Source organism: Elaeis guineensis, chromosome 5 (assembly GCF_000442705.2).
Source record: "Elaeis guineensis isolate ETL-2024a chromosome 5, EG11, whole genome shotgun sequence".
Taxonomy (NCBI): Eukaryota; Viridiplantae; Streptophyta; class Magnoliopsida; order Arecales; family Arecaceae; genus Elaeis; species Elaeis guineensis.
Window position 1 is genome coordinate 132,559,962 of NC_025997.2, and position 134,589 is coordinate 132,694,550.

The window sequence follows — 134,589 nt, forward strand, 5'->3', positions numbered from 1 at the left end:
TCTATCGAGCATAGGTCGCTGTAGGCCATATGGGTTGGTTGTCCTCTTAACCAAAGAGTGTGGAGACACTGGTATGGCATACAGGTGAGATGTAAGTGTACATCGTCATTGAACGTGACCAACTCCAGAGCATTCTGCTGTCGAGAATGTCTCTGATGGGATATAGGTATAAGTGTCCCTTAGACTTGAGATCACCTCAGTGACTTGCAAGCAACTCACTGTGCTTTGGTACTGGACTAACTGAATTTCTAATTCAGGGACGGAAGGCTTCTGGGCACAGTCAAGTACTTGCGAAGTCAGAGTGTGATCGAGATGGGATTGACCACTCCAAGAGTTGGAGAAGAATGAGTCGCTGTATTTCAATTTAGCAAAACCTTGGCCAGGGTAATCCATCAGATGGATTTGATATTTTGAAATACAATGTGGACAACCTGATCAGAGTTGACAGTTGAGCTCTGGGGTGTCCTATGATCATTTTGGTCAAGGGCATGAATTATATGAAAACTATATCCGCATGGGTTCTAAGGATGTTGTTCTACACATTCGACCTATCCGGTCGTCGGGTATCATTGCTAGATGGTCACTTCGATTGGTATAGAAATTTGTTCCTATGCTACCGGCTTAGGTTCGGACCTATGAGGTCACACACATTAGAGTTCATGATCCGATCAGATGGTTGATCAACGATTAAGAATCGTTCTAGGGTTAAATGATCAATACGATTGACATTTAACCCAGTACAAGTGTTACAGGAGGATCGATTAGCAATTTGATTACTAATTGGCTTAATTTGATTAAGCCAATGGGCTGAGATTAAGTCTAATTAAATATGATTTAATTAGATTTGGTTTGGGCTTGATTGGATCAAGTCCAATTGGTTTATTGGATAAGCCAAGTGCAAGGAAAAAACTAGTCCTAGTTCAACTAAGACTTGGATCAATCTAATTTCTAATTTGATTAAAAAATTAAATCAGATTTAAATCTAATTTAATCTGATTAAATTAGGTTCTTAATTAGGTTAAGACCTATTTTAATTGGGTTGATCTAATTTTGATTTGATTTGGTTTGGGAAACCAAATTAAAACAAGTCATGAGACAGAATCCTAGTAGGACTAGGATTCCACCTTGCGCCACATAAGCCTTCTCCATGCCCTCTCTCTTATTCAACGCCAATCTCCACTTATTTTGTGCGACAAAAGTCCTCTCCCAGATCTCTCCCACGTTCACAAAAGGTCTCCTCTCTTCTTTCTTACATGGAAGGTGATTTGGATCAAATCTAAAAGGAATAAGTTTGGATTTTGAATTCTATGAGATAGAGTTTTAGAAATCCAAAACTCTTTCAATTTTGCACCGAATTTATCCAAATTTGTTTTGAAATTTTTGTGGCTTTTAGGGTTTACATTGTGCACCCTTTTCTGTTGATCCATCCACGAAAATATGAAGGAGGTGCTCAAGAGTTGGGCGTCCCTTTACTTGCCATGTTTGGATAAGCCTTGACTAGGTGTTTGACCTAGACAAGGACTCTATCATATCTCTCTATATAAGACGAGTTTCTTCATGAAATTTTAAGGGGAGATAGATATTTGAGAAGCCTTTCTGCCATCCAAAAATCAGAGAGAAATACCTTTGAGTCGTGGAGATATAAAAGACGCAAGTTTGGGCATTTAGAGAGAAAAACGTGAAGAAGAAGAGGGTCTTCTTCTAGGGTTTTTATTTTCATATCTTTCCTCCTTCCATCTTGAGTTTCCTGAGAGCGTCTCAGATCTGAAACTTCTCCTTCTACTTTCCATCTTTGGAAGAGTCCAAATCAAGAAGAAGGAGGCACCTGATCAACCATCAAAGAAGGATCAGCGCAGTACTAGCATACTGTGCTGATTTCCTGAAGCAGGACTTCTGATTGAGATTCGTGGGCTCGTATGGACGACTCCTAGAGGCCGGACGCGTGTGCGGCTTGCAACATCATCCTTAAGCCCGGATCAGCAAGGTTAGAGCATCTAACTTGCAAGGTAATAGATCTGATTTATTATTTAATACATACATTAGATGTAGCTAGTATAGAAACATGTTGATATGATCAACATGTAGTTCATACTATATTTATATATATTTTAATTTTTGATTTAATGCTATGTAATAATCATGTAATAGGATCTTAGATCTAGGGATTTTTTGATCTTAAAAAATAAATTTTGATTTATTTTAGTCTTCCGCTGTATGATCTTGAAAAAGTTTCAAGATCTAACCCTGAAACCCTAGATCTGGTTCCTACAATTGGTATCAGAGCGTAGGTTCTTTATTACATGATTATTTATACATGCTTAGATTATTTTTTAGATTAGATCTAATTTATAATCTGATTATTAAATCTGAAATTAAAATTTTAGATCAATCACAAACTGCAAGGTTGTCCTGCTGTAAGGTTTACCCCTTACAGTGCAAAAGTTGTCCTAGTTTGTGTAGATCTATCTTTAATCATAAATTTGTTAGATATGATCTAGATTAAATTTATGATTTATTAGATTTAAAAGATGTTTAAATCTGAAATAAAATCTCTTTGTTAATAATTTTTGTGCAAAAAAATTATTTAAAGTTGAAATTGTTTCAATTACATGAACCTGTTTAGATTAGATCTAAAGTAGTTTCATGTTTATTTCACTTGCATCTTGATTCGGAATCAAACATGCAATATGGTTAATAGAATCATATTGTAAAATTGTTTTACAAATATGAAAATGATTTTTTGAAAAGCCAAACCCAACCCTCAGCCCAAAACTTAATTAAGAATTAAGAAGTTGTTTGATTAGGTTCTAGGATTGTGAATTGAAGAACCTAAGACACAAATCATAACACATTGGGTTAATGGGTTAGTGGAAATTAGGTCCATTAATTGGGTTAGACCTATGGTTAGATTAAAGATGGACTTAATTAGAGAATTAACTAAATCTAATCAATTGTTGTCTTAGATTAGGTCAAGGATTCTCTAGATCAATTACAATAGTTGTAGTTGGTCAAATCCATGTCTTTAACGAGAACCAAATGGACTTGATTCTTGGCTAAGCGGTCTAGCACGAACTGTTAGGTTGATCTAATCGAAACTAATTAAACCAGTTGGTGTCTAAGGTAAACCAGACCGGTGGTTTTTAATTGGGAGCCCGCTTACCTGGCCATTCATGATGGTGTCTAAGGCAAGCTTTGGCAGACCCTCCCACTGATCGAACTTACCTGACCTCTTGGTGAAATTATGTTTTGATCGGATCACTTGACTATTCGAGCTGACCCATGTCAGCTAGGTAAATCAGTGTGACTGATTTAGGTGCTCCTAGACCAGCCCGGGTCTCCCTTAAGCTGACTTGGTGAAGCCAGTGGGAGGATCATGATAAGCTGGTTCATCTGACTTCATCCTCTATATTATTTAAATCCTCTAAAATTATTAGGTCCTTAAAATGATAAAGTTATGGAGATAACTGAGTCATAGCCTCCCATTAAGGTGTTTGATAATGAGTCCATGAACTCAATAATCATTGCAGACCCAAAGGCCTGGTGCTTGTTGACTAATGGAATTATCACTCATCATATGACGACTTGGAAGTATCTCTCTAATGGTGGTTAGGTGAGCCAACCAAAGTTGGGCTTAATCATTCGTTGGTTAGATACACCAAGTATGATCATGTTAATGGTTGGACCTAACTGGATCCTTACAGTGGAGGCCAAAGCCTACTGATTAGGTTTCTGGGGCAAAATTAAAATTACTAGAAATTGTTTAGAGAAACAATTGGTTATGAACCTACCCTTAGATGTACATGGGTTGGCCAACCAAAGTTGGGCTTGTGTGCAGTCTAAGTGGATTCTAGTACCCGCTAAGGAATTAGGGTAATTCCTCGAATTGAAGGTAGAGGCTACCAATTTGAACAAAATAGTGGGAGAAACCTTTTGATTAAAGTCCAAATCTTTAGGTTTAATGAATCAATTACTAATTAGGTTATGGTTCTCCTTTGTGCAAATATGGCCACTTCCCTATCGCTCCGATCATTGTTGGACAATGATAAGTTGGTGGGACCTAATTTCGGTAGCTGGTACCGAAAGTTGAAGATAGTCCTGGAGTATGAACGGATCCTATATGTGATAATGGATCCTGCACCTGAGGAGCCAGCTGTCAATGCACGTGGAACAGTCAGAGACACCAGAAGTGGCTCAGTGACCGGACCACGGTGCGCTGTATCATGCTAGCTGCTATGAGCGACGAGTTCAGTCGCAGATTCGAGACGGCTCAGCCAAAGGACATGCTTCAAGTGTTGGAGGATGCCTTTGGCACACCCGATGACGTAGAGAGGCACAAGACTAGTTGTGCCATCTTCAACGCCAAAATACGGGATGGAGTCTCTATCACTGATCATGTATTGTACATGATCGAGCTGATGGAACGATTGAGCAAGCTCGGCTTTCCCTTGCATGAGCAGCTTGGGAAAGATGCAATACTGAACTCGCTGCCCAAGTCTTGTCTCCCATTCCTCACTCATTATAGAATGACAAAGTCTGAAGTAAACTACCATGGGTTAATGGGGTTGCTTCAGAACTTTGAGAAGGATCACCAACTCCTCAAGGAGTCGGTGAACTCAGTGGGAGGTTCATCTTCTGGTTCTCGACCCTTTGAGAAAGGAAAGAAGAACAAGAAGAAGAAAGTCAAGAAGGTGCAAGTTCAGGCTGGGACATCTGTGCAGAGTCAGACCAAAAAGATCAAGCCTGATAAGAGTCTATTCTACTGGCAAGCACCCTAGATTAGATAGTGTGTCTAATATCTACTTATGGCATTGGAGGCTAGGTCATATAAATAAGAACAGAATAAACAGGTTGACTCAAGAGGGAATCCTCAAAGTCAGTGATTGTGAATCACTTCCAACCTGTGAGTTCTGTCTTCTTGGTAAAATGACCAAGTCACCTTTTACTGGAAAAGGTGAGAGAGCTACTGAGAAAGCTAGAGGGATATACAGATTCTAGTTTTTAATCTGATCCGGATGATAGTAAGTTAATATTAAGATACGTATTTATCCTAAATGGTGAGACAGTGAGTTGAAAGAGTTCCAAGTAGCAGACAGTAGCTGACTCAACCACTGAGGTAGAATACATCGCTGCTAGTGAAGTCGTTAAGAAAGCTGTCTGGATGAAAAAGTTCATCATGAATTTAAGAGTCGTTCTTGAGATTGAAGGACCAGTACCATTCTATTGTGATAATACTGGGGTCATTATTCAAGCTAAGGAACTTAGGTCTCATTATAGATCCAAGCACATCCTCAGACGTTTCCACCTAATTCGAAAAAAAGAGACAAGATGTTCTCTTTGAATGAGTAGACACAAAGAAAAATATAGCAAACCCATTCACTAAGGTCATACCACAGTAGCTATTTGATTGCCATCTTAATTGTATAAGATACAAAGGTGATTGGCTTTAGTACAAGTGAAAGATTGAAAGAAGAGTGCCTTATAAGCCAATCACAAGTGTATTGCGATAAAACTTTTCTTTGTAATTTTTCAACTCATATAATGATATTTATTATTTGATAATAAAATGAAGTATTGATTCATCATATTAGCTACATCTTATTATGTCTAAGACTATGATGAATCTCAAAGATTAGAGCAATGATTTTAGGAGATATGAATGGGTCATACTAGTGAGACCTAAAATCTTAAAATCTTAATCTTAAATATTTTTGATCATAGAAATATTGAGTTGGAGATCAATATTTTGGATAGACTGGCATATCCTATGTATGCTCGATGGAGAAGGTGGCAGATCTTACGAGCCACTTGTATATAGGATACTAATACAAAGATGTGGGTGCTCATTTAGAAAATAAATTCACTGAATTGACTTGATGAAAGAGAACATCTTATGAAAGCCTTACTTACATATCAAAGATGGTTCTCTAAGTGGGAGTTGTGCAAGTGATCCTTAAACCTGAGATCACCATGGAACCTTATGTACATAAAGTCATATTTTGGTTTATACCCAGGCATGGCACTAAGATATGTATGAGATATTCTGGATATGGTGGAGTGTGTATGAAAGTTATGAGTAGGTCAATATAGAATTGATCACTCTTAGTAAGAGGAAATTGCATCCTATGTATTCTCATTCCTAGATGACTCGAAAAAAAAAATTTAACCAAAAGTAGGAAGGAGATTAGAAAGAGTTTCTAATGCTTCTTCATCAGAGTCATTATTGGTTAATTGAGAATCGATATGAATATGTGTTTGAATTTGATATGACTTCATACTTATGAACATATTCAGGGTGTAGGGATGATCGAAGGATTGTATTGCACGGTTACTTATCACTGAAAGATATATTTGATATTTCTATCAAATTTTATATCTTCTAGATAATCATGATATATTACTAGATATCAATCTTGACTTGTAGGTCTGATCGAATTAAAGAGTTTAATTCGATCATCAATTAGAAAGGATTCTGATTGTTGAGCTCGGATTAGCTCGATGGGATCTAAATCGATTAGATTGAAGTCTAATCAAATTAGGTCAACTTGCATCTAGATCTACTGCTGGCTAGATGTGGAATTTAATAGATCATACACATATAAAAATTGGCTAAGGATCCTTTTGAAAAAAAGTTAATTAAAATTTTGGATTCAATCAGGGTTCCGGTAAGTATGCTAGCACGTATGCAAACCCTAGATCCTTTGGAGATCAATTTGGTCTCATGCCTTGCTGATTTTTTATCCTAATTTGGTGCACATTTAGGTCAGGTCAAGTCATCTGGAAGCAGTTAAAAAGAGGCACCATATCTATTGATTAATGCCAAAACCAAAGAGTCCAAGATGAGAAGGACTCTTGGCGCAAATATGAAGAGTGCACGCGCTCTTTGGTTTTGGTGTGCAGAAAGACTAAGAGTCCTTCTATTTTGGATCTCTATTTTTTATGACAATGAGATCAGATCATGAACCACCTAGAACATTATTTAAAGTATAAAAAATCCATCAGATTATGCATGAAAAAATTCTTGGAACATTGCCATGCGCATGATAGGTTTTCTGAATGTGTGAAGGGATGCGAAAACTTCTTTTGTTTAAGGAGTCTTTAGCTACTTTTTATCTAATAATTTTCTTGATATAGATCAAATTTAAGTGCTGATCATGTATAAAAAATTTGAAAAATTATTGGATATTGGAAGGTTGCTTTTGATGCCCTTTTCTGGGTGTGCGCGCGTGCGACAGTGAGAAGATGCTCACACGTCTTTTCGATGGAGAGTCCTTCTCAGGTTTAAACACTTATTCTATTGAGGCATCACTTGCTGATACCTTTTTATTTGAATTATGTGTTACATGGTAATTTTTTATGCACATCTAAAGTTAGAAAAGATGCCAAATGTATCTCATTCTGGGCGTGTGCACATGAGAGGACTGAAATCGACGTATCACATCCTGAAGAGTCCTTCTGTTTAAAGACTCTTAGATAAGTGATATGAGGACTTGATATGGCTTTCTAGATGAGGTGTGCCTTCTCTATTGGTGCCCTATCTGGTGCTATAAATAAGAGATGACAGATGGGTTGATCATTTAATTCTTACATCCCCTATCCACTCCCTCTCTTACAACTCTAAGGTCTAGGACAAAGGCTTGTTCTTTTAAGACAAGCCTAATCCTAATAGCTCTAAGAGTTTAAGAGGTCCAAAAAAAAGTGGTCAGATCCAGTTCTAGAGATTAGACTTAGATTTTGAGAGGTTCAAACTCAGATTTGAAGGAAGACCTGATCGATTGGTGGCTAGTTAAGTTCTAGAGATTAGAACTCTTAAAGCAAGGTGAAAGAGGAGCACTGTCTTTGGTTCAATTTTCGTATGGATCACTATTGAAGGATGGATACTTGGATGCCTCATAGAAATTGGATTAGCACTATAGATATTTTTTTGATCCAAATTTATATTTATTTGTACTTTAATTGATATAGTCAAAGATTTTTGGACATTAGGATTTTCGGTGCATCGGATATTTTGAATGAAAATTTTAAATATCTAACTCTTCCATTGTACCATCAGAATCTAATAATTTTTAATGGATCGAAGAGTGTCTGTGCACCTTTGAAAAACTAAAGCAATATCTAAGTTCAGTACTGCTCCTTAGTAAGCCAAACATCGGCGAGAAACTTTATCTGTAATTGGTGGTGTCTCTAGTAGCTATAAGCATTGTGCTGGTCCACGAGGAGAATAATGTCCAGAAGCTAATCTATTACATCAGTCGAGTCTTGCATGATGCGAAGATCAGATACACAAAGTTGGAGAAGCTGATCTTCGCACTCATCGTCGTAGCCAGAAAACTTCGATCGTATTTTCATGCACATCCAATCACAGTATTGATGGACCAGCCACTCAAAGCTGTTTTGCATCATCCTGACATTTTTGGGTGGCTGGTGAAGTGGGCTATTGAGCTTGCTGAATTTAAAATTCAATTCTGACCTCGATCTTTCATCAAAGTTCAGATCTTGACAGACTTCATTATAGAATGCACCGTCCTAGATGACCCGGAGATGCCCGAAATCATTTAGGAAGATGTAGTAGAAGAACCGAAGTCATCGAAATTAAGAAATAACTGGATGATATATGTAGATGGTTCATCAAATGTTGCTGAATTAGAAGTCAGGTTACTATTGCTTGGACCTAAAGGATTCACTACAGAGTATGCTTTGAGGCTTAGCTTTTCCACTACAAACAATGAAGTGGAGTATGAGTCACTTCTGGCGGGACTAAGGATTTCCAAAGAACTTAAAGTGTCAAAATTAAAAATTTGCATGGATTCACAGCTAGTAGCATGACAAGTAAGAGGAGATTTCGAAGTCCGAAAAGAAAATATAAAGAAGTACCTATAAAAGGTGAAGGATCTGACATCAGAGCTCCCTGAATTCGACATTCAACAAGTACCTCTGGTCGAAAATTTAAAGGTTGATCTACTTTCAAAGTTGGCAACCCTTGCACTAGGTGATGTTCCACAACAATCATTCTTCGAGGTTCTAGAAAGATCAAGCATAGAAGATCCAACCCAAGTTCTACAAGTCGATGACGAACCCTGCTGGATGGACCCTTTTATTCGCTTTCTAAGGGATGGAGTGCTGCTTGTAGATTCAAAAGAAGCCAAAAAGATTAAATTTCAAGCCTCATGTTATATCTTCTATAATGGAAGACTTTACAAGTGATCCTTCTCTCTGTCGCTTTTAAGGTGTCTTCATCCATCCAAAGCTGAATATGCTTTTTGAAAAGTGCACGAAGGAATGTGCGGCAATCACCTAGTTGGTAAGTTCCTAGCATACAAACTACTTTGACAAGGATATTACTGGCCCAAGATGCAAGATGAAGCAACTGATTTCATCAAATGGTGTGATCGATGCCAGTGAATGCCAATTTCAGCACCTGCCTTCTGTGCCGCTCACTCCAATTGCCGCCCCTTGGCCATTTGCTCAATGGAGAATAGACATTTTAGGTCCTTTTCCACCATCATCAGGCCAAAGAAAGTTCTTGCTAGTGGCCATTGACTATTTTACTAAGTGGATGAAAGCTGAGCCCATTGTCAAGATTATCAAAGCCAAAGTAACAGACTTTATTTGGAAGGCTATTATTTGCATGTTCAGTCTCCCTTGGTGATTGTTATGGACAACGGTTGCTAATTCATAGGTTCGAGGTTCGCTAAATTTTGTCAAGACCGCAGCATCTCCTAGTACTTTACTGTGGCCCTAAGCCAATAGAGAAGTCGAAGTTACCAACAGAACTATTTTGCAGGGGCTGAAAGATGAGACTCCTTTCAACCTCTTCTTTGGAACCGAAGCTATCATCTTCGTAGAGATCGGACTCTCCTCACATTGGGTTGAAAATTACAATAACTAAAGCAATGCAGAACAGCTTCATGCAAGTTTGGATCTACTCGAGGAAACCCATGAGAAGGCAAGAGTGAGAATGGTAGCCTATTGACAGAAGGTGGTGTGGTACTATAATTTTCATATCTGAGGTAAAGAGTTTAAAGTTGGAGATCTGATCCTACAGTGAGTCAAAGTCTCTCAGCCCATAGAGCATGGGAAACTAAGTCTCAACTGGAAAGGTCCCTATCAGGTGGATGAAGTAATCCGATCAGAAACTTATCACCTCAAGCAACTAGATGGGACACTTCTATCTCGACCATGAAATTCTAATAACTTACAGATGTATTATCGATGATGTTATTATTTACCTATTAAATATTATATCCTTCTTTAAAAATATTGCTATCTTCCTTATCTTCTGTTATTATTTTGATGAAATGAGTTCCTTTTGAGGACTAACCGATTAACATACTACGAAGGCAATAAACAAGAATGCCAAGAAGAAATGACCAGTACAAGGTACGCATAAAGGTCCACTTTTTCATTACTGCAAATATTTACAAACAGAAGGAAATAAGTAGAAACACTAAAAAAAAATGGGGACTCTTTCGAAACCACGATTCCTTGGCTGCATCAAGATCAAGATCCAAGACAAGGTCAAATCCTCATCCAAAGAAAATGCCCTAGCTACCTTATCGCTATTTTTGAGACGAAGGCAGTGCAGGTCCAGTTACAGCATTAGGTTCTTGATGCGAATCTTGTAGTCCTCAAAGCCCTGCATAAATCCAGCCGTGAAGGCATTGAGAACCTCCCCCTTGAAGGCCTCTGAGGCCTTCAACTCAGCTATGCATCGGAGGTGGGCTTCTGTGAAGGCCTCCTCAGTAGTCCTCGGGTGAAGTATCACACCAGTGGAGGAGCCCTCACCAGGAGTTCTTGAAGGAGGCACCGTTTTTGCCTTCTTGGTGGAGCTCTTCCCTCAAAGGAACTCTGCCTTCTTCTTTGCAGCCTCCTTGACTTGATGGGGAGTGGGCTCCATGGTTGCAAAGAAACGAGAAGGAGAAATAAGAAAAAGAAAAGAGTTTATGGGTGCACCAGTGATAGGAAGGAGTAATTTATAGAAAATCCAAATGGAAGTGCGCCAACTCGAGAACCAATCTGGATTCCTCACGTGTTGCATTTTGAAATTTCAATCGACACCCCCATTTACTGCGCCTTCCTTTTATCAAAGCGATGTCGATGGAGCACTTCAAAAGCCATCCTGATTCACCATGTGGTGATCAAAAATTGGCCTGGGAAAGACCATCAGTCGATTTCCTCAAAAAATTCCACCAGCTATTATGGCCGCACAGTCCCGACGTATGTCATGAATAGATATTTCAATTTCAAGAAGATATCTGATTAGTCATGGCGATTCTTCTTTCAACGAATAGTAGAAACCTCCGTTACTAAGAAGCAGGGGCTAACCCTTGAGGATCCCTAAAGGCCGAACCCACTCTTCAGCGGGTTAATGCCCATTAAGACCTTAGTAATCAGGAGAAACTAAGGTTAACCTATAAGGATCCTCAAAAGCCAAACCTGCTCTTCAGTGGGTCAATGCTCGCAAAAATCTTGTCAGTTCGGAAAGTGAGGGCTAACCTACAAGAACCTCCAAAAGCCTTGCTTGTTTTTCAGCAAAGCTAACACCCATAAAAACCTCAATTGTCAGGAAGCGAAGGTCAATTTAAAAAGGCTTTCAGAGGGCTAATCCAAAAGGACCCTTAAGCTATCAACTTCAGCAAAATACTAAGCCAAACCTAAAGATGTGGCCGCTGTACGGATGTTATGGTGAGTCGCCCCAATGTGGAAACAATTTATCCAAAATCCCATTCGTAAGACAGCGAACTTGCACAACACCAAAGCAATGTCGAAGCTCTAAATTTTGTTCTTTGTCAGTAAATTTCTTACAACAGTTACAGGACAGATGACTACAAAAAGACAAAAAGTGAAAACACATGGGTTGAAAGATCAATCTTTGGCCGGTGGAGCTTTAGCATCCGATATTCCACCTAAGTTTGAAGCTAGAAGATGGGAGTCAACTTTAAGAAAAAGCCTCCTAACTAGGCTTCGACATTCTTCAAAGCCAAGATTCATAGCCTGAGCTAATTCATCACCAATTGTGATGGTCGTATTGCGTAATGTCGAAGCAAGTCGATCCTTCAGTCGCAGCCATTCTCTTCGCAAGCTGAATTTGGAGTTAGATTAATGCGGATCTACCTTTATGAAGGGTCCTTGAGAGCTGTTCATTGAGAAGGACTTTCTTTGCATCTATCTTCCAACTAGCATTCCTGATGGACTTTGCAATCTCATCATGCTCGATGATCAATCAATATTTTTTGAAGAAGTATTTTTTGTTCGTCTCTTCTAGATACTTTTGCAGACTCTTTTTCTCCATCGCCACCTCTTCATTACTCATCTCTAGCTTCCAAAGCTTCGCCTTGACTTTGACGGCATCCTACTGAGCCCGATATAAGTCTTTTTCGAGAGTTTCAATTCAAATTCTCAGAGATAAGACTGTCGGAAGATGCTTAACCTGATATTAGGTGAACATGCGGTCGCAACAATCACATCAGATCAACTGAAAAGATCATTATACATAAATAAGTTTAAAAATATAGATAAAACTCCTCTTTTCATTGATACCAAAAGTCAATTTTTATAGGACTAACAAAAAGAAAACAAAAAAAAAAGAATACAAGTTTAGTTGTGCTTGACCTCAACATGAAGATCGATTGATGGTGGATTAGATATAACCACGGTCGGCTGCTCCAGCACTTGCAAAGGTGTCACAACGTTGGTGGAGACAGATGCAGGATCACTCTCTGGGAGTGCAATAACTTCAGAGAGTTCTCCGATCATCTCGACAACTGAAGTCTCTCCGACGACATCTTCCTCCTCTCTCAGGTGGTTTAAGAAGCTCCAATCCATGTCCGGAAGTACTCCCTCACCTTCTTATGGTAAATATCCAAGTCGGTGTTGAAGGCATCTTGACTGAAGGTGCACTTCTCATCCGAATATTCAGTGGATGTATGGAAGGCTTCTACAGCTGCACGTCCTACTTCAGCAGCTTGTTCCTGGGCCTTCCTTTCAACATCGATGGTCTTGGCTTGCACTTCCAATCTCTTCTTTTTCTCCGAAACCAATGCGGCTTCAATTTTTTTAAACTTATTCTTCAACTGGGCAACCTCAGCTTCTGTCTCTTCTGCCCTGGATTTGGCTTTGGCCTTTGCAGCTTTGGTTGACTTGCATTTCTTATCTGTTTCGGCCAATTTTCTCTCAGCATCATTTATTTTAGTTATAATGGTCACTGCATAATGCCCCACCTACATTCATAAGATAGAAAATGAGTAAAAAAAATAAAGAAAGAAAAGAAATAAAAGTAGGTTGATCTTCACAAAAGCGAAGACCATCTGCTTCTGTTGCTTTACACTATTTTTTTTCTCGATCTCCTTCAGACCAGCATTGAGGAGCATATCCTTAAAAGCATGATTAGAGTTTTTTCAACTATCAAAAAATCTCTTGATGGTGGATGAACTCGGACCATGTTCCTGATCCATCAGTTCTCCAACAGAATCCAACTCCGCCAATACTGAGCCAACTTGGAGGGCAGGGAGCATAGCAGTTTCGGAGGCTGGCTTCGGAGGGGAAGAGCTGAAGTAGCTCCCTCCTGAGTTGAAGTTGAAGGAACCCTCTCCTTTTCATCTTTATCCGAAGCTTTGGGTTTCTTCTGAACACCAACAGACGAAGAAGGTGCCACCCTTTTCGATGATTCTCTCAACAACTTCTTCACTTCCTTAGGCTTCATTGCTACCATGAAAAGGTTCAACGTCAGTGAAAAGGAGCAAAAAGAAGCATCGAGAGGAGGAATGGAGATCTCCTCACCTCTGGGATTGGCCAAACTGATTCCAGCATTAAAGAGTGACTGCTCTGATAGCAACTCCTGTAGTGGAGAAATCATATATCCCCTCAAGATTGCAGAGTGCTCCAAATCTTCATCTTCGAGCTTCGGGACTTGAAAGTCAGAATCCTTCGATCGATCCCAATGTGGATACCTCCAATCCTTTACAGAAGGATCAAAAAAAAAAAAGAACTAAACCTTTCAATTTTGTACCAAAGATGGAGCCTTCTTTATCAACGCGGGGACTCCTCTTGGTAGGGAGACATACCACCAATCTCTAGTATGCCTCTTTACGGTGTAAAAGGATCAGAAAAGAGATAAAGAGAGCTGGACCCCGACTTTGGAGTAGAGAACTAAAAAACTAATGATAAAATAGAAAGAGTTTGGAATGACAGAACACAAAGGAAGATCAAAAAAGTGAAAAATCTCGACAATAAAAGAGTGAATAGGAAGCCTACGTCTGGCTTTAAAGACTTCTTTATACAAACTTATTCTACCAGGAGGAGGATTGCTTACTCTACCAATGGGATCAGGAGACTCTAATTCAAAAATAGTTGGGATCCTATATCGAGCGCGAATGCGATTCAAATCCTTTGCTTCCAACTTAGACTCAATCTGGTCTGGGCAAAAGATGTGGCGCCTTGTTCCTTACCTCCATTAATAGGAATATCCCTGGAAGAACAAAGAAGCAACTTGTAAGAGTGATTTTCGCTATGGCTCCTAGAATCAACCATTGGAGATGTAAGAAACAATCGAACTAGAAAGATGAAAAAGAAGAGAAGAAAAACCAACCTGCTGTGGCACAATAAGGGGGAAGAAGATGGCGATTCTTCGAGAGATAAAGATGACTGTCTGAAAAAAAATCGTCAACAAACCAAAAAATTCTCAAGGCAGAAAGAAAAATCAGAAGAGAAGAAAGAAGGTCTGAGAATGTATGGAAAAGTCAGAGACTGTCTCCTTTTTAAACACAGAAAATCAAAACCGTCTGGATACCGAATCTTGTCCGACCGTCCAATAATCGATACGTAGCACAATCCATGGATGGTAGAAAGGCATCAATTGGCCAATTAATGATTGCATGAAAAATGAGGTATGCCATTTCTTTGATTCTGTCGATTGTCTTTTAGTCATGATTGTAGTTTGAAATGATTTTTTGATTCACCCAAGAAATATATGCGCCACTCTTGCGGAAAAGACAATGCATCTTCAGCCAATTAAAATTCTGGTACTCCCTTCGCTCAAATTGAACTCGAAAGTAGGGGACATGTGTTGGGGGGATATTTCTTCCTAGGATCGAAGACATGATCCAGTGGCTAGATATGGGTTGTTAAGCATGGTGATGTAATCCAATTTTAGCTTCGGTCTGTGATGATCCTAGGGCCCGAACCACCGTCCTGAGTGAAATTCTTAGGATCGGCCATGCATGACTTCGGCATCAAATTATTTACTCCTGTCTCCATGGCGACTGGCCTCTAACACATATGGTAGATGGTGGAATACCTGATCATGTCGAGTTTTGACTTCGACCGTAAGCATACATCAGTTTCCATCAGACTTCAGTTCATCAGATAAAATTCAACTTAGCTGTTTCTTCTCCTCAGCACCAGCTTCCATTAAATTAGATCGAACTCTCAATTAGAGAGATAGGACCGATCCCACCCGCATCTTATTTAAAAATTTAAAAGCACCCATGACCTTCAGTTGATCTCGAAACAGAAAAGATAGGTGCAATAATCATCCCATCAATCTCGATCGGAAGTTTCACCATGTCACGCCTGAATTGTCCCATGATCTCTCTAAATGGTTATACAGCTTTGACCTACAAAAGAACCTATAGGAGACATCCCAAGGTACGCGACCATAATCTTTTATACTCTTTTTCTTCTGTTTCTTTGTGATCTAACTTGAGCATCGGAGGATTCCTGCTGGAGCTAACTCCGATCAAGACTTGCTTGCAGATTTTTTTTCTAGGAGGATGCACCACTACTCTAGCAGTTTCTGACCATAGTCCGAATTTCAGCGGCAACACACACTAGTATCATTGTAGAGCTAGAGAGTTAAAAAAAATGGCACCTTTTTTTTATAAAGAGAAGCAGCGACATTTTATATTAAAGTATGCTGTACCAGTCAGTACTAACATATATCAATCATAGCTATGTTGGAACAAGATATGGTGGGCATACTAAATGCTCATATGCCGAATTGACTCCTATATTAGGTGCATCAATACTGCATTAGAACAAAACTGACAAAAGATTTGATATAAAATCGCAAATCTTATTTTATAGAGAACTAGAGATAAATCCCTAGCTCTGTTTTTAACTTAAAAGCAGCTCCTCAAATGAGTTTTATGTAAAAGTATCTACTCATTTCAAACATAAATTAAAAGCAACTACCTATTTTTATTGAAATTATCTTTATACCTTTATACTCTTGAAAATACTATAGTATTACATTATCATAGTGCAGTATTCCTTTATAATAAAGTAGTATTACATCATACTAATATAGTATTCGTTTATAATAATGTAGTGTTGTTTTATTATATTATATTACTATAGTATTTTTTTACAATAAATTAATATTACATTATATTAATACAGTATTCCTTTATAGTAATACAATGTTGCTTTATTGTATTATATTAGTATAATATTTTTTTACAATAAGATAGTATTATATTATTATAGCATAATATTTTTTTATTGTAGTATTATTTTATAATAATACAGTACTACTTTATAATAGTGTATTATAATTTTATAATAATATAATATTATTTTATAATAATATAATATTATTTTTATTATAGTGTAGTATTGTTTTATAATAATATAGTATTATTTTATAATAGTGAAGTGTTGCTTTCTAACTGCAAAGATAATTGTATCATTTCGCATCTATTTGTACGGTTATTTTTGAGTTATATTTCAAATAGATAAGATTTTTTATTTAAAATTAAAATAAATAGTTATTTTTTAGTTTAAATTTAATTAAATATTTTTTTATTAATTTTTTTAATATTATATTATTTGTTTATATAATTGAGAATGAAATTATAGTTAATAACTGGGCAGTTGATTCTCCGGTCTTTTATGGTAAAAAATGGTTTGTCTCGCAAGCGGCGCTACTCGATAGCACTGGAATCACAGTCTTGCAGACATCTTTGAGGGATGAGGTGAGTTTTTGAACGGATTTCATGGAATCTCCCGCTGGAACCCATGTTGGATGGTTCATGTAATCCGCGCCCCGTCACATATTTTATTATTGTCAAGATCTAACAAAAATGGAAGGGGAAAGGAATGAAGCGTCTCCTCCTCTATAAATTCCCCCCTCTCGTCGCCAACCCCAAACTGGAGGGTGGAGAGAGTGCGTGTGAAGAAGTGGTTTTCTCGCGGTGTCTTGGGCGGCCATGGCTCCGAGAGGAAGAACAAGGAAAGTAAGCAGCTGAACCCACTGGCTGGTTCTCATGGCTATGCTTTTTCTCTTTCTCCCCCCTCCCATCGTTTCTTTCTGTCTTCCCTACTCCTGCTTTCTTTCTTAATCGTGATATCAATGCAGGTAGGACTGAGGCGGATTGACGCCGCCATCGATGCCTTGACCCCGTTAGGCTTCTCCCGCGAAATCGTGTGCAAAACCGTCAATGATCTTCTGAAGGTGATTGATGTCCCCGGTTTCTCCTCTTTTTTCCTTTCTTATTTTCTTGAAATCTTTCCTTGGGGCTCTGACGATTGTTAGGGTTTTGGATTGTAGGTCTATGAGGGAGATGAAGGATGGGTATTTCTCGAGGAAGCTTCATACAAGATGGTCATCGAAACCATCCTCAGCAACCAAGAGGAAGAGGAAGCGCAGGCTAGGAGGGTGACCATCTCTCAACCCCTTTACATATTCCTCTTCTCTTCTTTGCTTTTCTTATTTTCGGTTTTGCTTTTTCTTCTTCTTCCTCCTCCTCAGATTCTATCTGAAGGTTCGTCTCTCTTCATTTACATATTATTTTTTTCCTCGTTGCTCCGATTTCGGTAAACTTTTGGATATATCATAGTTTGGTTGCTTAATTTTTAAGTCCTCAACAGAGTTCTTAGCGACAGAACTTGAGGACACGCCATGCAGCACCTTGATTTGTTAACATCTTTTCTCCTAGATCTTCAATCGATGCGCTCAGTCTGTAATCTTCTCATTTTATGGCCACCAGATCATTACTTTGATGTAAAAGCACAACTTGTGTTCGTGCAATTCTAGTTTGTTGTTTGTATTTCTGGAGAAGGGAAAATAATACTACCAGGCACAAGATGTGCAATGCTTACGTCTGAGGTTCTTAAGATATTAAAGTGAAGGTTTCTGGAACTTGTTTAAGGATATTAGAATTGTCGTATTTATTTGTCATGCCATCACTGGTGTAAGAATATAGTGTAAACTCTTGGACATGTTACGTGTTCTACCAGCGTTCCTTCGAATGTCCCGCAAGTTATTTTTTTCTTGATTTTTTTTTTTGTTTTTATTGTATTTTTTTAAACTAATGCATTCAAAAAAAAAAAAAAAAAAAAGCAAGGACTCCTTTAAACATGGTCCCTAACAAAATCATAGAAACTAGTAAATATTTAAAATGATCTTGGAGCTTGTGTGTATTTATTTGAGAAGTTCATCTAATAAGATTTCGAGGTAATAGTGTTCTCATATCAAAGTCCAGAAAAAAGGACTTATGATGATTTTGCCTGGCAGTTTGGTTACTTGAGGATCTGGTAGTATCCATGTTTTAACTTGTATGACTAGGTATTTTTCAACATTCTATTGCAGATCATTCCTGTGTCAAGTATTATGTTGCAGAACTTTCAGATCATGTCCTAATTAATTTAGAATTTTTAACTAGTTTTATGGTTCATAAGGAATCTGCATAATTGGCTGTCCAATTTATAGTGGAAACTCTATGGTGTTTGCAATTGAAATTTGTGTGGAGCATTCATTATATTAAAAACTTGTGTGGTTCCATACAATAAATTGTAGAGGACACATTAAAGAATCAATTAGACCTTGAGATTTATTTTTTAAAGAAATAAAGGAGGCCAGAGCCACCCTATTTTTTAACCCATCCAACCCCACCTAGGTCAAAATCTAGGTCCTTGGGCAGACTGAACCTAAACTAGTGGAACCAGCTTGGATATAAATGGGGGCTGAGATGAAGGCCGATGTCACTCAGAATCGAACTCCACGATCTATTGTCTAAGGGGCGAGATCTAATAACATCTGAGCTAATGCTTTGTGATGATTGGACCTTGAATATTTAGGAGTTGTCTTGTAGTTTTCTTGTAGCTAGTGCTTATTGGCTTCTTGCATTTTTTTTTCCACAAATATGTTCCTCTCCACCTGTGCTTATGCTAATATAGACATTAAGTAAACGTTACACTGTGGTTCTTAGAATATCTAGGTTATTGGAGCTAAAGGATCTTTAATTTTAATTTTCTTTTTTTTTGGGTACAATCTGATGTGTATTGTGTTAGTGCCAGGACTGCATGCTATATGGTGGTGTGCCGGTGCATGCCAAGCACTTGCACGCACAGCATATCAGTGCCAATACCAAGTTGTCATGACAGCACATGATGTTTTAATCCAACAAATTTTTGGTGCAATTGAGTCTGATTTTGTATTTCATGTGCAATGAACAGATAAAGCTAGAACTTCTGAACTTTTTCCTTTAGACTTGGATGTGAAGCTGTGGGAAAAAGGGGAAAAAAGAATGAGAGGCTAAAGGGTAACTTCGAACAAATCACCTTAATTATGACTATACATCATGGCCTTATTGATGGTCTACCCAAACAAGTGATTTTCCCATACATCTGTTAGCAAATCACTGATCTCTTCTTAACAATCTTGCATGTAGAAAGAAAATAGAGTGTGCTTTTCTGTAAATTCAGTATAATTTGTTTGATAAACAAGAATGACCCATTTATATTGCATAGGCTCCATCTTAAGATCTCATGTCGAGGCAAATTCTCTTCCCCAACTAGAAACAAATACACATACACATAGGCTTCCACACACATACACACAGAATACATAAAACTGATGTACATTCAAACAAATTGAAAAGCCGACACAACTATGCTGCACACTTGTTCAGGGAAGTGACGAGAGGAAAAACATGTTAAAGGATACCCATCATTTCAAGAACCCTCTTCCTTTTCGACATATCATATACATTCATCTAAAAAACATTGACCATGCTACCTTTCAGAAGATGTAGCTTGCTAGAAGCATGGTCCCTTTTGATATTGTTGTCCCAAATCCCTCTTCTTTACTTTTCATGTCTTTCAAGGAGAGTTATGCGCTACCTGTGGCCCTTCTACTTATCTACATCAAACAAAATTAGATGATTGTAAGGCACAAACAGTACCCTGCTGATTTTTTCACCTTTTTAAAGGTGACATGCTTTTTTGACACTATCCTCAACTGCTACAGATGTTAACTTCCTGTGCTTTAAATGGAACTTGATTGTTTCAATCTGATTAGTTGCTTGATAGACTTATCATCTTTATTTTATTGTCTATCTTCTTAAAGGAACTTTGACATATTAGTCCCTCTTTCTAAACCAAAATCCAAACAGTTCTCTTTTCTTTTGGAATGGACATATGATGCCAAAATTTTGGTAGTGAGACAAATTAGCAAGGAACGTCGAACTGACCCAAACTGGGCGGAATCAACATCGGCCTGGGATGGTTCAACCATTTGTGTCGGTTTGTCTATAAAATCCTTCCCACCCCATTTGGGTGAAGGACATCTCTCTTGCTTGCTCTCTCCTTCTCTCTCTCTCTTCCTCTTCTACATTGATTGGCGCCTTTTTCCCCACTTCAACACCAACCGGTGCCTCTCTCCTTTCTTTGATACTGATTGACACTATCAAGTAAACCATCATCTCTCTCTCTCTCTCTCTCTCTCAATGAGTTTCATTGCCGCTTTCTCTCCCCTCTTCGATGTTGATTCCCACTGCTCCTCTCTTCGATGCCGACTGGTGCCTCTCTCCTCTCTTCAACATTGCTTGACACCTAGGTTTGCCCCTCCCCCTCTCTCCCTTCTTTCTCCCCCTCCCGCTCCCCTTCCCTCTCCCTCCCTCTCCTTCTTCCTCTCCCCCACCCTCTCCTTGCTTCGGTACACCCCACCACTATATGGTATGAGCCTTGGTTCCAATCCTGCAGATGTTACAAAATAGTGTCCATTGTCCAATTATTAACTAGCTTCTTTTATTTTCTATTTAACAATGACAATGATCTTGATTTTCCTAATATTCCAGTACCAACTTCTTGGATGAATGATGCACTCTCCACTCTGCCTTCCTTTCAGAATTTTGTGTTATATTGATAGAAAATTAAGGTTATGATTTTCGTTAAACAGAGAGATTTAAGAGATTACTCATTAGTTGAATGGCAGGGGCTGCTTTGTTTCAATTTACCAAAAATTAGGAGGTAGATTTCTTTTTAGAGAAAAGGGTGTACTCAGAGATCAGTTTGGAAGAGGAGGGACAAGTATGTCAAAATTCCTTTCTCATATTGCATCATGTGTGGCTATTTGGACTTCATAGTTGCATTCTTGTCTAATATTGAAGCCTCTCTCATATATATAAAGAACTGCTCGCCAGCATTGTGCAAGGAAAATACGTTTTAGTCGGATCTATTCTGAAACTGTCTTAGGTTCAGTAGTTTCAACTGAAGCTATTATGCTTAAATCTAATTTTGGACTGTTTTAATGCTTTCAATTAAAGGTGGAATTGACTGAGTTCCGAGTTTAAAATTGTCGTCAAGCAATTGATGCCATTTTTGAGCTATTTCTTCATTTGATTGGGTCAACAGGGGTGACTGATTCTGAGGTGACTTATACAACTTTTGATGATTCTTTTTGTGTGTGTGTGTGTGTCTGTGAGAGAGAGAGAGAGAGAGAGAGAGAGAGAGAGAGAGACCCACATAGTTACCCAGATCCAGATTTTCAGTGATGCACCTTCCAATATTCATCCCCTAGAATCTTTGGTTGCTCAATATAATAAGTGCTCCATGACTGGAGCAAGCTCCAGTTCATAGTTCGAGGAAATTTTTTCTTAAGTTTAAACCTAGACTTTATAGGTTTTGAGAAAATATGTGCCTAGAGGAATACGCGAAACCTATTTCTTCCCCCAAGCTTTAGAGCTTGGAATATGCAATAGGCAATATTGGTTTTGTATTGTTCTAGGTGAGTTTCTTAGGTTGAGCCTATCGAAATTTTCGACTTGCTTTGCATCTGCTCGATCCAAGTCTTGTGCATTTTCGCTTTTGAGGTTTGTAGAAGTTTTTTAGATATTTTTTGAGGGTAGTGAAGAGAAATAGGATCTGTGGTGTATATTAGGCTCTATAAGATTCTAGGTTGCACTTCTGTTTTCAAATATTATACACATGTATATTCTCATTTGTTAGATTGGCATCAAGCTGTTGAATCATATAACACTTATGAGTGTTACAGGATGCATTTCTTTGAATATTAAAATATTTATAATTTTTTAGGTTTTTTTAAAATGAATATTTTCGAGTAGAAGGGTAGAACCATTACCATTTACACCCAATTTCCCAAGCAGAGCAATATAATATAATTTGATTCCTTTTCTGTTTGTTTTTTCTAAATATTTCCTCATTCTTCATTTTTCATTTTTTTTATATAATAATAATAATAATAATAATAATAATAATAATAATAATAATAATAATAATATTATTATTATTATTATTATTTCAGCTGAAGTTATCTAACCAAGAACTTGAGCTCTTGAAACTGAAAATTATTTGACCCAATTGAAACCAAGATGTTGGATCTCGTAAATCACCCGCCAGCCAACTAACCATGCTTGCTGAAGTAGAACATAGGATCTTTTATAGTCTGAATTTTGCACCATACAGATGCTTGATTGTAATTACTAGATTTATGAGTCACCCAAACAGAAACTGGCTTGGCAATATAGAAACTTCAGGCCACAAAACTGTCCATATAATTGTTATTATTGTCAATGCAGGATTTTTTGTAGACGTGGGTGCTAAAACCTGAAAGGTTGTTCTATGAATTTATTTGTAGGATTTTTGATGGCCATATGTGCTCATATCTGAAAAGGTTGTTTTATGAATTCGCTGGTCGGACAAAAAAGAGTAGATGAATATCAGACCAACAATTTATCTCCTTTATGAGTCTAATTTTACAGTATGAGATGATAGCCTAGCGTATTGGGTTCTGGAATGCACTTGACTGCTACAGTACAATCCTTTAAGAAAGTTACCTTGTTTAGGAACTGCTATTTGCAGATGGAGATGGTCACGTAGTAGTTGTGCATATGTGCGAATCCAGCTACCGCAATTGTCTTTTCCTATTTCTTCCGAGCTGTAATGTTCTGAAGGTTTAGGATAAGTTGTGTACATCTTTAAACGTAGAGATCTGTGAAAGAGGGAATACATTTTCTTGTTTTAAATTTTTTTTGATTGTTAATCTGAACAATAATATAATGGGCTGTGTTACATTTGGTGCATGCTGATATGTTTCTTCTACAAATATTTACTGCTATCAGGAGGAAGAGAAGGTGAAGAATGAGGAAAGAACTGCAGAAAATTATGAGGCTGATGAAACAGTTTGCCATCGTGATGTGCTGTCAAACACACCTCAATTTGGTGGGTGTTTTCTTTTTCAGTTCTTTAATGACCTCCTTGCTTGTATGAAATTATAAACCGACAATGCTTCTGTTCTTTAGGGGGGGATATTGACTGGAAAGACATTTCTTGTGTGGACGGTTTAAGGCATAGCTTGGATGGTCAAGGCCAACCCACTTTGACTTCACATGAAATGGACCAACCTGGTGGTTGTCCCAGGCAAAGGCCTCCATGTTTTGGCTGGTTAAGTGAAAGTGAGGATGAAAATGAAGTGGAGGAGCCTGAGGACGAAGATTGTTTAGAGGAGCCTCCGATTAATTGTTCTAGTGTTTATCGGGATCAGGAAATGTTTGAATTTGCCGGGAGCCTGCATCATGAGATGGAGAGGGAGCCTCCAAGTAACACATCTTTAATTTATCAGAAGCAGGAAGGGGTTGACTTTGCTGGAAGCCTACGTCTTGAAGTGAAGCAGGAGTCTCCAAGTAATGCTTCTATCATTCATCAAGAGAAAGAATCGGCTGGATTTGCTGGAAATCTGTATCATGGAATTAAGCAGGAGCAGGAAGAAGTTGAATTTGCTGGAAGCCTGCATCGTGGAAGGAAGGGAAGAAGTGGATGGGATGTCAAACATTCTGATATGTAAAAAAGGCTATCAGTTCCAAGTGTTGGGTGGTGCATCCCCAAGATTTGGGATCTGGCTAATTATGCCAGGTGGTTCTTTTGTTCTTTAAAAAAAGGAAAAAAAACAAGACATTAAAAGGTGAGATGATGCTAAAATTTTGTTGTTTGTTTGCTAGCGAACTGTTGTAAGATGCTAATCTGCTTCTTGGATCAAGGAAGTCGGTGTATGCAGTGCTGAAATCCTCTGTTCGTTTTCTTGCTGGCTAATATTATGTATGAAATATTTCTTGTTTGTCATTTGTAAAATTGTTTTATCAGATCATCATATCCTCCTATGAGAAGAGTAGCTCCTACCACTGGCAATACTGTTCTTCTATGTGGTATAGGCGAAGAATTGTTTGCTTGATTCATCAAGATCACACTTAGATGTACTTTATTGCGTCACGCTCTCTCATCTGTTGTCAAGGAACCTCATTCAATGAGTCAGCTACTTGAAATATCCAGTCTCTTGGAATGTCAATGCCATATTTTTTGAAACTCAGTAATCTACAAATTTGTGATGCAATGTTGTATATTCTGATCTTGGTGGATGCACAGAAGTAGTGCTTGCAACTGGAGCTCCCGAATGATCCTAGACAGAGGTTACCACAATACCACCCGTCGCCCTTGTCAGGATCCTATTTGCTGCCAGACTAGTGGTAGGATAGCAACTCGGGCAAAAAGCTGGAATACTTTGAGCTACGAATTAGGGGTGGCCAAATTGACAGACCCAACCTCATTCTGTTTGGATTAGGTTTAGGTCAGGATTTTTCAGTTTAGGTCAGATATGGTTAATTTTTTTTAATCTTGATTCAAATGGCTCAGGTAGGGACTAGAGCTTTGACTTGACTCAGGTCATGAGGGCAGGAACTTATTTGGGCTTAGATATTTTTAGGTCAGGCTGAGCCATGACCTAACGTGAGGGTCTTATGAGTGTTTTTTATTTTTTCTAATATAATAATGGTCGTTTAGTTTATCGTGGAAATGAATCATTGGGTGTTGTAAGGATTGGATTAAACATATTAGATTGATTGGTAAAAAAGACTGGCACTTCTGAAATGCATTTTATGTCCTTTGGCACCATGAAAATGGCTCTTGAATTGCTTTTCTAGATGTGGTAGTATCTTTGGCTTTGCTATGCTCAGCGCTCCATTGAAATTTTAACTGAATACCACAAGCTCCTATAGTCCAGTTACATAAAATGAAGTTTATGTCAAAATCTAAAAAGTTTTGAGTGAAAAACTAATATGCATGCAAGTTCTCGATGGTTCACATTTTTTCAGCATTTTGAAAATAAGACAACGTAGTGTGTGAATGTCTTGTGTTCTATTCCCATCCGGAGGATTTCAACCATAACTGCTGCTTGGATCCTGGAGAGAAACAACAAGAGTATTTTCAGATTGCGAAGAATGAATTGAGCATCTGTTCAGCTGCCCACATGTTTACCGTCCTTGTGTTCTGAATAATTGTAGGTAAAGCAGAGATGACAGAAAATCTATTCAACTTATAAATCTAGGCAGGGTGTTTTATAGGGGAGCAGGTCGTTTATGTCTTGGATTTATTTAATTGCCCTGCAGGTGTATCATTCTAATACGACTAGTTTTTCATGGCCACCTCTCTTGGAAAGGTGAAAAGTTAAAATAAGGTGCTAGGCTGGGCGTAGCTGGAAGAACGAATCGATCGTCTCCTGCTTTATGACGTGAGAGTTACAATCGGGGTTCTCTAGGGAAGTAACCATATGGCCCCTGTCGTCATTCGTCATCTCTCTAGCTCTCTTGATATGGAAATCCGCCGTCTGCGTTTTTGACCTGATTGTTTTTGACTAGGTGCGAAATATCTTTTACCACTCACTTAAATAAAAATCATTATGTCAGTCTCAAGCATCTCATCCATCTTAGCTTTCATATGGTTTAAATCAGAAACACCTAATAACCCGTTTTTGCATTTGATGATTGCCACATTTCCATCATCCCTCTGTTTCTAAGTGTGTCAATCCTCAATGTAATTTGATTTTTCACATGCGAACCTAAAGTCTTACTAAGCTTGTACAATTTTAGTGCATCATATCTGCTTTTTTCCTTTTTTTTCCTTCTTCTTTTTGTGTGTGCGTGCGTGCGTAATTTTAACCTAAAGGTGTTTCACATAACAGTAACTTTCTTTAGTTTAGTGTCTAAGCATTAGGCAGTTTTAGTCGTGCTTGTGCTCATTTTCTTTTGTGGCTTCACATATCAGACATCCTACATCAATTATGATTTGAAATCAATATTTTGAGGCTTATGACCGTTTTGGCTACTCCTTCCTCTTCTTTTTTGACGATAAATTCACAGCATAGATGTCAAGATGGACACGGGTATAAGACACCAACCTATCCGGAATCTTATATCTTGTTCACAAAAGCAGCTTCTGCAAGATCAATAGCTCTAGCAAGAGCAGCAGCCTTGTTCTCACATTCTCGCTGTTCATCATCCGGAATGCTGTCAGCCACGATGCCGGCTCCAGCCTGGAGGTGCGCCACCCATTCCTGGCGCATGTCCATTTCCCTGTACGAATACATTGTGTTGTAACGGCTGCCAGTTGGGAAGACGATAGTTCGTAGAGCAACCGCAACGTCCATGTCACCAGAAAATGACACACCACCAAAACCACCACTATAGGGACCTCGCCTCCTGACCTCCAACTGATCAATCAGCTCCATGGCCCTGACCTGATTCCAAATGGAAGCAACAACGGCATAAAAAAAGAGAGGGAGAGGATGTACTTAGCTGGTTGCCAATCAAGACAGAGATAGCAGGATCACAATTAAATGCTCGTGAGTGACAGACTTCTGATGCCGTGAGACAACAAATACAAATAAGCCTACGAAATATATGTAGATTGCATTTTTGTGAAGTTTTTGGCTAAATATGAATGCACGAGGTTTATAGTCTCAAGGAGCCCCGGACAGCCAAACAACTAAAAACATACTGCTGCACAGAGAGCAACAAGAGTAATTTGATTTTGAATCTGCCACAAGGCACCCTGGAAGAACTGGTAAGGTCATTTCTTCAAAATCTAGTCAACAATAAATTTAGAGAATGAATGGAGTTGAAACTGCTGGACAAATATTTGCATGTTAAATATTGATAATCAATTTTATAAAGATGACCTGGCCCAAAAGTGAAAAATTAAGGGCAGGCAGACAGAGTCGGTGGAAACATCTTTCTAGCATCAACTATTAACTGCAACTAACTACTTCCAATGGATGCTGAGATGACTCTTTAATTTGTTCTGCAGAGAATGAATGGTATAGCACAAACTGAAATTAAGATTTCAGAACAGTGGAAATTTAAAAGCTGGGGCATATGAAGTCAGGATACAACTTACCCAGCTGAAGTGCAGAGTGGGCAGCATCTGAGAATACAGATGGTTACCATACAGATACAGACATTAACAAGAAGTGGATATAAGGAGGCATAATCCGGTCGACATAATTAGGGCGACAAAAAAGTGTCCGTACATAACTAACTGTAAACTGGAATGAAGTATTAAACCAAACCTTTGGTGCACCACTAACTGTTCCTACTGGCAGCGCAGCACGCATAGCATCCCAGCAACTAAGATGATCACACAACTCTCCAGTCACCTGTAAAAGCTTACAATAATATCAAACAGCTTCTCAGAAGCATCTATCTTAAGAGACTATTTATCAGATCTTGAAAGCTTGGAAAATTGTAATCATAACATTAAGAATTGATATCAAGCCTGGTTTGTCAGTCACAGTCACATGTAGCAACAAGCATATTAATAAGAAACTTCATATTATAAAAGAAAATAATAAGCAATAGATTAATGCTTGCCTGGCCATAGAGGGAAAATAAGAGAGAAAATGAGACAGCCCTTGAAGCAAGGTTTAGCTATCTCGATACCAGACCCCATACTAGTACCATGTTAATACAGTGTTGGTTTGCCCAAAAGGGCGCCGTTCTGGGTACTGAGACTCGGTATGCCTCCCTATTGCATCTTGTTTCAATAACAGTATGAGACAATATGGCCGGCATGGTGAACTTTGCAGCTTGAAGTGTTTGCTAATTTATGCATGCTCCATGATAATAAAACTTGAAAAAGAAATCAAAGCCATAGTCCACATGCACGCACAGACAACATGGATTCACACACACAAAAATAAGAATAAGGGCACAAAGGTTGGGGGAGATATAAGAAATCAACAAAAATTGAAAGCTGCAATGGAACATGTTTTGTAGTTAGTTCTGAAGAAAAATAGGGGGAAAAATCTAATATGGTTATTATAATCAATGGTCTATCATAATGATTGGTGGCAATCTGAAAGAAAATCATACTCCAGCAACAACATATGCTGGTCACTCTAGGTGAGTGGGTGTTTTGACATTGTTCTGTACCTTTCCCAGGTCAATAACACAACTGCATCAGTATTCCATCCAGCATGACAAAAGATTATGTTGTTATATCCCTTTCTTAGTGAAGGCAGGAAATAAGAACATCTATAACTGAATCTAGCACCTCAAATAGATTCCAAATAGCAAAACAAAAAGGCACGTTATGGTACGCACAAGTAAAAGATGACATGGTGACTACTTTACTGGCTCATACTATAGCACACAAAAACAAGACTATTTATTTGCAAAGTCAGTTACAAATGATCACCCATATGAAGACATTTATTTGAGAATTTTGAACAAAGCTCAAGTATCCATAACTATATTGAACTATCAGTATTTCTCCACCCTGACAACAACAAATAAGATGATCCAAATGGGCACTAACACAGATTTGACAAAATAGAACAAAGTCTTGTAAACAAATCCTTTCAAATAAACATAGTAAGGGCTACAGCATGCACATGCACACACAGATAAAAATGAAAGAACATTACGTATTTGCTTTTGCATACATCTATGGTGACCAAAACCTATTCAAACATGCCTACATAGAAGAAGAAACCAAGCCAGGACATACGGGTTAGGGGTTACGAACATCAACTGACAGTTGCAGATTGGCATTTCCATTACCAATATTTTACTACTGCACTCATCACCAAACTAAGACATTCTCAATTTCAAATTGATTGGTACATAAAGCTATTCTCCATAGTAAATAGCAAGAGAAGAGTCTAACCGTAGAACTTATGTACATCACATGCGAGTACTTCTCAATGTTCATGAACTTTTCAACTTCTACTGTACCCGGTTTTGAAACCTGCAACAATAGGGTGTTTAGACATAAGCAAGAAGAAGCACGCAACTCCAAAATCTGGAAAAGGAGAAAAAACATCAAAGTTTTCCACAAATATGAAAATATATAAATCAGTGTATATCAATAGTTAAAGCTAAGGCATAGACGAATTATAATTACATTAAGTCTGGAAAATATGTACGAATGAAATGAATTTCCTAACTGAGGGAAATGAATTTCCTAACTAAGGCTGTGTATGCATTTTCTATGGGTTGAAATTTCTGACATGCTTATCGATGCATGGTTCTAGTATGTATTTGCATAATGAAGTACAATTATGGAATACAAGTCTCTCCAACAGATATATGTGTGAGAAGGGGAAGAATACGAAGGTGAATATGTCAGAAGAAGTGGAAATCAGTGCCTTCAGGCTTAATCCACTCATGGGTCAGGAAAGAAATAATAGCTTTCTATTAATTCTGATTCATATATCAAATAGGCTTGGGAGAATGTTACATCCTCATAGGCAACAAATATTCAAATATAGGCAACCACGATAGTTACATCAAACATTGAACCACACTTGTGTTGACAGAAGAGTGATTCATGCCCCCACCCAACCCCGCCCCCCAACAAATAAATAAATAAATAAATAAATAAAATATATATAATTCAAACCTCATGTCATATCATAGTATGATTTTAAATGGCAAATGAGTATACCCAAACTTAGAAATGAGTCAATAAAACAGAGGGCTGAATCAAGAAGAAAAAGACAAACCCTTCCAACATCATTCCGCCCCAAATCGACTAGCATGATGTGTTCAGCACATTGCTTTTCATCATTCAGTAAAATCTGTTCCAGCAACTCATCCTCCTTGTCTGTCTTGCCTCTTCTTGCAGTGCCAGCAAGTGGTCGGTTGACAATCTTCCTCTATAAATAGAAAAAGAGTGAAGTTTTGTTTACTATAAATACTTGAATATCACACTTTAAATTGTAACATGGCTCTGCAATGAAATCCATTGACTGAACAGGAAACAAGAAAGAATAAATCATGCCGCTGAATTCTGGACTATATGCCTAAAAATGAAAGAATGCCAGGAGATCAAGTAATTCTTTAACAAGAAAGGGTCAAATGAGAAGTTATTAAGTACTTTACAAATTGAACCTTGTTACCTATTAGTAACTCTTAAGTATAAGATTGCAGTAGAATATGGCAGTGAAATTTTGGATTTAAGATCTCATGTACTGCAAAGCAAATATAAAAAGTCGTCAGCAAAACTGAACATGTGAAATTGGGACTGTATTTTGTTTTTTCTTCCCATTTATTGGCTTCATTTACACGTTGAATATGTCTGATATATTCTCAAGATTTTGGACTTCTTTGACAAGATCTAAGGGGGTGTTTGGTTCGCAACTGGAATCGGAATAGGAATGAAAATCAGAATGGCTTGGAATCGGAATCGGAATGGCCAAATCCCTTGAAGCGTTTGGTTCATTACCGAAATCGGAATCGGAATTGGAATGAAAAATTGAATCCATAGAGAAGAGTAGGGGTTGAGTTCTATATAAATTGAGCTATTCCCATTCCACCCTGGAATCGGAATCGGAATGGGACTCCTTCCAACCAAACGGTTGGAATAGAAGTCACCCATTCCGATTCCGATTCCGGACCCCCACTCCTCCCAACCAAGCACCCCCTAAATATACAATAGAAAGGGACAGAGGAAGAGCACCAGTTTAGTGCTCTTGTTTAGTGATGAGAAGAAAATATCCTAAAACCAGAAATTTAAGAACGACCAAAAAAATGTCCTCTAATGGACATACTTCTTTCATTACAACTATACCAAAATCAATAGCAGGAAAAGCAAAACTTGGTTTTCCGCTTTCAAAGATTATGCATGCCTCATTATTGCATGTCTTTAACAAACACATTAAAGCCAACAAGAAGTTTATCTTAGAGATGTACAGATGCAACCATTGGCAATTCATAATTTAGCTTTCCCCTTAATATATATCTTTCCATGTAAAATGTGTATAGAATTTTGGGTTCATGATCTGTAGCAATTCCAATATTAAAGAATAAAGAAGGTACAAGGACATCTAATACTAACATTAGATTAATGAAACATGGAAGTCAAAATGAAACCATTTATGATTCAATTTGATCTATAAAAATACACAGCGCAAAGCAACAATATCTTCAGTCACAGAGAATAAGCGGGAAGAGAGAGAGAGAGAGATCCAAATCTTCAGATATGATTGATGGAATCAGAATACCTTTTTTACTCTAGCAAGAATTTGAGGGCTTGATGCTACAATAATACATCCTCTGGCCTGGTAAGAAATATTGAAGAGAACTCAGAAAAACACAGCATCATACCGGTTAACATTATATATGCATAAATGATTGATAATAAGTCAATAATCAAAACAAATTGTTGGCAAAGCAACCAAGATCTACAATGCTGCAGAAAGCTGACGCACTTGTAAATAAGCCATATGTGGACTTGGGTTCACAATTCTTAGCGCTCGATACACTTCAAATGGATTTGCAAATGTCCGTCGCTCAAAACGCTGGCTGAGGACTATCTGAAAAATATCTCCTGCAAGTATATGTTCTTTTGCCTGCATAACAGCCTCTTTGTATTCTTCACTTGTCATAGATGATTTCTTTAATTTAGTTCCAAATTGGCGAGTATATAAATTCACAGACCCAGGAGCGAGCTTTGGTCTGAAATATAAAAACTATACAAAAGTTAATTAAAAAAAAGAAAAAGAAAAGATAAAAGAAAAAACAAAGAAACAAAACAAGGAGTTGAGAGAAACAAGAAAAATGGACAAACAGATCCAAAGAAATCAATATTGTATTAATACTCACACATTAGCATTCTGTACTCTAGACAGCAAAATGCCCAAACAATTCTTCCCATCTTCATAAGCTTTCTCAATGGAGGAGTACTGATCCAATCGCACCCAATGGATGATATATGCTTTCTGAGGCCAAAAGAAACAACACAGCTATTTATATCTCCATATCTTAGCAAAAACAAACATCCTAATGAGTAAACTATAGATAATGTTACCATAATGGCGTTATCATTGTGGAAAAAAGGTGGTAAAAATAATACTTTACAAACAACGTATGAAGGATGTTATAAAAATGAGTATTCAGTTGAACAAGCTAGTACAAGATAACAAAAAAAGGGAACATCAGTATTAATATGTGCTGGCCAGAAAATGGGAAGAGCTTCACTGGTGACATGTCAGAAGCAATAATTGCTCATTCCAGATCAGTCTTCTTTATGACATATCAAATATACCCTAATATAATATGCATTGCGCACCTTCTTTGGAATTGTCCATGCAACAGAAGATGATTCCAATTAGGGTGTTATAGGATGACAAAATAGCAGTGGTCATATTATTTTCACAATCACGTGTCATTTGAGGTAGATGATATGTGTTTGACATGTAATAAAAAATAAAACAGAGTCTGAAAACAGGGTCAGGTCTGGGAACAAAAGATTGAAACTGACAATTGATATCTTATTATTCAAACATCTACGGACATGCTATTCCAATGTCAGTTGTCTACGGTAGGTCAGGGAAAAGCCATATACTTCCTAAATACCCCATTTTCCTCCGTCAATTTTTTAACTTCCTCCAGTTTTGCTGGTACACATATCATTATGCATGTTCATTTCATGTTGCATATCACATTGTTCTACTTTTATATATCCTATTATATAATTCATTCATGGGTTTTGATTAGTAAACTTGGTTTACCAGTTATATTCATATTCAACTGCCACCCGCCTATCACAGAGCATGATTGAGGATCTAACCCCAAATATAAATGAAGCTGACCCCTCACAACTTACAATTGACCTCCAGAAGTTATTGAGGGTATGCCTCTTATGTTCACCTCTTAAACCCAACCTACACATTAAAATATGGAAAAAAGTGCTTTTCCATTTCATTTGGAGTTATAATTTGTCTATTGAATTCATTATCATAAATAACATGACAAACTGCGGCCATGCCTATTACGGTATATTTATTACCAGCAAGCTTTGTCCCGATTATATGATGCTAGATTAATGAATCAAATTCAAGATAGAACCGATCAAGCTAATGAGAGCTTATTCTTTAAAGATGTAAAGCTAGGTTCCTGATGAAGGTAAATATGGTAGCTTTCAGTAGAAGTGGAGTTGGCGGGTGGGAAAAACTATATTTGTGGTCATGCAGCTTAAGCTCATCCAACTTAGAGCAATCCACAGGATCCTAGATACAGAAGGGTTCTAGAGAAACACAGATGAGCACAACAGTGTTTAGGAACACATTCATCTTTAAGGCACAACTAATAACCAAATTCCAATATAATTCTTAATATTTTATTCTTAATATAAAAGTAAATTGTATGAGCATAAATCCCATGTAGAAGGTTTTACAGGCTGCAGCAATATTCATTTATCAAGATGATGATTTTCAAAAGTTGTTCCGAGCCCTTTCTAAGGTTTCTTTTAACTTATTTTAAACTCAATGGCTTTTATACATGTTTCTTCAAATTTTTTTTTTTTGCATGTATCACTTTATTTACCAGTGAAGCGAGAATGTTGCATGTGATTTAACAATTAGTCTAATTTGCATGCAAATATATTGGTGTTGGTGCCTCTTCATTGCCGACTATGTAACCTGAGTTGGTCATGCCAAAGGTAGATCTTAACTTTTTGTTTCAAAATGCCACTTTGAATAGAAGATTATGGCACCACAGAAAATAGAGTTCGTGAGTGCTGCTAAAACCAAGAGCTCTATGTAGTGTAGTAAATTAGATTGTGTTACCAACTAGAGCTGACATGCTACTATTGAAAAGATACCTTCTCCACATGATCAAAAACTATGACATCATTGTAGAGACCCAGGTGAATATCTGGCAAGTTCCTGTCATCCTCAGGAGCATTGGAGAATGGAAGCTTTTTGGTTTCCACATATCGCACAGTGTCATATGAAAAATAACCTAGCCAACCACCTGCAGAGAAAGGTTCGCATACAGTTTTTGAATTTCTATAAACAGTACACAACATATCATGTCTTTGATTGCATCTCACTGCCATGGACACATTTAGTTTTTGATCAAATGTATAGAAAAGTCAGGCCAGCAAATAAAATGAATAACCAATGGAGTAAAATCAAATTTTCGTATCATTTAAAAGAAGCAATTTGTTCAGCAAGCACACATGGGTGCAGGTTTGCCACAATGATAGATACATGCAGCAAACATGCATGTCGGATTATGCGACAGACACACACTTGTCTACCAATACTATTAACATTACAAATCACTGAATTGGAAATTTCATAATAATTAGGGGAATCCCAATGGCAAACAACCCTGACATAGTGATAATGAGACAAACAACTTTTTTTTTGACAGTGATTGAGACTATAGATCTCACAAGACAGGAAAAAACTAAATATATAATGACAATTTTCAGGAAACCATATGAAAATGTATATATATCTTTGTTGGATTCTGCATTGATCCCGCCAAATCAAGGCATTTATCACCTCTGCGTTGTCATTTTTCTAACAAATAGGGATCAGTAATGCTAGATGATTCTGAAAATTGTGACAGATTGCTTTATTCTAGTATCTTCAGTGCAGAATATATATGCCAGGAAACAAGGGAAATCATCATTGGTCATGCATTATCAAATGATGCCGACAAATTCATGAGGCAAAAAATGATTCATTTAACCAGGTAGACTGTAGTGGACCCATTTTGCATGTTCTTAACTTGATGGAGGGACCCAAATCATAATAGAAAATCAAAATCACCATTTGTAAAAGCTACGACCAATGGAAATCACCATCAGTCCAAGATCACCGGAATAGGGCAAACTTGTTTAAGTTTTGCAGCAGGGCCAGGTTCATGGAGCACATATCCGATTTCTCATTAAAATTAAAGGACAACCAACTGCCAATCGAGCCAATAACCGATCTCCACTGTAACAAATGTACGAATGATTTTAACCATCTATAAAGAATGGCATCATGGATAAGCTCAGTATCTCTGGTTTCCAATGAATGGCCAGATTCCTAAGTTATCTTTGTCAATAATCTTAAAAAATATTAGTCGTTTTTAAACAGCACTGTCTGGTAATTAAAATACATCCTAAGATTTGAACCCTAACATGCACGCGTGATAACTCAAAAAAAAAGAAAAAAGGAAAAAAAAAAAAAAAAGAGACGGAGGAATAGAAGAGCTATCATACCACAGAAGATGTCAGGAAGCTCATCGATGAACTGGGGTTTCCAACCCTCGATGATCTTCCTGGGGATTTGCATAGGATCCGGCACAAATTCCTCCGTTCTGTTCCCTGCCTCATGGTCTATCACCGTCACCGTGCTTTGTTTTGCTAGGACTTCCATGGCCGGGTGAGCTCCCACCACACTATAACGGCCCTGGCCGCAACGATTGGTTCTCAGAAAAAAGAGCAGCAGCAAGTAAACGAGAAGAAGAACAAGAGCCGGAGCTTTTACCATGTTGGTCCCACGCGAGCCTTGCTCTACTGACTCGAAAAGGAAGCTCGGCGACTCCCGGTCGTCCTCTTTCACCAGACAGCGGTATGCGAGCACAGGCGTCAGGTGATCGGAAAATATGCACCGGTGAAGAGAAACCAGGTTCCCCTTGCTCGCCGCCTCAGCGAACTTCTCCGCCTCCTCCTTGTCGGCGGCTGGAACGAGAGAACCAAAATAATAATAAGGTTAAAAAGTTTTCATCGGATGTCTTCCTCATCTTCTTCTTTCTTGTGGTCGGAGGGTGGAAGGAAGATCGTTCGTTACCTTGGGCGGCGGCGGAGGGAGGGTAGATGGCACTGCATTTCAAGGAGGAGGAGCGGCGGTTCAAGGGGTAATGGAGGGAGGCCTCGCTCCTCCTGGTGCAGAGGGCGGCGGAGGGGAACGTCGGGGCCGGGCGGCGGAGGCTGAAGCAGGGAGACACGGCGAGGGCTTCCATTGTGGTGTGATCCGGTCTCCCTTCTGGATCTCACCGGTAAAGGGGATGACGATGTAGGGGAGAGTGAATTGAATCGGAGGTGGACAAGGGGGATGTAATGCTAACTGCCAAGCAATGAAGGAAATTTAATATAATTTCATTTAACGCAGGGTGGAGGCGCTTCTATAAATGAAGTGAGATAATCCTCTCTCTCCTCGTTGATAAGAAAGGCATTTACTCAATTTTGCGGTTGATTTGCTCCTTCTCTTTTTCCTCCTCTTCCTCCTCATCATCAAAACAAAACAAAACAAAACAAAAAAAAATCCACGTCGCAGGTGCGCTGGAGATCAACGGTTACGGGACTTTGTCGGTCTCGTCTCATTGTCGGGAGGCGCCGAGGCGGTGGTGGATCCATGGATGGATGACATCCGTTTCGATCTGAGGTAGAGTGGAGAACGGAAGAAACATCCGGAGCGAGAGAGAGAGAGAGAGAGAGGGGGAGGGAAACGAAGAACAAACAAACTCGGTCGCTGAGAAGCGGTAAAACTTCAAACAGAAGCCAGGCCCGGACGGGGAAGGAAAGGATTCCACCAGTTTCTCTTCTCAAGAGGTGCACCGCAGGAGGTGTAGAAAATTCTACGTCCGTCGTAGCGAACGTTTCTCAACGCATATTTAATGTGGGTAGAACGATTTTTTTTTATTTAAAAATTTTATATAATAAAAATATTTATTTTTAAAATTATATTTTTTTAAATAATAATATTTTTTTATAAAAATTATAATATTTTTATAAAAAATATTAAATTAAAATAAAATCTCATAATATTTGTAAAGAAATATCATAATTTTTAACAACGGATATCGTAATACTGTACGGAGAAAAAAAATGATAAATATATATGATAATAATATTATGATATTTTTTTTAAAATAATAATATTTTTTTATAAAAATTATAATATTTTATTTTAATTTAATATTTTTTTGTAGAAAATATTATAATTTTTGTGAAAAGATATTATAATTTTGAAGAAAAATATTTTTATCATATAAAATTTTTAAATAAAAAAATAATTTATTGGTATTAAATACACGTTGCGAAGCAATGATTACGTAGATCAATCGGGTAAGACGGTATGCTCCACGTCGAATTTTTTATACTATTTATGATACATAAAAAATTTTTATTCTCTTCTTTTATAATATATTATATTTTTGAATATTTTAACTGGACTAAACCATAATATGAGGTGGGCCATCAGTTATAGTCTCTTCGATCAAAATCAATGATATTTAAAGACGGCCAAAAGCTGCTCCACTCATCTACAAAAAAAGAATAATTCTTTATATACCACATGTAGTGTAGTAAAAATATACTATTTTATCTGATTGAATCATGTAATCATTACTTTTCAATATATATTTAATATCTATTATTTTATTTTTTTTAAATTTTAAATATTTTTTTTTAAAAAATAATAATATTATAGAACTACATCATGTTATCTTGCGATCACATTATGATTTTTTTGTTCGTAATTTGACTGCAGAATCTTGTAAGGAAGAAAAAAATATTTTTATTATTTAAAAATTTTATAAATTTTTAATAAAAATATTTTTTATTTTTTATAATTTATAAAAAAATTATTATTTTTTATGTATAATAAATCATAATTTGATCGTAAAATATTGTAGTAATATGGTTATAAAATATTATATTTTTTTAAATAATAAATTTTTTAATTATTTAAAATTTTAAATAAAAAATAAAATATTAAATATATATTAAAAATATTAACTATTTATTCGGTTGGTCAATTTTACTGTATCGTACGTGATGCGGTGACACTTTTTCGTACCAGAACAGAAAATTTCTCCGAGCTCTTTTCCCGAATAATACAAAAAAAATTTTTTTTTACCAAAATATATTCAAACCAAACTTATTTACCAAAATGATGTAAGAGGGAAAAACGCCATTTTGAATGGCGTTTTTTCCCTTGCCACGTCAACCCCCATTTCCACGGTGGCATCGTCCCAAAAAAAAAAAAAAAAAAAAAAAAGGAAGAAACGCCATTTGGAATGGCGCTTTTAAAAACGCCATTTTGAATGGCGTTTTTAACAACGCCATTCAATAAGGCGTTTACCAATTTTCCCACCCAAAAATAAAGGAAAAAATCGTGGGAAAATAGAAAATTTTATTTTTTAAAATTTGAAATTAGTAAATAAATTAAAAATTTTAATTTTGATTGAATTTTAAAATATAAAGATTTGAATTTGTAATTCATTAAAAAAATTAATTTAGAATATTTATTTCAAATTTTTTTTTAAAGATGTCCAAAAAAATTTTAAGAAATTAAAAAAAAAATTATCATAGAAAATAAAAAAAGAGAAAAAATATGAAAGAAATAAAAATTTGAAATTAAATTGAAAAACATCATTCGAAATACTTGTCTTCAAAATTTTTAAGAAAATTAAAAATTGTAAAATTTTGTTTTTAAAAAAAAAAGAATTATAATGTAGAAATAAAAAAGAATAAAATTTTAAAGATAAATTGAAATTAAAATATTATTTCAAATTACTTTCTCAAATAAAAAATAATAAATTAAAAAAAGATTCAAAAAAATTTTAAAAATAGGCTAAAATTTTTTTATAAAAATATAAAGAATTGAAAAAAAATAGAAATTATAATTGTAATTGAATAAAAAATTTTATAATTTTTAATTTTAAGAAATAAGAACAAAAATTTTTAAAAAAAATATAAAAATGACCTAAAAAAATTTTATAAAAAGATAAAGAATTGAAAAAAATAGAAATTGTAATTGTAATTGAAGAACAAAGTTTATAATTTTTAATTTTAAGAAATAAGAATTTTGTAATTGAAATTAAAAATAATATTTTAAATAACTAAATTAATTTAAATATTATTATTTAAAAAATATTTTAAATAAAGAAAAAAAAGGGAGGAAAATTTAATTTGAATTAAATTTTGATCAAAAAATAAATCCAGTGTAAAGTTAAAAAATAAGAAAAAATGTGGAAAAAAATTTTTGTAAATTGAACTTTAGAAAAAATAATAATTTTTTAATTAAAGAAAAAGAATACGTAATAGAATGCTAAAAAGAAAAAAATGGAAGAAAAATAAAATTATAATTTCAAATGATAACTATTTTAAAATAAATAAAAAAAAGTATCATAAGAAAATAAAAAAATAACAATAAAATAAGAATTATAATTATAAATTTTAAAGAAATTTAATTTTAATTTAAATTAAAAATTATCATTTAAATTATTATTTTCATTATTTAATTTAATTTATTTATTAAAAGATTACAAATACATAATATAAAAAATTGTAAGAAAAGTAGATTTATATTTTTTAGTCGACCCCATGAATCGACTCATGGCTAAAAGAGTTTAACGGCACGCAAAATTTTTGATTGCGACACTCTCTGAGTCGATCCCTTGACTTTCTTTCTGGTAATTTTTATTTTTTAAATTTTTTAAAAAGAGGAAGAGAGAGGAAGAGGGAGAGAGGAGGCAGCTCACCGTCGTGCTGTCGGAGAGACGCCGGAGAAGGGAGAAGAGGAGGCAGCTCTCCGTTTAATTATTTGTTTTAATTTATTAAATTTTTTAATGAGGATAGTAATTTGAATGATAATTTTTAATTTAAATTAAAGATAATTTTTTATTTTAAATTATAATTTCTATTTTATTACCATTTTTTATCTTTTATTTACTTTTTTTATGATATATTTTTTAATTTAATTTGTAATTTTTATAATTTAAAAATATAATATTAGTTTTCTTTCATTTTTATGATATATTATGTATTCTTTTTCTTTACTTAAATTTGTAAAGGAAGAAGGAGAAGTTCGAGAAGGGAGAAGGAGAAGGGAGAAGGAGGGGAAAAAGGGGTTTGGGGAGGGGAGAGAATGGCGTTTTCTCTTTTTTTTTATTTTTTATTTTTTTTAATATCTTTACTTATCTATTTGTAATTTTTTAATAAATAAATTTAATTAAATAATAAAAATAATAATTTAAATGATATTTTCTAATTTAAATTAAAATTAATTTTTTTTAAAATTTATAATTATAATTTTTATTTTATTATTATTTTAATATTTTTATTTTAAAAATTTTATCATTTGAAATTATAATTTCAGTTTTCTTTTATTTTTATCTTTTTAGCATTCTATTACGTATTCCTTTTCTTTACTTAAAAATAGACTTATTTTTTCTAAAATTCAATTCAAAGAGCAACATTTGATATATGGGGGATGGCATCTGGGGGATGTACGAAGAAGAAGACGCTGCCATCTGTAGATGAAAAGGCGGTGGCATCTGTGCAGCATCAAATGATGACATATGCGGTGATGGCATATGTGAAGCATATGGTGACGGCGTATAACTCATATCTGGCGCCCGAACTGCTCCATACCAAAGCGCACAGGTATGTGGATCAACACCAATCACCACCAATGTTCTGAAACCTGTTCTCTCCATCTCCCGCAGTATCTGAATCCGCTCGTCCTCATCAGTCGTAGATAAAGCACGACGAGCGTCCAACACGAGATCCGACATAGAATAAGTCTATAAAATAAAAATAGAACAGTTAGTATAAAACAATCAGTACAGTGTACAATATAAAACAAAAATATAACACAAATAACATGAAGTAATTTTCATAATCTTACCAAAAGACGTATAGTAGAACTCTCGCCCTCGTATCCAGAAACTGCATACTGAGACTGTCCAATGACTCGCACCGTAATGCTAAAAAATCAAGTCATGTAGTCATCAGTATATGAACGGCCTCTCAAAATAGAATCACCATGAACAATGTGATCTCGACGTGCATCCCAAATATCGATGTACTGTGCATGTCTGATACGCCAGTCGATACGAACTCTCCCTCGTCGATCAATACGATGAAGTCCCTGACTGGTATCAAACTGCTCTGGACCCACAACCAATCGAGACGGAGCCCACCGCCGGGAGAGACGGGGGCTGAGGACCGCCGTCGGGACGCGGGGGCCCGCCGTGGCCATCGGGATGCGGGGCTCGGCCCCGAGAAGTACGACCCGCCGACATAACATTTTCTCTCCTAATGTTCTGAGACACGTTCGAGTATGTGTATCCATATGCACAAATCATAATATCCAATAATTTAAAATTAAATAATATAAAATAAAATCAATATTTAATATTATTCAATAGAATCAAAATGTTAAATATATCAAAAAAAATAGTACAACAAAAATGTAAAAATACTAAATACAAATACAACAAAGACTAAGTCCCACAAGGACGTCGCGGCGCCCGTGGTCGCTTGGACCTTCTCAGGAAGGTCCTCGCCGGCTGCTCCTGCTGTGATGGCTCCTCTCCTATATCAGTAGAGGAGATCTGCTGATCATGCTGCTCAGGAATAACTGATGCTGTCGGATCATCTACGGACTGAGAGACCTGTTCAACTCTCTCATCTGGATACACGGATGGACCTGAAAAAAAAGTATCATACTCATGTGGCCAACTGGTACCCGGTGATGGCATCTGGGGGATGTAGGACGAAGAAGACGCTGCCATCTGTGGATGAAAAGGCGGTGGCATCTGTGCAGCATCGAATGATGACATATGCGGAATATGCGGTGATGGCATATGTGAAGCATATGGTGACGGCGTATAACTCATATCTGGCGCCCGAACTGCTCCATACCAAGGCGCACAGGTATGTGGATCAACACCAATCGCCTCCAATGCTCCGGAACCTGTTCTCTCCATCTCCCGCAGTATCTGAATCCGCTCGTCCTCATCAGTCGTAGATAAAGCACGACGAGTGTCCAACACAAGATCCGACACAGAATCAGTCTATAAAATAAAAATAAAACTGTTAGTATAAAACAATCAGTATAGTGTACAATATAAAACAAAAATATAACACAAATAACATGAAGTAATTTTCGTAATCTTACCAAAAGACGTACAGTAGAACTCTCGCCCTCGTATCCAGAAACTGCATACTGAGACTGTCCAATGACTCGCACCGTAATGCTAAAAAACCAAGCTATGTAGTCATCAGTATATGAACGGCCTCTCAAAATAGGATCACCATGAACAATGTGATCTCGACGTGCATCCCAAATATCGATGTACTGTGCATGTCTGATACGCCAGTCGATACGAGCTCTCCCTCGTCGATCAATACGATGAAGTCCCTGGCTGGTATCAAACTGCTCTGGAATGTCCTGAGTCTGACCAAACTGCCGCAGGACACGATCGGGAAGATGCCACTCTACCACATCAAAACAAATAAGTGGCACCCTAGCAGTCCATATGTCGTGTCCAACTGTACACATCTGCGGCAGTATAGCCAATATCCCATTTGTATATGGCTTCCACAAAAACTGATATAATATAGTTAAAATAAAAAAAATTAATATAAAATTATAATAGATTATGAATACTGTAAATTGATATTTGTAAAAAATTCAAATTTACCCGTCTAGATGTATCAACTAATGTATCCAACTGGCATCTATAAACCCGTGCCACTCTTGTCGATACGTGATGAACGTTGAATGCAACGTTCCATCTGTTTCACAGTGTACTAATATTAAATAAATTTAAAATAATAAAATTTAAATAAAAAAAAATATTTCGATACCTGTATCCTAATGGTCCGTCTAGTCTGAATGGAACATCAGGATCCTCTGCTCTGATGGCATCTCAAGCAACTGTCGTCGTAATGGACTGATAGTCGGCATACGCTCCCATACCCAAATCTGCAAAATTTAAAAATTAAATAAATGATATATCGAATGTAAAATATAATTAAATATTAAAAATTAAAAATTTTAATTCACGTACCTGTAATAATACAAGATAACCGCCAATCTCGCTCTGATCAGCATAGGAACCCCGACACATAGCTCGGTATAGACAAGCTAGTACTGCACTGCCCCAACTGAGTCGACGAGCGAAATCTAAATCCTCTAATAATGGCAAAAACATCAACTTCATCTTATTCGATGAAGTATCAGGTAACAAGACACCACCTAACAATCGCAGCACCTGACCCCTAACATACTGCTGCACCATCTCCTCTGGTGCATCATCTGCAATATGAAAATGACGATAACGATCATCCAAACACTCAATCCTGAGTCGTGAATGATCAAAAAAATGTGCGTCGGGCTCAAACCCTAACAACCGCAAGCACAAAGCCTGCCACTCCGGAATGGTAAGTGTGGGATCAACTTCGGTAACTGGATCTCCATCAACTGGTAGTCCAGTAAGGATGCTGACATCCTGTAAACTGATGGTCGCCTTACCAAATGGAAGATGAAATGTGTGTGTCTCTGGACGCCAAGGAGAAGGGAGAGAGAGAGAGGAAGAGAGAGAGAGAAAGGAGGGGGCCGGGGGCCACCGCCGGGACGCGGGACCCGCCGCCGGGACGCGGGGCCCGCCGCCGGGAGTCTGTGGCCGGCGGCCAAGAAGAAGGGAGAGAGAGAGAGGAAGAGAGAGAGAGGAAGAGAGAGGAGGGGGCCGGGGACCACCGCCGGGACGCGGGACCTGCCGCCGGGGCGCGCGGCCCGCCGCCGGCGGTCTGTGGCCGGCGGCCACGGAGAAGGGAGAGAGAGAGGAAGAGAGAGAGAGAGAGGAAGAGAGAGAGGAGGGAGCCGGGGGCCACCGCCGGGACGCGCGGCCCAGACGGCCGGCGGCCAAGGAGAAGAGAGGGAGAGAGGAAGAGAGAGAGAGGAGGGGGTCGGGGGCCACCGCTGAGACGCGCGGCCCGCCGCCGGGACGCGCGGCCCGCCGCCGGCCGACTGTGGGCGGCGGCCAAGGAGAAGGGAGAGAGAGAGGAAGAGAGAGAGAGAGAGAAGGGGGCCGGGGGCCACCGCCGGGACGCGGGACCCGCCGCCAGGACGCGGGACCCGCCGCCGGGACGCGCGGCCCGCCGCCGGCCGTCTGTGGCCGGCGGCCAAGGAGAAGGGAGAGAGAGAGAGGAAGCGAGAGAGAGAGGAAGAGAGAGAGGAGGGGGCCGGGGGCCACCGCCGGGACGCGGGACCCGCCCCCGGGACGCGGGACCCGCCGCCGGGACGCGCGGCCCGCCGCCGGCCGTCTGTGGCCGGCGGCCAACGAGAAGGGAGAGAGAGAGAGGAAGAGAGGAAGAGAGAGAGGAGGGGGCCGGGGCCACCGTCGGGACGCGGGACCCACAGCCGGGGCGCGCGGCCCGCCGCCGGGACGCGCGGCCCGCCGCCGCCAGTCTGTGGCCGGCGGCCACGGAGAAGGGAGAGAGAGAGGAAGAGAGAGAGAGAGAGAGGAAGAGAGAGAGAAGAGGGGGCCGGGAGCCACCGCCGGGACGCGCGGCCCGCCGCCGGGACGCGCGGCCCGCCGCCGGGACGCGGGCCCCGCCGCCAGGATGAGAGAAAGAGAGAGAGGGGAAGAGGGAGAGAGAAAGAGGAAGATGGAGGAGAGGCGGGAAGAACTCACCGCCGCCGAGACCTCGCCGCCGTGCCGCCGTGCCGCCGTGCCGTCGGAGAGACGCCGGAGAAGATCAAGAAGGGAGAAGGGAGAAGGGAGAAGAGGAGAAGGAGAAGGGAGAAGGAAGAAGGAGAGGGGAAAAGGGATCTGGGAGGGGAAAACGCCATTCTCTATGGCGTTTTCCCCCTTTTTTTTTATTTCTTTTAATTAAAAAAATATTTTTTTATAAATATCTTATTCCATATTTTTTCTCAATTTTTAACTTTACACTGTATTTTTTTTTATCAAATTTTAATTCAAATTAAAATTTAATTTTTCCACCCATTTTTTTTCCTTCATTTAAATTATTTTTTTAAATAATAATGTTTAATTTAATTTATTAATTAAAATATTATTTTTAATTTCAATTACAATTTTAATTCTTATTTCTTATTTTTTTAAGTCACATTGATAAAATATCCTAACAAAGAAATTGTAATTAATTTAATTTAATTTTATTCTTTTATGATATATTTTTTCTAATCTAATTTATAATTTCTATATTTTTAAATTTTAATTTTAATTTTTTTTTATTTTTTTATTTTTTATATTCTACTAGTATTTCTTTTTCTTTTATTTAAAATAATTTTTAAAAATTTATATTTAAATTAATTTTGTTATTTAAAATATAATTTTTAATTTCATTTACAATTATAATTCTTATTTCTTAAAATTAAAAATTATAAACTTTGTTCTTCAATTACAATTATAATTTCTATTTTTTTTCAATTCTTTATATTTTTATAAAATTTTTTAACCCTATTTTTAAAAAATTTTTGAATCTTTTTAATAAATTTACTTTTTAATTTCCGAAAGTAATTTGAAATAATATATTTATTTCAATTAATATTTAAAATTTTATTTCTTTTAAATTTTGAATTATAATGCTTGTTCTTTGATTATTTAAAAATTTTTATTTTTTTCAATTCTTTATCTTTTTATGAAATTTTTTTAGGTCATTTTTAAATTTTATTTGAAAATTATTTTAATTAAATTAATTTTATTCTTATAAAATATATTTAAAAAATATTTTTATTTCAATTAAACATTAATTTTTTTTTTTGGTTATAAATTTATAATTGTTATTTTTGGTGACTTTTTAAAAATTTTCACTTTTCAACTTTTTTAACTTTTCATAATTTTTTAACTTTTTAATGTATTTTTATATCAAAATTTATTTCAAATTTACTTTTTTTAAGTCACATTTATAAAATACCCTAACAAAAAAATTGTAATTAATTCAATTTAATTTTATTATTTTATGATATATTTTTTCTAATCTACTTTATAATTTCTATATTTTTAAATTTTAATTTTAATTTTTTTCCATTTTTATCTTTTTTATATTCTATTAGTATTTTTTTTCTTTTATTTAAAAAATACTTTAAAAATTTATATTTAAATTTATTTAGTTATTTAAAATAAAATTTTTAATTTCATTTACAATTATAATTCTTATTTCTTAAAATTAAAAATTATAAACTTTGTTCTTCAATTTCAATTATAATTTCTATTTTTTTCAATTCTTTATGTTTTTATAAAATTTTTTAACCCTCTTTTTAAAAATTTTTTGAATCTTTTTAAAATAAATTAATTTTAATTTCCGAAAGTAATTTGAAATAATATTTTTATTTCTTTCATATTTCTTTCTCTCCTTTTTTTTATTTTCTATGATAATTTTTTTTTTATTTCTTAAGATTTTTTTTGACATCTTTTAAAAAAAAATTGAAATAAAAAATCTAAATTAATTTTTCTAATGAATTACAAATTCAAATCTTTATATTTTAAATTTCAATCAAAATTAAAATTTTAATTTATTTACTAATTTCAAATTTTAAAAAACAAAATTTTCTAATTTTCCATTCAAAATGGCGTTTTATATTTAAATTAATTTAGTTATTTAAAATATAATTTTTAATTTTATTTATAATTATAATTCTTATTTCTTAAAATTAAAAATATAAACTTTGTTATTCAATTACAATTATAATTTCTATTTTTTTCAATTCTTTATGTTTTTATAAAATTTTTTAACCCTATTTTTACAAATTTTTTTAATTTTTTTAAAAAAATTTATTTCTAATTTCGGAAAGTAATTTGAAATAATATTTTTATTTCAATTAATCTTTAAAATTTAATTTATTTTTAATTTTTAATTAAAATTCTTTTTCTTTGATTACTTCAAATTTTTTTTAAAAAAATTTTTAAGATAAATATTTCAAATGATGTTTTTCAATTAAATTTCAAATTTTTATTTCTTTCATATTTCTTTCTCTTTTTTTTATTTTCTATAATAATTTTTTTTTCTTATGATTTTTTAAATTAATTACAAATTAAAATCTTTATATTTTAAATTTCAATCCAAATTAATTTTTTAATTTATTTACTAATTTCAAAATTTAAAAAACAAAATTTTCCATTTTCCCACGATTTTTTCACGTGGAAAAATTGAAAAACGCCATTTTGAATGGCGTTTTTAAAAACGCCATTCAAAATGGCGTTTTTAAAGACGCCATTCCATATGGCGTTTTTTGATTGTTTTTTGATTGTTTTTTTTTTTCCTTCGCATGGTGCCAGCGTGGAAATAGGGGCCGACGTGGAAGGGGAAAAAATGCCATTCAAAATAGCGTTTTTCCCTTTTGCATTAGTTTGGTAAATAAGTTTCGTTTTGATATATTTTGGTAAAAAAAATTTTTTTTCGTATTATTTGGGAAAAGAACTCAAATTTCTCCGCTACCCAACGCCGCCGATAAAAGCTACCATTAAACTAGCATTAATCAGGTGTTATGCACGTGACTTGCTTCAGGCCCCTAATGTATGTTCTTTTAATCGTATTGGAACTCTAACACAACTGTCTTATCAATAAAATTCTAGTTGTAAAATGGTAAAAAAAAAGAAAAAAAAAAGAAAAAAAGGGGAAGGGGAAGAAGAAAGAAACAGCTACATAGGCTCCTACCGTTCAGCATAGAAGATAACAAATGATGGCAAAAATAATGTTTCTATATGATCAATAAATCGGACAAACATACCCGCATGCATTCAAGGCCGAGCATGCATGTGCTTCTGGCCCACCGTTCAGACATTTCTAACTGATGCTCATCTGCCCTGTGCACATGAACGTTGCTTATGCACATCATAATTAACCACTTACACCCACGGTTTTTATGATTACCGATGGATCGACATTTCTACCACCTTTTTTGGTATTTCAAAGCCGACCGATACTCTTAATACTATTTCTTAAATGGGTTGGGTAGGGCCAAGAAGTTATCAGAATTTGGCCGAAACAGCCATGGTAGAGAGAAAAGGGATCCAAAAAGCGTGGTGGTAAGATTTTTCCTTTTTTTTTTTTTTTTTTTTGTGTGCGTGCGTGCGTGTGAAAAGGTTCAAATTTTAAACCCGTTACTTAATCATCCTACAGTGGATGTTTGAATGCAAATGTGCTTGCGTTCATTCAAATCCAGGAGTTTCAGATGCTAGCAACCACATGAGTGCGCTTGCCTGGCTTAGCTAGGCCAATCATGCCATGCATGTCCGCGTGGCGTGGCATGCGCGATACGAATAGGCCTTGTAAGATTGACCTAGGCCTAGTCTACTATTTTGAAACCTTATATTGTTACGCCAGCCTTTCTACTCGTTCAAAATTTGCCCATATTTTTCCTACTGCCTTCTCATCTGACATCTCCCGAGGCAACCAAAGGCGTCCTTTGGGCTAAACGTCCATGCACTCATGCTCATGATAGGAGGGCTTCAGGATGAGTTGGATTTATTATACCTTGGGAACAATTTCATTGTATACATTTATGATGAGGCGAAATTCATCCTTAGGATAGTGCTTCGGTACACCTCATTTTCAGACACATCTCTCCCAACCCGTCTTCAAATTCTTCTATCAATTCTACAGTTATTGACATGCGTTGAAATTTTTGTATGCAATTATTAGCAATTAAGGATGGCAATGTTTAACCACTTAATCTGTCAAATGTGATTCAACTTGTTGTAAATGAGATCGAATTATCTATTTAATAAAATGATTAAGTTCAGATTTAAATTTTTAACTCATTTAGTAAATATATCAAGTTCAAATTGACAAAATTTTAACCTATCTTGCATCCAATCTCAGCCTATATTAGGATTGGCCCCAGTTGCCACCATTACCGGTGATTTTAGCATAAAATTTTAAAAATAACATCCTAAAAGGACTAAAATGGATAGGACAATATCGATCAGGATTTGTTTCCATATATGAAACTATCTAAATACGCATACAAATTTTCGCAACTAACTAATATTCATATTCATATCCATAAATAAAGCAGATAAAAATATAAATACATAAATATTCAAAACATATCTGAATATATGTTTACAGTCTTATGTATGTTCTATATAATAAAATTTTTGATTTGTGGTTCATAAAATTTAGCTATCCAATTTATATCCAAACCATCAATATTTTACTTATATTTTCATCATTTAAAATAAATATGATGAAATTTCAGTATCTAATTAATATTTGTAAGCATATTTGCATTTATGAATCTGGATATGGATGTGCTGATATCCCGACCATACAGGTCCATTATCAGCCCTGCCTGGTGAGATTGAGAGAAGAGACCAAAATACTTGTTAAGAGTCATCATACACTCGAGACAAGTGAATTTACAAATTTTGTAGGTGTTTTGATATATTTCCAGAGCACTTGCTAAGTACCAGTCTTCACACCCTCGTGCTTAGAGAGTCGAGAGTTCGCAAACTACTACATTTCAAATGAGACATCGAGTCCTCAATTTGGTGTCCTTAAAAAGGGCCCTGCATTGTCGCTGTTTCATACATTGCACACAACAGTATGAACCCTTATAACACCTTAGCAAAAAAAAAAAAAAAAAAAAGAAAGGTAAAATTCTTTAAATTGAAGAGCCAAAGATGACAAACGGCACTCAAAAATCAAAATTCATTCCTTCATTGGCGAAAGGAAAGGGGTAAGGTAGACACACAAGCAGTCCAAACAACAAAACTGCAACACCAAGGATGGCATATTTATTTTCAGGTTCGGTGATCTCCTCAGAGAGAGGAGCAATAGGTCCCCTCTGTAAGAAAAATATTAAAACCACCCAATAGAATGCCACATCATTGAAAAGTGATGATATTCCCAGTAGGGCAAGGCTGACACTAGTCAAGCGAGCAGATGCCTGTCATACAAGCCAGGTAAGTTATCATTAGTAAGCAAGCTAGAACAAGTAAAAAAAGCGAGCAATCTCAAACTATCAGCAGAACTGACTCACACCAATAGCCAAGGCATTGGAAACAAGCTCCAGCAAATCAAGGTTGGGAACAAAGAGAAAAGAATGTGAAAGTGCAAATTTTTAACAGACAACAAGAAAGAATGGAGTGAATCAGGCAAATTGTTTTCTTCATGCATGCCCTTGCTCTAATGCATCTCATCAAATATAATGGCCATTTCTTTCTCCATTTCCACTACTTTGTAATTCTCACAGATGCAGAAGATATATCTATAAAAAGGATGATGAGGCACTCAAGAAGGCCATAGAGGTAACCCATGTGCTTGGATAAAATTAAGCCAGGTAATGATAGGTGACCTAAAGTTTTGCACGTTATTTGTAACAACTTGATTCCTTGCTTTCAGAGCAACAGCTCCACTTACAGCTACCATCATCCCCAGATCAACTTTACCATTTCTCACGCATTCATTCAAGGATATTGAAACATATGATAGTCCCACAACATTAGATGCTGGAATAAAGATCTAAATACTTGTGAGGGGATCTTATGTGAAATGACAACAATAGGAGTATAAAGAGTAAATTAAACAAGAGTAGAGATGTGCCAATAAAGAGGTTACGAATTGAGTAAACTAGTATGGGCATGCCAAATAATAAACTGTGGTATTAACAAGGAGAGTAGCCCAGATTAGCGAATGTTTGAAAGTGGGAATAGGCAAGATTAAGGCAATCTCAGTGGAAGTTACAAGAAAAGATATGCGAAAGTTATCAGTAAAGATGTAGTTCTTGAAAGGACTGAATGTTGAAGAGGAGTGCGTAAATCCCATAGAGTAAGATAGGGCTTGCTGGCTATAATTCTGGGCAATTATCATAAACTAAAATCTATATCCAGCACAAAATAATCTAGGACTCAAAAGGCCATTATGCAACCAAACCATACTGCTTCCCTTCAAAACTTCTCCGTGCTATAGTTTTTGGACCATAAGCACAAGTTTCAAGATGTAAGCTCGCACATAAGAATATCCAAATACAGAAGGCCGATGAGCATGCCATGCCCTCAAATCTTAAAAGAGTATATACCTTTCTTCCCCATATTGCAAATGAAATCCGGCCACCATCAAGCTCTCCAGCAGGAATGCTGTTGATAGCATTGATCAGGAGCCCAGCCCAAGCCCAAAGAACAAGCGGGTTGATAGATAATGGAGATCCTTCTTTCAGAACCTCTCCAAGAAGAAGCTTAGCTGCACAACCATACATGAAAGAAAAGGTGTTAGCTCTCACCAAAAGGTTGTCATACGTGCAATATGTTTCTACAGTTAACATAAGTACTGCAATTTGATGAATTGTTTCAGTTTTGACCAGTTATCCAAAATATGAGGGAAAGTACATCTGATGCTTGTTTTAACTAGTAAAGCTCTCCATTTATTGAAGACAATTTTGAAGGTTAATGCTTGAATAATTAATACTAGATCAAAAGAAAAAAAAATCACAGAATGATTCTTTATTTTACTTGGATTCCAAACCCCAGTCAGATATGAAACAGATTATGCAATAATATTTGGCCTTGTGATTCCTAAAGACAATCAACAGGAACATAAAACAGTGGTACTTGTATGTGATACGTAATATATGCAAAATACTAATTCTATTTCCCCCCCAGTATTATCATGGAGAAATATCCTGACAAAGGAAAAAAAATTCAACCTTCCAGCAAAAGGGAAGGAATCAGAATCAGATGACATGAAGCTTAAAAAGCATATTATAGCAATATGGATTGCTGCTGCTAACCCATGCATAGAACATCAATGAACTTATACATAAACATGAACACAGAAAGGGGAAAAAGGGAAAGAAGGGTGTTGGGGGTGGGGGTGGGATGGTGTGCAGATGGAGATGATAGAGGAAGTGATTTGGATTGCTGAAATATGAGAAAGTACTTACCAATACCCCCAGCAAGGAATGATTCATGAAAGACAGCTGGGTCAACCACAATACCGATGCCATCAGCAGGAGGTAAGATGAACCCTAGTAGCAGAAGAACAAACCCCACAGAGAACCCAGCCAAAGGTCCAGCAGCTGCCAGCTTGATAAGGCCCTCACGGTTGGCTACGATACTGAGAATCCTCGTGATTGCACCAAAAGATCCTGTCTGCAACCAATCAACTGATGCATAAATTTTTATATAAGAGGATATTTGAGATTGATGATATTAGAAGATCAATGCTTTAAATCCAAACTTGAATTTTAGCAAGCTAGAACTTGAAGGGCAAGAATCGTAGTATTGAGGGCAAGCAGGAATTTTTCTGAAGAAAGGCAAAATTACTACATTATGATTGGTGTCAATGGTAATAACCTAGCAAAAGTGACTTGTTGACACACAAAAAGATGCCAGAGACTTCTACAAATTGTTTCAAACTTTCAATTCCAGAAGCTTACCTATGACTTGTGTGATTGAAAGTCAAATTACCCAGAGCAGCAAAGGCATTTCACATGTCATTCATGAAAGTTGTAAGCCATCACCAATCAGATATCTGCACTATATTAATACTATGTCCAATTAAGTGCAAAAAATGCATTATGTTCTTGTCTATGGCTTTCTTGAAATGACATAAGCTCTTTGAGAAGAAAGCATGGTATATAATAAATATCAAATAATAAGCATCAAGCATAACCAAATTCAAAAACAAAGGGTGCTTTCAGAACTTCTAAAATAAGACTTCTAGAACATGGTGTAAAGCCATATCACTTAGATAATGCAGCCATTTCATGCATCCCATCACTGAAAGACTGGGGCAAAATGACAATATCTCACCTGCCAACTAGGAACAAAATATGGTACTCCAAGCTTGATCCCAGTATCTCTAGCAACCAAAATATGACCAATTTCATGGAACCCTAGAACTAGTGCAGTTACAAGGGCTCCAGGAAGGCCATCTTTCAATAATCCAAGATTGTCAAATGTCGACCTGAAGAAACAACAAAGCTAAGCATTACTAACTATATCTTATGAAAAATGATACACACCACCCAAAATTTGATTGATGGTATTTTTTTTCATCCATGAAACTATACATGTTAAATGATAGACTACAGAATGTACAAAGAAAGCTCTATTTAGTCATCCAATATAAGTTCATTCTCTAATTTCCATCTATTTCCTTAAACCAAACATGGTGGTGAAAGCAGAAGCAAAAGCAAAGAAGTTCCAAACAATTACAGTAAGGAAAGAAATATTGAGGGAATAGGAGTTAAAATAATTGACCAATATATAAGACAAACATGAGAGAAACCTCATACAGCAAGTTGGTTTGCAGAGCTGGTACATTCCGGAGAAGTAAAGTGAAAATTGTAACCAATCCAAATGCTCCAGCAGCGAACCATTCTGGGATTGCTGCACATTTCACATCCCAGGCATGTCAAAACAAGTCAAGAAAAAAGAAAAAAAACCATCTAACAATTTCAGATACATGATTGTCTTTCTAAATATTATTACAAACATCCAACAAAAGGAATGAAATGTTAGACCAACTTCTATGAATATTGTGAAGTCACTTACAATTCAGAGACAGCATATTTGACACAAGGTGATCTTTTTGAACTTTAAAGCATGGCCAGAATAGCAGAAAAAGGGAGGTTTTACCTGTAGATTCTGGCTGTAATGTCTGCCTAGGAACTACTACTGCCACTGGCTTATCATCCTCTGGATTGATGAGAAGAAAAAGCTTATATTCATCCCCAAATCTATCCTGTGAGTTAAATACCAAAATATTACTCAAAACCATGCCAAATTGTCCAACTTCTAAGCTAGCCAAAAAAAAGGAGTTTGAATCACCTGCATCCTCTTTGTTATTTTTTCATAACTTTTAGCTGCCTTCCCTCGAAGATTTCCCTTGAACAATACTCCACCCTGTCATATAGACAACTGGATGATAGTGGTTGATGAACACAATTTTGTCTTATTAAGTTAATTCTTTGTGCTCGTAGGGGTTCAAAGAAGTTAACTTTTTTTTGTTTTGTTTTGAAGAAAAGGAATCAAAATATGAAAGCAAGGATATCTGCACGAGCAAGTAAATTACCAGAAACATTAATAGAATAAATCAAGGTTTAACACTTGATCTCTAATATTATACCATGAAACAGAAAGTAGTAATTTTCCAGCCATGTATACATACCAAAACATATTGGAACCATGAACCATCTATTTCACATTAACACTTTTTGTGAAATGCCTAAAAAAAATTGAACTCTTTCTCAAGCTAAACTGGAAAAAGCATGAAATAGTTCGGCATGAAAATGACAATTAAATTTTAAAAGACTACAAAGAAAGAGAAGGGAGAAGTTACAAGCTGCAAGCTATGAATAAAACAAAGTCTTCCAAAATAAGAAGGGAACAAAAGAATAATAAGTAACCTCATATGGCTCATGGCTAGTCACAAAGAATGTGTCAAAACCAAAAACTTGGTCCTTTAGAATGTCTATTGTGGCCTTTGGAATCCTGATAGGTTCGCCAAGTTGTTGCTGTAGTTTGTTGACATTTAAAGAGCAAGACATATATTAGATGAAGTTGTATAATGTATGCAAAAGCAAAAGAAAGGACATAGAACTTGACAATTTCTTAGAGTTTTCACTAAGAGAGAATGGGTGCCATAAAAATTTTCACCTTCATCCCCGGCAAAGGTGATCCACTTGCAACCTCTAAGTCATCATTCTTCTCCTATGACAGGTTTATTTTAGAAAAGCTTTAAGATGCAAACATATATATCTGTTATCTAGCAAGTTAGAAAAAATATCAGCTGCAACAAGCAAAACCAGTTCATTAACTCAACTATGCAAACACCTGCTTGCCATTTTGAGTTACAAGATCCCCCTCGCTTTTCTCCAGTGAGCCACCAAGATCCAGCAATCCTTTGCTACCAACGTCGTCCTTGTTCTGGTGAAACATGGTAAAAGCTGCCCTGTTATTGCTTTTCCATATAATTATCATTTGTTTGTTAATAGCTGACCATTTCACATGTGTTAACTCATTTTTCCCTTTCAGACAAGCAAGAAGAAAATGCCATCAAGCAAGAAGAGAATGTATGAAGAATAATAAATTTAGTCAACTTCATCTGAACTATCCATAAAAAATGATTATTAGATGCGCTAGTGCTACCAAAGTCGAAATGAAGATGCTTCAAATTTACCTGATCAATGTTGAATTCATCTTTGGGATGTCCATTATTTTGCACCAGGCGATCAACTGAGGGAGGGGATGTTCCATCTCCAGACACATCATTTTCCTACAAAAATAGATAGGCACTAAACATAACAAAACTACAATGAGCAAAACCATGCATTTCATGTAACGTTACCAGGATGTCAAAGCATGATAACAGACAAGCCGCAAAATAGCACACAAATTGAGCTAATCAAATATATTGGAAAGACAAGTGCTTCAGAAATCCTAAGATGGCTAGGCATATTCTGACTGATAACAATAAAAAGCACAAGAGAAATATACTATGGTGATACAGTGATAAAGAGCAAACTCAGCAAAAATTGCTGCATGTACTTCGATGATGCATTCATATACAAGATTGCCAAATCAAGTCTTTATTTGAATAGCTTCACCAACAGTGAATCCATGTACATTACAATATACAACTCCATCTGAGATAAAAGAAGAATGCTGCAAATGGCAGGAGATGGAATTATTGACTTACAAGTACCAGATTCTTTTTCTTTGAATTCAATTCAACACAATTGAATACGTGAGTAGAAAACACAACCTATCACAAGACACTATACCCCACAAACATGTTAATTACAAAAATGTTTCGTGTTAATACACTCCCAGGGGAATTCATTAAGAAGAGTGCTCACAATATCTTACAATGATGTGTCAAAATCTGGTTGAAAATTTAAAGTGTCACTAAAGGGATTAGACTCCAAGAATGCTCTTGTTATCTTACACAATGTGTCAAAACTAATTGGAGGTTCAAAGTGTTATGAAGGAATTGGACACCCCGAGCAATCTGCAACACCCTATGTTTCCTAATGTGAGGTCCTCGCATGCTGCATCCTACATTTCCTCATATTAACTATTTCAATCAACTGTGAAATATGTTTCAAGCAATGTGATGGTGACCAAAGCAGAAGGATTGCAAGACCAGTGATTGAGATGGAGAGGGTATAGGATACTTTCTTTTTTTCACTTTTTTGGTCATAAGGTTATAGGATAGATACTTCGAGGAAGAAATTATATAAAGGTGTACAATTCCCAAAAATTATTCCCCTTCCAAATGGAATGACGATACCTTGTTACTAAGAGTTTCGAAAAAATGAAGGCAAATATGTAATTCCATTGCAAAAAGTACAGAAAAGCTTCTTTTTTTCTGACACTACAGAAAACTCTTTTCAAAGGCCGTACGATAAGAGAGAGAGAGAGTGTGTGTGTGTGTGAAAAGAAGCAGGATTTATGCTTTCAACCTTTCTAGTAATATAATTCAAGAAATATTATTCACCTCTCATTTTGGCTAGAAACACATGATAAATCTGTGGACATTATAATCAGAACATAGGGTATCCAGCAACCAGATAAGGCAGCACCCATACTTATGGAAGAAGGAAATATTTTGAAACAAAGAACCGAGCATAAAGAGTACCGTTTCGTCATTACCCTCCGGTTCAGTTTCCGTCATCGCTTGGCAGCGAACCCCTCGCCTGCTTGACCTTAATTTGTGCGGGGAACAAAAAAAGGGAAAGGCAAAGAATCACTTCAGTGCGGGATAAATCAGAGAAGATTTGAGGAGAGACGAAGAAGAGACCTGAAGCTATAAATTTGCAAGCAGGGGAAGGTCTTCCAAAAGCATCTACTGCTACTTCTCGAAGCAGAAGCGAAAGAAGAGGAGGTGATGGCGGCGGCGGCGGGGGGGAGGTGAGGGCTGGGACGGGGTTTGTGACTATAGTGAAGGCATTGCGCGATTATAGGGGAGGAGAGATCCCCAAGAGAAGCCGCTGGGACGATCATATCTCGTGGTGAGGTGAGTGCAGAGCTCAGCGCTTCGACCATCTCATCTCATCATCATCATCATCATCTATATGGCAGACTCGCGAGGCAGGCGGTGGAGAAGAAGAAGAAGGGTTTGGAGCGACAAAACTGAAAGCAGGAGGAGGGAAAGGAACGGATAGGAGGATAAACAAAATCTTATCCTCTTTCTTTCAAGAAAAACGAGAGCGGAACGGTGGCGACGATTCGTATCTGGTAGGACCGATTGCGGGCTCGCGCAGGTGCGGGGTATTTAATATTGGGCTAGGGGGCCGGCGGCCCAATAAAACGAATGTTACCTATGGGCTTGTTGGAGGCCGAAGACCGTGCATTAGTCCCTCTCCCCGCTTCCTTATCAAGGCCACGGTGTAGCCCTGCCTGCCTGCGCTCTTATCCTTCCTGGTAATCCCTTCGTCCGCCACCCAATTCGATGGCGCTGCTCGCTCTGGGACTTATGGGGGCTCTTCCTGTAGCTTCCTCCTTCTATCGTGACCCGCACTCCTCCCACCTCTCCTCCTCTCGCGCCGAAATGGTATCCCTCTCCGCGACGAATCCTTTTTCGGTTTCAACGCCCCTCAGAGCTCCTCGGGCGCTTCCTTCATTAGGTTAGCAAAAAGGAACACATCTTCTTCTTCTCTTTCTTTCTTGCCTTTCTATTGGCCGGCAAATTTCATCTTTCGGATTTGTGCCCGGGCTAAACCCCCTGTTTCTTTCTCGTTCTGGTGTCAGTGTACTGCGGCAGAGGGGATAAGAAGACCGCCAAAGGAAAGCGGTTCAATCATTCCTTCGGAAACGTGAGTGCATCCCCAGATTCTCCCTTCGGACTCTTTTTTATTTTTTTTTGGGGGGGTAATCGACTCTTTATCCTTTTCACCGTTTGTGTTTTCTCGTGTCTTATTTTTGGCCATCAGGCACGGCCTCGTAACAAGAAGAAGGGAAGAGGCCCTCCGCGGGTTCCAGCGCCGCCTTCACCTCCCAAGAAAGACCGTTTTGATGATGGGGAGGTCGTCAAGATCGAAATTGACGAGTCCCTATTCTCCTAGCTACGTGGATGCGATGTACGAGCATGTTCTCCGTTCCTATCTTTCTATTCAAGAAATGTAATCCTTTCTGGAACTTTGATTTCACGGTTATGCATCAATGTCTCTAAGTTGGCATTTTCACTCTCCTACTTGTCTCTGTTTATTCAGAATATTATGGGGGATGGGATAAAATATCCTCTTGGTTTCCTTCTTTTTACAGTTATAATTCCCAGCGGACGATTGCTGCTGCTGCTGCAGTAACTATTCTACCTATCCATCGCTTCATGCCCTTTTCCCTTCTCTACCATTTTTGGCCAACAAAAAGCCAGTCTTTTGCTGCTAATTTAATCTTAGGCAGACGAGAGTCAAATGGATGACAAAGCCAGAGAAATGCCTTTGTAAATTATATGCTAGCAAATAGTTAAGTGAATACAAAGACATTACCATAGGCTGTGGAAAGCACCAAATATTCAGGGAGTTTACTGCAAGATTGATAAATAAGCATAAGTAAGCTTCATAAGTATCAGTTGGAGGGGAGTGATAGTGGAGGAGAGGTGCTTTGTTTTGGTTATCGTATATACGCTGATGCGCTATCAGCAGTATATGGTCCTTCAGCTTTCACAGGGGGTGCTGATATTGATTCTCTGCTCATCCTTCACACGGAGATAGTAGAAAGGCGATCGTGGAGATCTAGTATCTTTCCTCTAGAGATTGCAACCATGCTGTATATGGTTGTTGAATGTTCTCTTTTCTAACTTCTATCATGTAGCAAAGCTGATAGTGGACAATTTCAGATATTTCATTTTAATGGGTTGATTTTTTCTGTTTTTCAAATTTATATTGCATCTTCTTATCTTATGTCTAGCCCTGTCATCCTTCTTTTATGTAAACAACATTTTAAGTCATGTCCCTGCCGGCCCATCTCATTTCTATGAGAAAATGGGATTAGAAAGGGGCTGGGAGTTCGAAAACCGTCAAGAAGAGAAGGAGGGAAGAAAGAAAAAGAGGAAAGAAAAAAAAAAAAAAAGAATGGAGAAGAAAGGAAAGAAAAAAAATAAGAAAAAAAAAAAAAAAAGAAGGGAGAAGAAAAGAAAGAAAAGGAGAATAAAAGAAAGTAAGAGAAAAAATGAAAAAGAGGGAGAAGAAAAGTTGTCTACCGGGACACTCAACCGGAAAGCAGTAGGGCGTCCACCTTAGGGATTTAACATCTTGAATTGATCTGTTCCGAAGTAGCTTTTTGTTAAAAAATATACTAATTTAGTTATAAATCTTTCGGAATATGAATTAACAAATCTGATTTAAAATAGTCTCTTCTTAAAAAAAAAAAAATTATGGGGGTTATAAATAAGGTCCACGTAGATTGTATGGTGTGAAATTTCTTTCTTGGCACTAGATGCATGAACCTTCAAAATGAAGAAGTGCATATCCTATCGAAGACTTGCTGTGAATTATTCTCAACCACCAAGGTGCTAACTTTTGCCTGGCTTTTCAGACGGATCCAGACTCTTGTGATGACAGGGTGAACGTCTCCTCGCTGAGTAGAATCTATAAACCACTCTTTGAGGGTGATTTTGCTGAGGATATAACCAAAACATATTCTTCTTCTTCTCGGACCATGTTTGTGCAGTATGCATATTATGTATCAGTTAAATGGGGGCATGGGTGATGCATGAATGATTGTTTGGAAACAGTGAAGAAGTTTAAAGAATAGAATCTGCAAACCACTCTTCTTCTTCTTCTCCTTATTTCAAATTACTGTTTATTGGTCAACTTCTTCTTCGACTTTGATTGTACAGTATGCCGTTCTTCTTTTTCTTCTTTCAAATTACCAATTCTTGGGCAAGCTCTTATTAAAGAGTACATAGCAGAGTTTCAGAACATTAGAGTGTTTCTTTGGAATGACAGACGTAGGGGATGTCTTAGCATTTTGAGGGGATGTATTTGCATTTTGAGCATCTGGCCCGAGACAAGTAGGAGCAAGTCATTTTCTTACCTGATCAAATCTTCATATTGTTACTTCGCTTTTTATTGATCACCCATCCATCTACGACTCCTAACATCCATCTACAGGATTTGTAGTGGCTCACAGTAACCAAAGCCATGTTCTACTTGGGAAGCGATTCTGATTATGGATTCCAAGCTATAAATTCTTAGTCGCCGGTGAAGGCATTTGGAAAGACATCTGGTCGGTATTGCAGATTTAACAGCACCGACGGATCTATACTGGAGAGCAGCTTTCGCTGTGGGGTGGCTGGACTCTACTACCAAAAGAGAAAAAAAAAAAGAACAGCTGAGGAAGGTTCTTGTCACGTAGCCGACTAATTCTCTTTCTCGTCTCCCAACCGATCAAGTAAGCTACTATTAATTTCTTCACGTCTTTACGTCGGCTGAGCTAATGTGATTTAATCCGATTTGCAACAATAAGTTTGGATCTAATCGGCATTAATTCGATTAAAAACTACGGACATAATCAAATCAGCATCTAATTGATTTGGTTCGACATGCAATCTACAATTAATCGATGATATCCGATATTTATGAAGAGATTTAATAATTTTTTTTGAAATAAATTTTTACTCTCGTCTTTAATTTTTTTTTATTATTGTTGGTGCAAAAATCTGCCGGCGTCAGAGAAGCTGGAGTCGAGGGAGTCGCGGTCGCCGTCGGGACCTGCAAAAGAAGTCTAAACCGGAGGTGGGGTTGCTCTGGCAAGATCCTCCGATGCTCAAGTCAGTTCTCTGCCTCAACAAGAATAGAGTGCTCGAACGAAAATTTTAGCAGAGTTTTGGGATAGAAAATAGAACTTAGAGAATAACGTATCTGGGGTCCCCTTTTTATAGGCGGAGGGAGCAGCAGACTGATAGCGATGTTTGTAACCGTCTTGCAGTGGGCTGCTCATGATCAGGAGGAGTTTGTTGCGAAGAGTAGTGGAGTGGACCCGTGGCTATCACCGGGACGTGCCACGTGGAGTCTGCCGCGGGGAGTGGAGCGGCGTCCGTTGTCGCGACTTGCCAGAGGGTGAAAAAATCGTGCGGTATCCGTCGCAGGAAGTGGAGCAGGATCGTGGCCATTATTGTGGCCTGCCAGGGAGTGATGAAGCCGCGCGGAATCCGTCGTAGGAAGTGGAGCAGTGCCGTGGCCGTTACTGCGGCCTGCCAGGGAGTGATGGAGCCACGTGGAATCCATCGCAGGAAGTGAAGCAGGATCGTGGCCATTATTGTGGCCTGCCAGGGAGTGATGGAGCCGTGCGGAATCCATCGCAGAAAGTGGAGCAGTGCCATGACCGTTACTGCGGCCTACCAGGGAGTGATGGAGCCGCGCGGAATCCGTCGCAGGAAGTGGAGCAAAGTCGTGGCCATTACTGCGGCCTGCCGGGGGGCCCAGGCCTGTTGGCCGAAGTTCGGCTGGGGTGTCTGGCGGAGAGAGGTGGCTAGCCACCCGTCCGAGAGGAGCTCGGAGTCCGACTTCCGTAGGTGTCCGGACGAAGTCTTCCTTCAGTCGAAGTCAGAGACGAGGTCCGGCTCCCGTGGGAGTCCAGACGGAGTCTTCCCGCAGACGGAGTCGGAGACGAGATCTGGCTCCCGTAGGAGTCCGGACGGAGTCTTCTTGTGGTTGAAGTTGGGGACGAATCTCGGTTCCCGTAGGAGTCCGGGCGGAGTCCACCTGCAATTGGCATCAGGGGCGAAGTCCGGCTCCCGTAGGAGTCCGGATGAAGTCCACCTGCAATTAAAGTCAGGGGCGAAGTCCGGCTCCCGTAGGAGTCCGGATGGAGTTTACCAACAGTCGAAGTCGGGGATGAAGCCCGGCTCCCGTAGGAGTCCGGGCGGAGTCCACCTGCAATTGACGTAGGGGGTGAAGTCCGGCTCCCGTAGGAGTCCGGATGAAGTCTTTCTGCAGCCGAAGTTGGGGACGAGGTCCGGCTCCCGTAGGAGTCTGGGCGAAGTCCACCTGCAATTAAAGTCAGGGGCGAAGTCCGGCTCCCGTAGGAGTCCGGATGGAGTTTACCATCAGTCGAAGTCGGGGATGAAGCCCGGTTCCCGTAGGAGTCCGGGCGGAGTCCACCTGCAATTGGCGTCGGGGGCGAAGTCCGGCTCCCGTAGGAGTCTAGATGAAGTCTTCCTGCAGCCGGAGTTGGGGACGAGGTCTGGCTCCCGTAGGAGTCCTGGCAGAGTCTTCCTGCAGTCGGAGTTGGGGACGAGGTCCGGCTCTCGTAGGAGTCTTGGCAGAGTCTTCCTGCAGCCGGAGTTGGGGACGAGGTCCGGCTCCCGTAGGAGTCTGGACGAAGTCCACCTGCAATTAAAGTCAGGGGTGAAGTCCGGCTCCCGTAGGAGTCCGAATGGAGTTTACCATCAGTCGAAGTCGGGGATGAAGCCCGGCTCCCGTAGGAGTCCGGGCGGAGTCCACCTGCAATTGGCGTCGGGGGCGAAGTCTGGCTCCCATAGGAGTCCGGATGAAGTCTTCCTGCAGCCGGAGTTGGGGACGAGGTCCGGCTCCCGTAGGAGTCCAGGCAGAGTCTTCCTGCAGCCAGAGTTGGGGACGAGGTCCGGCTCCCGTAGGAGTCTGGGCGAAGTCCACCTGCAATTAAAGTCAGGGGCGAAGTTCGGCTCCCGTAGGAGTCCGGATGGAGTTTACCATCAGTCGAAGTCGGGGATGAAGCCCGGCTCCCGTAGGAGTCCGGGCGGAGTCCACCTGTAATTGGCGTCGGGGGCGAAGTCCGGCTCCCGTAGGAGTCCGGATGAAGTCTTCCTGCAGCCGGAGTTCGGGACGAGGTCCGGCTCCCGTAGGAGTCTGGGCGAAGTCCACCTGCAATTAAAGTCAGGGGCGAAGTCCAGCTCTCGTAGGAGTTCGGATGGAGTTTACCATCAGTCGAAGTTGGGGATGAAGCCTGGCTCCCGTAGGAGTCCGGGCGAAGTCCACCTGCAATTGGCGTCGGGGGCGAAGTCTGGCTTCCGTAGGAGTCCAGACGAAGTCTTCTTGCAGTAGAAGCCGGGGATGAAGTCCGGCTCCCGTAAGAGTCCGGACGTCGCGAAGAATCTGGTCGACGCTGGTGGGGTCCTGTCCGTCGGCAAAACTTGGGGGTGTTGCGGAGGCTCGACCGCCTGAGAGGTTTGAAGAGACGTTGTCGGAGGTCGGAAGTTGGTTGGATCTCCGGAGGGTCACTCTTGTCACGAACTTCGGCTGGGGGGAGGTATTTTATACCCAACACCAGTCCCCCTACTTCCGAGTTCGAATTTCGAATGATGGAAGTACAGAAAAATTTTTGCAGTCGAAGTTGTCCTCTTGAATCCAGTGCACGATCGCCCCCAGATATTTTGGCATTAAATGCGTGCGTGCTGGAGTCTTTTCGAATCGGGGCGATTCGAAGGGACCTTTCGGAATTCCCGCTGGTACGTTGGTCCAGGTACGGTGCAGTAATGGCTCCGTCAGCTGTCAGCCGCTTTTAGCTGCCTGCTGTGGCGAGTGGGACACGTGTCGAGCGTGGGTCAGCCTGGGGGGATTCGCGATCATTATGGCGCCGGATCCCAGGGCCTATTTAAACCCGCCCTTCCGCCTCTAGGGGTCCTATTTCACCTGAAAGTTCTATCGGTGTCCGCCTTTTCTTCGAGAGCCTTGACCCTCCTTGGCGTCTTTCTTGGCCCTAGGCGTCCTTCGAGTCATCCCTATCCTCGCCCCTCTGCATCCTTCAGAACGATCTAGATTAGTCCCGGAACCTTTGTTTTTCTTCTTGCCATTTAGGGGCCTTTTCTCTTCCATTTTCCTTCTGTCCCATTCCTCTGGTTTGGTCTCCTGCAACCCCTCGTCTCTTGTCCCGCCTGATTTCTTCGGGATCTTTAGGGTCTTCGTTTGAAATCATTCGAAATGTCTTCCGGCACCTCCGCCTCTAGCGGTTTCGGGAGTTCTTCCGCCTCAGCCCCCCAGGACCCCCATTCTGTAGACGAACCCACATCTGGGGCTGAACTTCGCCCGATTTTTATGCCGGGTGCCATTCCCTGTTCCCTGACTCCGGATGAACTCCTACTGATAAGGGTTCAGTATGGAGTTCCTCTGGAGTACGATCTGGAGCTTCCTGGCCCCTCCGACCGGGCTAGCACTCCCCCACCCGATCGTTTTTGCTTGTATCAGGAGGCCTTCCGTGCCGGACTTCGGCTTCCACTTCCGTCCTTTGTCGTCGCCCTTTTCCGCTTCTTGGATATTTCTTTAGCTTCAGTTGCTCCGAATTCTTTTAGGTTTTTGATAGGGTTCCTCTCCCTTTGCCACGTAGTCGAGGTTCAGCCATCCCTCTCTCTGTTTAGGCATTTCTATACCTTTAAGCGCCACCCTTCGGCGAAGGATGGTGGTATTTCTCTCCTCAGTTTGGCAAGAAGGGGTTGCTGAAAGGTGCTCCCTCTTCAATCCACAATTGGAAGGAGAAATATCTCTTCGTCCACTGCCCAACTTTGAGGCTGGGCCTGCCCCCTTGGGGCTCTCTGAGGGACTCTGTTCGTCGGGCTCCCAGTCTGGGGGAGGACGACCTTCAGGCCATCTGGAAGCTTCTTGACTATTCCGCTCCTTCCCTTCCCAACCTTCTGAAGGAGCAATTCCTGTTCAACATCGGCTTGAGCCCCCAGGATCCTGCGAGTATTTCATCTTTTCTTTTCTCTTCTTTTCTTCCGTCCTTCTTCTTTTTCTTTCCTTTTTTTTTTGCGTGTCACTTCTTCCTTTTTCGCCCCATCGCTGATTTTTGATTTGATTTTTTTTTTTCAGGAATAGACGCCGAAGCAGCACGGATGCTCGCCATGGGCCTCAAGGCTCACAAAAGGAAAGGCGCCGCGGCCTCCGGATCAGCAAAGAAGGCCAAAGCAGAGGAGACGAGCTCGGCCGCACCTGCCCAAGCGGCCTTCGCAGTTGAAGTCCCTTCGGATGCCGAACCTCCGGCTCCCCGGGCTTCTTCTGGGTGTCCCCCCACTGAGGTTCCCGTTCCGGGGGTCCGTCCCGCGGAGGCACCCGGGGTCGAGAGGGGGAGGAGAAGGAAGTCGGTGGCCCGCAAGATGAGTAGCCGCTGAGCCACCGTTGAAGAGTCCCTTGGTTCCGAAGAAGGGCCAGAGAATCCCTTCAATGACAGGGACTTGATCAAGCGGTTGATCGACGGCTGCATTCTGCCTGAAGTCGTCGAGAGGATTGATCGCGCCGATCCTGAGCAGCGGGTTTGGGACTCCCTAGGGTCCTATCTCGAGGTAAACAAATCTTCATTTAGTTGGCTTTTCGACCCTGGTTCTGATCCCCTAGCCGCCCTTGCAGATTGGGCACCAGCTCCTTGCCAATATTGAGGCGACGAACCGGGCGAGGAGGGATGCCATCCAGGCAGAGGAGCATCGCCGGGCCGGAATCACCTGTCTCGAAGAGAAGGTAGCCGAGGTAGTCGCCCTCCAAGAGGCCCTAGAGAGAGAGAAACAGGCCCGGGAGGAAGAGAAGCAGACCTCGGAGGAGACGGTGAGGAAGGCAGAGGCCGAGGTCGCCAATTTGGTGGAGCAGATTCCGATCCTGGTCTCGGAGGCCAGGGTCCTTGCTGTGGAGGAGTTCAAGGCCTCTGCGGAGATGAGGGACCTGAATGTCAAGTTCGGCCAAGAAGCATTCATCAAGGGATTCGAGCTCTGTCAGGAGAAGGTGGTCAGGATATTTTTCGAGCTCGATCTCAGCTTCTTGGGCGGGGATTCTGAAGATGAGGTCGGTCCCTCTCCTACTGCTACTGCTGCCGCAGTCCCCCTTCCAGGGACACCGAGCTCCCCAACTCCTACTGCAGAGGTCAGAGACCTCCGACCTTGTATTTTTCTTTTACTGCAATTTTTCTTTCCTTTTTGTACTTTAAGAAACAGCCAATCAATAAAGTTGAATTTCTCATCGTAGATGGCTTCTCCTCTCTTTCCTTCTCCTCCTTTTTTATTTTTCTTTCTGCAATGGGACGCGCCTTGACGCTTTTGTCTCCTGATGGCAGTGTCCTGCAGTAGCGCTTCCCCTACCATGGGAGATCCCGCTGAAGTCTACGATCCAGCGGTTGGAGAAAAAAGTTCTTCATTTGATAAAAAGGTCGAAGAAGATGGAAGGCGAGCTTTGCAGGTTGAGGGAGGGTCACTCTGAAGCCACCGCGGAGGCCACCCACTTCCGGAACCTCCACGTGAAGGGGATCATGGAGTACAGTCGGAGGAAGGCGAACTTCGAGAAGGAGCTTGAAGAACACAAGAAGCGTGCCAGCGATCAAATTTGGGCTCAAGCTGCCAAGTTCAGTTCCCTCCGAGTGAAGCTGTCGGCTGCACAGGAGAGGATTAGCCAGCTGGAAGGAAGTTCATCCCGGCTTTTGACTCGGACCGACAACGATCGGGAGTGGTCGAAGAAGGTTTTCGACCTCCAGCAACAGCTCCAGGATGCCGAGGCGAGCTATGATGCGTACCAGACCGGCTGGCACAAGCAGGTGGATGAATACAAGGGGAGGCTCAGGATGGCGACCGACGAGGTTGCCCGCCTTCGAATGCAGCTAGCTGAGGGGGCTCAATCTGCTTCCGCTCGGGATTCCGAAGAACTCCAATCCCTGAGAAGGACCGCAGAAGAACTATCCGTCACTCTTGGGGAGGGGAAGGCCGAGCTGCAGCAATTGAAGATCCAGTTGGTATGCGAGCAGCAGGCCATCAAGGACGCGGAGGTGGAATCCGAGGTCCTGAGAAAAAGACGTCGAGAGGCGGAGAACGAAAGCCAGCGATTTCACCGAAGATACATGGAGATATTAATGAGAGAGAAAGAATTGGAAGCAGAAGTCGAAAGTTTAAGGCGCTCCCTGGCGAGGGTCGAAGCCGATAGTCCGAGGTCGGAGGAAGCCGGACCCCCTTAGGGCTCTTTTTGTCCTTTGTCCCTCTAAGTGTCTTCTTTTGTCGCTTGTCTGTTTGTCGTCGCCGTTGTTGCTGTCGTTGTTATTTTTGTTGTTTTATTTTTCTTCCTTTAGTCTTCTGGACTTTGTAGTGTATATTTCATGAATGAAATGAAAAGAAGATTTTGTGTTATCTCGTCCACGTATTGTATTAAATTATCGTCCGCCGAACTTCTTTTGTCTTTTGACTTGTTCGACGTCGACGTCGTTTGGAGATGCCCAGTCGTCGCCGCGCTGATTTGCTTTTCTTGTTGTCCATGACCGTAGGCTCAAGCTCGGTGGTCCGAACTCCGCATTACCTCGAAGAGGTCATTATTTTTTTGACCTGTGTCGAGAGCCTTCTTAGAGGTCGGGGATGCTTGGTAGGAACTTCCCGTCTTTGTTGAGACGAGGTTCCCTAGGTCTTTGGTGTGATTTATTTTTCATCTGTTGCCGATGTAATTCGTCGCTTTTCTTTTTAATTTTTTTCCTCTTTTTCGAGTGAGGGTCCTTCCCTTGCTTTTTGTGGGGTTGCATAGGAGTGTAGAGGTGCCATTGAGGAGACTTTTTTCTTTATCCAATTTCGTTGGGTAGCCGGATTTTTGTCATCGTCAGGACGAGGTTCTCCTTCTGTTCTTGACGTAGTTGATCTCAGCTCAGGTTAGGACGAGGTTGTCCTCCTGTTCCCAACGGGGCTGTGGGGGCACATAAGGGTCGTTGCAAGGGCCTCTCCCCCCATCCGATCTAAAAGAATCGGGCCTTCGACTTTGCTCATGTCAGGACGAGGTTCTCCTCCTGTTCCTTACATGGCTGTGGGGGCACATTAGGGCGTTGTAGGACCTCTCCCCCCATCCGATCTAAAAGAACCGGGCCTTCGACTTTGCTTATGTTAGGACGACGTTCTCCTCATGTTCCTATCATGGCTGTGGGGGCACATTAGGGCGTTGTAGGGCCTCTCCCTCCATCTGGTCTAAAAGAATCGGGCCTTCGACTTTGCTCATGTTAGGACGAGGTTCTCCTCATGTTCCTAACATGGCTATGGGGGCACATTAGGGTGTTGTAGGGCCTCTCCTCCCATCTGGTCTAAAAGAATCGGGCCTTTGATTTTTCTCATGCTAGGGCGAGGTTCTCCTCCTGTCCCTAACATGGCTGTGGGGGCGCATTAGGGCGTTGTAGGGCCTCTCCCCCCATCCGGTTTAAAAGAACCGGGCCTTTGACTTTGCTCATGTCAGGATGAGGTTCTCCTCCTGTTCCTAACATGGCCATGGGGGCACTTAAGGGCCGTTATATGGGCCTCTCCTCCGATCCGATCTTAAAATAATCGGACTTTCATTTTGCTAATGTTAGGACGAGGTTCTCCTGCTATTCCTAACATGACCATGGGGGCACTTAAGGGCCATTAAATGGGCCTCTCTCCCGATCCGATCTTAAAATAATCGGACTTTCATTTTGCTCATGTTAGGACAAGGTTCTCCTCCTGTTCCTAACATGACCATGGGGACACTTAAGGGCCGTTATATGAGCCCCTCCCCCGATCCGATCTTAAAATAATCGGATTTTTATTTTATTTATGTTAGGACGAGGTTCTCCTCCTGTTCCTAACATGGCCTTGTTTTGATTGTTTGGAGGGGTTATCCACAATCGTAACAAGCCCATGTCGAAAGGGAAAGATATGCAAAATCGAAAGGAATTTTGATTCAAAGCAAAGTCGTTAGTAATACATTTACAGATTTTTTGAGTCCCATGGTCATGGAAGATCTGCTTCTTCTTGAGGTCCTTCGGTGATGGAGTTGATAATCCCGATTGGAGGCCGATCTCCGGGCTGCTCTTCCCTCCTCGACGGCTCAGGCTGCGGCAGGGTCCGTGGCCGATCTTCTCTACCCTCAGACCGGCGTCGAATGAATCTGTCGAGCCGACCTCGTCTGATGAGCTCCTCGATCTCGTCTCGGAGCCGAAGGCACTCCTCTGTATCGTGGCCGTGGTCACGATGGTAGAGGCAGAACTTGTTGGGGTTGCGCTTCTCGGGGTGTGTGCGCATCCTCTCTGATCTTGGGAGCTGCTCTCTGACCTCCATCAGCACCTGGGTTTTCGATGCATTGAGGGCGGCATAGTTGCGGAACCTTCCTGAGGGAGAGCCCCGCCGAGCCCGGTGATTCGGGCTTCCCTGCCTGCGTGCTCGAGGAGGAGTCTGGGCGCACTTGTACCCGGGAGGAGTTCGAGAACGTGGCCGAGCTTCTCTCGGCCCTTTTTCGGCTGTGGGCTTACTCGAGTCTCCCGCCTGCCGCTCTCTCGCGGTCTCCTCATCCTTCATTTTGAAGGCTTCTTCCGCTCGAGCGTACCCTTCGGCCCGAGCTAATAGGTCAGCGAAATCCCTGGGGTACTTCTTCTCCAGGGAGAACAAAAGGTCATTCTTCTGAAGGCCGCCCTTCAGAGCGGTCATTGCTACCGACTGGTCCAAGTTCCGGACCTCCAACGCGGCGATATTGAAGTGGTTGATGTAGGCCCGAATGGACTCCCCCTCCCTCTGCTTGATGTTGATGAGGGACTCCGAACCCTTCCGGGGGCACCGGCTGCTGACAAAATGAGCCACAAATTGGTGGCTCATCTGATCGAAGGAAAAGATGGTACCCGACTTCAGTGTCGAGTACCAGTTTCTCACCGCTCCCTTCAAAGTAGATGGGAAGGCTCGGCATAGAATGACGTCGGGTGCGTCATGAAGCAGCATCATCGTCCGGAAGACCTCTAGGTGGTCAACCGGATCTGAAGTCCCGTCGTAGCTTTCAAATTGGGGGAGTTTAAAGTTCGGCGGGATTGGCTCCTGCATGATCTTTTGAGAAAAGAGGAGGTCAGTACAAATGTCCTCACCATAAGCGGGGGGAGCGTGGCGGAGTTCTTCGATCCGCCGGTTCATCTCCTGAAGTTTTCGGTCCAGAAAATCCTCTCGACTGTGGGTCTCAAGGGTCTTCTGGCAGGATGGAGGTAGAGATCTTTCAGGGGTGGAATCATGGTCTGACTGGGGGCTTTCCACCCTTGGATTCGTCTTTTCGGGAAAGACTGGGCGGCTGGCCCAAGTGGCCCGTCCCACCGTCGGATTTTGCAGTTCTGACGACGCTCTTTCCGGTCGCACTGATGCCTGTAGCTGCTGCTGTTGCATGGCCTGCACAGCTTCAGTGAGGCCTCTGACCTGCTACACCAGTAGGTCGAATTGCTCTGTGCCAACCGCCGCTGCCGGAGGAGGAGGTAGAGGCTGGGAGACTGGAGGTGAGGCCGGAGCCTGAGATCTGACCGCGGAGGCCGTGGATCGCCGTGTGGATGCTTTGCGGGGAGGCATCGGGCGAAGATCAAGTGGGGGAAGGAGGAGTGGATGTCGGAGAAGATGACCAGAGGCGGTCCCGTTGAGCGCTCCTTTAAGAACAAGGGTACTGCGAAGACACAGCCCCTTCCTTTAGTGCCAATCTGTTGGTGCAAAAATTCACCGACGTCGGAGAAGCTGGAGTCGAGGGAGTCGCGGTTGCCGCCGGGACCTGCAAAAGAAGTCTAAACCAGAGGTGGGGTTGCTCCGGCAAGACCCTCCGACGCTCAAGTCAGTTCTCTGCCTCAATAAGAATGGAGTGCTCGAACAAAAATTTTAGCAGAGTTTTGGGATAGAAAATAGAGTTTAGAGAATAACGTATCTGGGGTCCCCCTTTTATAGGCGGAGGGAGCAACAGACTGATAGCGATGTTTGTAACCGTCTGGCAGTGAGCTGCCCATGGTCAGGAAGAGTTTGTTGCGAAGAGTAGTGGAGTGGACCCGTGGCTATCACCGGGACGTGCCACGTGGAGTCTGCCACGGGGAGTGGAGCGGCGTCCGTTGTCGCGACTTGCCAGAGGGTGGAAGAATCGCGCGGTATCCATCGCAGGAAGTGGAGCAGGATCGTGGCCATTATTGTGGCCTGCCAGGGAGTGATGAAGCCGTGCGGAATCCATCGCAGGAAGTGGAGCAGTGCCGTGGCCGTTACTGCAGCCTGCCAGGGAGTGATGGAGCCGTGCAAAATCTATCGCAGGAAGTGGAGCAGTGCCGTGGCCGTTACTGCGGCCTGCCAGGGAGTGATGGAGCCGCGCGGAATCCATCGCAGGAAGTGGAGCAGAGTCGTGGCCGTTACTGCGACCTGCCGGGGGGCCTAGGCCTGTCGGTCGAAGTTCGGCTGGGGTGTCTGGCGGAGAGAGGTGGCTAGCCACCCGTCCGAGAGGAGCTCGGAGTCCGACTCCCGTAGGAGTCCGGACGAAGTCTTCCTTCAATCGAAGTCGGAGACGAGGTCCGGCTCCCGTGGGAGTCTGGACGGAGTCTTCCCGCAGACGGAGTCGGAGACGAGATCTAGCTCCCATAGGAGTCCGGACAGAGTCTTCTTGTGGTTGAAGTTGGGGACGAAGCCCGGCTCCCGTAGGAGTCCGGGAGGAGTCCACCTGCAATTGGCGTCAGGGGCGAAGACCGGCTCCTATAGGAGTCCGGATGAAGTCCACCTGCAATTAAAGTCAGGGGCGAAGTCTGACTCCTGTAGGAGTCCGGATGGAGTTTACCAGCAGTCAAAGTCGGGGATGAAGCCCGGCTCTCGTAGGAGTCCGGGCGGAGTCCACCTGCAATTGGCGTCGGGGGCGAAGTCCGGCTCCCGTAGGAGTCCGGATGAAGTCTTCCTGCAGCCGGAGTTGGGGACGAGGTCCGGCTCCCGTAGGAGTCTGGGCGAAGTCCACCTGCAATTAAAGTCAGGGGCGAAGTTCGGCTCCCGTAGGAGTCCGGATGGAGTTTACCATCAGTCGAAGTTGGGGATGAAGCCCGGCTCCCGTAGGAGTCCGGGCGGAGTCCACCTGTAATTGGCGTCGGGGGCGAAGTCCGGCTCCCGTAGTAGTCCGGATGAAGTCTTCCTGCAGCCATAGTTGGGGACGAGGTCCGGCTCCCGTAGGAGTCCTGGCAGAGTCTTCCTGCAGCTGGAGTTGGGGACGAGGTCCGGCTCCCGTAGGAGTCTGGGCAGAATCTTCCTGCACACGGAGTTGGGGACGAGGTCCGGCTCCCGTAGGAGCCTGGGCGAAGTCCACCTGCAATTAAAGTCAGGAGCGAAGTCCGGCTCCCGTAGGAGTCCGGATAGAGTTTACCATCAATCGAAGTCGGAGATAAAGCCCGGCTCCCGTAGGAGTCCAGGCGGAGTCCACCTGCAATTGGCGTCGGGGGCAAAGTCTGGCTCCCGTAGGAGTCCGGATGAAGTCTTCCTGCAGTCGGAGTTGGGTACGAGGTCCGGCTCCCGTAGGAGTCCTGGCAAAGTCTTCCTGCAGCTGGTGTTGAGGACGAGGTCCGGCTCTCGTAGGAGTCTGGGCGAAGTCTACCTGCAATTAAAGTCAGGGGCGAAGTCCGGCTTCCGTAGGAGTCCGGATAGAGTTTACCATCAGTCGAAGTCGGGGATGAAGCCCGGCTCCCGTAGGAGTCCGGGCGGAGTCCACCTGCAATTGACGTCGGGGGTGAAGTCCGGCTCCCGTAGGAGTCCGGATGAAGTCTTCCTGCAGCCAGAGTTGGGGACGAGGTTCGCTCCCGTAGGAGTCCTGGCAGAGTCTTCCTGCAGCCGGAGTTGGGGACGAGATTCGGCTCCCGTAGGAGTCTGGGCGAAATCCACCTGCAATTAAAGTCAGGGGCGAAGTCCGGCTCCCGTAGGAGTCCGGATGGAATTTACCATCAGTCGAAGTCGGGGATGAAGCCCGGCTCCCGTAGGAGTCCGGGCGGAGTCCACCTGCAATTGACGTCGGGGGTGAAGTCCGGCTCCCGTAGGAGTCCGGATGAAGTCTTCCTGCAGCCGGAGTTGGGGACGAGGTCCGGCTCCCGTAGGAGTCTGGACGAAGTCCACCTGCAATTAAAGTCAGGGACGAAGTCCGGCTCCCGTAGGAGTCCGGATGGAGTTTACCATCAGTCGAAGTCGGAGATGAAGCCCGGCTCCCGTAGGAGTCCGGGCGGAGTCCACCTGCAATTGGCGTTTGGAGCGAAGTCCGGCTCCCGTAGGAGTCCGGACGAAGTCTGCTTGCAGTAGAAGTCGGAGACGAAGTCCGGCTCCCGTAAGAGTTCGGACGTCGCGAAGAATCCGGTCGACGCTGGTGGGGTCCTGTCCGTCGGCAAAACTTGGGGGTGTTGCGAAGGCTCGGCCGCCTAGGAGGTTTGAAGAGACGTTGTCGGAGGTCGGAAGTTGGTTGGATCCCCGAAGGGTCATTCCTGTCACGAACTTCGGTTGGAGAGATATTTTATATTCAATAATTATTTTTTTTTACTCGACTAACTTAAACATCAAAAAATTTTTTATTGGACGACATCCGTGGCAAACTGATCTATTACCACTTTTAGCTTCCTCCCTTCGAACAGAAAGCCTGGCTTAGAATGGACGCAACCCCTCGCCGGTTGATTAATTGTTTTCCCCGGGAGTCGGCGTCCCTTGCGTATTATTTGCTGGTCCCTAGTCCTTGCGCACCCGGTATTTCCAAAAAGTCACCGCCTTTACATGACACCCGCTGCCGAAGCCGGCAATCGGATTTGCCGACTTTAGGTTATACGAGTCCCCCCCATCGTTGTAAACGGTTCCGTAGAGAGGTGTGTGTTGTCCGACCTCCGAGCGAGGGGAAGGAAGAAGAGGGAACAAACAATCAGGGGGGCGCGCCCGAGAGAGATGGCGAGCCTGTGGAGGTTGGCGTTGGGGGGATCGCGTGGGGCGGATGACCTGGGCGGGGGCGTGGAGTTCTGGTCGAACCCGGAGCGGGCGGGGTGGCTGACGAAGCAAGGGGAGTACATAAAGACGTGGCGGCGCCGGTGGTTCGTGCTGAAGCAAGGGAAGCTGTTCTGGTTCAAGGAACCGGGGGTGACCCGGGCATCGGTCCCGCGGGGGGTGATCCCCGTGGCTTCCTGCCTCACCGCGAAGGGCGCCGAGGACGTTCTCAACCGGCAGTTCGCCTTCGAGCTGTCGACCAGCCGCGAGACCATGTACTTCATCGCCGACTCCGAGAAGGAGAAGGAGGAGTGGATCAACTCCATCGGCCGTTCCATCGTCCAGCACTCCCGCTCCGTCACCGACTCCGAGGTCGTCGACTACGACAGCACCCGTCACCACGCGTCCCTCGATCAGCGCAAAATGGATGGATCCTCCTCCTCATGAACTAGCAGCGCTGTGTCTCTCTCTGGCTCCTCGTATGCATCCTCCCACATCTATTATGCAATCTAGGGTTTCTCCTCCTCTCTTTCTTTTTTGGGCTTGCTTTTCTTGATCGTGTTGTACGGACCATTTGCTGTTATAATTGGGCTGTCTATTTGTACATCTCTAACTGCTGTCATAATTTGGCAGTGCTCGAAATCGATGTATAGGATCTGTTCTCGTTGCTTGGGTCTCGATCCTTATAAATTATCACATGCTAAATCTCCCGACTTTGCCTTCTTCTTGTTATGTATTCCTACGATTCATGCGTAAGACATCTGTTCCTTTGTTATACTATGTTCGATCCTTCTGATTTTCTTGTTATTATTAGCAATTATTTATATTGCAAGATCGTTGATGGGATGTGTGAACACCTCTGACTTTCATTGAACTTCTGTGCAGTTTGTTTGTTTTTTTTTTTTTTGTTTTTTGATATAAATAATTCTAGTTTTCCTATCTGTGGATGTTATTTGTTGGTTTGCAAATCAGTTCTTCTTGCAGTATATAATTTGATTGGTCAGAGATAACATAGTTGTGATATTCTGTTCAGATTCAAAGCACGCATGTTGAACATTCTTTTTTTTTACAACTCTACCAACCCATAACCCCAAACTAGTTGGGATCGCCTACTTTTTACCAGTTCACATAGTCCTATTTTTACTTTCTTTATATCATTAGATTATGGCTGTTTTTTTTTTTTCTTTGAAACTTTCCTCATCCGTTCAGTGTACTGGGCAAAAGGCATGGCATTAAGGTTCATCGTCTCAATATTAGACCCCATACAGGTACCATTCTATTACAATGTTGATGCACTGGTATGGAGGGCAGTTTGGTATATCGAGTGTCGGTATGAACCTTGTATCACGTACTGGTATGACATGGTATAGTCGGTATGTACTGGTACCTACCAGTATGGCAATTCTTTCATGGCATGCTCTTGCATTTATTGAGCTTATATACCAAGAACCATGCATCTGGTGATTTTTTTTTCAAAAATAATATGCTGAATTTGCTTATTATTTAATGTATCATGCTTACTATTGGCTGGAAATTTGTATATTTGTGGCTAATATATCTTGTAATTATGGATTTTTTTGGTTCCACAGCATGCTTCCTGCAGAGTGTGAATTACTCGAATGTTCAAGTAGTGGAATTTCTCTATATGATATTATCATCATCTAAGTTTTTGGGTCAACATTATTCCTGGAAGACTTCTGTTTACTGGACCATAATAACCAATAATGCATATTCGATCCCAACAACTTTGACCGATATTTAATTCCTCTCTATTCACATCGCTTGATTCCTTTCCAATGCAAGAACCTTATCATCTTCATATCTCATGGTTCCAAAGTTATTGATGCACATAAAATGAGCTTTTGCTCTTCCTCCTTTGAGGGAATAGTCCAATGCCCCTGCTGGATTTTTTGCTACAATGGCATATCAAAGCTCTTCTAAAACTATAGGTGTTTCTGGACATTACTACACATGAACCTCCAATATATATGAAAGATCAGAGAACGGATTGTAGGCATATTAAGTAGAAGACCGTGCTCTTTCAAGACCTGTCGTTGGTGGCACGGCATAGCACAAATCACCACACAATATCTTAAGATTTCAACCAATGTCCTTCGATATATCATGTGATCATGTTGTTTTTCTTTTGATACTACATATAATCGATCGGCAGCTTATAATTCTGTTCATCTATGTTTACATCAGTTGAAGTTCCAAGGACAAAACTTTAGAGGTAGGCATGATGTGACAGGTGAATTTCTGGACACGATGGCTAGTACCATAAGGGCATTGCTCACTAAGCTTATACCGGTTTAAAATTGCATTGGTGCAATATGTTAGATGTGATGAACTTGCTCTCGATATGCATACAAGTGAAGATACCAATGTTGTTGGTATTTATTTTTGATATGAAGTCTAGGTTAGATGTAGCTAGAATTCCAGAAGAAAGCTTTATAGCATGAGAGCCTGAACTTTGAAAAGAACTGAAACAGAGTAATGGGATGTGATATTAATGGAAATGAAAATTGATAAAAGGAGACAATCAACATTGATGGCCAGGGGTTATTGCAGTGAGATCATATTCCTTATTTTGCATCAATACATGAATGAAAAAAAAAGGTGAAGGCATATCTACCAGAACTGGAGCCCAATGGATTGAGAACTGATTCATGTATTTTTCTGAGTGATTGTTCAGTTGCTAGAGTTGCATGTTGGAAGACCAGAGTTGTGAGTAGGCAATTGTCTTATCTCTCCCCTGTTTCAACTTTTGGTGTCTTCTTATATCATTTCATTTCTCCTCGACAGTGGTATACTATAAAACTGGCAACTAATGAAGTGGAAGTTTCGTGATGCTTTAATGAAGATCGGGGGAGCTTTGTGCAATATTTTTAATTCTTTATTCCTACTTTATGGTAAATAATGTGTGAGAACAATCTTATACAATCTTCTTGCTATGCCCATAGTATATTTCCAAGTGAGCAGAAAACAAACTTTTGAACCTCAGACAACCAAGTTCTAAAATCAGAATACTTCTGAAAACTGACTGCTAATGTACAGCTTAGCCACAGTAAAAATAAATTGGAACATGTAGTATTTTGTCTTGCTGTAAGTTGTGTTCAATATCACACATTTAAATTTCAAAGAGCCAAGGGATATGCATTGGCAGCTTACTTCAACGCTGATATGCACACCCCTTGTTGCATGTGTTTCATAATTTAGCAAATTTATTGAAGCACTCCTCTACTCCGCTTCTTGCAATGTTGCTATCCTTGCATTTCTTGGTTAATATGTCATTGTAATCATAATCATCCTCACGCAATATGGGTTCCATAATCTATGTTATTTTTCAGGCACAGCTCTTTGAGCAGATAAATAGAGATCGAAACAATCCTTCAATTCTTCATGAGTTGGTCTTTTGCCTACTTAAATTTCCAGCAAGAAGATTTCATAGCTATTAAGATCTGCTTGTATTGACATATGGCCCCTGTTCTCTACTCTGCACACACAACACCACTTGTCAAAATTTTAAAAAAAAAGTCTTCTAAAGAGAAGAAGATGGAACTTTCAGTGCATTAGAAATGGTTGCTCATCCTAAATTCATAAAGCATCAGGCAGATTCATAGGGGATATGAATATAGAATGTTCATCCATTCAGTGAGATAATTGAAATTTTTCGGAACTTGTTATCATTGTTGTTTCAGTGTAGAATTCTGGTTTTTGTACAGAGACTTCATCAATGCCAAATGTGTATCCGTTCTGCAAAATCAGTGAAATATGTTGGGAACTTGTTATGCTTGTTGTTTATATGGTTGATTCCATCATAGTCATGGATTTTATGTTGGTTAAGCTTGATTATTAATTTGTTTACAGCCTATCCAAATATACGTTTGACAGTTTTGCTTGGTTTGATTTTGAGACATTTGTTGAACAACTAATTGGTTGATTAGCAATTCAACTATCTTTATCTGAGTCTTGCCCCAATGATCTTTATGTGTAGCTAATTTGGCGAATATGTCAAAACCAGTAGCAAAACTAATCGGTAAAGTTACTGAGATTTTTTCTTAATTATCACATGTTGAAACATTTTGGTAAAACATTTTCATTTTTTTTTTCCTTTTGATCTTATTATATGGTTTATTAGGTTACCAGGTCAACTTAAGGTTTGTCTACCTTCTGGAGAAATTCCCAAAACTAAGAGTAGAGAAAGACAAGAAGTTCTGGATATTGTACTTTTCGAGCAACATGTCCAATATAATGACTAACTTCGGGAATACCCCACCGAGCTTGCCATTTCCTACAACCGAAACTGCGGGGCATTCATAGATATTCCTTGGTTTGGCATGTCACCTTGAAGAAGTTGTAAGGCGACTTTTGCTATCGATACGTTGAATTGCCCACGCTTGCCAATGGAGAAAGACACACTGTTACTTGGAGAAACATAAAGCTGGTTTGAATTTGAGGTCGATATCTCGGCTAGGCCAGAATCACCCGGAAGGGGAGCCGTCATCCAGAAGAACGTTGCTTGGCTTCAATATCACAGTGAGCCATTGGTGCTTGGTACTCATGTCGATCTATTGCAAGGAAGCCATGTCGATGCTTGTTTCCAACTCTTGAAAAATGTTGAGAGCTTTGGAAAGATGCCGCTCTCCTGGATCTGGATCTAACCGTTCCTCTAGACTCCCGCTAGGCATGAACTTTGAAAATCAATTCCCAACAGAATCGACGCTCGAACAAGAAGTCGTTCTTGATTTCTTTTCTTTTTTTTCCGAGTAAAGATATCTTGACAAAGTTGTGATCCGGTGATGCCTGATGCGACTTGGGGCCTCACACTGAGCCGGGATGGTGTTGGAACCTCCATGGCTTTGAAAGTTGAGGGACCTTTACAGCAGAGAAGGATCCACTGCCGTCCAAAATTCCTCTGTGGAGTGGACAAGAACGAAGCATCCTTCACCAATCAAACTTTTTTCAGGAAAATTCATCAGTGGCGTCGTGTAGCTCTTTGTAAGAGATCTTCATGTTGGGTTCCTCCAAAAACGAAGGGATGAGTGGGAGTCTTTCAGGACCTTCTCAAACAATAAAATGTAAAGCACAGACATGCTAGCAAAGCTAAAGCTACTGATGTACGGACAAATGGGATTATAATTCCCGCTGCCTGGCTGCTCGTCTTTGTCTTAGAAATCGAAACAGGGCATTCTGGCAGCTGTAATTCAAGCACACCTCCGCAAAACTGGGTGTCCTACTGAAATACCACTTCTTTTGGTAATATACCTTTCAAATTGTTGAAAGATCCAAATGCCACAAAGAAATGGCTCCTTCACACTTCTCGTTCCGCATCTGTAGATATTCCATGCTCCCGCAATCACCCACTGCTAGAGGAATTTCACACCGTCAATTCCGAGCTCGGTAAAATTTAATAAAATTTGCCTTCCACTTGTAATCCTTAAATATGTGATCACAAAATTTATCATCCAATTTATACCTATATTTATATCTATAGTTCCAATATCCGATTTGTATCTATATCTCATTAAAACAAACACAGATACACATTTTGTATCAGGCTAGCATCTCATATTCACCGAACAGAACAAAAAATGAATACCGACATACACTCGTATCAGATCCTTTCCAATCCAACGTCAGCCCTAAACCTAATACATAATGGTGCCACTTTGTGTAGCCAATTTGGCTTGGTCATCTACCATCGTTTAACTTTAGTGAAATTTGTGTTCATGGTAGCCTGCTTTTAGAATGAATTATCTATTATCTGACAGGAATCATGTAGCTATTGTTTTGGAAATTTTGACTGGAACAAAACGCATATCAGGCTGTTGTTTATATGCGATGGCTTGTTGCTGTCCAAGGGGCATGACATAGTTAATAAGCTAGATATTCTATCAATGCAAACCAAAGATACCATACTTCTGCAAATCCCAGCACACAAATAACCAAACAAACATCAAGTAAAAAAAAAAAAGAAGAAAAACTCATTGACTAACATCTCTGGATTACAGAAGTCATTTTCAGGCTCAACACCAAGCCATTAAGAGCTTTACACTATATAGTTGTTAAATCTCTATTTGAGAATTAGAAATTAGGTTAGCTCTCTCATGGTTAATCTGCGCAGGAATTTCCATACCTTGATACGTGCATCCCTAACAGTCGAGCATGCTTCCAGATAGACTGTGGTGAACAAACTTCGAAAATTAAACTCCAAAGGAAGAGTTTCCTGTTGAATTTAGAATGCTTCGACTGGAAGGCAAGATGATCGATCTATGATAGTGGACAAACATAAATTGCCCATGGGCCTTCAAACCAATCAAGAAAGAAGTCCCAATGCTGTACCCTAGTCTGCTAGTTAGAAGATTAGATTTCCATATTTATCATATTGAGAATATGGCAGGTTCTGTCACCCCCGCATTAAATCTCCCTTGGAGAACCATTGTGAGGATGTTGTGGCAACCTGAGCAAAAGAGATCAACTATTGCACCTGAAAGCATAATAGATACAATTAAATAGTTATCATTAGCAAACTAAACAAAGCAAAACATATCTCTTACAAGATAAAATTCAGGTTTGCAACAGTAAGACTAAAGATCTAAGAGTGGTGAAAAAACAATCAATGAAAAATGTCATTACCAACTTAACCATCATCATGTGGCTTCAAAGACCAAGATAACAAATGCAATAAAAAAAGTGTATAAAATCCAGTGCAGACTCCAAAAGACTTCGAATGGGCATCTTATTAAGGATTTGATCAATTTTTAGTTATAGGTAATTGTAGCATTGTCAAAGGTGCTTCAGAAGCTCGCCTAAGTGCTCAGGTGAGATCAGGAAGCTCCTAATTGCCTCAACAGTCCCCAAGCAAGGTGAGTATACTGAGGTGAGCTCATGGGACAGAGCAAAACATTTGAGCAAGGCCCTCTCTAATGTCCAACAGTATCTTCCTGTCCCTTTTTTGCCCATTCTTCTGGGGAGCCTTATTAGTTTTCCTTCAATGATTATTTTGGGTCTGTTAGGTCCTTATAAATAAAGGGCTACTGTAAGATGTTCAATAATTAATTTTTTTTCTGTAATATTTTATTTAGAAACATTAAACATTGTTTGGAAAGTGGTACCTTGGCATCATTTTTGTAATTTTAAAGCTACTAAAGGATGTATCGTGGTTTATTTTCGCTTATTTGCTTAAAACATGACAAGGGAAGCGGTATTATGATTTGATATTTTGAAAAATGTGAAACACAATATCTAGTGTACAAAACAATTATGATTTTTGATATTGAAACTTGAATAGCTAATCTTTTGTTTTCAGATCCATATAATATTTATTTTTAACACATTTACTGAACTTTTTTGAAATTAGCATCTTGCTTTCTTCAAGCAAGCACCTTTTGGGCACCAAACACCTTATGTGATATAGGGGACCTATCACCTTTTTGCTTTTGACAACCTTGGGTAATTGATACATAATGGTAGATTACCATAAGCATCATTTTCGGTTCTTTCCTAAATATGTGCAGAAAATAAGATGGTTGGTTGGGCAAGAAAGGCATTTTCAAGGTGGATTAGTTCAAAATATAAATCATACTTAACTATGTGAAGCATTTGGGTAAGAGCCCATAAGAGAATATAGAACAAATCCACACTTTAACAAGACAAATACTTGCCCAAACAATATAAAAGGAAAAATATTAGCTGCTCTGAGATTGTCAATAATATTCAACAAGCTCAAAGTCTCTCCATGGCACTCATAACTTAAACCCCCAAAATTCTGAAACCTACAAACTAGAATACAGATATGCAATGCATGTTACATCAAATACGTGTATCAGTATTGCGTGTATGGTGCATTTTTGTGATATCGGTATTGTGTGTATCAGTAGTGCAACATCATTAGTTACATCCAAATTAAAGATCCACATTATTAGTCATGATCTATATCATTAATATGCTTAGAAACCAAACATCATGTGTTTTGGTAGTCTCTAATCTATGCATCTGTTTGGTGTAAAATGAGCTATTAAAATGATGTGAGACCCTGTTTTACTATGATCTAAGCATCCATATCTGTTGACTTTCAATCTATATATGTTTTAACATGTGTAGATCATGATCTATAAGATGGATTCTCAATTTAAATACTTTATCGTGCATTTTAAATTGAATAAAATGGAAACCATCCATTTTGTGTCCGCATGATACATAGGTTAGCAACAACTATGTGATTTTTAGTTTCCAGGAATTGTCAAGGTTATATATCACAATCAACGGTGTGTATTTTAATATGGACATTACTTTTTTATTTTGGATTTGAGCGGAAAAGATACCCTCTCCTCTCGAGAGGAGTGTAATCCATTCCATAGAGAGATGGATTTTGCTCCTTTGGAGAGGAGAGAATATTTTCCTCAAGTCCAAAGAAGAAAAGCAAGGTTACTAGGATTGGAAAAATAGACTGGCAAAGATAATCATGAAATTATTTATCAAAATAAAGATAGTCATGAAATTATATTATATTTCATAATTGGTGGATATTTTCTTCTCTCTTCCATGATAGAGGACTAATCAGATAAGGACAAGAATGCAGCCACATGGGTTGAAAGAAAGGAGGAACCCGAAGTGAAAAGAGGCAGTATGGGAATGAAAATTGACATAAACGAATATTCATGAAATATATCCAAAATTCAAAACTATCTCATATATCGGAAATTCAAAAGTCACCTCATAAAATACATAACAATCCTTTTACCATCTAAGAGGAGCTGATAATATGAAACCAAAAATGATTTTTGAAACAGACAGTGAACTTCAAAAATAGACAGGTTCGTATATGGCTAGCTCCATTCATGTCCGAGGCATCCCAAATTTTTGTTGAGCATATAATACCTCAATTGCCTATGTCTTACCTACCCTCTTCAAGAGATGTGTCAAGACTAGCAAGTTCCTACAAACAGCGTTGCCCCTTGTGTGATATCCTTTTAAATGGGACAGATCTCCATTTTGCTCAACTCATACACATACATAGACTTTGTAATCTTCCACATAGCATTCCTTCCCCATATTTTTCCAACAAGCCATGAAGGATTCAATAGAGATATCGGTACTGTGTGTATCAGTAGTGCAACATCATTAGTTACATCCAAATTAAAGATCCACATTATTAGTCATGATCTATATCATTAATATGTTTAGAAACCAAACATCATGTGTTTTGGTAGTCTCTAATCTATGCATTTGTTTGGTGTAAAATGAACTATTAAAATGATGTGAGACCCTGTTTTACTATGATCTAAGCATCCATATCTGTTGACTTTCAATCTATATATGTTTTAACATGTGTAGATCATGATCTATGAGATGGATTCTCAATTTAAATACTTTAAAGTGCATTTTAAATTGAATAAAATGGAAACCATGCATTTTGTGTCTGCATGATACATAGGTTAGCAACAACTATGTGATTTTTAGTTTCCAGGAATTGTCAAGGTTATATATCACAATATTGCTCTAACCTGACCATTTTATTCCACAAGGTTTCTTTTAATTATATTCATGTATGACGTTTTCTTCTTCACCATTCTACTCGTAATCATAGAGATTCAATAACCTTTCCCAACAACTTAACCAAAACATGCTCTTCCAACATACTCTATATGAGCAACTAGCGCTTTAAAGCGTCATCGCAAAGTCACTCATTATCAGACAATTCCATAAAACATCTTCACCAAAATGTATCACCTTTCAATGTTTGGTGGGGGAGGGGGGTACAAAATAGACACATAGTATTCAACATTTTTGAATATTAAATAGTGGAAACCAATTTAAGACATCTAAAGATGGAAGATTTCCAGAAGCAATGCTGAGAAGGTTGCTTAGCATCAAATTGAAGTAGATGAGACAAGAATTTTTCTTGCTGAACATCACAGAGTGGAACCTAATGACGTGGTGGACGTAGACATGTCAGAAAACAAGATTGCCTCTTGCACTAAACCTGCTTCACCAAAGAACTATAAATTTTAAAAATTCACCAAGAAAAGAAAAGAAAAGGTTTCAAAAAGCATAAATATCTGGAACAAGTAATGATAAAACAACTAAGCTCTTTCCCACCCCCTGACTAGACTTTGGACTCTAACTAGAACAGTTCACCACTCAAATCCCTACTCAAATGGTAGTTCTTTTCTCTGCTAAACTGAAATAAATTCAATGACTAGCTATGAACAATATAATAAAAAATTTGCATGCAAAGTTGCAAATATAAGTTTCTGCATTTTCTAACAACCTTAGAGAAATCTTGCAAAAGTTTGGCTAAATTACTGTTATTGCATGACGCATCGTGCAAAACATTCTAGAAATATATGATAACAGTTGATGCCTCACCTGCCAAAAATTTTATCACCTTCATCAATAATAACATTTTTTGCCCTTTAGAGCATTTTAGGTCACGTCTGTTGGCTTGACTTCTTTCTTTTCATGGAAAGCTTGAAAATTATTTATAAACTACAAGAGCCCTGCACGTGCAATGCACATGCATATTTTTCCAACCTGTGGCACCCAGACAAGAAGAGGAATTTTTTTTATTGAGGTGGGGCCTAGCTTCAGGTACTGGCACCAGCCACATGAAGCCAGCCTCAAAGCCTTTGCTGTTGCATATTAGTAGATTTATGCACTAAACAGGAAAATGCTAAAACAATTAAAAAAAATTATGTGGTTAAGTGAAGTCTCCATTCTCCGCCTTATCCTTATCACCTTATATGAAAGAGGAAACAATTATTTCTATGAATTTTCAGATGGCTTCATAACAACCTGGGCTGCAATTTCCTATCTTTCTCTATTGCATGTCAAACTATACAAAAAGCAATTTTGGTCACCAAGAAGTAATTCAATAACCATATCCTCTCCGTGAAATGCAGAACAATCAAAAAATGCTTCAAATTCTTGAGGCAAAGGATGAAAGCTCTCTACTATGTAAAAAAATTCTATTTTTTTATGAAATGGAAAGGATGCTACTTGTATCACATACTGTTTGCTTATTATAACAAATTAAGTAGGCTAGTTTTCTCATGATCCATGGGGACCAGATAGATGTATCATGAAAAATTTTAAGACCTTCAACATTTGTATATAGGAGTAGCAGAAGTTGAGCTCCACTATAATATGCCTAAAGACAACTAGAAAGCATGGACACTTAAAATCACATGTCATGTCCATATCTAATACGTATGGATACTGGTATAAATCAAATTCTACCAGGATATGTGTTTGATACTTATGTTAAGTAGCTTAAATTTCTTTTTGAAAGCAGTTAAGTATATTATATTTCAAAATTGGAAAAGCACCCCTATACTTCCTAGACAGGGTTCTTTCCTTTTTTTATGAATGTGAACCTTTTGATGATAATGCTATTGTTTGAGTTGTGATGTCGATATTAAAATATGGAGCATCGATTGGGATATATAGGTTTGAATGATAACTAAATGATGAAGATATCAAGTTAATTCTCTTGCATAAAGCAAAAATTTATGTACCAGACCATACCAATTAATACAGTGCATACCATATAGTAAATACAGGGAAAAAGTACTCGATACACACCACACACTGACTGTTAGTGCCAAGAGATGTACCATACCAACACTTGACACAGGGTGTATCGATTGGGTAGTGATATGGGTGTCAAAACTGGTACCTAAAATTATGGAATATGTTATTTTGATAGCCTACTATGCTTTTTGGATGCTTTTTTTACATATATGTTAAAAAGACATATTTAATCATTGTTGTATCCTAGCCGTATTGCATCCAACCTTTCCAAGATTTGTATTGACGTATCCATAGTCTTATCGTATCACATACAAGTCTATGCTTCACCGACCTACAAAATTCTCTCACTTGAGCTGTCAATCCAACAAAACTTCCAGGCATTTACCACTTACCAAAACATCCTTTTTGGGGGAAAAAACTTCTATCCACGAAAAGGAATTAACACAAAAAAAAAAAAAGATTTCAACCTGCAGGCTAAAGTCTCTCATTTTATTGTAACAGTATTCTGCAATCTGAATTATCAATGAGCTTCACTCTTGAACATATATCAAGTCCTAATTTCATCTTGGTAATGCTATACCTGCTAGTAGCTCAAAGTATAATATTCTCGAAGAGATATATATAACATCAGAGCACATGAGGTTTGCTTGCATGGATGAGTAAAGTTCATTATAGGTAAGATTATTACGTAATCATGAATAATTACTTTGAATAAACTGGATTGGGTTTCTCTTGTAAAGCAATTTCATTGACACTTCTTTCAGTTTGAAAGTCACCACTTCGTTAATTGTTCTGTTGTATTATATCTGTCAACTAACCATTCCATTGGAAACATGAATAATAAACGGTGCTTGAAGAAAATCACAAAGTCCAATGTGTCAAGCCAATGTGCTTATATCCCCACCAAGCTTAATCAGAACATTAATTATACCTTTAAACATCAAAACATGATGATAACTCTTGTATCTTCACTTGTTTTCACTCAATGAAGGTATTAGAGGAAAGTCTATACACTTAAAAGAAGGTATAGAACTATTGCCCAAGGATCGCGGACTTGGAACCGAATCCTTTGCCAGCCGGCCGACCGACAGTACAAGTCGGTATGCCTCCATACTGGACCATATCGGGCCTAAACTAACATGGAAACGAGGGATGAACCGGGGAGGAAAGGAAAGAGAAAGAGAGGGAGAGAGGCAGGGAAGGAAAGAAAGACCGACAGAGACACCGACAGTGGCCACTGGAGGGCCGTGGAGGCCGCTGAAACCTCTCAGACTCTGCAGTCCTCCACGAAAAAAATGCGAGAAGAGAGAGAGAGAGGGAGCAGAAGGCCGTGGGATGGCCACCCCACGGCCCAAAAGAGCCCTGCAGCCGCTGCAGGTTCGAAATAGAGATTCGCCCCTGTTTCGTCATATTTTTTAAAAAACACGATATACAATGAGCTTCAATGTGTATCATGTTTTTTTAAGAAACATGATAAAATAGGGGCGAACCCCTATTTCGAACCCACGACGGTCACAGTGGCTACCCGACGGCCTCCCTGCCGCCTTCCGCTCCCCCCTCTTCTCTCCCTTCCCTCTTTCTTCTCGCATCTCACGAAGGATCGATAGCCCCGGAGGCCTCGACGAGCCACCATCGACCTTTCCCTTCCCTTTCCTCCTCTCTCCCCCTTTTCCTCTCTTTCTCTCTCACTCCGTCTTCACTGGCGTTCCAAATCAAATGTCCGAACCGCACCAATTAGCTACCGATATGGTTCGGCACGCCCCAAACCATCCGGTTTGGGACGGTTCGGCGAACCCTGCTAGTATTGCCAAATGTTAATAATTAAATTTCAAAATGCTTAACTTGCCTGCCATCAATTGATGCTATTTGTTCATATGATCTATCAGAGAGAGCTAAAATGTCCAAATCTATATAAAGCTGAAGAACAATGATGAAAATATTACCTTAATGAATTTGAAATTTGCCTTTGTGAGCTGTGTGTCGCTTTCAGAGTCCTGAGTGCCTCTTCAGCAGCCTGTGAAGTGTAAACAATTGACTAGAAGTTAGGCATAAACTTGGACATAAGAGATAAAGCACTTTGCAAGCTAGACTTGTGACAAAACAAGTATGTGCGAAGGTTCAATGAGTAGCAAAATACATGACCTTTAAATGGGATGTCAATATAAACTCAATCTTCGCATAAATCAAAATGACCTTTCAATGGGATGCCAATACAAGCTCAATCATTGCATAAATCAAAATCATATCAGGTGGAGTATTGCAAGAAATTACTCCTGAAAGATGAGAATGAATGATGAAAATTGTTGATTCAGCCCAGTTTTAATTAATGGCCCTAAATTTCTAGCATGAAAGAGCTCAGTACCACAAACTTGAAGTTGAGAATTTTTAAGCATTTTCTCTTTGCTGTCTTATTGAACACTTATACCTGATATTTCAGGAGAAAATTAATGAAGTGCTCTTTAGAAATGATGATGAAATCTTGTCTACATTTTGCATTTGACCTAACTATTCATGCCTGAAACACCTCAAAGTGAATGTCAGGTGCTTATTGATGTAACTAGAATGACTTGCAACTTGGCCAGACCCAGATAGATTAGATCTATGGAGATACTCCTAATCACTAATCTTTTAATCATGCAAACTAACATATTAGCACAGGCCTATATTTATGCATTTGGCTTGAGAAAATTTTTAGTGCAATAGGATGAAAAATAAACATTAGGATGTGCATATAATGAACAATTCTAGGATGAACTACTGTAGCAAAAGGATGTAATATATTCTGTAAAAAATAATAAAAAAGGGCATCAGAGTGCATGAGGCTCCCGACACTAGAGAGTCTAGAGCAGGTCAGATTGAAGCTGATAATATTAAAGTGACTAAAAAATACACAGCTGAAACACACTCTGCATAGATTGAGCAATGAGAAAACAGGCAACAGCAGAAGATGATAGTACAACCTGAAGCTTTGCCTCCTCTCTACTCAAACCAACTCCCTTTCCTAAAATTTGTCCCGCTAATTCAACCTACAGCATAGATTACAAGAATCCACATCTGATATTAGGTGCATCATAATTAGCATATAAGTTTAATATGTATGAGAAAAAAAGGGATGTTATGAATAGCTGAACAAGGAAAATTAGCATTATAAAACAATTAAAACCATTAACCTTAAGACAGTTGTATATAACAATTAAAATCCAGTTGTCTCGATTGATTTACCTGAAAATAGTGCTCTCCTTTATTTAATGTCACGGAAGCTGGGGCTTGATCTCGGAAGACTATATTTTGACCCTCCAAACACTAGACATGGCCATTATATTTGGTCAGCACAATGGGAATAAGATGACTGCCAAATGTGACACAAAATTATGGTACAGCACAATTTTCATCTCTTACAAGTTCTCTGATACTGGATAGGACAGAGGAAAATCCTCCTGAGTCATTTGACTGAGCCATCTGTTCGGATGTACTTGCACCTACAAGGTCATCTTTCCTAGACGGCTCATCCGGAACAGGATTGATAATATCTCGTAGAAAGCCATTTTCAGTTCCAAGTGAAGAATTATCTGATTCTCTATTAGTACTTCCAGAATTTGGTGCAATAAATGATACATAGTTGCCTGCATTTCCAAAAGAAATGGAAACAAAGTACAACCTAAGCAAGTAATCGCCTACAGTGAACAGAGAGAGAAAAAAAAGGTCTTTGACAAATCTCTCAACGAATACAAATTCTATTCAACATTCAGCCAACTATACACTTATAAATAACTCTTTCGTCAAAGAGATAAAGACACACAGCAATCTTGATTTAATACTTTCTTGCATCAAACAAAATTAGAAGTATATTTCTGAAATTAAACTTAAAAAAAAAAAAAAACAATCAGGAATGACAGCCATCCATCCAAGATGTTTCACTCACATGAACAGCACGAGCCCAGTGCTATTACCAAGGTTCGCCGTCTCATTATCAGACCCCATACGGGTACCATCTTATTATAGTATTGATATGTAGTGGCATGGTACAGTATAACATACCGGTATGGTACGGTATGTCTCGTGTAATCCGGCAAACCTTCGCTACCATAAATAGAAATAGCTGTCATTATATGTGTTTCCACATGCCAAAAGCAGAGAGTTCTCATAAAACTAGGCTAATCAAATATCAAGACAGTGAACTAATAGTTAAGTCGTCAGCATTATGCGAGATAAGGTATCACCAGACATGTTGCCTTCGGTCTGGCAATACGATGGTGTTAATTATATCAAATTATATCCATATGTAGCTTTCCATAAGCTTATTTCACTATTATCAATATTTACACTATTATGTGTTCAGAGAACACGTACTTTCAAGCTTTCAGCCTAGAAACACAGAAACCATGAAAGTGGTGATAACAAATTATACCGCATGCATCAAAACTATGTAAAACATGTTACCATGACATTTTTCTCTTATTACTCCTAATTTTTTCAATAAATTTTCCTTTTGTGTTTCAAACTTGAGCTGAAAGTGCTGAATCACTGAAATTGCCAAAACCAACACCCTACTTGGGAGGACTGAATCCAAAACCAAAACTAGGGCTGAGCATAGGTCGGGTTCGATCAGGTTGAGAGAAAAATTTCATCCGACCGAACCCAATCAGGTTGGAGAAAATTCAATCCGCTGCCGACCGTTTATCATGTATAAACCGTTTAAAACCGAAGTGAATGGTTTGTAGCGGGTTCAGATGCATTGTGTCGGTTTAGGCTTCAATGTAGACCCAATATTGATTTGAAGTCCAATGTTGGCCCACTTAAGCTTATTTATTTTTTTTTTGTCAATTTAATGTAAAAAAGATCTAAACCTTAAAAATTATAAATTTTGGGCTTATTTTTGAACCTGTATAAAACAAAATTAAAAAATTAAAAGATTTACTCATCTGAAAGTAACCATATCTGAAAGCTTTCACTTTAAAATTGTTTCAACTTGATGTGCTTCCATCAACAATTCAACATTAATATTCTCATTAATTCAAATAGGTGATGCGGTGTTTTTTAGAATGAAGTATTGAAGTCTAAACGACGCCGTCCCAAAATAAAAATGAGTTTGTGAAATACTACATCGGTTTGATTCGGTTTCATATGGTTTAAAAGTGTAGGAACTAAACCCAATCGTAAATAATCAATTTTTTACAAATCTCAATCCGATTCCACCCGATTTATGTCTTTCAACCAATCGAAACCAATGTTTATTGAATTAAATTGGGTAGGTTTCTTCGGGTTTCGGTTATTTGCTCAACCGTAACCAAAACCAAGTTATAAAACTTTGGTCCATCTATTTCAGGCTCAACTAAGGGTCTATATAGGTCAAATGGACCAAAAAGTCAGCTCCTGTAAGTGATTGGGTAATAGCCATTACTATGTACTCAATCCACAAGCTTTATCTCATCTGTACAGGATCAGCTTAAGGCATGATTTGTGGTATTGAAAGCAGTTTACAAACTCATGGCCAAGTCAACTTTGGGCAAGAGGGGGTATCACTGGAAACCAACATGTCTAACCAGCAGGTGCAGACCTACCTTATAGCTTAGATATTTTAAGTTCACCAAAACCAAGGCACAGTGTAAAGATTCCTCTAGACTTTCAAAGTCCAGATGTAGATGAAAGAAGACAAGATACGACATGGCAAACTACATCCATCTTTAAGCACAATTATAAGTTCAAACTGTAGCATATTTACCTGCCACTACCAGTAAGGTTATTGATGGAGACAACTTTAAAGAAAGAAATAGAAAGGCATTAACTGAGAGAACTTGCATTGCTAAACTTTATACACTTCTCATATTCATTAAACTAAACAAGACTTCTAACGGAATATATGCTGGTTAAGCTAAAATTTTCTCACAGAATAAATTACTATAGTACCTCAAAAAATCCTGCACAAGCAGAAGATGAGGTAAGAATTAGTGATCAGAGAAAGGAAATTTCTGCAATCAGGGGAACTCCAGGTTTGCAAAATCCCAGAACATCAAGGATGCTGCATTCCTTCTCTAAGGTGATTTCCAATATCCCGCTTTTCTTAAGATTGTATAATTTGGGTTTCTGGATCACAATAAATACTTCTGTTCCCACTGTTGTGATATCACTCACTCTGATACCTGGTACCACGCGTTACAGTAGGAAGAAAGAAGAAACAAAACAAGAAATACAATCAAATATGTGGATCAACCAAAAAGCTCGCCTCCACGGGGCATGCAAGCTTCATTATGAAAAAAAGAATTTACAAAAGATGATCACACCCTCAACCCTCGTACATCAATCCTTCTCTCTCAACAAGAAACTCTCCCTCACAAAAACACTCTTTAGGAGATCCTCTGAACCCCTGAAACAATCACTATCCATTGCCTGACAGTCTGCCTGAAGCTCCCTGCTTCTGCTTTGTGTTGGCGCCTCTCAACCTCTGCCCTCCGTCGTCTGGTGCTTTAGGTGCTTTGCCGACTGCTACCACAACACACTGGCTCCGTTTGGCCATAGATCTTCTTAAACACCTAAATCCTCACCCAGATCTAAGTAGAAACCTCCTCACAACACCCAAACTCATTCTAAACCACCAGATCTTAACCGCAAGCCATCGCAGCCGTCCAATTGCGCAATCACTAGCGAAAAATGCCTTCGAAACGAGTTTGGTCCATGGTGGCCCACGAGAAGCACCTGGAAAATGCTCTCGCAGTCCATGGCTCCTCCCATGGACCGCCAGTCCATGACGGACCGAGGTACACCAGCGCTGTCGTGCACTACGGGCCGTGCGCCTGCTAGGCCAGCTCGCACACGTCCGTGTTGGGCCGCGTGCCCCTGGTCGGCTTGTGCACGTCGGGCCTGGCCCGCGCCACCATCGGCCTCCGTCGGCCCAGTGGGCTCTCCGACGGCCCATGGGCCATACCAACCTCCGTGCTAGCTTCCTTTGCACGTATCTTTTCCATCCGAACTCCGTTTGGTTGTTCTTAGACTCGTTGAACTCCGTTCGTCGTCCTGGATCTCGTTCTGGATTTATTATGGATCGAATCTCGAGATGTTAAATCCCAACAATCTTCACCTCAACTCGATATTCGGCCTCCTAACTCTAAGAGTTTTTGGATCTTCTCCCCCAATCTCCTCACTGCACCATCACGTGACCTCCAACTGACCGTCCCGATGCTTCTGATCGCACAGCTCGATCAATCCGACAGATGAACAGTGCCCTCACTGTTCTTCAGAGAGTCAAACAGCTCCTTTCTACAACATACATGATAGGTGCATGCAGAATCTAAAATTCACTACTGGAAAGTAGATATCTCGTCAGATATCATCAGAACATCATCCTCTGACTCGCTACTGGCCATCGCTGCAACAGTCCTCGTCCGATCTCTTTATTGTGGACAATCTTTAACTAGATGCCCCAACTCGTCGTAACGATAACATCTGATTTTGCTCAAATCTCTCGTCCTGGACTTGGACCGTCCACCTCGCGATCTCCTGCCACTTATCTGCTATCATCTGCTCCTTTAGAAATCGCTAAAGTTAAGCTGCCGCCGTCTGAGCTCGAAGATGGATTCTCCCACCTGAGAATCTTGTTCTAGAGAATCGCTGCGGTGACCTCATCCATCTTGATGGTGCTCTTTTCTACTAAAAAAACAGTCATCAAGGACTCATATGAAAGGAGAAGCGATGCTAGCAAGACCAACGTTATGATCTTCTTCTCAACTTTCTCACCAGCGCTGAGGAGATCGGTGAGGATCTTCTAGAAGTGATTGAGATGCTCCTGCATGCTGTCCCTCAGTCATCCGCAGTTTGTAGAACTGCCTCCAGAGGAAGAGAGTGTTGGTGAGGAATTTCGTCATGTACAACTCGAACTTTGACCACGGCACTATCGAAGAAGTCACGCCAAGTATATGAATTACTACCTCATCTGTCAGATACAAATAGATCGTACTCACCGTCTGCATCTGGAGCCGCCTCCAATCCATCGCCTCTATGATAGCCGACATCTCTTCGCACAAGAAAGCATCGATCAACTCTTACTGGATGAGCACATCCTTCACCCTTGCTTGCCACAAGGAGAAATTGCTCTTTCCATCAAACCTGTTGATCTCCATCTTGATTGAAACTGTCTTCTCCATCTTCAATCTTGATCACCACCGCCGCAACCTGCGTCCTGGTACCATCTAGCTCTAATACCAATTATTGTGATATTACTTATTCTGATACTATTTGTTGTGCAGGATCTGATACCAGGCGTTGCAGCAGGAAGAAAGAAAAAACAAAACAAAAAACACAATCAAGTACGTGGATTAGCCAAAAGGCTCGCTTCCACAGGACATGCAAGCTTCACTATGAAAAAAAAATTGATAAAAGATCACACCCTCAAACCGTCGTACACCAATCCCTCTCTCTCAACAAGAAGCTCTCTCTAAGAGATCTCCTGAACTTCTGAAACGATCACTGTCCGCTGCCTGACAGTCTGTCCGAAGCTCCCTGCTTCTGCTTTGTGTCGGCGCCTCTCAGCCTCTGCTCTCCGCCGTCTGGTGCTTCAGGTGCTCTGTCAATTGCTATCACAACACATTGGTTCTGTTTGGCCACAGGTCTTCTTAAACACCTAAATCCTCACCCAGATCGGAGTAAAAATCTCCTCAGCACCCAAACTCATTCTGAATCATCAGACCTTGATCGCAAGCCATCGTAGCCATCCGATCGCGCAATCACCAGCGAAAAATGCCTCCGAAACGAGTCTGGTCCACGGTGGACTTCGAGAAGCGCCTTGGAAATGCTCTCGCTATCCATGGCTCCTCTCATGGACCGTCGGTCCACAACGAACCAAGGTACACCAGCGTTGTCGCACGCTACGGGCTGCATGCCAGCGCGCCCACACACGACCGCGCTGCGCCGCACGCCCACGACAAACCCGCACGCGCTGGGTGGCGCGGCGATGCTGCCAGGCCTAGCCCGTGCCGCCGCTGGCCCATTGGGCCCTTCGGTGGCCCATGGACCGTACCAACCTCCGTGTTGGCTTCCTTTGCACGCATTTTTTAAAATCCAAACTCCATTTGGGCTGTTCTTGGACTCCGTTCATCGTCCTGGACCTCGTTCTAGACTTATTATGGACCGAATCTCGAGGCGTCAAATTCCAACACCCACCACCAAATGCATTCTCACCACTTGCCACAGAAAAGACTTATCAAGAGCTATTTCTGGGACAAGTTGGACAAACCTCAGAAGAGGCCCTTGCAGATCAGCATTATATGCACCACACTCGATACATCTGATACCCCCTCCATTTTGTTTCAAATCCCTAGCCTCCATCTGTTCTTATGGCATAAAAAGATTAAAAAGGCAAACACACTGTCTGGTAACAATGAGATTGAGCAGCCCAGTTTTTATACTGAAGGTCTATTAGACATGAACAAATATAGCTATACAAATTAAAAACCAGCCGAACAAGAGCATTCTTAAACCCCAAAAGTATACCCAGAATGGGAGCAAATCGGATTTTTTCCACAATTACTGGTGTATGGGAATTTTTTTTTTTAAGGCCAAACACCTATTTTGCAACAGCAGTTCATCAAAATCCCATTGTGTCCATTTTGGATATATTATGGAGTACACAGCATCTCCCAAGTGACAGATTATGGAGAGCTCAGTAGCATCTCCAAGTTCTTTCTTTGTTTCTTTTTAAGCGATTACCAAGCAAGCGTCCATGAGCATAACAAACAACAAAATCTATCAAGTGAAACTTCATCACCAAATTGCACGCAATTATTAAACTTCAGGAATATATCAACTGGTTCTTACTAGCCAAATTGCGGAGAGCATTCTCGGCAGCTTGTAACTGAGCTTCTTTCCTTGTTCTTCCCATCCCAATTCCGATCTTTTCAGTGCTAAATAAAACCTGAACCAATAAACCAGCAAGGCAAACTTAAAACATTTGCAGTAACATAGTAAAAGACTGTTTCTCCTTGATGAACAAATTAGAAACTGAACAAGCCAGATTAAAGAGAAAACAAAAGAACCAAATGATTTCATAAGCTCCTAGGTAAAACAAAATGCAAGAGAGAATTGTCTCTGTATGTGCTACCCGGTTAGATTTCAAGCCAGCTGTCCAACAAAAAATAATCACATCTATCATATTTCAAGTTCCAATTACTAACTACCTTATCCAAAGGAAGGTTTGAAAAACTCACCATAATGCAGTACCTATATATGCACCACGGACATGCCATGCCATATAGACACGGGCATACAGCAATATGTACCAACCAATACATGATCCGTACATCACTTTCAAACCTTCTAAAGTAGATTCAATTTGGTTGTTTTCTAAAAACAAATTGATGGCATTACCATAACTACAAGGCAAAATTGAAAGGATAGAGGCAAATAAAGAAATCTGACATCCTAGGTGCTAAACAATATCATATGCTAATCTCCAGAACAGAGAAGAAAGAATGGGTAAACAAAGATATAGATTAGAAATGGCAATGCATATTCATAAAAATAGACACGTAATTACAGACCTCAACAGAAAAATGCAGGTCCTTGCTGCTGCCTATGACGGACCTGAACTCAACCTACATAGAAATAAAAGAAGTGCCACAAGTCAGAGATTCCACCAACTAAGAACCCTTGCACAAAAATACCACTCAAACTACCTTACAGTCACACCTCCGGCCAATTTCTTGCAACACTCCAATAAATAAGGAGGATGGCAGTAGAGTCATTTGCCCTGTTTCACTATCAAGACAACTTCTGTTGTTGGCAGATGCTCGATTTACTGATAGCTCATCATCTTCACCCAAAAATAGGTCAGTTCAGCATTTAAATTTCTAAAAATTATACACCATATGCATCTACAAAAGGCTACATGAAGCATAATAAACTTTTTTAGATGAACAAATTGCTTATGCAAGTCCTTTGCATGTATTGAAATTTCAAAAACCTATGCCCCATATGCTTCTACAAAAAGCAACGCAAAGCAGAACAAACTTTTTTAGAGGAACAAATGGCTTATGCAAGTCCTTTGCATATTTACTGCATTTCTTCTCTTTTTTCTTGGTTCACAATAATTTCCCTGATGACCATCGCTATAAAGATGCATGAGCATGCCCGTGCCTGCACATACAGATATACTCAGGAAAGAGTCAATATGGGCCCACATTATGTATGTATATGGGCTCATATGGGTATCAATTGCTTCCTATGGCTGCCTAATTCCAGTGAACAAGAAATCTAATCCATAGAATTATAATTTCTAAAAAGCATGTTTCATGCGAAGCTTTAGGTCCCTGATTTCAAAAGCTAAAAAGTGAAGACTTCCTTCAGCTAAGTGAGGCATCATATACATGAATCTGCAACATGTAGAGAAAAAAAATCCGAGACCGGAAGACAAGCATTGGCTAGAACCTATGCTCATAATGCAACAGTGTAAAACCAAATTACTATTTCTGCAAACGGCTGCAAGAAAGGGTTTAAGAAACAAAAACGGGAAGTAATGCATATGCAGTGACAACATTTAAGGCCTGTTTCGCATCACCTTTTTCCTTTTTAAAAAGATGAAATCTAATGCAAAAAAATATGTTTGACACCTATAATTTATTTTTTATGTTTAAAAATGACTTTCAAAATCTGATGCAGGTGACATTGTCGGCTTGTGAAGGGGTGTCCTCGGCGACTAGGGCAGAGATGGCATCGATGGCAACAGCCTCGGGACCTGAAGGTGGCGGGACCTTGATAAGGTCAATGTCATCCTCACCCTCGTTCTCGTCCAGGAAGGAGAGGTCCAACTTAGGATAATGCCTAAGGACTTTCTGCCGACATACGTCCAATCGGTGATGTAGGACTCGACGGCATGGTTGGCCTTCTCCTCAGCAAAATCTTCGAAGGCATGGAATGCCTCCATTACCCGATGAGCCACCTCAACAGCCTAGCCCACAACCTTCTTTTTGGCTTCGATAACCCTCTCTTGAGCCATATGTCGCCTCTTCTTCTCAAAGGCAAGTTTTGCCTCGACCTTCTCCAGCACCTCTTTCAGATGCTTCGTCTCAAATCTCAACCGCAGACCGAACCCTCTTCTCAACCTCAACCTCGAACCGGGCCCTTTTCTTAGCCTCCTCCACTTTGGAGGCCCTCTTTTCTGCCGCCTCAACCCCACGAAGAGCCTCGGCAACCTCTGACCTTGCCGACTTGGCTGATTTCGTGAAGATTGCCAGGTAGCGACCAACCTTAAAAAAAAATGATCAATTAGTCCTACTTCACCTCATCCTCGAACGACCTATCGTAGCTCGTACACAACCAACTTATTTCAACCAACAAAAGGACAAGCGGCTGCTCCACGGACTCCAATACCTCGGCTACGGACGATCCATCATAGCTCATCCGTCGCCGAGCTAATCTCCACATCAGATCCGATACTCCTTCAAATTGCGAAAGTTCAGATAGAGTAGAACTCCTCCACGATCGAGTCTCCCATAAAAAAAAAAAAATATATATATATATATATATATATATATATATATTCTCCGAATCAATCTGTGCGACAAATCCAAAAATCATCAAGACTCAGAGACAAATATGACTTAAACTCCTCTCCTATAAATTAAGGCTCCGAGATCCTCCAAGATATGCAATCGACTCCTTGCCCTCTCCTCTCATTGTTCTCTAATCTCCTGACTTGAGCGTGGGAGGGTCTTCACCGGAGAACGCCACCCCCGATGAGGATTTGTTTTGCAGGTGTTCGGACGAAGCTCTAGTGGCGATTTTACCTCGACCACATCCACCTCGATGACTGACCTCAGGCAGAGAGATCGCCAGCAACAAGGCCCTTATCGCCAAGCTAAAGATTGCGAAGGAGCTCAGAGTGCAGAAGCTAAAGATCTACAACGACTCCCACTTGGTGGCCGGCCAAGTCAAAGGAGAGTACGAGGCACAGGGGGAGAACATGAAGTACTTTCTGAAGGTAAAGGATCTCATCTCAGCCTTCTCTGATTTGATATCCTGCAGGTGCCCCGGTCTGAGAACTCAAGGGCCGATTTGCTCTCCGAGTTGGCAACTTTAGCGCCGAACGATCTGCCCCAGAGTTCATTCTTTGAGGTCCGCGAAAAAGCCTAATGTTGAGGAGCCATTGCCCGTACTGCAGATCGACAATGAGCCCAGCTAGATGGACCCATTCATCCGATTCCTACAAGATGGGACCCTACCGCCGGACTTAAAGGAGGCTCGAAAAATCAGGTATCAGGCCCCTCGATACATTCTCCATGAGGGTAAACTCTACAAGCGATCTTCTCCCTTCCTCTCCTCAAGTGTCTTCGTCCTTCCGAAGCAGACTATGCCTTCCGAGAAGTGCACAAAGGCATATGTGGAAATCACCTGGATAGTAAGACGTTGGCATATAAAATACTTTGACAAGGATATTACTGGCCTACAATACAGAAGAACACGACTAAGTTCATCCACCGCTGTGACCAGTGCCAGTGAAATGCCAATATTCAGCATCAACCTACCATCCCTCGGACGCCAATTAGCACCCCTTGGCCATTCATCCAATAGGGGATGGACATTCTAGGCCCCTTCCCGCAAGCTTCGGGACAAAGAAAGTTCTTGCTGGTCGCCATCGATTACTTTACCAAGTGGGTGGAAGCCGAATCACTGGCCACAAGCACCGAAGCCAAAGTAAAAGACTTCGTTTGGAAGTTCATCATCTGCCGTTTCAGCCTCCCACAAGTTCTGATCACAGACAATGGCTGCCAATTCTCCGACTCAAAGTTAGCTGAGTTTTGTCGAAGTCTTGAAATTTCTCACCACTTTACATCGATCACACATCCTAGGCCAATTAGGAAGCAGAGGTAACGAATCGAACCCTTTTGCAGGGACTGAAGACCCACCTAGACTGATCTAAAGGAGCATGGGTTGATGAACTACACAAGGTCCTATAGGCTTATCGCACCACTCAAAGAACATCCACGGGAGAAACCCCTTTCAACCTTTCTTTTGGAATAAAAGTGGTTATCCCTGTGGAGATTAGACTTCTTCGTGGGTGGAGAACTACAATGATCAGGACAATGCAGGGTCACTCCGAGCCAATCTGGACCTGCTTGAAGAAACTCGAGAGGTGCGGGTAAGAATGGCGGCATACCAACGCCGAGTGGCCCGCTACTACAACTTCTGTGTTCGAAGCAAGGAGTTTAGAACTGGCGATCTAGTTCTGCAGCGTGCCGAAGTTTCCCAACCTGCAGAGCGAGGAAAGCTCTCCACGAAGTGGGAAGACCCCTATCTCGTGGATGAGGTCGTCCAACCAAGAACCTATCGCCTGAAGCGATTGGATGGCACTCCTTTATCCCATCCTTGGAATTCAGAAAATCTATGAGTGTATTATCAATGAACTCCACATTTTTTTAATGAATTTTCTCCTTTGGATTTCTTGACACTTGTCATATGTGAAAAAGAATTACTAAGTCCGAAGCCCTCGGCGACTAAGTAGCGAGGGATAATCGATCTGGACCTCCGAAGGCCGAACTCTGCTTTTCAGCGAGTCAACGCTCATGAAAACCTTAGCCACTCGAGATGTCAAGACCTCGCTCTTCAACAAGGGGCCGAAGCCCTCGACGACTAAATAGCAGGGGATAACCGATCCGAACCCCCGAAGGCCGAACTCTGCTCTTCAGCGAGTCAACACCCATGAAAACCTTAGTCGTCCGGGATGTCAAGACCTTGCTTTTTAGTAAGGGGCCAAATCTATCGATGACTAAGTAGCGAGGGACAACCGATCCGAACCCCCAAAGGCCGAACTCTGCTTTTCCGCAAATCAACACTCATGAAGACCTTAATTGTCCGGGATGTCAAGACCTCGCTCTTCAGCAAGAGGCTGAAGCCCTCGATGACTAAGTAATAGGGAATAAGCGATCCAGACTCCCAAAGGTCAAACTCTACTTTGTAGCAAGTCAACACCCATGAAGACCTTAGTCGTTCGGGATGTTAAGACCTCGCTCTTCTGTGAGGGATCGAAGCCCTCGGCAACTAAGTAGCAGGGGATAACCGATCCGGACCCTTTGAGGCCGAACTCTGCTTTTCAGCAAGTCCACACTCACGAAGATATTAGTCGTCTGGGATGCCAAGACCTCGCTCTTCAACAAGGAGCCGAAGATGGACCTCGATAGAACAAAGATGCCATCGAGCTTCGGCAGAGCAAAGATGCCACCGAGTCCTGTGTCCCTGAGGCCTACGATATCAAGCATGGTGAAGCCACATGCAAGGGGCCAGAGTAACCACCCACATCAACAAGGCCGAAATAGGATAAAATCCTTCGAGCCTTCGAGCTTCGATAGAGCAAAGATGTCGTTGAGTCCCGAAAGTGCCAAAAACAGGCCTCGATAAAGCAAAAGATGTCGTCGAGCTTCGGTAGAGCAAAGATACCGCCAAATCTCGTATCCCTCAGGCCTACGATGTCAAGCATGGTGAAGCCTCCTACGAGGGGCCGAAGTAACCACTCACATCGGTCAGACCGAAGTAGGATGACATCTTTTGGACCTCGATAGAGCAAAGATGCTGTCGAGTTTCGGTAGAGCAAAAATATCGTCGAGCTCCGAAGATGTCAAAGACGGGCCATGATAGAGCAAAGATGCCATCGAGCTTCGATAGAGCAAAAATACCATCGAGCCCCGTGTACTAGAGGCCTACGATGTCAAGTATGGTGAAGCCTCTTGCGAGGGGCTGGAGTAACCATCCACATCGATCAGGCCGAAATAGAATGAATTTCTTCCGACCTCGACTGAGCAAAGATGCCATCGAGCTTCGATTGAGTAAAGATACCGCCGTCCCGAAGGTGCTGAAGACGAACCTCGATAGAGCAAAGATGCCGTCGAGCTTTGGTAGAGCAAAGATGTTGCCGAGTTCCGTATCCCTGAGGCCTACGATATCAAGCGTGGTGAAGATGCCATCGAGCTTCAGTTGAGCAAAGATACTGCCCTCCCGAAGGTGCTGAAGACGAACCTCGATAGAGCAAAGATGCCGTCAAGCTTTGGTAGAGCAAAGATATCGCCGAATTTCGGATCTCTGAGGCCTACGATGTCAAGTGTGGTGAAGCCTCCTGCGAGGGACCGGAGTAACCACCCACAGTAGCCAGGCCAAAGTAGGGTGAAATCCTTCAAGTCTCGATAGAGCAAAGATGCCGTCGAACTTCGATAGAGCAAAGATGCCATTGAGTTTCGAAGGTGCTGAAGACGGACCTCGATAGAGCAAAGATGCGGTCGAACTTCGATAAAGCAAAGATGCTTCCGAATCCCGAAGGTGCCGAAGATGGATCTCGATAGAGCAAAGATGCCATCGAGCTTCGATAGAGCAAAGATGCCGTCGAATCCCGAAAGGATTGAAGACGGGCCAAACCTCCTGCAAGAGGCCGAAGAAGCCACCCACATCAACTAGGCCTAGCCGAATCCATGGGTCGGAGTACATGTGGAAGCCCAGGGACCAAAGTAGGCCATAATTGACGACATCTTTGAACCCCTAACGCCCTTCGAAAGGCGCTTGAGGATTGTAGAGACTACAGCAGACCAAAACCTTATAAGGACCTCCGGACCCATGACCGAGCCATCTTAGCATCCCTTAACTAGAGCCAACCCCTCAAGTCAACTTGAACAGGCCCGAAGATGGGGGGCTGGCAATCCAAGCCGAAAGAGAAAATAGGCCCTAAAAGACCCGCAAAACTTTCGTGGGCAAATCCAAAGTCAAGAACAGCATTAAACTGAAGCAGGGATCAAGACTCATCCAAAGTTAGATTGAGGCCAAACCAAAGCCTCAAATGAGGTGATCCTTGAGATCAAATTGAGGCCATCAAACTTTACAAAGCCAATGTCCAAGATTCGATTCCCCTCGAAATCGAGCATCGGAAGGCCTAACTAAAATCGGATCGGCAAATTCTCTCATCTCATGTGTGCAGGGACGATAATAAAGACCGCGCTTTTCAATGGGAAGTCCAAAAACCTGGAGACCCTACCTTTCGGAAGGCTAAGGGTCCCTCCTTTCGATAGGAGGGTTCGAGACAGACGGTGTTCCTATAATTCTGCCTAATCAACGTGAAATTGCTTAATACAGTTTGGAAGAAAAATTGCAAGGGATCAAAGGAACAAGAAGTAAGAAAGTTCAATTTTGAATGAGATATTTCATTCACAATAATTACAGCGAAAGGATTACAGCTAATGCGATCATACAGAAAAGAGTAAAAAGAGAAAGTTTGGCTTGGGCCATAAAAATTACAAAATCGAGATCCTTTTTGGCGAACCCTCAAGACCAAGAGTGAGTACTATGGCCGAACTCTCCCGCTCTTTAGATCTGATCTCTGAAATTTCAAGAAGGCTGGTGTCCACTTCGGAAAAGAGCTCAAAGACTTGGGCTTCACACTCTTCGAACCCAGCTTTGAAGGCTTGATGGGTTGCGCTAGCAATCTAGACTACCGCCTTGCTCTGAGCGGCTTTGAGTAAAGCTGCCTTATTCCTGACTTTGTCTTGGATGACCCTCCTGGCAACTTCACCCTCCACTAGCTTGATCCGAAGCTCCGCCGCCTCCGATCTTTCTTTCATGATGATCTCGCAAAGCTCATCGTTGGCCTTCTCAGATGAAGCAAAATTGCACTGGAGTTCAGCCAACACGCGCCACTGATTTCCAACCATCCAATTGAGATCGATGATTGTCATCCGCTCCCAACGAAGTTCACCCTCAAGCTGCCTTATTCTTACGGCCGATCTCCATCGGGCATTGCTTGCTGCTTTAGCAATTCCGTCCCTTTCTTCTACCAACTCACGCTTCCTGGCAATGTAATGGCAGAGATTTTGCCGGGAGCCTTCACGGAGGCGATTCACCTCGACCGAAGCATCTTCGTACTTCTTCATTATTAGTAGCTCTCATTGAGCTTCGACCGCTATTTTCCTTGCCCTCTTGATCCCCTTTTCAAACACCTCGATCCTAGGTTGGATCAGCAATGTCGGCATTATGGCCGAGGAGCCAATTCGCTGCTTATGTCGATGCAGCTGGAAGCAGATAATAAACATCAAACAAAGCAATCCACAAAAAGAGAAGGCAACACAGATAAAGGGGAAGGAAAACATCCCTTTTCATTCATCAAAAAGTTATTTATATTCGATTTAAAGCAAAATACAAGATCCTAAATATTTCTAACCTCGGCTCGGGCCTCGACGAAAGGTCCCAAAGCCACTTCGGCTAGCAATGTCTCTATCGGAGCTTGAGGTTCCGTGGGCGCTGCCAGAGTATGGGCCCCTTCTGCACCTCCAGCAGGCGGGGGGACATCCGCATTAGTCGCATTGGGCTCACAAATCCCCTCAACTTTGGGGAAAATGAGTGTCGGACCCCCTTCAGCTTCTTCCGCCTCTTCCTGCCCCAGAAAGCTCAGGTCAATGCCAGGGAAGCGCTCCGCGATCTTCCTTTGGCAGTCCCTTTGCCCTGCAGTGTAGGCCTCGAAGCTGAAGTCTACCTTGATCTTGGAGAATTCTGCGACCTCCCGAAAGGCTTCCACAGCCAGTCCCCCAGCTTCAGCAATTTGGCTCTCCATTTTCTTTTTGACCTCGAGGGCTTCGGCTTGCATCGCTCGACGCATTTTCTTCTCTACGGCCAGGTCAGCCTCGGCCTTTATTTTTCTCTCCTCTGCTCTAACCTTGTCTACCTCCGTCTTCTCCAGCACCTCCTTCAGACACTTGTCGTCAGCTTCGGCTGACTCAACCTGGGCTCAGGCATCGGCCTCCACAGTCTTCAGCTTCTTCTGGGCCTCGGCAAGCTTTGTCTCCACCTCCCTTGCCGAATCGATGAAGGCCATAAAATGGTGCCCCAACAAAGCCAACGAAGTCAAAGTTAGCACAAAAGCAAAGAAAACAGGAAAGAAGATTTCAGAAAAACTTACCCGAACAAAGGAAGACACAGATTCCTTCTGCCGTGCCCCGAGGCTTTGCTGCATAATCCTAGAGAGGTCAGATTGAAGCAGTATCCCCTCCATGGTCCTTCGGGCAATCTTGTAATCCTCGATGGTCGCATTCTCGGGGACTTCGACCAAACACTCCCACTGGCCTCTCAGATCGGGAGAGTGGGCTGATGTCCCCCCTTCCTGAGGGACTGGGAGAGCCACCAGTGCAGGGGCAATAACCTCCAGAGGTGGCGCTGAAGGGACCTCCACCTGCACGGGGGTCGTCGAAGACGTGCCCCCGATGGTTCCGTCGATGGGCCGTTGCTTCTTCGTGCCCCCAGTGGCGACCGCTAAAGGGACTGCCTTCCTCTTTTGCTGGGTGCTCCTCCTTCGGAGTGCCTCGAGCTCTTCTGGCTTCATCCCTACATTGCACCGAAGTCAGCAAATCAAAACTGATAAGCAGAAGAAAAAAGAAAAAAAGCCACGTCAGCCAAACTGATCTCTAAAATCAGCCGAACTCAATCCGACACAGAAGAGGGCCTGCTCTGATAACAGATCCTTCACGGGAGGAATCTTGTACTCCCGCAACCGCATGGAGTCATGAAAGTCCTCCCCCTCCAGCTTTGGGATCCGAAATACAGCGTCTCTCGACTGACCCCAGCTCGATAGCGCTAATGATTTGAGGGAAAGGCCCGACACAAAGAAGAATCAGCCCTTCCATCCATGAACCGAAGAAGGGGCCGGTTATTTAGAGACCGGACGGGGGGAGAGGCCCTTGCAACGGCCCTTATGCGCCCCCACAGCCATATTAGGAATAGGAGGAGAACCTCGTCCTAACATGAGCAAGATCGAAGATCCGATTATTTAGAGATCGGATGGAGGGAGAGGTCCTTGCAACGGCCCTTATGCACCCCCACAGCCATGTTAGGAACAGGAGGAGAATCTCGTCCTAACATGAGCAAGGTCGAAGGCCCAATTATTTAGAGACCGGATAAGGGGAGAGGCCCTTGCAACGGCCCTTATGCGCCCCCCCACAGCCATGTTAGGAACAGGAGGAGAACCTCGTCCTAACATGAGCAAGGTTGAAGGCCCGGTTATTTAGAGACCGGATGGGGAGAGAGGCCCTTGCAACGGCCCTTATGCACCCCCACAGCCATGTTAGGAACAGGAGGAGAACCTCGTCCTAACATGAGCAAGATCGAAAGTCCGATTATTTAGAGACCGGATGGGGGGAGAGGCCCTTGCAACGGCCCTTATGCGCCCCCACAGCCATGTTAGGAACAGGAGGAGAACCTCGTCCTAACATGAGCAAGGTCGAAAGCTCAGTTATTCAGAGACCGGATGGGGGGAGAGGCCCTTGCAACGGCCCTTATGTGCCCCCACAGCCATGTTAGGAACAGGAGAAAAACCTCATCCTAACATGAGCTGAAATTGATTGTGTCGGAAACAGGAGGAGAACCTCATCCTGACACAAACGAAAATCTGATCGTTTGAGACCAGATGAGGAGAAAAGCCCCTCAACAGCTTCTCTACATCCCTACAATCCCGTTAGGAGCAGAAGGAAAACCCTCGTCCAAACATAAAGAAAGGAGGAGAGAAAAAGAAAAAATGACGAGCTACACCAGAGATAAGAAAAAACGAACTACATCTAAGATTCAAGGGACCTCGTCTCAACGAGAAAGAAAACCCGTCAAAAATCTTCAGTCTCTAAGGGGGAGCCCAACACTAGCATAAGAAAATAGACTTCCTCAAAGTAACGAGAAGTTCAGGCCCCAAGCTCGTACACCGGAAAGCGTTAAACTCGAATGGCCTCAAAAAGACCTTTGGTCATGAACAAAAGAACGAGTCAACACAGCGATGATCAGGAACCTTCAAACAACGTCGACATCGAACAAGACAAAAGATAAGAGAAGTTCGGTAAACGACAACTCAGAGCAATATTATACAAGGTGATGAGAAAATTCCATTTTATTTCATTAGTAAAGAATGCTTTACAAAAGCTTTTGAAGGCCAAAAAAAAATCAGAAAAGAAAAGAATACATAGAATAAAAGATAAAAAAGCTCTAAGAAAGCTCGACTTCTTCAGACTTCGGACTCTCGATTTCAGTCATTGTCAGAGATTGCTTTAAGTTCTCAACTTCTTCCAGTTTCTTCTTCCTTAAAAGCATCTCCCGATACATTTGGTGGAACCGCCGGCTTTCGCCTTCCGACTCTCAAAGCCTCTTCCTCAGAACCTCGGACTCCGCCTCGGTATCCTTGACCGCCTGCTGCTCGTAAGCTAGCTGAATCTTCAGCCGCTGCAGTTCGATCTTCTCCTGCCCAAGGGTCATGGACAGTTCTTCCATGGTCCCCCTCAAGGAGCGGAGCTCGTCGGAACCTTGTACCAAAACGGCCTGGACTCTCTCAGACAACTGCCTCTGAAGGCGGGCAACCTCGTCGGTCGCCATCTTGAGCCTCCTTCGGTAGTCGTCTACTTGCCCGCACCAGCCGACTCGGTAGGCGTTGTAGTTCGCCTCGACGTCCTGCAGCTGCTTTTGGAGGTCGGAGAAATTCTTCGACCAGTCCCGATCATGGTCGGCCTGAGTCGTGAGCCAGGACGAGCTCCCCTCCAACTGGCCAATCTTCTCCCGTGCAGCCGCCAGCTCGACCTCAAGGGAGCTGATCTTGGAAGCCTGAATCCGAGATCGGTCGCTGGCGCGTTTTCGGAGTTCCTCAAGCTCCTTCACGAAGTCGGCCTTCCTCCGGGTGTAATCCATGAAGCCCTTTTTGTGGAGATCCCGAAGGCGAGTAACCTTCGCGGTGGCTTCCGAATGGCTCTTCCTCAGCCGGTGAAGTTCATCATCCAACTTCTTTGATTTCTTCGTTAGGTGACGAACTTCCCTTCTGAGATCCCGGATCATCGACTTCAGAGGAATCCCCTGTGGTAGGGGAAGAGCTTTGACAGGGCACTGTTGTTGGGAGACAAGAGTGTCACAACACAAATCAATGCAAGAAAACAAAAGAGAAGAAAAAGGATGCAGAGTAAGAAAAAGGAGCTCTCTGTAAAGAAGAATCCGATTTCATTGATTAAATAGTTCTTAAGTACAAGAGAACGAAGAAAAGTCGCAACAAAAAAAAAATACAAAATTAGAGGTTTCGGACCTCTGGGGCAGAAGTAGAGGAGCTTGGTGCCCCCGGAAGGTCGGCCGTCGCAGCCGCGGCAGTCGAACTCCCGACTGGAGGAAGACCAGCAGCGGCTTCAGAAGGTCCGGCTTCATCGTCGGACGCCTCATCCAGAAAGCCGAGGTCCAGCTCGGGAAACTTCCCGACCACCTCCTGGCAGAGCTCGAAGCCCTTGATGAAGGCAGCCTGGCCGAACTGGACCTTCAAATCCCTCGTCTCGGAGGAGGTTTTGAACTCCACTGCTCGGACCATTGCCTCCGAGACCAGGGTCGGGATCTGTGCCTTCAGCTTGGAGACCTCGGCCTCTGCCTTCTTTCTTTCCTCCTCCAAGACGGCCCTCAGATCTGCCGAGGTTTGTCTCTCCTTCTGCAGCACCTCTTGGAGACTCGCGACTTCGGCGATCTTCTCCTTGAGGCGGGCGGCCTCGGCCAGACAACCTTCCTCCGCCTGGACCGCTTCCTTCTTAGCGTTGTTCATCACCTCGATGTTGGCGATGAGCTGGTGTCCAATCTGCAAGAACGGCCAGGGAGTCAATATAAAAGCTAAAAAATAAGCTAAGTAAAGAAGCGAGAAGAAGAAAGAAGTAAATTGACCTACCTGGAGAAAGGACCCAAGAGAATCCCAGACCCGCTGCTCAGGATCGACGTGGACGATCCTGTGAACGACCTCAGGCAGGATGCATCCGTCGACCAATCTCTTTATTAAATCCCTATTGTTGAAGGGATTCTCCCCCGGATCCTCTTCGGAGCCGTCGGCCGTCTCGATGGCAGCCCTGTTGCTGCGGCTCTTGCGGGCCAACGTCTTTTTCCTCCTCCTTTTGGCCCCCGACGCCTCCTCGGGACGAGTCTCTGGAGCGAGAACCTCGACCGGGGGGCTTCTTGGAGAGGCTCGGGGGACTGCGGGCTCGACGTCGGAGGGAGCGTCGGCGGCAATGGCCGCCTGGACAAGCGCGGCCGAGCTAGTCTCTTCTACCCTTGCCCTCTTCGCCGCCCCCGAGGATGCGGCGTCTTTCCTTTTGTGGGTCTTGAGACCCTTGGCCAGCATTCGAGCTGCGTCTGCGATCATATCTGCAATGAAAGAAGATCGACACAGCTTAGACAAGAACAAGAAAGGAGAAGTAGCGAATGACTAAAAAAAAAAAAATACCAACAGGGTTGAGAGGGCTTAGACCAACGTTAAATAAAAGTTGCTTCTTCAGAAGGTCGGAGAGGAGAGGAGCTGGATAAGCCTCGAGTTTATTGAAGGCTTCAAGATCGTCCTTTCCCAAGCTAGAAGCCCGACGGACGGAGTCCCTCAAGGAGCCCCAAAGGGGCAACCCCAGCTCCAAGGTCGGGCATTGGACATAGAAGTACCTCTCCTTCCAGTTGTGGATAGAAGAGGGGGCACCTTTCAGCAACCCCTTTCTACCGAACTGGGAGGAGAAGTACCACCAATCCTTCGTCGAAAGATGACACTTGAAGGTATAGAAATTTTTAAACAAAGAAAGGGTTGGCCGAACTTCTACTATAACTACAGAGAAAAAGAAATCCTATCAGAAATCTAAAGGAGTTCGGCGCTACAGAAACTAAAGAAATGTTTAAGAAACGAAAAAGAGCAATAACAAAAGGTGGAAGCGAAAGTCGAAGCCCGACGCGGAAAGCTTTTTGGTATAAACAGAAATAGCCGGGGAGGGGCGCTAGCCCGGCCAGTCGGTCCGGAAAGCTCCAGTTCGTACTTCGGAGGAACCCCGTATTGAATCCTAATCAGTGAGAGTTCGTCCGGAGACAGAGAGCTGGGAATGATGTCTGGTACAAAGACCGGACGAAGTTCATCTACAGAACCAAGATTTTAGGGGGCTGGAACGGACGAACTCCTAGAACTGCGAGAGGATGAAGTGTTGGAGGACATTTTGAATCCAGTGAAAATCCTAAAAAATCCTAAAAAAATTGAAAAAAATAAGAAACAGGGTGCTCGCGGAAAACCGAACAGGCGGAATGCAAAGGAGAAAAAATAAAAAAATAGCAAAAAAAAAGGGAAGGTTCTGGAACTAACCTAAGCTGGTCCGAGAGATGCAGAGATGCAGTGATGGGGGTTGACCCGAAGAATGCCTAAGGCCGAGAGGGACACTGGAAGAGGACGAAACTCTCGGGAAGAAGGAACCAAAGAAACTCTCAGGCAAAGTGAAACCCCTAAAGGAGGGGGCGGGTTTAAATAGGCAACTAGGTCCGACGCAATAATGATTGCAGATCTCCTCTAGCCGATCTACAACCGCCACGTGTCTCACTCATCATGGCAGGCGACTGAAGGCAGCTGACGACTGACAGAATCATTATTGCGCCTTACCTAGAGCAACGCTCCAACGAAAATTCCGAAAAAATCTTTTCGGATCACCTCGATTTGAAAAGACTCTAGCATCAGCGCGCCAAACGCCAAAATATCTGGAAACAATCGAGTACAGAAATCGAGGAAGGCAACTTCGACTGCAAAAATTTCTCTGTACTTCATTCAGAATCCGAACTCGAAAGTAGGAGGACTGGTGTTGGGTATAAAATAACCCCAATCGAAGTTCGTAAGAGGCCGACCCTCCCAGGGCTCTTCTGGCTTCCGACCTTGTGCGGCGTCTTTCTGAACCTCCTCGACTGTCCGAGCTTCCATAATACCATTCAGACTCCCCCAGCAGTCGACCTTCCACAGTGTCCTTCAGATTCCTCCAACGGACGAACTCCTATCGTGCCATCCAGACTTCTCCAATAATGAGCTCCTCCATTCATCTACCGAACTGCTCCAAATGCTCTCTGAGCTTCACTATCAGCCGATTTTCTACAGTGATCGACTACTCTCCGAATCTCTTCCAGACTTCTTCCAACCACGATTGACTTTACTCCGAACTTCTTTCGGACTTCGTCAATGGCCGAGCTTCTCCGACTGCAGGACTTCTACAGTAACCAGACTCCATCCAAATTTCTACGATGGTCGACCACCTTCCGAATTTCATCCGAGCTTCTACAATAAGAAGTCTCCATCCGAGCTTCCACGACAACCGATCTTCGTCCGAGCTTCTACAGTAAGTGGCCTCCTTCCGGACTCCTATAAGAATCGGATTCCGTCCGAACTTCTACAATAGAATTGAATTCCAAACTCCTCCAGCGGTCAACCTTCCACAGTGTCCCCAAGACTCCTCCAGCGGACGAACTTCCACAACGCCTTCCGAACTCCACTATCGGTCGACCTTCTGCTGGATTCCTCGTGAAACCGGATCTCTCCAGCGGACAGTCTTCAGACGAGCTTCTACATCAGACAAATTTCAGACAGACTTCTCTAGCGATCGGACTCCTGCCGGACTTCTCCAACAGAAAATTTTCGCTCGAGCTTCTACAGCAGATGACTTCGATCTGCAGCATCAGAACCTAAGGCACCCTACAACAGTTGACTCGTCAGCAACCTCGAAAGCATCCGAGCTTCTCTCAAAGTGCTGAGACAGAGAGCTATTTCGCTCCACCAGACATCCCAACCGAGCTTCAACCGTCCGACCCAAACTCTCTGACAAGTCGCGACAACGGACATCACTCCACTCTCTATAACAAACTCCGCGTGGCCCCACCACTCTCTGACAAGTCGCGACAACGGACACCACTCCACTCTCCATAACAAACTTCACGTGGCCCCACCACTCTTCTGGCAAGTCGCGACAACAGACACCACTACTCTCCGTAACAAACTCCGCGTGGCCCCGAACGGCCCACTACCAGGCAGTTACAAACATCGCTGTCAATCAGTTACGCTCTCCCATCTATAAAAGAGATCCCCAGATACGTTCTTCTCTAAGCTCTAAACTCTATCTCGAAACTCTGCTAAAATCCCATTCGAGTGCTCCATTTCTGTTGAAGCAGAGTACTGACTTGAGCGTTAAAGGGTCTTGTAGAAGCACCTCCAACTCCGGTTTAGACTTTCCTTGTAGGTCCCGGCGGCGGCCGCGATCCCCTCGACTCCAGCTTCTCCGGCGTCGGCGAAATTCTGCACTTTATCAAAACAAGGGCACCCTTCGGAGGAGAGACGTACCACCAGTCCATGGTACACCTCTTCAAGTAAAGAAAGATCGAAAGAGGGGGATGGACTGACGGACCTCGACCAAGAAGCAAACGGCCACAAATTCGATTATGAAATGAAAGGAATTAGGAACAATGGAGTAGGGAGAGAGGTTAAAGAAGCGAAAAACCTCTATAATGAACGAATGCACAGGCAACCAGAGCCCGACCCGGAACGACTCTTCATAAAGGCCGATCCACACCGCAGGAGGATCACCAATCCTACCACTAGTCCCCAGGAGCTCCAGCTCAAACATGGTTGGGATCCCATATCGGGCCTGGATCGAACTCAAATTCTTCGAGTTCAATACAAACCGAATAGTATCGGGTACGAAAGTCAATTCGATCTCATGCCCGGCACCTTCCTCAATGCTTCCATCCGGCACCAAGGAACAATCTGAAGACCAGCTCCCACCGAAGCCCTCGGTGGTGGCCATCAAGAATTTAAAGGGAGGTAGGAAATCGAGCAAAGGAAAAAAGGGGCAAAAATTGAAGAAAATACGGTAAGAAGCGAGAACCCACCTGGCTGTCGAAGGGGAAGAACGGAGAAAGAGGCGACTGCCGAAGAAGATGATCGATGACCTAAGGAAGCGGGGACGAAGGACCTCTGGGACCAAAAGTCGATGAAAAATACTCAAAGTATTAAGAAAATCGAACGCCCTAAACCCCTTTTTGTAAGGGCAAGGATCCGATGCGGCCCCAAGTCTGAAATCGTCAACAACCGATGGATGGACGACACCTAATGTTCCTTCAATGGCCGGTGCAAATCGAGAGATAACCAATTATGAGGAGCTCCGAAAGTGGAGCGCACCGCCCTTCGAATCCCGCAAAAATCGATCTCTTCTCCTCTGGCCATTAATGGCCAGATGATACGATGGCTCTTTTGGAAAGACAGTCTCTCTAATTTCAAATAGGTGTACGCCCTTGATTTGCCGCCTGTTATACTCCCATCCTCCGAACCATCTGAGCCTTGGACTCGAGAATAGGGGGTATATATTGGAGAAAGGCATCATGCCTGAACCGAAGCATATTCTTGTCAATGTCAGGACAGGACCGATCCCTGCAGAATCTGCATCGTCCCAGTTAACCCGATCATCATGGCGAATGTGCCAACTAAGGATCAAGGGTCACCCAACATCCATGCCATGGTCCGAACCCCCTCTCGGGATCAAGCCAATTTCGGCTTTCGGATCCTAATCTGATGGCCGATCCCAGCAGCTAATGGGCCTTGGGCATACTTCAGTAATTTGGCTGATCCCCCTTTCTGACCGACCCCTGATTACTTATTTCAGAGGAAGATCGAGCATCGATTAGCCATTCCCCGTCTGAGGTCCAAGCTGGAGGACATCGTAATCATTCCTCTTTGTACAAACTTGTCCGACCATGCTGTCTAGCTGCGCAACTCCACTTATCAGCTGCACGCGAGCTGAGCCCATGTCACATCACCATCCCCTCCACGATCGATTGCACGCCGACTGAAGGAATGTCCGCCATCAGGGCCATTTAAAGATGCCCTATGCGGTTCCATGCGATGGGACACGATCGGAATGACCTTCCATCCATCCACGTTTGACCTTACTCTCTATAAATAAAGGTAAAAAGAGGACCCTCGAGGGACACGCACATATCAGACCACCCAATCATCGAGCATCGAGCTAAGGGAAAATCCAACTTTGGCTCGATCCTTACTCCTAATCGATCTCTGAGTCATTCACTATTACAACTTATTACATTGAGAAGATTGACCCTCACTACCCCGAATCCCGTGCAGCAGATTAAATTGATCTTTGGGTCAAGCTGAGCCTCACCTTTCCGACCCTCCAATGTCCTTGCTCCAACCACCGATCCCAACTACCATCAGTTAACAGACAGTCGAACCCGAGCAAATCGACCGATCCTCCCTCTTGGCCGATGCCCTCCATTCAGCAACAGGGGATCTGTTAGCCCCCAGACTTGGATATCGAAGGAAAGATCTGACACTAGACGACGACCTCCCATCTAAAGTGCAGGTCAAAGGATGCTAATCATAGTTTCTATTTAATCATGTCAAGTTAGGATACGTCATCTTATTGCGCCATGCCACTTGCCAGCTGCCCACTGACTACGCCCGCATCACATCGCCTCCCTTGCCGATTGTGCACGCTTGCCATCGAAACACGTGACATGGTCCGTACGGCCCAGGTGGCCCGAAATGACTCTCTGTCTTTTCACTCTCGACCTCGATCCCTCTATAAATAGAGGTAAGGGAGAGACCCTCTAGGTACACGTGTGCCCACCACACTTGTGCTCTCTCACGATTCTCCCCCTTTCTCCTTTATTGTGCCAGATTCCTGACTTGATCGTCAAAAGATCCACACCGAAGCCAACTCCGATCATGACTTATTTTGCAGGGACGCCACTCTGGTAGTCTCCGACTCGCTCCAACCATCTCCGACCATAGTCAAAAATCTTCCGCAACAAAAACCAAGAAGAAAAACCAACCTACGGTGATGCAAAAGGTAAAGACAATGGTTCAAAGGGGAGCCGTCGGTAACCCAAAAAAACTCTCGAGGCAGAAAGATGACCGAAAAGACTCTTGGAGCAAGGAGACAGACCAGAGGAGAAGGAAGAGAAAAGCTACGAAAGGTCCGAAAGCATAAAAAAGAGAAGCAAGGGGTACGGCCCCTCTTGTTATAGATGTAGGGGAGCCAAACAGCCTGGATACCAAATCCCGACCAACCATCCAATATGTAACACCTGGCATATCCCTATTGGCGAGTAGGAGGCGTCAGTCGGCCCATTAATGATTTGTACTGAAAATGAGGCACGCCACTTTTCAAATTCCGCTAATCGCCTCAGGATCATAATTACCTACTGGTATGATCGTTCACTCAGCCCAAGGGCCGCAGGCACCATTTTTCTTCAAAGGACAGCATGTTTTCGACGAACCAGAACTCATGTACTCCCTTTGTCCGCACCAAACTCGGGAGTAGGGGCATGTGTTGGGGAATAATCTGTCACCCAAACCAAAGACATGGATCAGGCACACGATGGAGTCTACAAGACCAATATCGCAGCACTCTTGGAGATAAATGTATTCGATCCTGGATGGAGATGTCTCTTTGAACCCTAGGAGGACCACGGGAAGTCACAGTACATAGCTTCGGATCCCACCGATCTCAACTTTGGGCTCCAACGATCCTTGCTCCCCAGCAGCCTTTCTTTCCATCAAATTCCAACCGACCTAGACCTCGACCTATGACCTATGCTCCACCAGCCGATCCTAGCTTCTGCAGCAGACAGGCACTTGGACAAGTCTATCCCAGACTTCGATGACAGACATACTTCAGACTCTATCGATCCTTGCCCTAGTGAGTACAACTGGTTTCAGCCATCTTTCTTCAGTGCCCACATGCATCAGACCATGCCGAAGCCTCCACAAATGAAGCCAGTCCAATCCTACCAGCACTCTCATTTCAAATTCAAAAGCACCTGCGACAATCCGACTTTCTTAAAAACAGATTAGGCAAGTATAACCGCCTGACCCCGATGAACTCAAACGAAAATCCCGCCATATCACACCCAAATCGATTAGACAACCTATCCAAAATGGCTCTCTAGCCCTCACCTACAAAAACCGCCTACGGAAGACCTCCAAGGTACGTATGCATAATCTCTCTAACACTCCTCTCTATTTTTTTGAGATCTAACTTGAGTGTCGAAGGATCTCTGCCAAAGCCAACTCCGATCGGGACTTATCTTGCAGGTCATTTCTCCGAAGGACAGTGCCACCTCTTCAGTCCAGTGACATCAAAGGCGCCAAAAGGCGTGCCTCAGGCACTCAAACGAGGTGCCAGAAGGAGTCATCGCCCCTGCATGCTTCAGGCGATGCCCATTCACTCAAGCGCATACCTTTGGCACCTTTTAGGGCCTTTCTCAGTGAGGCGAGGCACTTGCCTTTGACGCCTCAGTGAACTCTACGATTATTTTTTTTAATGACTGAAAAATGTAAAAAACCTAAAAGACCACCCATTTAACCTCTCAACTCTATTACTAATAAGAGATAAAGTGGTCAATTAGTATGGCAAAGTTAGTCTTGAAGAGATAGAAGCTGATTTAGATGAGATAGAAGAAGATGTTAAAGGATATTAATCCAATGAAGGAGAAGATGAAAGTGATGACAACTATGCAAGTGAAATTGAATCTGATGATTCCATTAATGAACTTTAGGATTCAGGGCTGTTTATTTTTTTTTGTTTCATTTATATGATTTCATTTTATGTTTTCTATTTTATTTACAAGACCCATTGATGAACTTTAGGATATGTCATGTTTTCTATTTCATTCATGAATTTAGAGCTGCTTATGGCTTGTTACCATATACTTTATCTTGAACTAGTTGAGCATTTTATTGGTTTATATATGTTTTATACTTAAATTATTAATTATGTGATAATTCATGTTACAATAGTTATCTTTAGCTGTTATATATATATATATATATATATGTATGTATGTATGTATATATATCTATATGTATGTATGTATCTATATATGTATATATATACATGTATGTATGTATATGTATCTATATATGTATATATATACATGTATGTATGTATATGTATCTATATATGTATATATATACATGTATGTATGTATATGTATCTATATATGTATATATATACATGTATGTATGTATATGTATCTATATATGTATATATATGTATATGTATGTATGTATATATATACATATATATATATCATTTTTTTTATTTTTTTCTTCAATTTTAGTGCCTTACTTCACTGGGACAAGCGCTTTTCTGGCGCCTCTTGCCTCAAGGGCGCCAGACACCCCAAGCGCGACACCTTTCACCTTTGACTACCTTGCTTCAGCTACTCAAACCGAGTCCTAGATTTCAGCGGCAACATGTGTTTGTGTGTGTGTGTGTTTAACAAACTTCATGTGGAGAAGCCGATAGAGAAGGTGCTCAGATACATAACCAAGAATAAATAAATGATGAAGCAGTAAAATCAAAAATCCATATAGATCAAGATAATGATACCCAATGAGGAAAGAGATGTTTGTGCTTGATGTTGCATCTGTTGCTCATCGCCAAGGTGTACCTGAGATAGCAACGTTTGAATGAGCTGGTTTGTATAAAATCTCAAATTAACAAATAAAACCATTATGGACATTTCAAATAACCTATTGCAGCATGAGCCTGTCGAATTTTAGCTTGAGAGATGTTATTATTGAACAAATTTTGAGCTTCTAGTATTCTAAATTTATAAATTATATTAAGCTCCATACTTACCAAGTACACTACTATAGGAGTTTTTGGCCTGAAGCTTTGAGTGTTTAGCCATTTTATGACAACCAAACTCAAGTTGTTTAAAAAGATGGCTACGATGTCAGAACAGGCATAACGATTTTGAAGAAGCATCAACAAGCTACTAATTGACCATAATGGAGGGTCTTCTCCTTTTTTCAGTATCTATTTCAGAGCAGGTTGATTCCCAGGGTACAGGCACAGGCAAGTTGATGTATGATGTGCATAGGTTGCAGCATGCGCAGGCAAAGATAAAAATTATGCAGACCAGATGATTGACTTGCAACATTTACTTACCGTTATCCTAATTAGGTTGCAACACACATGCACAGAGAGCAAAGAGGGGGGGGGGAGGAAGGGAGGGAGAGAGAGAGCGAGAGATTTCGCACTGATCATTTTTCAGAATAGACAAGTGTATAAACACTGAAAAGAAGAATGATTTTCCATGACAATAACATGTTGGCTTGATACAGACATCTGAGAAAAATAAACATATGAGAATAAACAGGCATCTAGATACTAATGAAAACAATGATTCTGCATGATTATAATGAACTGGCTTGACACAAACATCAGCGCGACTCCAACAAACAGAGAAATTCAGCGCTGCTGGAAACATCTGAGAAAAATGAACATATGACGGAAACCAGGCACACCTAAAAATGGATAATAGTCATCAGTTATCGATGTATCGTCAGATTTTGCATTCATCTTATTCTTCGATGTTTCCCATGAAAGCATGAAATTCAAGAACGATAATTTAACCAGAAATTTTGAGAAATAGAACCTACCGGTGGACTTAATCTTCTTTCAGCTTCGGAACCATTCATACTTTCTGATATGGGAACATCTTTGTTGCTGTTCGGTACAACATTAGTGTCCTGACAAACCATCAAAACTCAGAATAACTTCTGAACAAACGGATATCTCACTAAAATACTGCAAATTAATAGAACAAATATACCTCGGACATCAAGTAGTCACTCACGTCTGGAGCATAAGGTAAATCCAGTATATCATTTTCATAACACAATTCAAATATCTTCCGCAACAGGCTCTCATCAAATTCTCTGCCAATCAATTTCATATATGAGTATATATTTATATATCACTATAAACAGTGTATATTGTATATTAATAATACAATGAAGAATTGTGGTTTTGACATCTATTCACATACTTGAAAAAACCACCTCGGACATTGCATGCAACATTTCTTGCAACACACAAAACAGGAACAGTATTGGCCATCTGCAGAGTAAAGTTTAAAACAAAATATGGGTTGGAGTTATGATGGACATTCTACCAATTACCAAAATATAAACAAGGTCAATCTGCAATAAATACCTCTGCTTGAGGGGCATAATATGGAGTGAATGCAGGAACAACATGAACTCGAGGTTGATCCTTATCATCCCAAACCTGCAGCCGGTCATCAATCACCATAGCCATTTTTGGATGGCAAACCGCATCTTGAAAAACATGCTGCAATGACTTCCTTGAACCTAACAAACGCAAGGAATGGAAGATGAGTATTCACAAATAAGGAATCCGACTTGACAATATTTTATAAATACTTAAATGAAGTGAGCATGTTCATGCATAACGTAAGCTATATCAAAGTGAAGTGTTTATAATTTTCTTTTATAAAACATTATAACCTGGATACAAATACTACGTGTCCTATCAAATCTATGAAACATCCATCAGTAATTACATAAAAAAAAAAAATAGGGACATTGTTAACCCATAGAAGAAGCATGTCTAATAAGCAAACCTTTCAAAAAACAATATAATTTTTATAGTATTTTTTTTTTTTTTTGAAAGTGATAATTATTATAGTCATAACATCAATGTCCCACAAGTGATAATTTTCTGAAAGTGATAATTTTTAAAAATTATCATACATGTTTATCAGATGAGAATCTTACAAGTAATAGAAGGCCCCAAAAGTGGCAATACATATCAAACACCGGTACCTAAGCAAATTATAAGAATCAAGGTAACTTAGGACCTATTGGGAATCCCTTTTATTTCTTGTTTACTATTTTTAAAAAAAATACAAAAATCAAGACAAAAAACATGTTTCATGCTATTGTTTTTATTTTATATTTTCAAAAATCAGTTTCATTATTTCTAAAAAATAAAAATAAAAAATATTTAGTTTTAATATTTTCAAAAATAAGAAACTCATGTTTTTTTGCCACCACCATCAATATCATCTCTACCACCACCACCATTATTGCCTCCACTATCATGACAATCGTCACCTCAACCACCGTTGTCAACACCATCTCCACCGCTATTGTTGTCTTCACTACACTACCGCTATCATCATCATCATCGCCTCTACCACATTGCCGACACCAACACCACCACCATTACTACTACTATCACACAAGTACCATCATCATCACTACCTTCGTCATATAGCTGGCAGCTCACTACTGCCATCACTGTCACCACCTCCACCACACTACCGCTGCCATTGTCGTCGCCTCTGCCACATCACTATGCTCCCGCCACCGTCTTCATCACCACCTCCACCATGCCACCATTAGCCCTACCACCAACACCACTAATGCCTCCTTCACTACTATTATCACTCTGCCTCCATCATCATGTTTATATTTTTTTTAAGAAAAATATTATACAGAACATGTTTATATTTTTAAAATTTAGAAAATTATAATAAATTTTTTATTTTTCTTTTATTGAGAATAGCAAAAATGAAAGTGATGCCATCATGCCAAACAATGCCTTAGTGTATAAAATCAATGTCGAAATTACACAGTCTGAAATTTTCTAATCACAATACAATCACATTAAGATCATAGTCTCTTTCAGCCATTGTATAAGGCGTGCTTATGAGAAAATAACTACCGTGATGCCAGAAATACAACATAAACAGCAAAACAATGGATATAATACAAGTAACAAAACAAGAGTATATATTATAGGTGCTAGTATAGCTCAGACAATTTCTAGTTAATAGTTCAAGCTAAGAAGTAAAAATCTGCCATCATTCAAATCAAACCTTCTTTGTAAAGCTAAAAATTCTTGCCTGACTTTACACATACTACACGATCCAGAAGTTGTCTCGAGCCGATCAGATAAGCTTCTGGGTCAAGAAGCCTCCACATCTCCAGAGCATAGTCTCTTTCAGCCATTGTACACACATAAACCTCAAATCTTTTGCGCCCTTTAGCATTTAAATAGCTCCTCAAATCTTCCCAAGCAGGTCGTAACCTCACAAACACGCTAGTATCGCGGATCTGAGGAAAAAAATGATTTTATCACTGAATGACAGCAACACATATACTATCCTTCAATAAACGGCGAGAGCATCTGTCTTTGACAAATCTAAAAGGTTGCATATTGATTGGAAACAGCTTCAGCTGAAAAGCAACACCAAATTCTTGATGAGTTCCAATAAGCAACAAATATTTCCAACTTTTGTTTATCACGATTCTTAGAGATTGCCTGCAGAACATATATTGCCGGCACGGCTTCTTTTTTCCATCTCCGAGAGAGATTTGGACAAGAACATATGCATATTAACAGCACTATTGAACCTTATATTGTGATCAGCAAGGGCAGAATCACTGTGACTGAATAGAGCGTAAACTTCATATATACATGTGTAAAGAAGTAAATAAAGAAATAAACTAACAAAAAGCGTCAGTGGTTTGAAATCAACCTCTGGATTGATCCGTGTCAAAACAATGTTCCTTTCTTGCAACCTAATGACAGGCCGAACGATGCGCTCCTGGCTCCCAGGTAGTCCTGGAACCTCCTCATTCTGAACTCCAACCAGCTTCCCGTTGTCGGAAACAGCATCGTTCTCTATGTACTGCTTCAACAGATCCTTATCCTCGATGTACCGCTTGAGCTCCGCGGACATTCCTGAAACCCTAACAGGATCATCCTCGACATCGATCCTGCGGGACAAGGCCTCGATCCTGTCCTCAAATGACTTCATCGTGTTGGCAACAATGAGCGTTTCATCAAGATCGAACACGATCGCAAGGCACCGCAGATTCAGCATACCCAGGCACGATGCGTACAGACCAGCCTGCACAGCGCAGCACCAGAAGCAAGGGACTTTTTCCACCTTGCTCGGCATGGCCACGAGATGCAATTCTTCCTTCCCGACGACCACCACGGCACTCTGCAGCAAGTAAAGCAAAGCATTGAGACCAAAGGAGGAGGGAAGGAAAATAGGATGACAGAAACAGGGCACGGGGCACGAACCTTATATTCTTGGAAACAGGAGAGATAGAGCCGGCGTAGGAGGGATTCTTCGGTCACGGACTTGGCCTGGACCTTGCAGCGGACGGAGAAAGGGGAGATGGTCTGTAGGATGGAGAGGGGAGGGCACCTCTCGCTGGGAGGAGAGAGGTGGCTGATGCGTATCTCGTTGCTGGGGAAGGGGAAGGCGTGGTTGTTGGTGGGGAATACCTCGGCATCTCCGAGGCACACTTCTCCATGGTAGACCGTGGAGTTGATCCCTGACCGACTCATCGGTAGGGATTGGGGATTCGATCCAGAGGGTAAAAGATCGGGTAAATTTAGCAGTGTAGTGTGTATACAAGGACTGGGAGAAGAAGAAGAAGGTCGAGGCTTGACGACTAGAAATTAGGGCTTCCGGAGTACTGCGGGGGCTCAACTCGCAACAATGCCGTTGAGAAATCGCCGCGCCTGCGGATGTGTTGGGGTTTGGAAAGGAACCAAGAATGCCGTTGCAGCTCTATCCACTCTCTCTCTCTCTCTCTCCACTCCACGCAGTGGGTGGCTCAGTCAGAACGAAGAGCCGCCCCCGTCCCCCAAAGGCCTCAGGCGGTTCAAAGTAGGCAAAAGGGTTGCCTTATATAGACGGAAGAGCGTTCTTTGACAATTACGGCCTTGCCTTGTGCGGTAATACGAGACCACACCTTGGACCGAAGCCGGACGCGCACACGAATTTCTGCGCGGGCAAGGATCCGTGTTAGCGAGAGTGCTGCGTCTCGTTGGGCTGGGTCCGGCCAAATCAAATGGACGGCTAAACCCAGCCTCGACTCGACCCATCAATATTTCAGGAGATGATAACGAGCCCTGGCAACACACACACACAAAAAAAAAAAAAGGGAAAGGGTTGGGACTTGGGAGGGGAGTCGGTGGCAGACCCCTTTTTGCTCCGTTTTAAGAAGATGGATGGCATGAACCCGCTATGTCAATTAAATAAATATGCAACCTTCACACAGACTGGTGGTGCAATTATGGGTCGAGCGGTAGTAGGAACATGTATAAGGTACGAATGCTTCCACTTTGTCTCCGAGAGCAGAGGTTCAAGAGAAAAGGATAGATAAATTTAATAAAAACGACAGTGAAATTATTCTGCATATTATTTTTTGGTAAGAAGGAGCAAAATTATATTAAACTGACCTAAAACAGTACAGACAGTGCCATTATTTTATATATTATTTTATATATTGTTCCATAATTTTAATAATGTACATAGTATGATAAGTGATGTAGCTCGAAACAATGCCCGACGATAGTCATAGCCTGGATTTGATGCACACTGGTAGCTTGATTTGTGGGAAGACCAACTTTGACCAACTTGAATTCTAGACTGATCAAGATTAGAAAGGCCAATTATTGCGCTGCACGATTCAAGGGAAGACTGCTATAGATTTTTGCCTGATTCTTGAGTCCAATTTTAATGGAACAAAACTATGTCTCCTTTGTTAAAGCAAGGCTAGGGGATCTAGATATGGAGTATCCTCGTTTCAGATCGCACATACCTCAGCTCTTTTATTCTGCTCTTCAGACCTTCTTTTACTTTTCTATTCCACCAAAGCCATATTCGACTTAGGCTTCAGAGGACTCCATATCGAATCAGCTCCAACAAACTTAAACAGGTTTGGTTTGAACAGATTTTTTTGTATAGTCGATTTGATTCAAATTTTGATTTTAAAAAATTGATTCAAATCAGTCCGGTCTGAAACTTGATCCCAAATCAATTCAAATTAAACTGTGTACATCCTTAACTAAGAGGCCATCCACCAAGATCGGCAGGATGCCCGATCGAAGTCCCATAGCTCCTATCGCATCTCTTGACTACCTCAACCTCATCAGCTCTCTCAACCTCCCTGGGGCCCTCAACTTGTCCTAGCGGCTATCAACATCGAGTAGCCCTATCTACTCATGCAACAAATGCAAGCCCTCACAACCATGGTATGAAACCTATAGCAACAAGTGGCCAACCCTTTAGAGCCAATAAGCCAAGCCAACAAAATAGCCTAATATAAAGCAATAGCCATCTTTGCCCTAAGAATTCTGAACAAGGCCAACGACATGACTGCGCCAACATCCACTCTAAGACAAGTTCTAGTCCTAGTCAATCCTCTTCGCACCAACATTAGGGGTTTTCTAAGAGGGAGACCAACCTCAACTACAAGATCGAAAAAATGAACAACAAGATTGAGGCGTCGAGGTAAAGGAATGCTAAAGTAGACAATGATTTGGATGTCGCCAACAAGTCCCTTTTTACCAAAAATATTATAAAGAAGTTCTTATCTAAGAAGTTTAAAATACCTCAATTTGAATACTACAATGACATCTTAGATTCAATGGACTACTTAGAGAGCTTCAAGGCTCTCATTCAATTGCACAAAGTCTCTGGTGCGATTATATGATTAAGCCTACAACTTGGCTCAATCGGTTTTTTTGAGTAGCTCAATTATTTTTAAGTTAGAGGGCCTTTTGAAGCCAAGCCAATCTGATGATTTTTTTTTTCTTTTTGTGTGTATATCGATATTCTCTGCAACAAATCGATGCTCCATCTTCCATCACAATAAACTAATTGGCATCCTTCATGACTCTAAATCATTAGACCATCATTAGACAAAATTTGGACATCAATAGATTGACGATCTATGGGAATGAGAACAAATCCCGTCTTATTCCTTCATCAAATCAAGGTGTCTTCGACAGCGATCTCATCATTGGTGCCGTGCATCCGTGAGCACCTCTATGTCAGACTGCTTTTCCACAATTGCCCTTGAGTACCACCTTCTCTTAGCACAGGACAGCATCCTTGGGGATGTGTCTGTGGAGGTCATCATTCCATGTGTTGCGGCCAATCCCCTCGTCTGATCGTCGGGAGCGAGCACCTGCAAAAGAAGTCCAAGCTGACCGGAGATGCCTCCGGCGAGGACTCTCCGACGGTCAAGTCAGAGAGGAGACTAGGCAACAGTAGAAAAGAATCAGGGGGTCAGCGGGAGAGAGCCAGAGAGAGAGATAGAGAGAGAGCTCAGGAGCTTGGAAAGAACCCCTTTGACACTGTTGCCTTCTCCGATTTATAGTAGGACGCGGCGTGGTCCTGCCATTAATAGCGCAGACAACGGAGAGTTGTCAAATCGTCGGAGGCTGTCAGAATCGTCGCGGATTGTCAAGTCACCGTGGACTATCAAATCACTGGGGTTGACCTATGTCCTTGGCAGGACGATGTCTCCAGGGCGGCCATGCCGCATGTCCTTGTCAGGACAGCAGCCCATAGCAGTCGTACGGCATTTGGGGGAGTTGACTGATCATACGTCGGTATTCGATTGCGGGACGTCGGGTGAAGCCCCGGGGACACCGTCGGTCGGTCTGACGCATTGCGGGAGTTGGACGTCGGCTGCCAACCTCGCCCGACAGTGAGTCGGTAATCTGGGCTCCGTTGCTTGGCAGTCGCGAACGGAATGGGTCTGTCCGACTGAGACTCCTTTAGTCGGATAATGTCGGCAGCTACTGTTGGCAGTCGTCGGTCGGCGCAGTTGGTAGAGTCGAGCGTCGGTCGGACAGGCCCGAGGGTGAGTCGGTGCAAAAGGGATCGTTCGGTATATCCCAATAGTTGTCCCCCCCACTCTTAAGTCGGATGTCGGGCTGGCCAGCGTCTCCGCATGGGCGACGGCTTCGGACGAAAGGAGTGGATATCCATCACGCCGTACTCTGATTCTGGCGTTCCATCATGTCACGCTCCGACTCTGACAACTGTACCAATGAATGGTCCGACGTCAGACGTCCCATTGGTGTCAGACGTCCCGTTGGTGTCAGACATCCCATTCGGAACAGGAATCGCCGTTTCCGTCGTCTCCTCGGGAACGCGAACCGCCGTCGGTTAGTGAATCCTGAGACGCGGTTATTTCACCACGTGGCAGGGGGCCATTGGGCCGAACCCGTTCAGGTGGATGGAGGCGACGTGGTTTGATCTGGGATAGGTACGTCGAATTGTCGAATCGAGGAAAGGCCCAGATGCGGCCACGTGTCAAGATCCGGAAGATCCTCATTGGGCGTGCTCTCATCCCGATCGTTGAGGGGCACTATATATACAGGGTCACCTGCATCCAAAACTCTACTTTTCACAGCTCTGTTGCTGAGACTCTGGTCGAGTGGTCTCCTTGTTTCAGGTAATTGTCCCTGCCTTCCTCCTTGGAAAGTTTCCTCGAGGCCTTTGTCTTCTTGTTTTCCGCTCTCTTAAAATTTTCTTCTTTCTTCTTCCTCATCCTTCTTCTTTGGGACTAACATCATGGCTAGAACCTCTCCTCGAGGAAGTCCGTTGGGGAACCCGACTGATGATTCTCGGTCAACCCCGGAGGTGGAGATTTCTTCACTTTCGGGGCCGAACGTCGATCGGCTCAGAGAACAGTACTGCATCCCGAAGCAGTTTCGGTTGTTCGCCCCCAGGGCCGACGGTCGGGTTAACAACCCACCCCCGGACCAGGTGGCTTTCTATGTTGAGGACCTCCGGACTGATCTTCATTTTTTGGTTCCGGAGTTTGTCCGGAACATCCTGGACTACTACAGACTTTGTCCGGTGCAACTAGCACCGAACTCAGTTCGGCTGATAGTCAGCTTCGTCTTGTTGTGTCGGCTTTTGCCGATCAATCCTCGTATCTTCCTCTTCTAAGCATTCTTTGTGCTCTGACCCCACCCTAAAGCCCGAGGGTGGTGGTTTTTCAATCCTCGGAAGGGTCTTTCCTTCATCACTGGTCTTTCATCGTCAATTCATGGGTAGAAGAATCAGTTTTTCTTTGCTTCCTCTTCACTTCCCTGGGAGTTTCCTTCCCGTTGGGGGGACCCCCTGACTCGGCCGAACGAGAATAGCCGAGTGGAGGCAAACGATCGGGAAGATTTTTACCGACTCAAAGATATGTCGGTACCGAAGCAGAGAGAGCTTCTTACTGAACAAGCTCTTTACGACACCAGCTTGAGCTTGGTCCCCCACCTAGGTACAGTTCAGCCTGTTGGTTGTTTCTTAGCTTTTCGTCTATCTCCAAATTTGCACTAATTTTTTGTTGAAATTGCAGGTACGCCGTCGAGAATGAGGCTGACGGACGTCGAGATTCGGCAACATGCGGCAAGAAAGAGGTCGGCTACCGGGATCGGACCATCGTGGCCTCCCAAGAGGCCTCAGATAGCATCGTCGACCGATCTTGCAATGATGGGGACGTAGCCCGACGCTGAACGTGCGTCAGGCTACAAGCCGGTCGTCGCCCTGTCGGCTCCGGTGGTGCCACCCGAGGCACCGACCGAAGAAGGGTTGGCCGAGGGGGCAGCCGAAGGAGCATCGGCTCCCCCACCCATGGAAGAGGTTCGGGCAGAAGCGCGTGAGCCCGAAGGACTTGCAGTGGCTGCCACTGCGGGCTCGGGAGGGACCCAGTCAAGCTCGAGCTTTCCATCTCTCTCCAACTTTCGGGCCTGGGCGGTCGGACGAGGGAAGGCTCCGATGGTGCCGGGTGATGACACAAGGTCGGCTGATCGAGCCACGTCGTCCGACATCCAGCTTTTCGAAGGAGCGTCGGCCTTGACTAACCATAACTTGGCCAGGAGATTGTGCCAGGCAACCATTCTCCCGACCGATTGAGAGATCATGAAGAGTCAGACGATGTCCAACATGCTTTTTTCCTTCTTTCCGACTGTGATCCAGGTGAGCTCCTCTTCTTCACTTTTCATTTTCATTATTGTTTTCTATCAGCTCGGTCTTCTGACAATCGGCTTGTTATTTGCAGCTGATCTACAACATATCCGAGCTGTTGGTCGGGTACCGGAGGTTCGACGATGTTCTCGCAGCCTGGAAGAAGAAGGCAAAGATCGTTGAGGCTGAGAAGGTGACCATGGTCGAGCAGTTGAAGCAGTCGGTTGGCCGTGAGGTCCGACTCGAGGAGGAGATCTCCTGCCTCACCGATGCCCTGGCTGCCTCGGGGGTCGAACTTCAGTCGGCCCCTGAGGAAGCCAGGCGTAAGGGTCGTACCGCTCACTGACTGCGGTGCGAGCGGGATGGTTGCATCGTCGAGCTCGAGGCTGAGTGCGAGCAACTCTGGATAAGCTTGGAGAATCTCGCCAAGGCTGAAGAGAACCTGTCCACCGCCCAAGCCGATGCAGACATAGCGAAGGCGGAGGCAAAGTCGGTGAGAGAGGCTCTAGGTCAGGCGATGGAGGACTTCTGCGGCTCCGACGAATATCACGAGGAGCTCCTAGAGAGTGGCTTCGCCTCGTACCGAGTGGGGTACGAGGATGCTCGGGAGGCAGTCCAGGGCCTGTATCCGAAGCTCGATCTCAGCAGCGTCGTTCCCCCAGGGTTGGAGGGCCAAGCTGCAGAAGAGGTGGCCGACCCGTCATCGGGAGATCACACTACCGCGGAAGAAGCTATCCCAGAGCAGGTCACCGAAGGTGAGGCGGCTCCAAATCCTGATGCTACTCCGGCCCGAGCGGCCACGCCGATCGCCCCCGAACTTCTCCCAGTTGAAGAAGCTGACTCCGATGAGTAGTCAGAGCATCTTTTATTTTTGTTCTTACTTAGTGTACTTGTAATCGGGCTTCGGCCTAATTTTATAAATTCAGTTCATACTTGAATGAAATTGAAAATTTTCCACTTTCTTTTTCTTTATGCATCTTGGAATGCATCTTGAAATGTATGTTTCACCGAAACGCCCCTAAGCGTATAAGTCGTAGGCCCGACGTACCTTGTTAGGACGTTCGGTAAGATCCCGGGTAGTTAGCCGAGGTAGTCGGTAGCACGTGCCACGATAAAGGCAGAGCGAGCTTCGATTTTAGATCAACGTCCCGACTGTCGTACGACCCGACAGTCGAGAGTCTAAGTCGAGCATCCGTTGCCCGGATTTGAGTCGGGCGTGTATGCCGAGTCGGGTGTCGACAGACCTTCAGGCATAGCTCTTTGACCCGATCATCCCATAGAGTCTGATAGTCGAATAGTGTCCGACGCATTCGGTGATGACAAGTCGGTCATCCATTGCCCGGATCTTTATCGGGCATATACGTCGCGACGTGTGATAAATGGTGGTAAGCCGAATACCCTTCGACCGATCGTGACCTGATCGGTATGTTACGAACGCGACGTTGGTCGCGTTGGCGTTTTGCCTTTCTTGGCCAGAGCCAAGTCGGCAAGTTAGCCAGTCATCTTGCTCAAGAGTTGACTTTGGAAGGAGTGTGGCTTCAACTTAGGGGGGTTTCATCGCCATCGCCAGCCTTCCACCAACGTAGATATATCGGTCGTCGTAAGAGTTCGATGCATCGTCGGCGATCGGGCCGCAAATTTCCAATGGAACGTTGGGCCCAAGTCGGAGCGTCGAGGCTCGTACTACTAGTGAGCACCGACGCACAATTGAAGAGCCAGGATTCTAGACTCCGAAGTTTTGAAACTGAGTTTGTATTCCGAACAAGGGCACAAAGAGTTCACTGGTAGTACAATCTCAGGTTGTCGACATTCCAAGTCCGAGGAATGGCCATTCCTTCTAGAGTCTCCAGTCGGTAGGCTCCCAGCCCGTAGATGTCTGCTATCTTGTTGGGTCCTTCCCAGTTCGGGGATAATTTTCCTTGGTCTAGAGGCTTCAAAACTTCTGCCTTCCTCAAGATCAGGTCTTCGGGTCTGAAAAACTTTGACTTGACTTTAGTGTTGTAGTATCGGGCCACTCTTTGTCGGTAGGAAGCCATGCGGAGTTGAGCTTCGTGTCGGAGTTCGGGTAGGAGGTCCAAGTCGGCTCTCCGACACTCGGAGTTGCCCAGCTCACAGTACTGCTCAACTCTAATCGATGGTAGCCCGATCTCGAGTGAGATCATCGCCTCCGTCCCATAAGCCAAGCTGAAAGAAGATTCTTCGATCGAGATATGGGGTGTCGTTCAGTATGCCCACAGGACGGAATTCAATTCCTCAACTCAGAGGTTTTTGGCTTCATTCTGTCGGGTCTTCAGTCCATGCAGAATAGTTCGGTTGGTTATTTCGACCTCATCGTTGGACTGTGGATGTCTGACCGAGGTCAGTCTATACGCGATATGAAATCTCGCACAGAACTTTCGAAAGTCTCGATTGTCGAATTGTCATCCATTGTCGGTGATAATAGTGTGCGATAGTCCGAACCTGAAGATGATGGACTTCTGGATGAAGTCTTCCATCTTCCGCTCGATGATCTACGTCAGAGGTTCGGCTTCCACCCACTTAGTGAAGTAGTCGATTGCGACGACTATGAACTTCCTTTGGCCAGATGCCGAAGGAAAAGGACCAAGTATGTCGATTTCCCACTGGGCGAAGGGCCACGGGGCGACTATGGGAGTGATCTGGTTGGCAGGGCGGTGTTGTATGTTAGCGTAGCTCTGACATGGCTCACACCTCCGAACCAACTCAGCCGCATCCTTTTTCATGGTGGGCCAATAATAACCCTGTCGTAGGACCTTGTAGGCCAAAGATTTGCCCCCCAAGTGATTTCCGCAGATCCCTTCATGCACCTCTCTGAGCGCGTAGTCCGCGTCAGTCGATCTCAGGCACCTCAGTAAGGGAAGGAAGAACGACCTTTTGTAGAGTCAGCCGTCCATCATGACATAGTGGGAGGCCGTCCACCGGAGTCGTTTGGCTTCCATTGGATCTTCAGGGCTAGTTTCGTCGGTCAGATACCGAACGATCGGATCCATCCAGTTCGGCTCGGTCGCCAGCTGCAGCACCTCCTCGGCCCTGTCGATGCTCGGTTGCTCGAGACTCTCCACAAGTGTCTGGCCTAAAGTGTCGTAGGCTGATATCGCAAGCCTGGAGAGTGCGTCAGCCCGAGCGTTCTCCGACTTGAAAATGTGGGAGATCTCAAAATACCTGAGTTGTGCCACGAGATCTCTCACCTTCTGGAAATATTTTGCCATGGTCGGATCTCGTGCCTCGAATTCATCTTTGACTTGTCCCACGATCAGCTGGGAGTCAGAGAAGACTCTGAAGCTGTCGATCCCAAGCTCATTTACTACTCTCAAGCCAGTGAGGAGTGCTTCATACTCGACTAGATTATTGGAGGCTTTGAAGTCGAATCGAAGGGCGTACTCGGTAACCACTCTTTTCGAGTTAGTGAGCAGAAATCTGGCCCTGCTTCCTTGAGCGTTGGAAGCTCCATCGATGTGCAACACCCAGGTAGACCCAGGATCACATTCAGAGGTCGCAGCCTCTTTGGAGCGCTCGGCTTTCGATTCTTGGTCGGTTGTCGGGCATTCCGCAATAAAGTCAGCCAAAATCTGAGCTTTCAAGGCAGATCGTGGTCGGTACTAAATGTCGAACTCACTCAGCTTCATCATCTATTTCGCTAGTCATCCCGATGTGTCGAAGTGACGTAGGATCACCCTCAGGGGCTGGTCGGTGAGGACCACGATAGCGTGCGCTTGAAAATACGGACGATGTCGTTGCGCAGACACGATCAAGGTGAATATCATTTTCTCCATCTTTGAATACCGAGCTTCAGCTTCGTGGAGTACTTTGCTGGTGTAGTATGTGGGCTGGTGAATTCGGCTCTCGTTCTTCCAGACGAGCATCGAGCTAACCGCCTCTGGGGAGGTTGCCAAGTAGAGGTACAATATTTTTCCGACTTCCGACTTTACAAGCAGCGACGGGGAGACCAGATATCTCTTCAAATCCTCGAAGACCTGCCGGCACTCGTCCGACCAAGTGAAGTCCTTCACCTGCCTCAGGGTTTTGAAGAACGGGAGGCATCTCTCAGCCGACCGAGAGATGAATCGACTGAGCGCGATGATCCTTCCGTTAAGCTGCTGTACCTCCTTTTTGATGTCCGGATGCCGCATGTCGATGATCGCCTTTATCTTCTCGGGGTTGGCTTCAATTTCTTGTTGAGAAACGAGGAACTCAAAGAACTTTTCCGAAGTCACCCCGAAGGCGCACTTAGTCAGATTCAGCCTCATCCGATGTTGTCGAAGAGTGCGAAAAGTTTCTTCAAGATCTTGGACATAATCTGAAGTCTGCACGCTCTTCACCAGTATGTCATCCACGTACACCTCCATGTTGTGCCCGATTTGGTCTTTGAAGACCTTATTGATGAGTCGCTGGTAGGTGGCTCTGGCATTTTTCAGTCCGAAGGGCATTACTCTGTAGTAGTAAAGGCCTTTAGCAGTCATGAAGGTTGTATGCTCCTCGTATTCGGGTGCCATCTGGATCTGATTGTATCCGACAAAGGCATCCATGAAGCTGAGCAGTCGATGGTCGAACGTCGCGTCTACCAGCTGGTCGATTTTCGAAAGTGGAAAGCTGTCCTTCGGACAAGCATGATTCAGGTTGGTATAGTCGATGCAGATCCTCCACCTCCCATTGGCTTTCTTCACCATGACAACATTGGTGAGCCAGTCGGGGTACATGGTTTCTCTGATGAAGCCCGCCTCGAGTAACTTGTCCACTTCCTCGTCGATGGCCTTCTGTCTGTCGGGAGCAAAAGACCGCTTCTTCTGCCTCACCGGCCTCACTCCAGGATCGATGTTGAGTTGGTGAGTCATCGTCTCCGGAGGGATGCCGGACATATCCGCTGCCGACCAAGCGAATACATCGACATTGGCCTTCAATAGCTCTATTAGCTGCCGTTGCTCAGGGTCGGATAATTGAGATCCGACCCAGACTACTCGTTCGGGATTCTCCGTTATTGGGATGGAAACCAGTCATTCGGTCGGTTCACCCCGTTCTTCCTCTCTCCATTGGTCCAACTTGTCGACCGTCAGAGAGTCCTTCGATTCGCTGCTTTGAGCAGAGATTTGAAAGCATCGTCGAGCGAGCTGTTGATCTCCATGCATCTCTTCGACTCCATTTTTTATCGTGAACCGAACCAGCAGGTGGTACGTCGAGACTATCACTCTGAGGATGTTTAGTCCGGGCCTTCCAAGTATGGTGTTGTAGGCCGAAGGTACTTGGACGACCGTAAAGGTTAGGTGGACAGTACTTTATCGTGGTTCGGTTCCAGCTGTCACGGGAAGAGTAATTTCTTCTTCCACCGTGATAGCATCTCCAGCAAAATCTACTAAGGGTGTAGAGACTCTTTTGAGCTGATCAGTCGACAGTCACATTCGAGAGAAGGTCGAGTAGAAGAAAATATTAGTCGAACTTTCATTATCAATAAAGATTCTTCTTACATCATAATTTGCTATCATTGCCGAGACAACAACAGCGTCGTCATGGGGAGTTTGGATTCTCCGAGCATTTTTATCTGTAAAAGTAATTACATCATCTTAGCGCAACTTCTTCATCGACTCTCCTCCAGCAGTCGTCCTCCGGTCCAGTCGTTTGGAGATCATGTTGATGACCCGGGCCGTGGGCTGGTTGTTCGCTGCCTCTTCAGTCGGTTGGGGTCGTCGGTCGGGGATGAGTTGAGTCGAAGGGCTCCTTCGAAATTTTTTGAGATACCCTCAGCGTATGAGGGCCTCGATTTTATCTTTGAGTTGGATGCACTGTTCGGTATTGTGGTCGTGATCCCGATAAAATCGACAGTATTTTCACCGGTCGAGGCCCTTTGCCTTCAAAAGCGGGGACCATCGCAGATATTCTTCTCCTTCGATCTCTATCAAAATCTGCGTACGAGGAGCAGTGAGAGGAGTATAGGAGTTATACCTGCGACGGATCGGCCTTGGACTCCACCGTCGGGGCGATCTCGGGCTCTGTCGTTGGGACGATCTCGAGCTCTGTCATCGGAGCGAGGTTTGTTTGTCGGTCGGGGGCCCGCTAAGCTCGGCAAGAGCACGACCTTTCCTTCGCTTCTCCTTCGGGCCCTTGGTCTCGGTCAGGTGTCGGTCGGAGGCTCCTTCATCTGCGCGCATGTATTTGTACGCGCACTCCAGTAGTTCGACATATATCCGGGGGAGGATCTTGTCCAAAGAGTATGTAAATCAGGACCCCCTCAGCCCCCTCTTCATGGCTGAGATAGCCATGTCTTAGTTGAGGTCCCGAACCTCAAGCGTGGTCGTGTTGAATCGCATCACGAAGTATCAGAGCATCTTATTTTCTCCCTGCTTGAGGGAGAAAAGGCTGTCCGAGGTTTATGGCGGCTTCCGACTGGTGCTGAAATGAGCCACGAAAGAGTGCTCGAGCTGCCCGAAGGAGTGAATACTTCCTAAGCGGAGGTCGGAGTACCAGGCCCTGGCGGTTTTGCGAAGTATGACGAGGAAGCCGATGCAAAGGAGGGCATCGGTTGCCCCTTGGATCGTCATGAGAGCCTTGTAGCTCTCCAGATGGTCAACTGGGTCGGTGGAGCCATCGTAAGGCTCCACATGGGGCATCTTGAACCGACTAGAAATTGACTCGTCGAGGATGAGTCGGGAGAGAGGTTGGACGGTCTGGAAGTCGACGTCATTCAAAGACTTCTGTCCGTCCACCTAGAGCTGGGCGAGCCGACGGTCGATTTCTTCGAACCTACGTTCGTAGTCGTCGATCCATCGGTGTTGGGAGACCTCAGGGGTCGAGTCTCCCGATGAATCTGAGAGGGAGGCGGACGGTGTCCGCGACCGCTTCTCCTTCCTCGCTCACTCTAGCTGGGAAGGAGAGGGACGTCGGGATTGGTGGGTATCACGCCGTGACCGCCTCTTCCCTTCTCGGTGGGACTGTTGAGACGGCTGCTCCAGAAGAGGAGACGGAGACTGACACGGGCGTCGATGGCTGCTCCTGGATGGCATCGGGTGCGCCATCGGTTGCTGCATCGGCGAGTGCAGCAATCGGGTTGGTTGTTGTTGAAGGCTTTTGACTGCATCCGTCAGCACAGTCATCTGCCGCATGATCGCCGCGATCTACGCCTTTGTGGTCTCCACAGGATGCGGAGAGCTGAGTTCCGCCACGGAGGGTGGAGGAGAGGGCTCTCCTCAGTGGGAAGAGTGCCTCACCGATCCGGTAGCTCTTGATCGCTGAGTCCTGGTTCTTGTCATCTCGAAAGGATTTTTCAAGCTCTGTGGAGGTCGTGATCCCCCCTTCCTGGCGCGCCAAACCTGTTGCGGCCAATCCCCTCGTCGCCTGGTTGCCGGGAACGAGTGCCTGCAAAAAAAGTCCACACTGATCGGAGATACCTCCGACGGGGACCCTCCGACGGTCAAGTCAGAGAGGAGACTAGGCAACAGTAGAAAAGAATCAGGGGGTCAGCGGGAGAGAGCCAGAGAGAGAGATAGAGAGAGAGCTCAGGAGCTTGGAAAGAACCCCTTCGACATTGTTGCCTTCCTCGTTTTATAGTAGGGCGTGGCGTGGTCCTGCCATTAATGGCGCAGACAACTGAAGAGTAATCAAATCGTCGGAGGCTGTCAGAATCATCGTGGATTGTTAAGTCGCCATGGGCAGTCAAATCACTGGGGTTGACCTATGTCCTTGGCAAGACAATGTCCCCAGGGCGGCCACGCCGCATATCCTTGTCAGGACAGCAGCCCATAGCAGTCGTACGATGTTTGGGGGAGCTGACCGACCATACGTCGGTATTCGACTGCGGAACGTCGGGTGAAGCCCCGGAGATACCGTCGGTCGGTCTGGCACATTGCAGGAGTTGGACGTCGGCTGCCAACCTCGCCCGATAGTGAGTCGGTAATCTAGGCTCTGCCGCTTGGCAGTCGAAAATGAAATGGGTCTGTTCGATCGAGACTCCTTTAGTCGGATAAT

The 134,589-nt window shown here is 42.3% G+C and overlaps 6 protein-coding genes across 14 annotated transcripts; 3 read left to right on the top strand and 3 right to left on the bottom strand.

Moving 5' to 3' along the window:
• Positions 1–17,042: 17,042 nt before the first annotated feature.
• LOC105046247 (uncharacterized) lies at positions 17,043–24,354 on the top strand. Its single transcript, XM_010924779.3, has 5 exons — positions 17,043–17,231; positions 17,354–17,449; positions 17,546–17,653; positions 23,358–23,457; positions 23,538–24,354. The coding sequence occupies exons 1-5, from the start codon at positions 17,205–17,207 to the stop codon at positions 24,077–24,079; spliced, it is 873 nt and encodes a 290-aa protein (XP_010923081.1). The 5' UTR covers positions 17,043–17,204; the 3' UTR covers positions 24,080–24,354.
• Positions 24,355–26,365: 2,011 nt separating this feature from the next.
• Positions 26,366–36,827, bottom strand: LOC105046246 (anthranilate synthase alpha subunit 1, chloroplastic). Its single transcript, XM_073258712.1, has 12 exons — positions 36,526–36,827; positions 36,137–36,412; positions 35,834–36,027; positions 35,566–35,755; positions 34,168–34,319; positions 32,169–32,284; positions 31,775–32,021; positions 31,568–31,624; positions 30,068–30,220; positions 29,230–29,310; positions 27,632–27,718; positions 26,366–26,800 (listed from the first exon to the last, which is right to left on the bottom strand). The coding sequence occupies exons 2-12, from the start codon at positions 36,306–36,308 to the stop codon at positions 26,474–26,476; spliced, it is 1,776 nt and encodes a 591-aa protein (XP_073114813.1). The 5' UTR covers positions 36,309–36,412; positions 36,526–36,827; the 3' UTR covers positions 26,366–26,473.
• Positions 36,828–49,468: 12,641 nt separating this feature from the next.
• LOC105046245 (probable zinc metalloprotease EGY2, chloroplastic) lies at positions 49,469–57,296 on the bottom strand. Of its 3 annotated transcripts, none has more exons than XM_073258713.1 (13): positions 56,857–57,296; positions 56,695–56,752; positions 55,234–55,329; positions 54,888–54,980; positions 54,711–54,764; positions 54,461–54,568; positions 53,883–53,957; positions 53,691–53,796; positions 53,348–53,441; positions 52,863–53,016; positions 51,992–52,199; positions 51,131–51,291; positions 49,469–49,999 (listed from the first exon to the last, which is right to left on the bottom strand). In XM_073258713.1, exons 1-13 carry the CDS (start codon positions 57,099–57,101, stop codon positions 49,748–49,750), a joined length of 1,704 nt encoding a protein of 567 aa, XP_073114814.1. In that variant the 5' UTR covers positions 57,102–57,296; the 3' UTR covers positions 49,469–49,747. The 3 variants fall into 3 exon arrangements, with proteins under 3 accessions (XP_073114814.1, XP_029120741.1, XP_010923077.1); XM_029264908.2 differs by having other exon boundaries at positions 54,711–54,758; positions 56,695–56,761; XM_010924775.4 differs by having other exon boundaries at positions 56,695–56,761; positions 56,857–57,295.
• Positions 57,297–57,422: 126 nt separating this feature from the next.
• Positions 57,423–58,244, top strand: LOC105046244 (small ribosomal subunit protein bTHXc). The gene is made up of 3 exons (XM_010924774.4): positions 57,423–57,682; positions 57,807–57,871; positions 57,989–58,244. Exons 1-3 carry the CDS (start codon positions 57,508–57,510, stop codon positions 58,118–58,120), a joined length of 372 nt encoding a protein of 123 aa, XP_010923076.1. The 5' UTR covers positions 57,423–57,507; the 3' UTR covers positions 58,121–58,244.
• Positions 58,245–73,471: 15,227 nt separating this feature from the next.
• LOC105046243 (pleckstrin homology domain-containing protein 1) lies at positions 73,472–74,391 on the top strand. The gene has a single exon (XM_010924773.4). It carries the CDS (start codon positions 73,651–73,653, stop codon positions 74,131–74,133), a length of 483 nt encoding a protein of 160 aa, XP_010923075.1. The 5' UTR covers positions 73,472–73,650; the 3' UTR covers positions 74,134–74,391.
• A 5,259-nt stretch (positions 74,392–79,650) lies between these two features.
• On the bottom strand, positions 79,651–121,528 carry LOC105046242 (RNA polymerase II C-terminal domain phosphatase-like 2). 7 transcript variants are annotated; one of them, XM_010924771.4, is made up of 16 exons: positions 120,930–121,526; positions 120,376–120,846; positions 119,740–119,950; positions 118,023–118,180; positions 117,856–117,926; positions 117,640–117,745; positions 117,467–117,556; positions 116,409–116,469; positions 95,889–96,025; positions 95,754–95,807; positions 95,032–95,128; positions 88,624–88,847; positions 88,447–88,527; positions 88,185–88,250; positions 87,168–87,238; positions 79,651–80,176 (listed from the first exon to the last, which is right to left on the bottom strand). In XM_010924771.4, exons 1-16 carry the CDS (start codon positions 121,197–121,199, stop codon positions 80,164–80,166), a joined length of 2,181 nt encoding a protein of 726 aa, XP_010923073.1. In that variant the 5' UTR covers positions 121,200–121,526; the 3' UTR covers positions 79,651–80,163. The 7 variants fall into 7 exon arrangements, with proteins under 7 accessions (XP_010923073.1, XP_029120740.1, XP_073114817.1 ...); XM_029264907.2 differs by having other exon boundaries at positions 88,624–88,898; XM_073258716.1 differs by lacking the exon at positions 79,651–80,176 and adding an exon at positions 83,297–83,674 and having other exon boundaries at positions 88,624–88,898; positions 120,930–121,527.
• Positions 121,529–134,589: the final 13,061 nt, after the last annotated feature.

What these genes read in the sequence shown, in the direction of transcription:
- LOC105046247 (XM_010924779.3), top strand. Translation starts at nt 17,205, where the DNA reads ATGGCTCCGAGAGGAAGAACAAGGAAA. An exon ending in CGAGAGGAAGAACAAGGAAA is followed by an intron (nt 17,232 to 17,353) that starts GTAAGCAGCTGA and finishes ATATCAATGCAG; the next exon opens with GTAGGACTGAGGCGGATTGA. An exon ending in CCGTCAATGATCTTCTGAAG is followed by an intron (nt 17,450 to 17,545) that starts GTGATTGATGTC and finishes TTTGGATTGTAG; the next exon opens with GTCTATGAGGGAGATGAAGG.
- LOC105046246 (XM_073258712.1), bottom strand. Translation starts at nt 36,308, where the DNA reads ATGGAAGCCCTCGCCGTGTCTCCCTGCTTCAGCCTCCGCCGCCCGGCC. An exon ending in GCTCGCGTGGGACCAACATG is followed by an intron (nt 35,756 to 35,833) that starts GTAAAAGCTCCG and finishes CGTTGCGGCCAG; the next exon opens with GGCCGTTATAGTGTGGTGGG. An exon ending in TTTTTGATCATGTGGAGAAG is followed by an intron (nt 32,285 to 34,167) that starts GTATCTTTTCAA and finishes TTTTGGCCTCAG; the next exon opens with AAAGCATATATCATCCATTG.
- LOC105046245 (XM_010924775.4), bottom strand. Translation starts at nt 57,101, where the DNA reads ATGGTCGAAGCGCTGAGCTCTGCACTCACCTCACCACGAGATATGATC. An exon ending in CGGAGGGTAATGACGAAACG is followed by an intron (nt 55,330 to 56,694) that starts GTACTCTTTATG and finishes CTATTTTTGTAG; the next exon opens with GAAAATGATGTGTCTGGAGA. An exon ending in AAATAACAAAGAGGATGCAG is followed by an intron (nt 53,797 to 53,882) that starts GTGATTCAAACT and finishes TTTAACTCACAG; the next exon opens with GATAGATTTGGGGATGAATA.
- LOC105046244 (XM_010924774.4), top strand. Translation starts at nt 57,508, where the DNA reads ATGGCGCTGCTCGCTCTGGGACTTATGGGGGCTCTTCCTGTAGCTTCC. An exon ending in TCGGGCGCTTCCTTCATTAG is followed by an intron (nt 57,683 to 57,806) that starts GTTAGCAAAAAG and finishes TTCTGGTGTCAG; the next exon opens with TGTACTGCGGCAGAGGGGAT. An exon ending in TCAATCATTCCTTCGGAAAC is followed by an intron (nt 57,872 to 57,988) that starts GTGAGTGCATCC and finishes TTTGGCCATCAG; the next exon opens with GCACGGCCTCGTAACAAGAA.
- LOC105046243 (XM_010924773.4), top strand. Translation starts at nt 73,651, where the DNA reads ATGGCGAGCCTGTGGAGGTTGGCGTTGGGGGGATCGCGTGGGGCGGAT.
- LOC105046242 (XM_073258714.1), bottom strand. Translation starts at nt 121,199, where the DNA reads ATGAGTCGGTCAGGGATCAACTCCACGGTCTACCATGGAGAAGTGTGC. An exon ending in TGTAGTATGTGTAAAGTCAG is followed by an intron (nt 118,181 to 119,739) that starts GCAAGAATTTTT and finishes TGCGTTTGTTAG; the next exon opens with GTTCAAGGAAGTCATTGCAG. An exon ending in GTGACTACTTGATGTCCGAG is followed by an intron (nt 117,557 to 117,639) that starts GTATATTTGTTC and finishes ATGGTTTGTCAG; the next exon opens with GACACTAATGTTGTACCGAA.